This window comes from Musca autumnalis, unplaced genomic scaffold, assembly GCF_047663935.1.
Source record: "Musca autumnalis isolate F117 unplaced genomic scaffold, ASM4766393v1 scaffold_4, whole genome shotgun sequence".
Lineage (NCBI taxonomy): Eukaryota > Metazoa > Arthropoda > Insecta > Diptera > Muscidae > Musca > Musca autumnalis.
The window spans coordinates 43,115,119-43,259,297 of NW_027411977.1; the positions used below are offsets into that span (position 1 = coordinate 43,115,119).

The window sequence follows — 144,179 nt, forward strand, 5'->3', positions numbered from 1 at the left end:
AATGCAAAAACAACAACTTTCTCGTTGTTTTACCCCCGCTTATTGAAGCAACACACTATGTTCGTATTCTTTGCAATGCAAAGACGACATAAAAACAGTGGTGGATATAAAATTCTTTAGTTCGACTCAAATTGTAGGGTAATCAGTTTTAGGGCCATATAGCAAATTTCTCATTTTGTTTAATTTGCTGGATGGGCTTATTGACCTGTTTATCGATACAGAGTCGGCGGAAAAGGGAACTGATGAAGTTGTTTGGTGACAACTGAAACTATAGTATTCCCGACCCTCCGCCCGCAACTAATCAATTTCATATCCACTGTAAAACATTTTGTTGTTATTCAAATACTTGAATACAACAAAATATGGACTAAAGCTGAAATAAACACAAAGATGTAAAATTCTGCAGTCCAACAATAAAAAAAAACGCCAACATTCAATAAAATTATTTGATCACAAAGTAAAAATACAAATGATAAAATATTTCACCTATTGACAAAAATATTTATCAAAATATTCCACATATTGCTTGATATGTCAATATTTGAACTATTTTATCAGTTCAATATAAAAAATCGATAAATATTGTAGTCAATATTAAAATTGTATTGTATCAAATAATTTTATCGAATTTCATCAATATGATAATTTTTTATCTCCGATTTTTTTCTGTGTGCCCTTTCTAGCCTAAAGGCTGAGGGTATATAAAAAAGATCCGAAATATAGTTCAATAAAGCTACCAGATGTTTTATATTTCATGCTATGCCATATGGCATAGATTTTTCCCAACGGAAATGTTTAACTTTGTTTGACTGCCAGATCTTGTATGGTAAAACCCCCTAAGTAGACCTCCAGGCCTTCCTATATCTATACGAAGATAGATCTACCATAAGAAGACCTCAAGATCTACCATAAGAAAACCTCCAGATCACGTATAACAATTTCTGCAGATTTTCTAAAATAAGTCCTCTAGATCTTCTATAAGATGGCCACCAGCCCTTCTATAGGAAGACATTCAGGTGTTACGTAAGAAGTCCTGCAGATCTGCTATAAGAAGACGTTCAGGTCTTCTATGAGACGTCCTCCAGTATTTCTATAAGAAGGCCTCAGATCTTTCGTAAGAAGGCATCAAATCTGCCACAGAAGACCCTAGGTCTTCTATAAGAAGCTGTAAAAGAAGGCCTCCAGATATTCTTTAAGAAGACCTTCTATGTGAAGACCCCAAAATCTTCTAAAAGTAGACCTGCAGATCTTCTATAAAAAAAACTTCATGTCTTCTATAAGTAGACTTCCTGGTCTTTAATGAGAAGTCCTTATGCTTTTCTATAAGAAAGGCTGCTGCTCTTCTATGCGAAGACCATATCGTCGGTGTCATGCTTAAGTATTCCATACGCCATTTGCCTGATTCGAGAAAAACGCAAGTTAATGTTTAAGACCATATAGGATAAAAATGGTGCAACAATCCAAAACTTTAAGAGCTCAGTTCTACTTAACTAAACTCATAGAATATATCAGTAGTTTATTTTAGTCAAATATCTGTAATAGTCTAGAAGTTATGGCAAATTTTTATAATTGCAAAAGGTTGCTGAATTGTTCCATGGAATCTTTTTTTCATGTTTTTGACAATTTGTGTCACATGGAACACGTTTTGTCACATTTCAACCAAAACACTTTTTATCAATCGTGTTCCACCTCCCTTATATGAAGCGCTACTGTGGAGTTTAAAAATCAGGACTTTAAATGAAACATTTATTTTTCTCATATAAATACCATAAGGACCATTATTATAGGTTTCCTTCACATTTATTAAAGGGATTTCCTCCACTTATCACTATTTTTTTGTGGTAAAAATTTCGATCGGACAAAACGGATTGGTATTTTGCATTTCTAAGGTAACTTAAATCATTTAAACGCGATTTTCTTATAACACAATTTTTGTAGTCGGTTAGCTTCAAGCCGAATGGACGGTTTTGCGTATATTTTTGTGGACTTACATCAAAATTTTGTCTTTAAACAAGCGATTTTTTGTTAAAACGATTGATACATTTTCGTTTTCATATAACAATACAATATTCAAAAATATTTGGATTTAGAAAGTATTATTCTTCAGTTTTTAAACCAAGTCCTTTAAAACAATTTGTTCCATACGCCACACTTTTCCGTAACTTGGTAAAAATGGGCAATTTTTTGTTCCAAACGCCATCATTTTTGGTGCGGAACAATTCGTTTTTGTCTCTTTTTGTTCCATACGCCAAACGACATGGATATGGAACTAAAAAGTTCAAAGTTGTTTTGTTCCATACGCCAGGCTTTATGGATATGGAACAAAACGACAAGATTTTTTGGGTCACAAAGCGGATATGGAACATACTGGCATCTGAATATCTCAGAAACTATAAGAGATAGAGAAAAACCGACCAAAAAATCTGAGAGAGCATGGTTGAAAACCTTGCAAGGTACCTTTATCTCAAAATGTCAAAAATGGCGTATGGAACACTTAAGCATGACACCGACGATATGTTTTTTTTTTATATAAGAAGGTCTCCTGCTCTTCTATGAGATGACATTCTGCCCTTCTTTGAGAGGACATTTTGCTCTTCAATGTCAATACAGCTGCATGTTTTGACAGTACCTCCCGATTTAAGATATTATGAGGATCTTAGCAACATTTTCGGCCCAAATTATCTCAACAAAAATTATTTTTCGGACAGCTGACCATTTCTAAAAAGAGAATTGAAATTATTTCATGTGATTGTCGTCATTCAGTTTATGACAACAACAACAACATACCTTTTGTAGGCAAATGAGACAGACGCCGCCTGAAATGCCAACCATATGTCATTTATGGGAAAATTGCTAATTATTCGATTTTTATTGACTGAAAATCCTTGAATAGTAATATTCGACATTGCACTTGTTTGTCATAAAGTCCGCAAAAACAATAAATAAAGAAATCGATTTACACACCATATGCATGTGTATGTGTGTGTTTGTGTTTATTCAATTGCCTAAGGTGCAGTCGATTCGTTGCACAAAATAATAATAGGTTTCCAGTGGAAAATGTGACGCCAAACTTTATTGAAAAAAATTGGTAGCATCATAACTACACCAATGATGACGTATGACTACCGTCTCAAAAAAATTAAATTAAAAGACAATTTAAAGAATATGGAATAGAAAAACAAACAATTTTAATATAATTCATCATGCAATACAAAAAAAAACTTCCATTGTTGTGACAACTGCATTAGACTCATATTTGTAGCGAAAAACGTCATATTTACTCTTCAAAAAAAAAAAAACTGCATTCATTCGCACAACGTTCGACCAATTGGCAAATTGAAAACTAAACACACTTGAAATAATAAATGTCAATAACTCAATTGTTGTTGCGTGTGAGTTAAATGGAATTATCATCAATCAGTCAGTCATTCAGAGACTTCTTTAGTGGTGCAGTGTGGTGTAGAGCAACAAACGACTGATTTTGATAAATTCTTTTTTCAATTATAAATTTTTCTCAATATTTAGTTATGTGAATTTGTTGGTAAATTGACATTCCATAGTTTTGAATGCAAACGCGGTCTTGTTTATTTAGCTGGCAGCTTCGTTGAAGAATTTCATATTTAATTAAATGTTTCGTTTTTGTTTTAATTTTATTAGTTTAGTTTATTAGTAGCTGGAAGGGGGAACTGAATGAACAAAAATAATAAATTGGTATGCAACTATGTTTGCTATTTATGATTGTTAGCTTTGTAGACATAAAATATTATGAAGTGTATTGTAAAAATATAATACGACCACAGTAATAAGGTTTTAAATTTGCCTACTCCTAACACACTGGACTAAATTGAATAACTTTACTTCTATTCCCCGAAAAGAGCTATTTCCACAGCAAAAAAAAAAAAAAACAATCGAAAAAAACGTTTGCGTCATGAAGAAATGCAATTGAACGGTCAAATAAATATCCGTTATTGTATAAAAACATTTACATTTGAAAAAAAAAACCAAATGTTTGATAACAGAGAAGCCACTCCACAGCCGATATCTCTGAAGAGCTGCCAAACCAACAGCGAAACTAGTCACATAATTTGATGGTTGTGTGGGTTCGAGACTCCGGCTTTTCTTTTTCACTTGTAACAAATTTCGCTCATAAAAGCTTAACTCTAAACGAGAATAATAGAGGACGATCTAAGTTGCTCCAATCCATATCTGAGGTTAGTACCCCTCCCAGCTAAAATGATTCCACTCTTGAGGTGTTCTGTACCTAAAAGGCTTTAAACGGGTATTTGCCCTGCCTTTTTGCTTGATTGGTTGTTGTTGTAACAACGCTGATATGTTCGTACTTATTTTCAAGTGTCTGGTAATGGCTCCTCGGTCTCAAGATTAACAACAATAACTAAAAACGTATCTGTCGGCTTTGTCGACAGAGATATACCCTCAGACTATGTGAATTGAAACTTTCATCTACGAACAGATCGAATGTATTTGGGGTATTTTCAGAATTATGTGGCGCTTTTTTGAACTTGCCACCAAAAATGTGAATTAGGATTAAAGTTCAAAAGTGTTGCGGAGAAGGTACTTGAAGGAATGGACCGACATAGTTCATTATTGAAGTGTATCCTGTCTTTTCTATAGATAACGCGCCAATAAGTCATTTCAGTGGGTCATAGTATAATTTTCAGAAAATGAACTTGTCCACTGTTCATAGAAGACCTTTAGGAGGCCTTCGGCTCATAGCATTCCTTTAAGAAGGTCTTCTGTTCATAGAAGACCTTTAGGAGGTCTTCTGTTCATAGAAGACCTATATGAGGTCTTGTATTACTAGAATACCTTTAGAAGGTCTTCTGTTCCTAGAAGTCCCTTAAAAGGTCTTCTGTTCATATAAAACCTTTAGGATGTCTTCGATTCATAGCATACCTTTAGGAGGTCTTCTGTCCATAGAAGACCTTTAGAAGGTCTTCTGTCCATAGAAGACCCTTAGAAGGTCTTCTGTTCATATAAAACCTTTAGGAGGTCTTCGATTCATAGCATACCTTTAGGAGGTCTTCTTTTCATAGAAGACCTTTAGGAGGTGCTCGGTTCATACAAGACCATTAGGAGGTCTTCTGTTCATAGAAGAACTTAAGAACGTCTTCTGTCCATTGAAGACCTTTACGAGTTTTTCTATTCATAAAAGATTTTTGGTGATCTTCTGTTCATAGAAGACCTTTAAAAAGTCTTCTGTCCATAGAAGATACCTTTAGGAGGTCCTCTGTCTATAAAATATCTTTAGGAGGTCTTCAGCTCATCGAAGACCTTATGGAGGTCTTCGGTTCATAGAAGACCTTAAGGAGGTCTTCTGTCCATAGAAGGCATTTAGGAAGTATACCTTAAGGAGGCCCTCTGCCCATAGAAGACCTTTATCAGGTGTTCTGTCCATAGAAGATCTTTAGGAGGTATTTTGTTCATAGAATACCTTTGGGAGATCTTCTGTTCATAGAAGACCTCTGGCGGTCTTCTGTTCATAGAAGACCTTAGGAAGCGTCTATTCATAGAAGACCTTTAGAAGATATTCTGTTCATAGAAGACCTTTAGGAGGCCTTCGGTGCATAGCATACCTTTAGGATGTCTTTTGTTCATAGAAGACCTTTAAGAGGTCTTCTGTTCATAGAAGACCTCTTGGAGGTCTACTGTTCATAGCATACCTTCAGGAAGCCCTCTGTTCATAGAAATCCTTAAGAAGGTCTACTGTTCATAGAATACCTTTAGGAAGCTTCTGTTCATAGAAGACCTTTAGGAGGTCTTCTGTTCATAGAATACCTTTAGAATGTCTTCTACCCATTGAATACTTTTAGGAGGTCTTCTATTCATAGCATACCTTTAGGATGTCCTCTGTTCATAGAAATCCGTAAGAAGGTATTCTGTTCATAGAAGACCTTTAGGAGGTCTTCGGTTCATAGCATACCTTTAGGAGGTCCTCTGTTCATAGAAGACCTTTAGAATGTATTTTGTTCATAGAAGGCATTTAGGAGGTCTTCTGTTCATAGAAGACCTTTAGGAGGTCTTCGGTTCATAGAAGACCTTTAGGAGGTCTTCGGTTCATAGAAGACCTTTAGGAAGCTTCTGTTCATAGAAGACCTTTAGGAGGTCTTCGGTTCATAGCATACCTTTTAGGAGGTCCTCTGTTCATAGAAGATCTTAAGAATGTCTTTTGTTCCTAGAAGACATTTAGGGGGTGTTCTGTTCATAGAAGAGGAGTATTCTTAGAAGACCTTTAGGAAGCTTCTTTTCATTGAAGACCTCTTGGAGGTCTTCTGTTCATAGAAGACCTCAGGAAGCGTCTGTTCATAGAAGACCTTTAGAACATATTCTGTTCATAGAAGATCTTTAGGAGGTCTTCGGTTCATAGCATACCTTTAGGAGGTCCTCTGTTCATAGAAGACCTTTAGGATATCTTTAGTTCATAGAAGACCTCTTGGAGGTCTTCTGTTCAAAGAAGACCTTTAGGAGGTCTTCGGTTCATAGCATACCTTTTGAGAGGTCCTCTGTTCATAGAAGATCTTAAGAATGTCTTTTGTTCCTAGAAGACATTTAGGGGGTCTTCTGTTCATAGAAGAGGAGTATTCTTAGAAGACCTTTAGGAAGCTTCTTTTCATTGAAGACCTCTTGGAGGTCTTCTGTTCATAGAAGACCTTAGGAAGCGTCTGTTCATAGAACACCTTTAGAAGGTCTTCTGTTCATAGAAGACCTTTAGGAGGTCTTCGGTTCATAGCGTACCTTTAGGAAGTCCTCTGTTCATAGAAATCCTTAAGAAGGTCTTCTGTTCATAAAAGACCTCTAGGAGGTCTTGTATTCATAGAAGACCTTTAGGAAGCGTCTGTTCATAGAAGACCTTTAGAAGATATTCTGTTCATAGGAGACCTTTAGGAGGTATTCGGTTCATAGCATACCTTTAGGAGGTCCTCTGTTCATAGAAGACCTTTAGGATGTCTTTTGTTCATAGAAGACCTCTTGGAGGTCTTCTGTTCAAAGAAGACCTTTAGGAGGTCTTCGGTTCATAGCATACCTTTAGGGAGTCCTCTGTTCATAGAAATCCTTAAGAAGTTATTCTGTTCATAAAAGACCTCCAGGATGTCTTCTGTTCATAGAAGACCTTTAGGAAGTCTTCTGTCTATAGAATATCTTTAGGATGTTTTCTGTTCATAGAAGACCTTAGGATGTATTCTGTCCATGGAAGACCTTTAGGAAGTATACCTTAAGAAGGTATTCTGTCTATAGAAGACTCTTAGCAGGTGTTTTGTCCATAGAAGACCTTTAGGAGGTAATTTGTTCATAGAATACCTTTCGGAGATCTTCTGTTCATAGAAGACCTCTGGAGGTCTTCTGTTCATAGAAGACCTTAGGAAGCGTCTATTCATAGAAGACCTTTAGAAGATATTCTGTTCATAGAAGACCTTTAGGAGGTCTTCGGTGCATAGCATACCTTTAGGATGTCTTTTGTTCATAGAAGACCTTTAAGAGGTCTTCTGTTCATAGAAGACCTCTTGGAGGTCTACTATTCATAGAAGACCTTTAGGAGGTCTTCGGTTCATAGCATACCTTTAGGAAGCCCTCTGTTCATAGAAATCCTTAAGAGGGTCTACTGTTCATAGAAGACCTTTAGGAAGCTCCTGTTCATAGAAGACCTTTAGAAGGTCTTCTGTTCATAGAATACCTTTAGAATGTCTTCTACCCATTGAATACTTTTAGGAGGTCTTCTATTCATAGCATACCTTTAGGAAGTCCTCTGTTCATAGAAGTCCTTAAGAAGGTATTCTGTTCATAGAAGACCTTTAGGAGGTCTTCGGTTCATAGCATACCTTTAGGAGGTCCTCTGTTCATAGAAGACCTTTAGAATGTATTTTGTTCATAGAAGGCATTTAGGAGGTCTTCTGTTCATAGAAGACCTTTAGGAGGTCTTCGGTTCATAGAAATCCTTAAGAAGGTCTTCTGCTCATAAAAGACCTCTAGGAGGTCTTGTATTCATAGAAGACCTTTAGGAAGCTTCTGTTCATAGAAGACCTTTAGGAGGTTCATAGCATACCTTTTAGGAGGTCCTCTGTTCATAGAAGATCTTAAGAATGTCTTTTGTTCCTAGAAGACATTTAGGGGGTGTTCTGTTCATAGAAGAGGAGTATTCTTAGAAGACCTTTAGGAAGCTTCTTTTCATTGAAGACCTCTTGGAGGTCTTCTGTTCATAGAAGACCTTAGGAAGCGTCTGTTCATAGAAGACCTTTAGAAGATATTCTGTTCATAGAAGACCTTTAGGAGGTCTTCGGTTCATATCATACCTTTAGGAGGTCCTCTGTTCATAGAAGACCTTTAGAATGTATTTTGTTCATAGAAGGCATTTAGGAGGTCTTCGGTTCATAGCATACCTTTAGAAAGTCCTCTGTTCATAGAAATCCTTAAGAAGGTATTCTGTTCATAAAAGACCTCTAGGAGGTCTTGTATTCATAGAAGACCTTTAGAAGATATTCTGTTCATAGAAGACCTTTAGGAGGTCTTCGGTTCATAGCATACCTTTAGGAAGTCCTCTGTTCATAGAAGACCTTTAGGATGTCTTTTGTTCATAGAAGACCTCTTGGAGGTCTTCTGTTCATAAAAGACCTCTAGGAGGTCTTCTGTTCATAGAAGACCTTTAGGAAGTCTTCTGTCTATAGAATATCTTTAGGATGTCTTCTGTTCATAGAGGACCTTAGGAGGTATTCTGTCCATGTCATGTCATTTAGGAGTTCTTCTGTCTATAGAATGCCCTTAGAAAGTAATCTGTTCATAGCAGACCTTTAGGAAGTATTCTGTCCTTAGAATACCTTAAGGATGTCTTCTGTTCATAGAAGACCTTAAGGAGGTCTTCTGTTCGTAGAAGACCTTAAGGAGGTCTTCTGTTCGTAGAAAATCTTAAGGAGGTCTTCGGTTTATAGAAGACTCTAAGGAGGTCATCTGTTCACAGAAAACGTTTCGGAGGTCTCAGTTCCATAGAAGACCTTTAGCAAGTCTACTATCCATAGAAGACCTTTAGGAGGTCTTTTGTTCATAAAAGACTAGAAGACTTCTAAGACGTCTTCTGTCTGTAGAAGATCCATAGGAAGATTTCTAAAACAGTTTCTGTTCAGAGAAGACCTTTAGGTGGTCCTCTTTATAGAAGTCCTTTTAGAGATCTTCTGACCCCCGAAAGACTTCTAAGACGCCTTCTGTGCACAAAATATTGTTGGTGGTCTTATATTCGTAGGAGGTCTTTGGGAGGTTATCTTTCCATAGAAGAGTTTACGAAGATCGTCCGTTCATAGATCACGTTTGAGAGTTCTTTTGCCCATAGAAGACGATCTTCTGTATATAGAAGACTTTTTGGATGTCTTCTGTTCATAAATTACCGTATTCTGTCCATAGAATACCCTTAGACAGTCCATAAAAAAAACCTTCAGGAGATCTTCTAACCACAGAAGACCTTTGAATCATATCATTTGGGAGGTCCTTAGAAGGTCATGTACTCGACATAAATCTTTATCGAAATAGACGAAAATAAAAAACTAAACTATTTTTTGGTAATTTTTCAAATTAGTCTTGAAATATTTTATTAATTACAAAAATACTTTCGTTATATAAATTAAAAAAGAAAACAAATTAACAAAACTACAGAAAACAGTTTTTTCGCTACTTTTCCTATTTTACAGTGGTGTTTAAAAATTGTCATTATAAAAAGAAGAACAGAATAAATTATTAACATTTTGCTACTGATAGCAATGCCACACAGCTACACGTTCATTAAGCGGTGCTTGTTTCAGAGATGCCATTTGTTCCGCTGCCGCACCACTCAGCGTTGCTCCACATGCTGAACCACCAATTACCACAGTGCCTAATACTAATTTCTTGGCCATTTTGGTTTTTGTTGCCAATGTGGTGCGTATCATTATTCGATCTAAATGCTCCACGCTTGGCAGCGGTATATTCAGCGTTGCCAATTCTTTACCCACATCCCATTTGGTGGCCAATGATGGATAGAAATTTGGTGATTTCCATGAATCAATGTAAATGCCATTGTCAAACACCGTGGTCTTTACATAGACACTACCCGCTGTCGCTTCCAATTCATCCTTGACTTTATTCGAACAACGCATGCGTGCTGTGGTCACCTTCAGCATTAATTTATGCTGTGTCTTGGTATTTACATTACTCATACCCATTCGCTTCTTGAAATCGGATGTCATGCGATTATTAAATGATTTTGGTTCCTTGGTTGAGGTTATGGTAGATACACTTGTTGTGCTGCCATTGGAATTGATGCTGTTGTTGTTGTTGGTTGTGGTGGTGGTGCTTCCATTGCCACTTGATGAAGTTGAACTGCAGTTGTCCGTATGGGTGGGATCAATCGTCTCACCCACTTCACGTACCTCTAAAACGAGCTCTACAACACCTTTTGTAGAATTCGATAACTGTAAAGAAAGTAAAAAAAAAATAAAAAATTAGCATGGGAAAAATTATTCGGTTACATAATTTTGGAGAAGGTCTTTAATGTTTGTTGTTAAAAAAGTGTAATATTATTTTTTACAATTACTCGAGTAAGATTATGATCGCTTTGTGGGTTTTACTACCTACCCTCACCTTTTTGTGTGAACTTTATGTTAATGCTTTCACTTTTGTTTTGCATCGCATTAAACTTCTACAAGAAATGTCAAGTTTAGCTAATGGAGAGTAAAACCATTGTAAAGAAAAAGTAAAAAATGACATAATAAAAACAATTAAAGAAGTCCATAGTCCACATAATTGAAAATTTCATTCACTACTGTTTTTTTCTGCGAGATTTCATATTTAAGGTTTTTGGATCAAATGAACAAAATAATTATTACAGATCGTCGATTCATTCGCTAATAATAGGTCTGTCTGGTTACCCTAAAATTTGTAAAAACTTGTAACAATTGTTACTGGAAGTCGTCTGTTAACACAAAAACCAGCAAAAGAGAGCGATTCGAGAGAGACATTTTGACAGTTCTTTCACTGAGAGTTTGCAAATTCTTGCTGGACAAATTTCTTCTAGCAACCACTAGCAATTCTTCTTCTTCCTGAAAACAGTCAATCATCTGTTTTTAGTTTTTTGTTGATTTATGTTTGTGAAAATTAAAAACAATTTTATTGTGTAAATAACATGGTCTAATTGTATTGTTTTATGGAGAAAAAATTTGTAAAGAGGAAAAATACTTTTTTGTTTCATTTCCTTTTTTATTTTTAATAAAATACAACGTGTCTGCTTCCTTTATTAGCGGACCAATTGTTCTGTTTTGGCAAGCCAGCTGATTGCCTGCTGGTTTTTGCTGGAAAGGTGTCTGTTTACTTTTTACAATTTTCTAGCAAAAGAGAATAAAAACCCCTTACTCTCTGGGAAAGTTCTTGCTGGACAATTCTTGCTGGGAAAGTAACCAGACAGACTTAATATCATTAAGGATATTCGAAATCGAAGGTTTTCCTGACACAAACTGTGCGACGAATGAATCACTTTCAATTCATTCTCGTGTGTCGTTCTCGGACAAAATATACACAAAACAAGTAAAAAAGTATCAGTCAGCAGTCTTCTTCTTTTCCGCTTAACTCCTTGAGGAGCATAGGGCCTCTACAAACATCTTCCACGATGATCTGTCATTTGCTATTGCTTTTACTGCACTCCATGATTTTCCGGCGGATTCTAACTCCTTCATAAGACTTCTTTTCGAGGAGTGTTTAGGTCTTCTTTTTTTTTGTGCTACCTTGAGGATTCCAATCTAGGGCTTGGCGGCATAGTTCATCGCTATTTTTTCTCAACGTAAGTCTGCATAATCCAAGACCTCTAGATTTTCCGTTAGTGTCCATTGAATTCCTCGATTTAGGATTGACGTAGGAGTGAACTGTTCTGAGAGGCGTCCATTGTGTAGAACTCTGCACGTAAAGTCTTCGTATTGCGATTTTATGAGATTAATCAATTCCCTAGGGATGGCAAGCGAGTTTAGAATACTCCATATTTTTTGGAGGTAAACGCTGACGAAAGCAGTAGTGTAGTCGACGAAGGTTAGATATATGTGGGTTTGTCATTCTTTTGTTTGCTTCATTATGATTCGGAGTGCATTTATATGATCAATGCACGATTTCCTGCCTGCTGCTTACGGAGCTTAGATTCGATTGTTGCACTTATTCTATTCAGGAGAATTTGTGTTAGAATCTTTAATGGTATTGGTAACAGTGATATTCCTCTGTTGTTCTTACACCGAGAAAGATCTCCCTTTTTTGGAATTTTAATTATTATTCCCTCTAACCAGTCTTATGGCAGTTTTTCTTCTTCCCATATTTTATTTATAAGTGGATGGAATATTTTAGCTATAATGTCGAGGCAGCATTTCAATATTTCGGGAGGTAAGCGATCATAGCCTGGTGATTTATTATTTTTTTTTTGTTGCTTAATAACATTTTCAATTTCAGATACATCTGGACAATTGGTGTTTATATCGAGAGGTGGTGCAGTCATTTCTGTTGGTTCGAGAATAGGAGAGATAGGCGGATAGTTGTTTAGAGTTTCCATGAAGTGGTCTCGCCATCTTATTATTTGATCATCGGTATTCGAAAGGAGAGTTCCTTCTTTAGATTTTATTGGCCGGTCTGAGGTAACATTCTTTCCAATAAGTTTCTTTAGAAGTTTGTAAAGAGTTTTGGTATAATTTTTATTTGCTGCGTCATTAGCTAACGTCGCAAGATCGTCTATGTACATACGTTTGTCCTTTCTACAAGCCTTCCTCACTTCTTTGTTCTTTATTTGGTATTGTTTTTCCAGTTCTATGCGCCGAGCAGGGCATGGATCATCATTTTTCAATTTCTTTAAATTTTTCCTTTCTTCGATTAGGGTCCATGTAGACGTAGTTATCCATTCTCTTTTTTCTTTTTTTTAGGATATTGTCCAAAAGATTCACATTCACATATGCTCGAAAGATTTTCTTATATCTATTTCCAGATTTCTTCGATTCCATCAGACTCATAGTATTGATGATTCGCAAATTTAATTATTTCATTAGCTACATCTTGTTGATGATGAGTAGACAGCGGAATTTTATGCAACCCCTATTTTTGGTCCGATTTACCTCAAATTTTGGGACTGGGCATATTTTTGGCTTCTGATTACATTGCAATCGAAACATATGACATATGCAAAATGCATAAATTTTTGCATATGCAAAATTTATGCATTTTACATATTTTCGTATGCAACAAATATTTCAACAATAGGTAAAAAATGTTTGTGTGTACAATTTTTCTGTTTAAAATTCTCTTCAGACCAGTCAATAAAATAGAGAGATGTATAACCACAGCCACAACCTTCAAAATACCGAAAATCGGGAGGTATCGTTCTATGGGGGCTATATGAAGGCCTGAACCTAAACCGACAAATGTTAGGTGGAAAGTTTTTCACCCCCAAGGAAGACTTAATACCAAATTTCAGCCATTTCTAAGGGATATTGAGGGCACAACCTTCAAAATACCAGAAATCTGGAGGTACCGTTCTATGGGGGCTATATGAAGACGTGGACCTATACCGACAAATTTCAGGTGGAAAGTTTTATACCCACAACGAAGACAAAATGCCAAATTTCTGTCGTTTCGGTGGGATATTGAGGCCACAACATTCAAAATACTGAAAATCGGGAGGTACCATTCTATGAGGTCTATATGAAGACGTGGACCTATACCGATAAATTTCAGGTGGAAAGTTTTATACCCCCAAGGAAGACTTAATACCAAATTTCAGCCATTTCGGAGTTATATTGAGGGCAGAACCTTCATAATACCGGAAGTCCGGAGGTACCGTTCTATGGGGGCTATATGACGGCCTGAACCTAAACCGACAAATGTTAGGTCGAAAGTTTTTCACCCCCAAGGAAGACTTGATACCAAATTTCAGCCATTTCTGAGGGATATTGAGGGCACAACCTTCAAAATACCAGAAATCCGGAGGTACCGTTCTATGGGGGCTATATGACGGCGTGGACCTGTGCCGACTAATTTCAGGTGGAATGTTTTATACCCCCAACGAAGACTTAATACAAATTTTCAGTCATTTCGGTGTGATATTGAGGGCACAACCTTCAAAATACCAGAAATCCGGAGGTACCGTTCTATGGGGGCTATATGAAGACGTGGACCTATGCGGACAGATTTCAGTTCTAAAGTTGCATACCCCTAACGAAGACTTAATACCAAATTTCAGCCATTTCAGTGGGATATTTAGACCATAAATCCTTGAATATATTTTTGCATATGGTTTTGCATATGCTCATTTTATGCAGATATGTACAAAATGTATGTACAAATATGTCAAAATATGCACGATATGCAAAATATGCAATATATGCAAAAATGTCTGGGCCTAATTCGTTTTATTTTGTCTAATCAGATTTTCTCTACGACCATCCTAACCATATATGCATTTGCATAGGATTCCGCTAATGATGAGACACTGAGAGTTTTGCAACGTCGAATTTTTTTGATGGACATGTTTGGTGGATTTTTTGCAGGCATTTACTTTAATTTGTAGTACGGCCCGTACAAGGTGATGATCGGAGCCAATATCTGCACTACGTTTAACTCGAACATCGCAGAGATTATGCTTCAATTTGCGACTCATACAGAAATTATCTATTTGGTTTTCTGTTTTGCCATCGGGAGAGACCAATGTGGTTTTGTGGCATCGTTTGTGTTTATATAGGGTTCCACCAACAATTAGACCGTGACGACTGCATGTTTCTAACAAAAGTTCGCCATTTTCGTTTCTCTGACCGATTCCGTGGCTTCCTATAACATGCTCGAAGCCCGTATTGTCCTTTCCCACTTTAGCACATCAGTATATCCCCTTTGGGAGTTTTCGATAGGCTACGGTCGAATTCGTTATAGAATTTCGTCTTACTTTCTATTGTTGAGGTTTCTGTTGGTGCGTACACTTAGACAATCTTGGAATGGAAACGAGCAGTCATTATGCGGTGGTTGATGGGACGCCAATTCATTAATGAGGCAATTGCCGAGCGGCTAATTAAGATTACCACTCCATCGCTGTGGATATCATTTTCTTAGCGTCCGGAATATAAAAGTTTCTCTCCTGACTGTGTTGTAAACGTACCAGTGCCATTCCACCGACATTCGCTTATACCCAATATATCTATCCCCAGTTTCCCTCGTTCTTTAGATAGTTGTTGTAGTTTTCCGCTTTCATATAGAGTGCGAACGTTCCAGCAAGGAATTTTTGTTCTTTTCTTAAAAGCAAATGGCCCTTTTATTTTGTTGTTTGTAGAGGTTTCTGAAACACTGTCTGAACATGAAGTGCTCCCTCCCAGACACGTGGAGATTGCCGCAGTTGCGGGAGGATTTGGCATATGCCTGTGACCTCCTGGGAGAATTAATTTTCTTTCGGTTCTTTCTTTCATGTTTTTTTTTTGTTTTTTTTTTTTTTGTGACAAAATTCGTCAGAATTTCTTCTTTGCTTGTGAGCACAAGGAAGAGCTTAGAGAGCCCGGCACTCAAATACGCCTAAGCACGAGCGTTAACTTCTTGGAAGCCTGTGGGCGCCACCGTTGACCTATATGGGCTCATCCGCTGCCATGCCTACTGCCTTGTCCGCCATAACAAAGCAGATATCTGTAGACCCTATTCCCCAAGTAGTTTGATGCAGGTATTTCTTCCGTGCAACGGGTTAGGGTTATACCGCCCATGATCGGTCGTCAGAGCCTCGTTTGCGTAAACAGAGGACACCAAGTCGCAAGTAGACAGTGGGTGAGGTTGACGTTTGAAGAGAATTGACTGTGTGAACAAATATAATTATTCATATTCGCATCACTCTTCCGATTATCCTCCAGGCAACTGACAAAAAAAATCAAACACAATAATTATGCCGTATAAGAAATATATTGATTTTGTATCACGAGTTTGCTTTAAAATGTGTATGTACCGTAATGTGGGGCTAAACCAAATCATTGACATATACCAAACATTTTTAGTAACAAAACTTCTTTATACAGGATTTGAAATATTGAAAGAAATTTCTGAAAAGGTATGTGCCGGGAGAGTTTTGGTGCTTGGACCATTATCTCAGGAAGTATTGACTTACTCCGGAAAATGATTGTACCGTTGAAAATGAAGCCGCTAGAACAACCTACTGAAAAAAAGAATCAAAACGATGCGAGAGGAGCTCGTTAACTTCACTTTTTTCGAATTTTGTGTGGGAGGTATCCGAAGGAGTGGAGCGATATAGCCCATATTCCAAACTGATACATGACTGGATAAAATGATATGATGTGCAAAGTCTGCCATTTTGGTTGGTGCCGTCAGGGTTTCTTGGGACATTAGGCCAATATCTCAGAAAGTATGGACTTTCGCAAGACAAAAAATTGTACCGTCTAAAGGCAGTCGCAAGGACAACCTGCTTAAAAAATTCGAGACAATCCGAGAGGAGCTCTTAAACTTCACTTTATCCGAATTTTGTGTGGGAGGTACCCGAAGAAGTGGACCGATATAGTCCATATTCCAACCTGATACATAACTGGATGAAATAATATGATGTGCAAAGTCTGCACCAATCAGAAACTCCCTGCGAGAATTACTTGCGGATTTGCCCTTTTGGTTGGTGACGTCAGTGTTTTGTGGAACTTTTAAGTCAATATCTCAGGAAGTATGGACTTGCGCAAGAAAAAATTGTACCGTCGTAAAGAGAGCCGCAATGACAACTTACTGAAACAAATTTCAAAACTATCCGAGTGGAGCTCTTAAACTTCATTTTAACCGAATTTTGTGTGGGAGATACCCGAAGGAGTGCACAAATATGCTACATGGGTCTTATATGATGTAGCACACTTCAATTGCAATGTTGCATCGCCTATAATCTTCTACCTTATATAAGGTTGTCCAAAAACGGCTGATAATACACGATCATCATGTGACATACCGTGGGATAGCGACATCCTTGGACCGTTTTCTCACCAGTATTCATTCTATATTGTATAAACACCATTCCGTAAAATAGGTTTATTCCCGTTGGATTCCTCACAATTTGAGAATCGCTCAAGAAAGGCTTATGTTGACTGTGTGGGTCTTTGAAGACGAGCCAAATCCAACAAAAATTGTTCGTGGAAGCAGCACTTCGAAGCAAATGGTTGTCTGTTTTTTCGGCAAAAACTGGCCATGTGGCGACTGTTTCGCTTCAGCAACGTAGGTCGATCAATTCTGAGTGGTACGCCACAATTTGTTTGCCTGAAGTCTTCCGAGAATTTTGCCCCCTGACAATGCAAGCTCCCAGCAAAATTTGAAGGAAGAGGTTCTTTGTGATGACGTGATTTCATGACATCTTTTTTATTGGTTCAAAGGAAGTGGTGAAAGATCCGATCTTTCATTAGCATTTGAACCCATGCTAAGGATGCCGTGAAAGATCCGATCTTTTCATAAATATTTGAACCATTCCATCGAGCCAATAGAGGTGGTTTTGAAAATCCATATGATAAGTGTACGAAAAGTACAACATTTTGTCATCATGTCAGTTTGCATCAGCATCCTTTTGCATTCAGGTGCACGAACGTCTTTTCTTTTCATACATTTTGATAAGTACTTACATTATTATTATTATTATCATTTGGTCCTTTCTTTACTGTCGTATTAATGTCCTTAATGGGCATCCATAATTCCTCCGAAGCAAATACACCACGAGAGTTACGTTTAAAAAGCTTTGGTTGCAAATAACAGGTAACAGCGCCTTAAATTAAACAAGATACTTGCCATTAAATTTAATACAATCTCTGCGCTACCAAATCATGTGACCTACCTAAATTTCTTCTCGATTCGCTGATTGTCAATGGTGGCATTGAATCTCTTGGATTATCTTGGGTTTTTCGTTTATTTTTCGTATTCTCCTTATCATCATTGGTGGGTTTCTCCGACTTCTCTTCGAATATGTTTTGCATTAAATTGGTACTTTTATCCTTTAGCGAACGATATGTTTTGCTAAAACGATTGAAAGACTGCAACAAAGAAGAATAAGAAGAAAATGTGAAGGGAATGATACATGTGGGAACTTCAAAAAAATTGTGCAATATTTAATTTCATCCAAATTGCATTTTTCAAATTATTAGCATTTTTATTTATCTCCTTTTTTTGATTGTGTTTCTTGTGGCACACAATTCAAATTTCAATTTTGCCAACAACTTACCGTTGGTGGTAATTCCAGCAGGGCATATACTGTAAAAACCACAAATTGTCCAGCCAAAAGTTCTTCAGGCGTAAACTCTGCCACAGCCGCTTTACTGCCACGACGTGATGAATGTTTAAGTGAAGGTCTGAAAATGAAAAAACAAAAATCAAAAAAATTGAAAAACCAATCATAAATGCTTCAATTATTTCAGAAAAAATGCCTTTATGCAATTGTTAATTCGGTAACTTATTTGCAGTTACATACAAAGATATGGAAAAGGTAACTAAAAAAATCTCTACCTTAGTTTAAATGTTTTTTTTTTTTCTTGTGACGTATGGTGGGTGGTCCCTGCATTATTTTTTCATTGTTACACTTTCAATTTTGTTTGATTTGAATTTCCATACCCCTGAATTAAATCTCCAAGTCATTGACATTGTGTGAAATCATTCAGGCATTACATGTTGCATAGGGAAGACACAAAGGCATTGACATTTTGTCCAGAGCAACGGAACCAATGTCACAATATGTGTGATAAAATTGAAATTGTTCAAATGAAAATAGCGTTTCCTTTTACAGTGTTTTTTTTAACGTTTATAATAAAAAGAAAATAATTATTTCATGAATGTAAAAACTTTACCCATATTATATGGTCCATATTCTGTGGAGCAGTGGAAGTGAAAAGAATATGTGGACGATAAGACGACCTTTTGGTATTTCATAACAAAACCAATTGGTATTCTGTAGGAAGAACTTTTGGCATTTTATAAAAATACCTTATAGTCTTTTCTAAGGACACATTTTGGTCTTACCTACCTACGAATCCCTTCTAGTATTCTCTAAGAAGACCCTTGGGCCTCCCCTAGGAAGACCTTTTGGTCTTCTATGAGAAGACCTCCTGATCTCCTAAGAGAAGACCTATTGGTCTCCTATAAGAAGACCCATTTGTCTTTTAAAGGATGGTATTTTAGTCTTCTATTAGAAGAAGATCTTTTGGACTTATAAAAAAATATTTTTGTCTCCTAGAAGAAAAGAAGGACATTTGCTCTTCTATAAGAAGGCCTTTATAAAAAGATCTTTTGGTCTTCTATAAGAATACATTTTGTCTTCAATAGAATACCTTCTGTGCTTCTATAAGATGACCTTCTGACTTATTAGACCTCCTGGTCTTTCAAAGGAAGACCCATAGGTTTTTTGTAAGAAAACCTTTTGTTGTTTTATATGAAGACATTTTGGTTACTTCCATAAGAAAGAGCGTTTGGTCTTCCATAAAAGTGATTTTGTTCTTTTACAAAAATACCTTTTCGTCTTTCATAAAAATACATTTTTTGATTTTCTGTAAGTAGACCTTTCGGTGTTCTATAAGAAGAACTTTTGGTATTCTATAAGAAGACCTCTTGGTCTTCTATAGGAAGACATGTTGGTCTTCCATTAGAAGACCTTTGGTTTTCGATAAGAAGACGTTCTGGTCTTCTGTTATAAGAAGACATTTTGTTCTTCTATAAGAACACCTTTTTATCTTCTTTACGAATAAATTTTGGTCCTCTAAAGGAGGCCTTTTGGTCTTCTGTAAATAGTTAATATTCCAAACGTGGACATAAGAAAACCTTTCGGCTTTTGGTCTTCCATAAAAAGATTTCTTCGTCATCCATAAGAAGAAAGTTTCTGCTGTGTATGAAGACCTTTTGGTCTTCCGTAAGTAAGTAGACCTTCCGGTATTCTTAATGATGACCTTTTGGTCCTCCATAAGAAGACCTTTCATAAGAAAACCTTTCGGTATATTAGAAGACCTTTGGTTTTCTATAAGAAGACTTCTGTCATAAGCAAAATTTTTGGTATTCTATAAGAAGATCTTTTGGTATATTAAAGGAGATCTTTTGGCCTTCTTTAAATATACCTTATGGTCCTCTACAAGAAGGCATTGTGGTCTCCTGAAAATAGATCTTTCGATATTCTAAAAGAGAACCTTTAGGTCTTCCATAAGAAGACCTTTGTCTTCTGTAAGAACTTTTTGTTTTCCATGAGAAGACCTTTTGTTGTTCCATAAGAGGACTTTTCAGTCTTTTATGAGAAGAACTTTTAGTCTTCCATAAGAAGAGCTGTTGGTCATCCATAACAAGATTTTTTTCGTCTTCCACAATAAGGCGTGTTTGTCTTCTATAAGAAGACCTTTTAGCCTTCTGTAAGTAGACTTTTTGGTATTCTAAATGGGTACCTTTTGGTCCTCTATAAGAAGACCTTTCATAAGAAAATATTTCTGTCTTCATTAAGAAAGCCTTTTTGTTGGCCCTACATAAAAAGACCTTCCACAAGTAGACCTTTTAGTCCCCACAGAAAGATCTTCTTTCATAAGAAATCCTCTGAGTCTTCCAAAGGAAGTCCTTTCATAAGAAAACTTTTTGGTCTTCTAAAAGAAGTCCATCCATAAGAAGAACTTTTGGTCTTCCATAGGAAAACCTTTTGGTCTTCTATGAGAAAACATTTTAGTCTTACATAGAAAGAGCTTTTGATCTTTCATTAAACAGCTTTTGGACTTCCATAAAAGAGCTTTTGGTCTTCAAAAAAAGACATTTTCGTCGTGCGCAAGAAGAAATTTTGGTCCTGCATAGGAAGATCTTTCGGTCTTCCATAAGAAGACCTTTTTGTCTTCTGTAAGAAGACCTTTTAGTTTTCTGTAAGAAGACCTAGTCTTCTGTAGGAATAACTTTTGATCTTCCATAAGAAGCCCTTTTGCTTTGGATCTTCTATAACATGATCTTTTTGTCTTCCATTGGAAAATATTTTTTTGTCCTCTATAAGAAGAGCTTTTGGTCTTTTGTAAGTAGATTTTGTGGTATTCTAAAAGAGGACCATAAGAGGAGACTCTATTACAAAACCTTTCGGTCTTTCTTAGTCGTCTATAAGAAGACCTTTGGTCCTGCATAAGAATACCTTTTGTTCTTGCATAAGAAGAGATCTTGGGTTTCTATGAGAAGAGCTTTTGGTCTTCTGTAAGAAGGGTCTTCTATTAGAAACCTATTTTTTTATAAAAATAATGTTTGCTCTTACTTAAAAAGAACCTTGGATCTTCATATTTTAGGGAAATACGACCCATCGGTCTTCTAAAGAAGATCTTTAGGTCTTCTATAAGACAACATTTTGGTGTTCTATAAGACGCCTTTTTTGTGCTCCATAAGAAGACTTTTTATACTTTTGTAAAAAGACCGTTTTTTTTTTTTCAAAAGTACAATAAGTTTCAAGCAGGCCTACATCGTACAATACCTTCGGGTACCTCACTAACAATTCTAATTATTTGCATAAGTTCAGATTAAGGGTTGTGCGAGGATTGGTTTGAAATTTTTGCCGAATGTACTCCTTGTATTCCTGTGTACAGCGATATAATGTGTTTCGTGGGTAGATATAATATTCCCAAAACTCTGAAAAAAAAACTACTGTGTCCTACGTAAGTGGATGATGATCACCATAATTTTTGTCAGGGGTAAGTACATACTTCCTGAGAAAATTGGCCAAAAGCTTTAAAAAGCCATACGGCACTATGTGTAGTACCTGTGCTCCACGCAGTGTTGCCGAATTTGACGATTTATCGTCATTTTGACGATTTTTTGGCCCATATTGGAAAATGACGATTTGACGATTTTATGGCCTGAAATGACGATTTTTCACGTTGGCCAAATTGCATGAAATAAAACGGGATAACGATATTTAAACCAAAATTTAACAAAAGAATTTAAAGAAAACAATAATGCAAACTCGATTTTATGAGCTTTTTTAATGTTCTTAGCAATTTCCAGCCAGATTGGCTATATATAGGTACATATCTGGAATACAGGTAGTTTGAGCTTTTTGCCTCACATTCGAATTATATCAGTTGAAATTTTTCGTTTAGGATTGTCAATGGCTGAAAATCGTCTATCTCGTTGTGAAAAATATAGGAATCCAGTTTCTGCGATCTTTAAGAGGTCAGTTAGTCTGTCATGAGTCATGATCGAAAGACATGGACGGTCACACAGTCAATCAGACGATAGTTGAGCAAAGCTGTCATTCCAAAGTGTAGAGTTGTATAGTTCCGGAACGAACTATTTCAAAGGAACTATTCCGGACAAGGAACTATTAGAACTATATCCAGCTCTTGCATTCATATAGATCCTTTCAATCTCCTTCCTTCAATTCCACACTCACTTAGATCTTTCTCGTTCGTTTTGTTCATTATTCAGATGATGCACATTGCTAAATAAATGTAAATTACAATCGTTGTAATTTATTTATTTTTATGTCAATTTGTTTTTGTCAATTAATCCACCAAACGATGAAAACAAAAAGAACAATGGAAAAGAAAGATTCGCTAAACTATTGCGGTCTCGGAACTATTTGGAACGAAGGAAACAGAAGAACGACGAAAGAGAAAGATTCATTGAACTACGCCGGTCCCGGAGCTATTTGGAAGTATGGAACTATATTAAGGAGCTAGTTCTTTTGGGAAAAGGAACTAGAAAGATCGATCAGCTTCGGGAACTAGATGGCCAACTCTACAAAACTGGCTGTGTATTACCTTCCTGCATTGTTTCAAACTCTATAGCCATAGGGGAAACTCTCATCTGGTGAAACCTTTTTATGGCGGTATTTAAGTGAGATTACTGCTGTGGGTTTTATATCTTATATAGTCAGTGTCATTGTCATAACTATAAGCGAAAAATTCACACTAAGCGGTAACCAAGCCTAGTTTTTGATTTTCCAAATTTTATTGACGATTTGACGATTTTTTTGACGATTACCCATCAAAAAATAATCGGCAACGCTGGCTCCACGATAACTCTCTGCACCGATCCGGTCCAAAATTTAGCCTTCGTAATATTTAGTTTAAACATAGTTTAAATTTGCTGATGAACCATATCCTTAGGATACCTCCTCCAGAAAAGTTCAAAACTGTTCGCTAATATTGTGCGCACGATAACTCTTGAAGGCAGTAACATCGTTGGTTCATACTTTGGACATCGTAAAATGTCTACCTGACATAGATGAGGTTCCAATATGGGCTCTACCGGTCCACTCCTTTGGGTACCTCCAACACAAAATTTCGGAAAAGTGTAGTTTACGACCTGCTCTCGAATCGCTACAATTTGTATACCCTCAGCATTTATGCTAACGAGGGTATATACTAGGGTTATGATTTTTTGACATTTCTACAAAATGATTTCCTGTAGCAGACATGAATGAACTTTTGCCTAATAATCACTACGCTATCGTTTATTCCATGGAAATATAAAAAAAGTTCACGCACAAATCGATTTTAAAAATATAATTTTTTGAAAAAATGTATGAAATGAAAAAATTTTTTTTGAAAAAATAATTTTTTGTTGCACGAATAAATTAATATAAGCCTACTAATAACTATAATAATGCTTATTTCATTCAAATATTGAAAAAGGTCGTGCACAAACCACTTTGAAAAAATTTTAAGTTTTTTGTTAAAAATTTATATCTTTAAATAAAAGCGTTTACGACATTTTTACGATTCACAGAATTGAAGAAGATTAGTGAGAAATAAATGTTATGATTACGTTATGATTATTATGATTTTATGTAATCTTATGGCAAGACTCATCACGCTATGATACAGGGGTATGAGGTTGTAAAAAAGTCATAACTCTAGTATATACACTTGGTTTTAGACCCAAAGAATGTTTGGACGAAATCCGTTTCAGATAATTTGGAGTTGATTTAGCCATGTCCGTCTGTCTCCATGGCTGGCTGGAGCGCACGATAACTCTAGAACGAACCAACAGATTTGGTAATATTTCGGCGAATATGGGCTTTATCGGTCCACCTCTTCCGGTACCTCCCCCACAAAAGTGTTCGCAAAATATGTTCGCACGATAAGTCTTGAAGGGAGTAACCGATTTGGTCCATACTTTGTACATCGTAAAATTTGTAGCAGACTTAGATGAGGTTTCAATATGAACTCACACAAAATTTCGGAATATTTCAGTTTAGGACCAGCTCTCGAATCACTTTGATTTTTGTTTTAGCAACTTGTATTCGCTGCCCCTCATATGACGGTACAAGTTTCATCAGGGGCAGGTCCATACTTCCTGAGAAAATATCCTGAAAGTTGCAAAAACCCTTATGACACTGTGTGTGTGGCTTAAGACCACGATAACTCTAGAACTTATCAACCGATTTGGTTCAAAATGTTACCTTTGTCATATTTTGTCCAAACTTAGTTTGAGGCAAAACAACCGTATCGGTCCACTCCTTCCGGTATCCCTCAAAAGTGCAAAATATTTCACTAGAAGGGTACGCACGATTATCTTGAACGGAGCAGCCGATTTGGTACAAACTTTGGATCTCCAAATATTTTGTTCAAATTTAGTCCAACTTTTCTCCTTAGGGTACGTCTCCCTCAAAAGTTCAAAATTTTTGTGTAAGTGCAGTTTATGGTATGTTCAAAGATCCTTTGCTTCTCCTGGTTGTTGTTGTAACAGTGTTTTTTTATTATGTTTGTATGTTCGTTCCTCTGTTCAATCTGGCTCTGGGTCTATCTCCAGTTCCAGAAAAATGGCTGATTCGATGGGATGTAGCCACAGATACACTGGAGTTAGATGGGTAGGTTTGGCGGCGCAGTTGAAAAGGTGTTCTGTGTCGTGCGGGCCCATGCCAGTTGATATCCGCCCAATAAGAATTTAGGCGACTGCAATATTCCGAGCGTAGTTGAGCCAAAACTACTCTGGTTTGTCGTGGCAGCTGATGTTCCTCACCTGCGATAGATGGGGGATGTACTCCGAGTACTTTATTCACACTATAGCTTGATATGCTTGTTGATCTAGGGGTTCTCTCCTGTATCGTTGGACCTCTCCCTCTAGAGTATGGATATCCTTCCTGATCTGCCTGAATGTGTCAGGCCTACCCACAAGATGGTGATTGGGATGGCTCACACGGTAACATCCAAGCAGGTACTGCAACGAAAGCATCTCATTGTGTTGCTTCACTGGAAGAATCTATGTCTCCTCATGTAGATGGTCCACTGACGATTTGAGCAGGCACCCTGTTGCTATTGTCAGGGCGGCATTCTGGCAAGTTTGAATCTTTTTCCAATTCGTATCACATAATCTCTGAGACCAGCTGCATAGCTACCACAGACCGACCTATCGCGTTATATGTGGTCAACAAGTTTTCTTTATCTGCACCCCAAGTGCTGGCGGCTAGGGACTTGAGGACCTTGTTCCTACTTTTCAGCTTGCCGCAGATAGCTGTGGCGTGTGCGCACGACGTGAATGTAGTGTCGAATGTGACCCCTAAAATTTTAGGGCAGTTTGTGGTCTGAATTCGGCTACCGTCGACCACGAAGTTCAACCCACGTCCAAACTGCGCTGTCCATGTGGTGAACAGAGTGCCTGTAGATTTTGTGGCGGAAATCTGCATATTCCTCGAATGGAATAAGGTGGTAAGATCGGTTAAATAGTTGTTCAGTCTCTCACAGATGTCATCAGGATAGGTACCTGACGCCAGGATCCGGCAATCATCCGCATTCGCTACGTTCTCAATGCCGTCCGGAGATATCAGTCCACCTTGCGGAACTCCTTGTTTCACTCCACGGGGCTTGGACTTCTTGTTCCTGAATTCCACGCACGACTGGCGTCCACACATATAATTGTCCTCAAACAGAGTGGAGTGCCTGACTGTATCAAAGAATTTTGATAAGTCAAGCGCCACCATCACTGTTCTATCGCACGGCCGTCTCTGGTTGAGTCCTTGACAAATATGTGTGGTAATAGCGTGCAGTGCAGTTGTCGTGCTTACTAAATCCATGCTGATGATCGGCAAGGAGGACTAAGGCCTCAAGGGTCTTTGCTACGGGCGACAAAAGCAAAATCGATTCACTTTGGCTGGCATCCTTGCCGGGCTTCCGTAGTAGGACCACCCTGCCCATTTTCCAGACTTCGGGAACAATGAGGGTGGATAGCGACAAGTTGAGAACTTTAGTGAGATACTTCACTCCCGGCTCATCCAGCTGCTTCAGCATTACCATGGAGATTCCATCAGGGTCCAACGCTTTGGATGATTTAGCGTTCCTGATAGCGTTGGCAACATCATCCATTGTAAACTGTGATGGTTCCTCCTAGGCAGGAAGAGATCTGATGCGACGTAATAATCTTCTCTTAGCCCTGTCACTCTCGGGGTGCTTGACAAACTGTCGATTAAAATAACTTGCGCATCTCTTCGGGTCAGTCAACGTAACGTCAACAAACGTGACTGAGGTCCTATCTTCACTTCTTTTAGGATTCGAGAGTGACTTAACCGTTGCCTACAATTCACCTTTAGCGGCTTCAATGTTCCAACTCTTCAGATGGGAAGTTTGGTCTTACTTCGGGTATTCGACTAGCAGAGATATGGCGAGCGGTTGCAGCAGTGGTGATGTCTCGGAACGTCCTTTCCTATGGTTTGGCTGTTATATGCAAAAATATCCAAAAAACGCCAATAAAAAACTTCGAGTCCAAATCGGGAGGCTCGATTTTCATCGTAGACATATGGTCCAGTGGACTTTTTTGCTCAGTTGAATCCCAGGAATCAGAAACGCGAAGGTCGCATTAAAGTTTTTTCCTTCCACACAAATCGCCCGGCCTAATGTAAATATCTCCATCATTAACGATTTTACACCAATTTTATAATAATGGTCATTTAGCGTAGATTTAATTTATTTCTACAGCAAAAAAATACGATGAATGGTATCCAAGCTTTGTTAAAATTTACAAATTCTCCACTTTTGTTACTTACTTTATTTCTGGTGCCAAGGGGAATTTAAAAGTTTCATTAAACTTTGGCCATGTATTCGTTTGTATCGTACTGTCCATACGCTTCGAACCGGGAAAAAGTTTTACCTACAAAACAGGGTGAAACAAGGAAAATTAATAAAAACAATTAGTTTATGGTTTATGTCCATGCTAAAGCAAATACCCACTTTTATCAGGTAACCCTGTACAATTTTAAAGCCAAACAATGATGGCAGATGGCGCGCTGCTAATAAATGAACATTCAATTCAGGAATCACTGTCTTTGGTGCGTGTGGAGAATCATTGGAGGTTTGTGGTGAACTAGCTTCGATGGTCAATTGAAAACCAATTTCTGGTTCTAAATTTTCCGATTGTCGTTTTGACGCCGATGACGACGAAGAAATGTTGAGAGATGGCGGTAGCATAGATTTTAACTTATTCATGATGTCGTCGTTGTTGTTGTGTAGGGGATATTCGTTGGTGGGGTTAGATGTTGTGTTTTTCTCACATTTAGGCTAAATCTGAAAAAAAACAGAGCAGAGAACAAATTTAATTAGCATTTATTAATGTTAGCAGCTTTTATATAGTACATATTTATTTGTTTATTTGCTTGTGAACTTTAGGTGTTGGGTGAAAATGATGCGAAAACTTGAAATTGTGTATTCTCACATGCCGCCGTCCGCCATGTGGAACAATGTCAAGTTAATTATTATTATTGATATTTTCAATAATGTTCCAGATGATTGAATGTGATTTATTTTCGAATGATTTAACAATTTATAAGAAATTTAACATTCTCCAAGTCACGTGGGAAGTGAAACAAAACATTTCCATTAAGGGGCATGATTTAAGAAATTTCTTTTAAAACTTATAAAATTTATAAAGATTTTATATAAAACTAGAATACTTTGGCAATACTTTGTGTCTAAGAGAAATTGATTTTTCAGTGGTTCAGTGCGCGTTCAATGTGCCTTTAAGCCTTATATTTGGTATGACTATTCAGTGGGACAATACACTCTTTGAGCACCACAATCTCGTTGGTTTACCCTAGACCATAGACTAATGAATTTATAGACGAAGTATTACTCAATTTTTCCGCGGTCAAGTCACTCAAACCCGAAAACTCAAACAAGTTCGAAGACGTTTTTTGGGGGAAATGAAAATATTTTCTTGGATATTTTTATCTGAGGATATAGTTCCCATCAAAAACTAATCCTATGTAGACTTCTGTCAAAACAAAATATTTCTTAAGTTGTATTTTTGTTTCTGGAATTCTATATTGAGTTTCTTAGTTACTACACTCAAGTCGAACATACTCGGTGAGACCATTCCGTCGTCAGTATATTCATTGGTCTATGCCAGTGCCGACCATGAAAAGAGAATCCAAAAAATGTGACTGTATTCAAAACATTGCCTATTTATGACAGTGTGTTAGTAATTTTCAGTAAGAGTTTATAGAATCACCCTTTCTTTCAGTAAGGGTCTAGAGAAGCACCCTTTCTTTCAGTAAGGGTCAATAGAATCGCCCTTTCTTTCAGTAAGGGTCTATAGAAGCACCCTTTCTTTCAGTAAGGGTCTATAGAATCAACCTTTCTTTCAGTAAGGGTCTATAGAATCAACCTTTCTTTCAGTTATGGTCTATAGAAGCACCCTTTCTTTCACTAAGGGTCTATAGAAGCACCCTTTCTTTCACTAAAGGTCTATAGAAGCACCGTTTCTTTCACTAAGGGTCTATAGAAGCACCCTTTCTTTCACTAAGGGTCTATAGAAGCACCCTTTCTTTCACTAAGGGTCTATAGAAGCACCCTTTCTTTCACTAAGGGTCTATAGAAGCACCCTTTCTTTCACTAAGGGTCTGTAGAAGCACCCTTTCTTTCACTAAGGGTTTAAAGAAACACTCTTTATTGCAGTAATGGTATATAGAAGCACCCTTTCTTTCAGTAAGGGTCTACAGACGCACCCTTTTCTTTCAGAAAGGTTCAATAGAATCACCTTTTATTTCAGAAAAGGGCTATAGAAGGTTTTTTCTTTCAGAAAGGGACTTTCAGGGTCTAGAGAAGCATGCTTTCTTCAGGTAAAAGTCTATAAAAGCACCCTTTCTTTCTGTAAGGGTATATATAAGCATCCTTTGTTCAGTAAGGGTCTTTCAGAAAGGGTCTATAGAAGCATCCTTTCTTGCAGAAAGGGTCTATAGAAGCTTCCCTTTTTTCAGAAAGGTTCTATAGAAGCCCCCATTTTTTTCAGGAAGGGTCTATAGAAGCACCCTTTCTTTCAGTATGGGTCTATAGAAGCACCCTTCCATTCGGGAAGGGTCACTAGAAGCACCTTTTTTCAGAAAGGATCTCTAGGAGCACCATAGAAAGGGTCGATAGAAGAACCCTTCATTCCAGAAAGGGTCTGCTATAGAAGCACCCTTCATTCCAGAAAGGGTCTGCTATAGAAGCACCCTTTCTTTCGGAGAGGGTCTGCTATAGAAGCACCCTTTCTTTCGGAAAGGGTCTGCTATAGAAGCACCCTTTCGGAAAGGATCTGCTATAAAATCACGCTTTCTTTCGGGAAGTGTCAGCTATAAAAGCACCCTTTCTTTCGGAAAGGGTATGTTATAGAAGCACCCTTTCTTTCGGAAAGGGTCTGCTATAGAAGCACCCTTTCGGAAAGGATCTGCTATAAAACCACGCTTTCTTTCGGGAAGTGTCAGCTATAAAAGCACCCTTTCTTTCGGAAAGGGTATGTTATAGAAGCACCCTTTCTTTCGGAAAGGGTCTGCTATAGAAGCACCCTTTCTTTCGGGAAGGGTCTGCTATAGAAGCAGCCTTTCTTTCGAAAAGGGTCTGCTATAGAAGCACCCTTTCTTTCGGAAAGGGTCTTCTATAGAAGCACCCTTTCTTTCGGAAAGGGTCTGCTATAGAAGCACCCTTTCTTTCGGAAAGGGTCTGCTATAGAAAGGTATGCTATAGAAGCACCCTTTCTTTCGGAAAGGGTCTGCTATAGAAAGGTATGCTATAGAAGCACCCTTTCTTTCGGAAAGGGTCTTCTATAGAAAGGTCTGCTATAGAAGCACCCTCTCTTTCGGAAAGGGTCTGCTATAGAAGCACCCTTTCTTTCGGAAAGGGTCTGCTATGGAAGCACCCTTTCTTTCGGAAAGGGTCTGCTATAGAAGCACACTTTCTTCGGAAAGGGTCTGCTATAGAAGCACCCTTTCTTTCGGAAAGGGTCTGCTATAGAAGCACCCTTTCGGAAAGGATCTGCTATAGAAGCACCCTTTCGGAAAGGATCTGCTATAAAACCACGCTTTCTTTCGGAAAGGATCTGCTATAAAACCACGCTTTCTTTCGGAAAGGATCTGCTATAAAACCACGCTTTCTTTCGGAAAGGATCTGCTATAAAACCACGCTTTCTTTCGGAAAAGATCTGCTATAAAACCACGCTTTCTTTCGGGAAGTGTCAGCTACAAAAGCACCCTTTCTTTCGGAAAGGGTATGTTATAGAAGCACCCTTTCTTTCGGAAAGGGTATGTTATAGAAGCACCCTTTCTTTCGGAAAGGGTATGTTATAGAAGCACCCTTTCTTTCGGAAAGGGTCTGCTATAGAAGCACACTTTCTTTCGGAAAGGGTCTGCTATAGAAGCACCCTTTCTTACGGAAAGGGTCTTCTATAGAAGCACCCTTTCTTTCGGAAAGGGTCTGCTATAGAAGCACCCTTTCTTTCGGGAAGGGTCTGCTATAGAAGCACCCTTTCTTTCGGAAAGAGTATGCTATAGAAGCACCCTTTTCTTTCGGAAAGGGTCTGCTATAGAAGCACCCTTTCTTTCAGAAAGGGTCTACCATAGAAGCACCCTTGTTTTAGAAAGTATCAATAGATGTACCCTTTCTTTCAGAAAAGGTCAATAGCTGTACCCTTTCTTTCAGAAAGGGTTAATAGAAGCATACCTTCTTTAAGAAAGGTTCTACGGAAGCACCCTTTGTTTAAAAAGGGTTCTACGGAAGCACCCTTTGTTTAAAAAGGGTTCTACGGAAGCACCCTTTGTTTAAAAAGGGTTCTACGGAAGCACCCTTTGTTTAAAAAGGGTTCTACGGAAGCACCCTTTCTTTAAAAAGGGTTCTACGGAAGCACCCTTTCTTTAAAAAGGGTTCTACGGAAGCACCCTTTCTTTAAAAAGGGTTCTACGGAAGCACCCTTTCTTTAAAAAGGGTTCTACGGAAGCACCCTTTCTTTAAAAAGGGTTCTACGGAAGCACCCTTTCTTTAAAAAGGGTTCTACGGAGGCACCCTTTCTTTAAAAAGGGTTCTACGGCAGCACCCTTTCTTTAAAAAGGGTTCTACGGAAGCAACCTTTCTTTAAAAAGGGTTCTACGGCAGCACCCTTTCTTTAAAAAGGGTTCTACGGAAGCACCCTTTCTTTAAAAAGGGTTCTACGGAAGCACCCTTTCTTTAAAAAGGGTTCTACGGAAGCACCCTTTCTTTAAAAAGGGTTCTACGGAAGCACCCTTTCTTTCGGAAAGTGTCTGCTAAAGAAGCACCCTTTCTTACAGAAAGGGTCTGCTAAAGAAGCACCCTTTCTTACAGAAAGGGTCTGCTAAAGAAGCACCCTTTCTTACAGAAAGGGTCTGCTAAAGAAGCACCCTTTCGGAAAGGGTCTGCTATAGAAGCACCCTTTCGGAAAGGGTCTGCTATAGAAGCACCCTTTCTTTCGGGAAGGGTCTGCTATAGAAGCACCCTTTCTTTCGGAAAGGGTATGCTACAGAAGCACCCTTTCTTTCGGAAAGGGTCTGCTATAGAAGCACCCTTTCTTTCGGGAAGGGTCTGCTATAGAAGCACCATTTCTTTCGGAAAGGGTCTGCTATAGAAGCACCCTTTCTTTCGGAAAGGGTCTTCTATAGAAGCACCCTTTCTTTCAGGAAGGGTCTGCTATAGAAGCACCCTTTTTTAGAAAGTATCAATAGATGTGCCCTTTCTTTCAGAAAAGGTCAATAGCTGTACCCTTTCTTTCAGAAAGGGTTAATAGAAGCATTCCTTCTTTAAGAAAGGTTCTACGGAAGCACCCTTTCTTTAAAAAGGGTTCTGCGGAAGCACCCTTTCTTTAAAAAGGGTCTACTAAAGAAGCACCCTTTCTTTCGGAAAGGGACTGCTATGGAAGCACCCCTTCTTTCAGAAAGGGTCTACCATAAAAGCACCCTTTTTCAGAAAGTATCAATAGAAGTTCCCTTTCTTTCTGAAAAGGCCTATAGCAGTACCCTTTCTTTTAGAAAGGGTCAATAGAAGCACCGTTTCTTTCAGAAAGGATCTATAGAAGCACCCTTTCTTTTAGAGAGAGAGAGAGTCTATAAAAGTCCCCTTTCTTTAAGAAAGGATGTATTGAAGCTCCTTTTCTTTGAGAACGGGTCTATAGGAGCGAGCACCTTTTCTTTCGGAAAGGGTCTATAGAAGTCCCCTTTTTCAGAGAGGGTATATATAGAGGGTTTATATAGAACCACAGTTCCTTTCAGAAAGGTTCTATAGACGCACTGTTTCTTTCGGAAAGGGTATATTGTCATGTTTGGTATAGGACGTATGTGTAGATAATTCGTTTGATATTGCTTCTGAGCAGACTGGTTGTTATATTGACATTGATATGACTGAAGACATCTGGGTGGCTGCGTTGTAGTAGCATGATAGACTCTATCATTATAGTCCTATGTATGTTAACATATTTGGCAGTCCTTGTCAGAAACTTTGTTGTCTTATTTCTGGCCCACCCCGTATAAAAAACACTATGCGGTATAATTTTAAGGCATTGCTAGTATTGTTTGCAAGATATCATATTTTAACATTTGCATTCCAAAATAGAAAATTACGCAAATCTAAGAAAAATATTCCCATTAGTATCACACAATTTCTGTGTGATATCCAAATTACTGTCAATTATGGTTATTATTAAATTTAATTAGAGATGGCAAATTATGTGTGTCAGTTGTACAGCGTTGCCCACTTAGACAAGACAAAAAAGCTCCATCAAAACAATGCCAATTGAAATATGTTTCATGAGCACACACACACACTGACAACACACTTTGCAAATACAACATAATTCTGAAATGATCTACAAAAACAAGCATACTAGAGTTTGAAATAAAATCCAGCTGGAAAAAAGTAGACAATGACGGATGATGACGTGATGAGCACATTGATCACGACACCAACCAGCAACAACAGCAAAAGCATCAAAACCATGGTGATGATGTTGCACAAATACTCAACACCACAGCAGATATCACATAGATCCAATTCATTCATCCATCAAATCACCTCTAAGATATTACATCCACACGCTTGCACAACTCGCCCCAGTAAAAGTTCAGATGATGACGATGAAGAAAATATTGTATTGGCGATTAAAAGAAATGAAGCTTAACAATCAACCGATCAAATGTAACAAATGATCAGACACGACCAATGAAGGCGGACGTCATGTGGCAAACAGCCAAGGCATGGTAACATAACACCACACCTTAAAAACAGATTATGGAGCAAAAGCCAACAACGTCATCATCTTTTTGTTGATGGGGCACACCAGTGACCAACAATGCTGCAATATGAAGATGCATCAATGCTTTAACCAGACCCCCGAGAGAAATGAAATGCTTAACAGCAATAAGCGCCAGAAGAGGGAAAGGTGGGAAAATGTAAGAACCATTCTTTTGGATGCTATACATATATTAAGGTCACAAAGATGATAAAACATTTTTCCGAAGAAACTCTCAATGAATGAATGAATGCATCAACATAATTCCTAACACTGTGTGGCTCCGTTTGCCATTATGACAGAAGAGGCAACAATGATGACCATAAAAAACAGAGGTGTTAAAATTAAATGGTCGTTTAATGAATGTCTCAAAAGAATAAAGCGATAATAAAGAGAGGAAATTTGTAATAACCCACATTTTTAAGAATATCTTGGTAATGTTGAAAACTTAAAATTTGTTGATGTTTTAGTAAACTGTGAAAAATTTGGGTTGAGCAATCGGTTATGTTTCTATCCCGACATGTGTGAAAAAAACTACTTCCAAAAAAACTGAATGCAGCAAACTAATTTTCGAAAAATTTTAAAGCGTTGTGGCCTCCCAACCAGCTGCCATTAAGTCACAAATTTCTAGAAGTTTGCATACCCTCGATCCATGGCTACAGAGGATATATGTATACATATTGCCACTATCAGAAATGTCCCCCATATAGATGAAATCCGTTTCATACAATTTGGAGCCGATTTAGCAATGTCTGCTTGGTTAACAGGATACCTCTCGAAAGGGAGTAACTGATTGTATTAATATTTCTTCCAAACTTTATCCAGTTCGGAGAGGGACAATATCAGTCCAGTGAAATAATTATTTTCTTTGCTAAGTTTATAGAATCGGATTAATCTTCGACAGGGGCCATCACCTCAACAATTATGTGTATGTGTTCATATATTTGGCCACCATGGCCCACGGCAGCGGGTTCTTTCGTACCGGATTGACCCGGAATAACACAAAATCATCGTTCCGGCCAGCGGCCGCCACCTTAGTTCGTATTTGTTTCGTTTTTCTGTGTTGGGAGCAGCATATCCCGGAATGCCTGCTCCGAATTCTTTTGGTCCGTGCCGGGACGGAGGAAAACCCAGGACCAATATATCTGTGCTCAGTTAGTCACATCCGCATCTTCACCCACATCCAACCTTCGGTGAGATGCAATAGATGTCAGGAGTGGGTGCATCTAAGGTGTTGTTCTGGACTTGTCCACGTGAGGGACTACGACAGGGACTATGTTGCTGCATGCTGCGTGAACACAGTCCCCTGTGAGTCGTCGTCGGATTACGAAACTCCCTCGTCGTCTGACTACGAAACTGCCCCGCAGTCCGCTCGATAACAACCGCACGCGCAGCCTTTAACACCAGCCGTTCTTGTCCCAATCCCAGAGAATGCATCCTTTTTGCAATTTAATTGCAATGGACTCCGAGGTAAGATCGAGGAAATAGTAGATTTCATGAGTCAGAAGAACATCAAGGTCGCTGCGGTGCAAGAAACTAAGCTCAACCACAACTGTAGCTTACAACATTGTGATGGTTACAATGTGCTAAGGAAAGATCGCACCAGAATTGGAGGTGGAGGATTAGCTTTCCTATTGCACCAGTCTGTCCAATACAGACCTATCTCGCTTGAGCCTGTCTCTAATGACCCGTACATGGAGTGTATGGGGGTAGCAGTCAGGTGTGGAACTGCCGAGATAGATTTGCTGAACGTATACATCCAGCCGAGAAATAGCCGTATCTCAGATTACGTGCCTAACATTAGCCCGCTTTTGGAAGGTCATAATCGTCTGGTCCGGGGGGACTTTAATGCGCATCATGAGATGTGGCATTCGGCCCTGGGAAACCACCAGAGGGGTAAAGCGCTGGCTGAGCAGATTCTATGGGGGTAGCAGTCAGGTGTGGAAATGCCGAGATAGAGTTGCTGAACGTATACATCCAGCCGAGAAATAGCCGTATCTCAGATTACGTGCCTAACATTAGCCCGCTTTTGGAAGGTCATAATCGTCTGGTCCGGGGGGACTTTAATGCGCATCATGAGATGTGGCATTCGGCCCTGGGAAACCACCAGAGGGGTAAAGCGCTGGCTGAGCAGATTCTATAGCTCTACGTTTTGCTCGGTCAATGAGGACGCCTCTACCAGAATAAGAGGAGCGTGTCACAGTTCGCCAGATATAACCATAGTGTCACCTGGACTGACAAATGACATCACCTGGCAACCCGTCATTTCCCTTGGATCAGACCATCTCCCCATACTTGTCTCCATTAGCAGACCACATGATTTCATTACCTCTGAACGCCGCACATTCGTCAATCATTAGAAAGCTGATTGGCTGGGTTTCAGAGAGTTCACCAATCACCGCTTCAGAGAACTGCCCAATCCTTCTGATGTTCGGGTAGCGGAAAGGACGTTCCGAGACATCATCACTGCTGCAGCCGCTCGCCATATCCCTGCTGGTCGAATACCCGAAGTAAAACCAAACTTCCCACCTGAGGCGACGGGATTAGCAAATGAGCGTGATGAGCTTCGCCGAACCAACCCCAATGACCCCAGTGTCAGGGAGCTGACATGCTGGATGAGCCGGGAGTGGAGTATCTCACTAAAGTTCTCAACTTGTCGCTATCCACCCTCATTGTTCCTTAAGTCTGGAAAATAGGCAGGGTGGTCCCACTACGGAAGCCCGGCAAGGATGCCAGCAAAAGTGAATCGTACACATACATATTTGTCAAGGACTCAACCAGAGACGGCCGTGCGATAGAACAGTGGTGGTGGCGCTTGACGTATCAAAAGCCTTTGATACAGTCTGGCACTCCACGCTGTTTGAGGACATTGAGCAGACAACCCTCCGGCCAAGCTTAAAACATTGGATAGTCAATTATATGTGTGGACGCCAGTCGTACGTGGAATTCAGGAACAACAAGCATATCAAACAGGTTTAAATAGTATTCACGCGGATGCAGTTGCCAAGGCCTTAAGCAATTATAGTGTGAATAAAGTCCTCGAAATACATCCCCAATCTATTGCAGCTGAGGAGCGTCAGCTGCCACGACAAACTAGAGTAGTTTTGGCTCAACTACGCTCGGGATATTGCAGTCGCCTAAATTCTTATTGGGCGGAAATCGACCGCGCCGTGCAAGACATCTGTCCAGTATGTGGCATGGGCCCGCACGACACAAAACACCTTTTAAACTGTCCAGCCAAACCTACTCATTTAACTCCAGTGGATCTGTGGTTACATCCCATCGAAGCAGCCACTTCCCTGGAACTGGAGATAGACCCAGAGCCAGATTGAACAGAAGAACGAACATACAAACATAATAACAAACACTGTTACAACAACAACAACAACCATGGAAGCGGTAATATATCCTGGAATGCCTGCTCCACATTTGCCCGGTGAGAAAGGACAGGAAGTCATTGCCACAGCTCGCCAGACATCACCATTGTGGAGCCCAGTTTGATAAATGACTTGTCCTGGCAACCCGTTTTTTCCTTTGGCTCAGACCATCATCCTATCATGGTCTCCATTAACTGGAAAAGCTGATTGCGAAATGTTCAAAGAATTGACCAATCACCGCTTCGGAGAGCTGCTCATTCCCTCTGATCCTCGGGAAGCTTCCGGGGAATCATCACAACTGAAGCCGCTCGCTACGTTACTGCTGGTCGAATACCAGAAATTATACCAGCAAATAGGCGACGGGTCTAGCAAATGAGTGTGATGAGTTTTGCCGTAAGAATCCCAAAGACCCTGGAGTTGGGGAACTTACTCTTGAAGTCCACAGGGTAGGCGAGCATAAGCAAAAAAATTGGCTCGACCACCTGAAGCAATATAACATTGGTACAGGTTTAAGTAAATTGCGGGCCACGGTTAAATCACTCTCCAATCCGAGGAAGAAGGATGATATAAGTAGATCAACCCTAGAGTAATAGAGCGAAGAGAAGGGTGCCACGACCTTTTAGCCGAGTAGTTACCACCACAGTTCTCGATTAGCGATATTGCAGATGCCATCCGAAACGCGAAATCAATCGAAGCGTTGGACCCACACTGAATGTCAATGGTATTGCTTAAGCAAATTACACTGTGAACACAAATTTTGGGGCAGAGATAATTCCTTTTGGAGATGAAAGCCATGGGTGAGTATATTAAGAAGCCCGAAGGACAGATTCGCCGTTAGTCGAACTTCCCGTCGAACTGAGCCGTAAGCCATCGCGATTTCCAAGCAAAATCGTGAAAACCTAAAAACCCCTAAAAATGTGAACTTTGACCGCAATTTATTAAAAAATCCCTCCGGCGATTTTTTTTTTTTTTTTTGTTTTTTGATTTTTCTTATCTGTGAACATTGCTGTTCCAGAATCCGCTAAAACTTCCCAGGTGTAAGCACCTTTCATTTAAAGTTGTTTAAGGTGCAGCATGATGTGTGAGAACGACAAGAACATAAATGCAAGGCTGCAATCGCTGACCGGTTGCTCTTGGGGTATTGTTGGCCTCTTATAAAGCAATAGAATGGTCTGTGGTAAACTAAGCGGCGCCAGTGGGATATACAAATTTTAGCGCTACGCTGTGGAAGAATATTCCAAGGTGCCAGAATGACGCCATGAAGACTGCATGAATCATGGCCATTGAACCATCTACATGAGGTGGCAAAGATTTTACCAGTACACCAACACACTAAAATGTTGTCAATGCAGTACCTGCTTCAATGTTATCACTGTGGGCTTCCTAGACACAATCTTGGGGAAAAACTTCCCACTCACGGACCCGTCAGGAGGCATTTTTATGATCTAAAGAGATCGAAAGGTGCAACAATTTTAAGGATCGTTTCGAAATGCTTGACTTAATGTAGCGAAAGTCCTAAAAATCCGACGATAACCAACTGAAATATCTGGTGGGTATGATGACTTCCAGACGTAGATTTAGAGAGAATGTGTAATTATTAGGATCACTACTTCATACACGTATTGGATCTTTCAGTGGAATATTAAGGCCCTTTGTTTAATTTGGAAACCTTCAAAATTTATTTTATCACCTTCGAAAATTCTATTTCTTTTTAAAATTATGAAATTTCCCCCAAACTCTAACGTCAATTCCCATTTTAAAATATGTAAATAAAACTCCTTGCCCTGATGTTAATGACCCGCCGTGATAAGCAAAAAATTCCACGGAAATGTGAGTAGAACGTGGCTTTTGTACTTGCATGAACTCCATTGGGTTTCTCTACAAATGTGCAATTTTACAAAATAAAAAAGGAGACAAAAAATGCAAAATAAAACAGCAAGCATAGTAATTATCAGCAAATATGTACAATAGACCGTATTGAAGAAATAAATGTGAAGACAAATTTACCGGCATAATTGGATTTATTATTGTTTCTCAGATAGACTACGACAGTCAGCAATTATCATATGATTGCTGTATTAAAAAAAAACTTCAATACAACAAAATATAGAAACAAAGGTGCTGTGCTTTGCCAATAAAAATTTAATTTTATATTTTTAAGTTGCTAAATGTCAAAGTATTAATTACAAAGTGATGTATGTGTTTATTTGAATTCACCAACAAAATCGTGACTGTATCTCATGATTCTCATCTATTCAAAATAAATTATCACCTTAGGATAAATGGCCGCCTGCCTCACAGTTAGGGAGGTAAATAATTTGCAATTCAGCTATTTTGGTTTTTACTTGTGGCAAAGTTAGAACAATTGATGATGACCTAATTACTTTCCATACAATCAGTGATCAGTTTTTAGGTGTGTGTTATGAGTTACCGTAGATAAAGGAGAGTAATCATGAAATAATATAAACATTTTTTTTAACCCAGATATGCCCATGGTCATGATATTTTTTAGACATTTTTTTCACAAAAATTAAAATTTTGTGTACTGGGCCCGTCCGAAATGGTGTCAAGATGTATTTCTAGCTATATCCTTTAGATCAGCAATAAAAACGGTACTTTGATAAAGCTGGCATATCATGAAAACAAAAGTTTTAAGTGTCCTATATATAAGAGATTGGACATATCTGGGTTAAATTAATAATTGCTCAAAAATTTCCACACAAAATATTTAGAGAAATTCACCCATTAAATTCTTTAAATCACCACGGTCCAAATTTGTATATGCACTTTGCCGAAATTGAACATGCGAACTTCTGATTTGTAGCTAAGCACACAACACTCTGTTCCACACTTGCGAACCTTAGGAGTTGTTCTGTAGTGGAATTCTGCAGCTCATTTTTTTGGTTACCGAAAAAAAAAGTTTAAGGAAAAGTTGACATCACTGTTGATGTCGGTAGAATTTAGCGAAAACTTTATTTTGGTTGCTAACTTAACGCCAAATTTGGTTAATTACCGAAATAATAAGCAATAATTTTTTATCGATTTTTACCGGTTAATTCAACATGTTTTGTAATTGGTTAATCAGATCAAGGGCTTCAAAGTTTTAACTGAGAATATTTTTAACAATACCAATTACAAGTGGAAAGTTTTCTTAAAACGTTCATATTTATAGTTATAAATGTATAATACTAAAGACTTAAGTGATGATCTCGAAATTTGCTACAAAGGTCAGTATTACCGACGTTTGCTGTACTGTATTTTCAGTACCAGTTATTTATTTTATTAAGCAATATACCTGGAGGAACGCATACCAAGGTGCGAAATCTTTACCTATTTCCGGTGCGATGAGAGAAGGCGGAGAAGATGATCACACATTTTCCCGTAGAAGGTATAATATCATAAATGATCACACATTTTCCCGTAGAAGGTATAATATCATAAATTTGTTTATGTCAGATTTTTTCTTAAAAGACCGCAGATCTTCTTATTGGAATTCGCAGGTCGCGTTATAGGAATTTAGATCTTGACATAGAAGAACACAGATCTTCTCATATAAGACCACCGATTTTCCCATAGAAGATCACATATTTAACCATAGAAGATCACAAATCTTCTTATAGAAGATCACAGATCATCTCATGGAAGACCACAGATCATCTCATGGAAAATCTTCCTATGAAACATCACAAATGTTCGGAGATGATTACAGGATGACTTATGATCTTCTATAAGGAAATCTGTGACCTTCTAGCAGAAGATCTGCGATCTTCTATCTGAAGGTTTGTGATCTTCTATCAGAAGCTTTGTGATATTCTATGTGAAAATCTATTACCTTCTATGTGAAGATCTTTCATCTTCTATAGAAGATCACAGATTTTCTAACAGAAGATAACAGATTTTCTGATAGAATATCACAGATTTTGTAATATAAGAAGATCAGAAATCTTCTTATAGAAGATCACAGATCTTATGATAGAAGATCACATATCTTCGCATTGAATATCACAAGAAATCGTATACATGATCACAGATATGCTTACAGAAGATCATAGATCTCCTTGTGGAGGATCACAGCCTTTCTCATAGAAGATATTCTAATGGAAGATAGATCTTCTAATAGTACACAAAAGATCATCACATAGAAGACAACAGGTCATCTCTTAAAAGACAACAGTCATACCTTAGAAGAACATAGATTTTCGCATTGAAGATCACAGGTCTTCTCATCACATATCTTCTCTTTGAAGATCAGAGATCATCTCGCAGAAGATCACATATCTTCTAATAAAAAATCGCAGATATCCTTGTAGTGTGAGATCACAGATTTTTACATAGTATATTACAGATCTTTTAATAGAATATTGTACTGATCTTCCCATAGAAAATCACAGATCTTCCCATAGAAGATCACAGATTATCCATTGAAGATGATCACAGATCTTCCCATAGAAGATAATTGATCTTCCCATAGAAGATAACTGATCTTCTCATAGAAGATAACTGATCTTCCCATAGAAGATCACTGATCTTCCCATAGAAGATAACTGATCTTCCTATAGAAGATCACTGATCTTCCCATAGAAGATTACTAATCTTCCCAAAAAAGATATCTGATCTTCCCATAGAAGATAACTGATCTTCTCATAGAAGATAACTGATCTTCCCATAGAAGATCACTGATCCTCCCATAGAAGATCACTGATCTTCCGATAGAAAATCACTTCTCATAGAAGATCGCTGATCTTCCTATAGAAGATCACTGATCTTCCCATAGAAAATCTTTGATCTTCCCAAAAAAGATATCTGATCTTTCCATAGAAGAACACCGATCTTCCCATAGAAGAACACTGATCTTCCCATAGAAGAACACTGATCTTGCCATAGAAGATCTTTGATCTTCCCAAAAAAGATATCTGATCTTCCCATAGAAGATCGCTGATCTTCCCATAGAATATCACAGATCTTCCCATGGAAGATCACTGATCTTTCCATAGAAGAACACTGATCTTCCGATAGAAGAACACTGATCTTCCCATAGAAGAACACTGATCTTCCCATAGAAGATCTTTGATCTTCCCAAAAAAGATATCTGATCTTCCAATAGAAGAACACTGATCTTCCCATAGAAGATCACAGATCTTCCCATAGAAGATCACTGACCTTCCCATAGAAGGTCTATGATCTTCCCATAGAAGGTCTCTGATCTTACCATAGAGATTACTGATCTTCCCATATATGATCAATGATCTTCCCATAGAAAATGTTTGATCTTCCTATAGAATATCACAGATCTTCCCATAGAAGATCACTGATCTTCCCAAAAAAGATATCTGATCTTCCCATAGAAGATCACTGACCTTCCCATAGAAGGTCTATGATCTTCCCATAGAAGATATTTGATATTCCCATAAAAGATCACAGATCTTCCCATAGAATATCACAGATCTTCCCATAGAAGATCACTGATCTTTCCATAGAAGAACACTGATCTTCCGATAGAAGAACACTGATCCTCCCATAGAAGATCACTGACCTTCTTCCGATAGAAAATCACTTCCCATAGAAGATCACTGATCTTACCATAGAAGATTACTGATCTTCCCATATATGATCAATGATCTTCCCATAGAAAATGTTTGATCTTCCTATAGAAGATCAAAGAGCTTCCCATAGAAGATCACAGATCTTCCCATAGAAGAACACTGAACTTCCCATAGTAGAACACTGATCTTCCCATAGAAGATCACAGATCTTCCCATAGAAGATCACAGATCTTCCCATAGAAGATCACTGACCTTCCCATAGAAGGTCTATGATCTTCCCATAGAAGATATCTGATCTTCCCATAGAAGATCACTGATATTTCCATAGAAGAACACTGATCTTCCCATAGAAGATCACTGGCCTTCCCATAGAAGATCACAGATCTTCCCATTGAAGGACCATCGATCTTCCCATAGAAGATCACCGATCTTCCCATAGAAGACCATCGATCTTCCCATAGAAGATCACAGATCTTCCCATAGAAGGACCATCGATCTTCCCAAAGAAGATCTCTGATCTTCCCATAGAAGATCACCGATCTTTCCATAGAAGACCATCGATCTTCCCATAGAAGATCACAGATCTTCCCATTGAAGATCCCAAAGAAGATATCCCAAAAAAGATATCTGATCTTCTAATAGAAGAACACTGATCTTCCCACAGAAGAACACTGATCTTCCCATAGAATATCACAGATCTTCCCATAGAATATCACAGATCTTCCCAAAGAAGAGCATTGATCCATTCATAAACGATCACAGATCTTCTCATGGAAATCCACTGATTTTCTAATAGAAGTTCACTGATCATCTCATAGAAGTTTACTGATCTTCTCATAGAACATCACAGATTTTCTCCCAGAAGATAATACAGGAATAGGTAGAGAGTTATCTTACACACTAGCCATTTTAAAATGCACCGACATAATTTTTGAAGTTTTTGGACCATTATCTCAGGAAGTGTGGACCTACTCTGGAAAACAAATTGTACCGTTGTAATAGGAACCTCGAAAAAATCCTTCTTCAACAAATTTCAAATAGATCCGAGACTGCACTGGGAGATACTCGAAGGACGGGACCGATATACTCCATATTCCAACCTGTTACATTACTGGATGAAATACTACGATGTGTAATGTTTGCACAAGTCAGAAACTTTCGAAAAGCGGTCCGAAAGACAATCTAGTGAAAAAATCAAAACGATCCGAGAGAAGCTTTTAAATTGCACTTTTTCCAAATTTTGTGTGGGAGGTATCCGAACAAGTGGACCGTTGTAGTCCATATTCGAACCCGATCTGTATATGGAAGGAATAATACGACCGCAAGGACCACCTGCTGGAAAAATTCAAAACGAAACGAGCTGTACTTTTTCCAAATTTTGTGTGGGAGGTACCCGAACGAACAAGTGGACCGATATAGTCCATATTCGAAGCCGATCTGTACATGGAATGAATAATACGATGTGTAAACTTTGGACCAAATCGATTGCTCCCTTTGACAGATATCATTCACACCATTTTACAGAAAAATGTTGAACTTTTGTGGGGGACGTATCCGAACTTAAAATAAGTTTGGACAAAGTATTACGAATGCCAAAGTTTGGAACGAATCGGTTAATCCGTTCGAGAGCTATCGTGCGCACCAACTAAATAGACAGATTGTCTGAAACAGGTTTCGTCCAAACATACTTTGGTCGTATCAAAGTGTATATACCCCCTTCAGCCTAAAGGCTAAGGGTATAAAAATCACTGATCTTCTGTTAGAAGATTTGTGATCTTATATAAAAAATATCTTTCCAAAGATCTGTGATATTCTATGCAAAGTTCTGTTATAGAAGATCGCAGATATTACAGATCTTAAGATCGAAGATCTTTTTCATAGAAGATCACAGATTATCACATCACAGTTTTCTTAATAGAAGATCTTCTGGCTACCGTTATCAATAGTATGAAAAGTTGCTAATATTTTGTGAGTTTCAAGACGCTGAAACGACACTACAGTGAGGTTGTGCATACTTCGTCTGTGTAGCTGTCAATTTAGGAAATTACATTTATTTTAAAAGACTCAATTTAGTCTGTTTTCAAACAAGAATACTTTTTAAAAAGTACATCATAAAATATATATTAAAATATCTATATTACCAAAAAAACACGAATTCCCCTACCCACACAAATACTGCAAGGCACAAATATTGCATATTATTATCGCTCACTGTAAGCCGTTTGAAAAACCGGTAGTCCCATATACAAACCATTCTGAATCTTTTATTATTTTGTTTTGTTTGATGTTAATTACAACGTCTAAATAAATGTTTAATTTCTTTGTTCGGAAATGTTTCTCTAATGTGAATAAGCGATAAAATGTAAATTATCATCGACTTGTCCCAAAGCATGTAGGTCGTGATAGTCATTTGGTTGTCTGTCGTTTGTCCTCATAAATTACGACTCTTAAAGGTTGTTAGCCCACCGTAACACTTTTACTTATTTTACATGCACACAAATTAGCTGCTGTTGTACTAAAAGACAACAACAACAAAACTATACAAAATTTCTAAAGACATTAAAATGTTAAGGGCTTTACATTGAGAACTTCCGCTGAGTAATTTGAGGTTTTTTTTATTCTTTTACAACAAAACATGCTTAGGGTACTTAGTGTCACAATTGAACATGGTAATTAAACATGTAAAAATGTGCAATTCACGCATTTCCCATACATCATTTTCCATTTCTTTTGCTAATGTCTTACTTTTGAATGTTTCTTTTTTTTTGACCCACTGTTCTCATTTGTTAGGGAAAAAAAGTCATAGAACAATCTCTTACAGTTTCTTTGCCATCAAAAGAAAACGAATTGAGTTATTAAGAATAGAAGTTTGATGATGGAAATATGGAGGTTTATATGAAGTATGTGGGTTTATATTGCCACAAGTGCTGAAATGTTTTTTTTTCTTTGTCTTTCATTTTCTTTTGATTGAAATGTATTTTTATGTAATTATAAGATCACTACACCACCACAACCCACATCTGTCAGAATGTGGTGGCGATAGCAATATTATCTTTATGATACAATGGGGAGAGAGATATGGAGGTTGCTGAAGAGTATTTCTTGCGAAATGGTTGAGTTTTATTTTTAACCATTCTCAGAAAATTTTGAAGATTTCAATTTACATTAGATGTTGATATTTATTCCCATTTTCAAGGCCATCCAACTGATGAGAGAGAACTTGGCTACCGGCCTTTTAGTCGTAGATATTTAATAAATTTGGAATATAATAGGTTTCACATACCAGGCAAATGTATCTACATTAGGCCGGGGCGATTTGCGAAAAACCTTAATGGGCCCTTCGCGTTTCTGATTCCTGAGATTGAACTGAGCCAAAAAGTCCACTAGAACATAGATCTACGGTGAATATCGAGCCTCCCGATTTTGACTTTAAGTTTTTTATCCACGTTTTTGCCATATAACAGCCAAACCCTTGAGATTTTCGATGGAACACACGAAAGTTGTAGCCAAGACAGTAATTAATAACTCTCTAATACATCGCAAAAGCATTGGAACGCTCCTTCAGGCAGTTTTGGCCTTGAGAAGGTGCAAACTTTTCGAAAAATGTCGATAAATGGCACTGTGCTACAAAAGTTGACCAGAAAGCGTTCTGATGCAAAATTATATCGCGTTAGGATCCAAAACATTATATTTTTGAAAATTATGAGAAATTCAGTTATAGATTTTTTGTGGGGGTCTTTCAGACTTAAACCAATATAACTTTGCCATTTGTTAACCGATTTAAAAAATAATAACTTGTTCGAAAGTTTAAAAGGAAAAAAGAAGATATGTCCATTTAACTTTGAAAACGTAAGAAGCCCAGATTTTCACTACTTCTTCCGTTATAAAAAAAATAAAACGAACTGACACAAACGAACTAAAGGCATTCTCGTTGTCCATGGATTCCAACGCGATATAATTTTGCATCAGAATGCTTGAATATTTTTCTGGTCAACTTTTGTAGCACTGTGCCATTTATCGACATTTTTCGAAAAGTTTGCACTTATTAAAGGCCAAAACTGCCTGAAGGAGCGTTCCATGCTTTTGCGATGTATTAGAGAGTTATTAATTACTGTCTTTGCTAAAAATTTTTGTCCGTGTGTTCGATCGAAAATCTCAATGAATTGGCTGTTATATGCCAAAATGTCTAAAAAACGTGGATAAAAAAATTAAAGTCAAAATCGGGAGGCTCAATTTTCACAGTAGACGTATCTCTAGTGGACTTCTTTGCTCAGTTCAATCCCAGGAATCAGAAACGCGAAGGGCCCATTAAAGTTTTCAAATCGCCCTGGCCTAATCTACATATATCTAGCATCTGTATCATCAAAGTCCAGAACTCATCGTGAAAGAAAGCACCACATGGATCGCCCAATACTTTCACCCATAATAAGAAGTTGAAGAATCGTGTTATTAAACCAAAAGGGTCGTACTAAGTAAAAAACGAGGCGGAACAAGTAAAAAGCTTGGCCTAGCCCAAGTTTTTAACCCTCCACCATAAAATAGTCTTAATTTAAATGGAATAATTAATTTCCTTTCACAATTTTAGGTGCAAAAATTTTTTCGACCATAGTTACCTTATAACTGCAGTGAACCTGAAATGTCAAATTAATTGTGGTTCCATCAAACAATGTAGCTAAGACCCTCAAAATACCGAAACTAGGGAGGTACCGTTATATGGGAGCGATATCAAAACATGGACCAATGTTGACTATTTTAAGTCAAGAAGTTTCGTGGCCACTAAGAACCTCAAGTATCAAGTTACAGATAGTTCGGTTTAAAATTGTAGCTAAAATCCTTCAAATACCGAAAATCGGGACGTACCTTTATATGGGGGCTATACCAAAACATGGACCTATGTTGACTTATTTGACAAAGGTCAAATTACAGCTACTTCGGTTAAAAATTGTAGCTAAAATCCTCAAAATACCGAAAATCGGGAGGTACATTTATAGGGGGGTTATACCAAAACATGGATACGGTTTTTAGTGGAGACGTTTCGTGACCACTGAGAACCTCAAATGACGAATTACAGCTAGTTCGGTTAAAAATTTTAGCTAAAATCCTCAAAATACCGAAAATCGGGAAGTACATTTATATGGGGGTCATACCAAAACGTGGACATATGTTGACGATTTTTAGTGGAGAAGTTTAGTGACCACTGCAAACCTCAAAGGACGAATTAAAGCTAGTTCGGTTAAAAATTGTAGCTAAAATCCTCAAAATGCCGAAAATCGAAAGGTATCCTTATATGGAGGCTTTACCAAAACATGGACACATGCCCATAATTTTTGGAGTACAGGTTTGTGTAACACTAGGAACCCTGAATGTAAAATGATATCTAATTAGGTTTGAAAATGTGAATGAAAACTTAAAAATACCTAAAATTGGTAGGTACCGTTATATGGGGGCTATACCAAAACTTGGACCGATATACCCCATCATCAAACTTAACCTGCCTGCAAAAAAAGATCCATCTCTAATCTGTTAAAAGAAGATTGCAGATCTTCCTACATAGAAGCTGTTCTCATAGAAGACCATATATCTTCTCATAGAATATGAAATATGTTCCCATAGAAGATCAATAATATTCTTATAAAAGATCGCCGATCTTCTTATATCAGGTAACACGAGTTCTCATAGTAGACCACATATCTTATCATAGAATATCACCGATTTTCACGTTGATTCCCACAGTTCTTCTCATAGAGGATCACATATCTTATCATAAAATATCGCCGATATTTTTATAGCAGATCACTGATCATAAACTTATATATTTTCCTAGAAAATTTAACGAAATCTGCGGAATTAATCAAGATTACTCACTGTCAGATGTACTTGAAAAGTACAAAGCCGATAGCAGCATTTACCTCAAAATAATTTAAATAGGACAGTACCGATACATGGCGGCAACAGCAATAACGTAGACCTATCTATCTGAGACCTAATTGTAATTCCGCATTTGAGGTTCCCAGTGGTCACAAAACATCTCCACCGAAAACTGTAAACATGGGTCCATGTTTTGGTATAGCCCCAAAATAACGATATCTCCCGACTTGCGGTGTTTTGAGGATTTTAGCTGAATTTTGTGACCGAACTCCCTGTAATTTAACAGTCGAGGATAACAAAAAATCTCCACCAAAAACTGTCAAAATAGATCCACGTTTTGGTATAGCCCTCATATAACGGTACCTCCCGATTTACCTATTTTGAGGATTTCAGCTACAATTTTTGACCGAAGTGTCTGCAATTCGACATTGATGTTCCCAGTGATCACAAAACTTCTCCACCAACAATTATCAACATATGTCCACACTTTGATTTATCCGCATATAAGGTTGCCAACCGATTGAAGACATTTTAGGTATAAGTAGTCACAGAATATCTCCACCTCAAATTAAGGACAGGATAGAAAATAATTATTACGTTTTAGTTCAGAATATTTTATGGTGGAGGGTATACAAATTTCGGACCGGCCGAACTTATCGCTTTTTTACTTGTTGTTTTTGTTGATACAACTTGTATTCGCTGCCACCGTGTGTAGTGGCAGGAGCACACGATAACTTTCGAATGGGTCAGTCGATTCGGTCAAAAATTTGGCCATCGTAATATTTTGTATAAACTTAGTTTAAAAGCCGACTGCTATTTTTTACTTGTTAGGTTTTTTTTACGAAATATCACTGATCTTCGTATGTGCTGTGGTCCTACATAAGACCGTCTGTGATCTTCCATCTAGAAAAAAATCACAGATCTTATAGAAAATCACATATTTTCTAATAGAAAGCCACATATCTTCTAATGGAGAATTATACATCTTTATATATATAGAAGTTGTTCTAAAAGAAGATCTTCTCAAAGACATCTCATAGAATATTGCATATTTTCTCATAGAAAATCAGAAATAGTATTATAAATGAGATTCCTAAAGATGATAGTAGAAGTTCGCATATCTTCTCATAGAATTAACAGATCTTCACATAGAAGATCACAGATTAATCGAAGAAGAAGCTCGCAGATCTGCTCATAGATAATCACAGATATTCTTATGGCGGATTACAGATCTTTCGATAGAAGATTACATATTTTTCCTTGTTTTATCTACCTAGATGACACAAAATAGTAACCACAAAACGATTTAAATTATTTAATAAATATAATTGTATTATTGTCCGTAAACAAAGCGTCGCTATTTATAAAAAAGAAGGTGTTGTGGAAGTGATTTCTTACTCACAACTGCAGCACAAATTTCTATTGCTACGAATCTATCCATCTAGACTCCATCGCCCTAGTTTTATTATTCACTTATGGCCTGTTCCCGTACTTTATAAAGTGGTAAAATCGTACAAGTTGTAAAAGTCGTAAACGATTTTCATATAAATTGTGTGTACAGGAACGCAAAATGTGTAAAAATGGTAAACATTGTAAAAACTTTTTAGTTCTGGAACAGAGCTTTATTTTAGTACGTATCGGATTAAAATATTATTTTGTTTACGACTTCGTTGCTATAAACTAAGTGATGTAGGATATCACATGATCAAGAAACTCCCTTCATAGTTATTAATTGTTACATTAGTAATTAATATTCATATGAAAATGTATGTACGTTGTTTGTTTTAACATGTTCAATTAATAAAAATTATCCACACTTTTTCTTCTCTACTCAAATCAATTAATCATTCAATACAATTAATATTTTGGGGATGACTCAAATCGACAAATATGACAGACATCAAAACAAGTATTTTTGAAAAAAAAAACACACACACACAGTGGCATACCAAAACCAAACCAAAAGAAACTCGAATGAAAAATTGTTAATAATTTAATAATAGACCATAAATAAATTATTGAATTTGCTTATTTGATAAATCTAATTCAAAATCCATTAAAATTTCAAACAATATATTATTTTTAAGTGTATTGAAAATGGATTTTGGACTTAATTTAGCTTAGTATAACTAATTTATAAATAATATAACATAAATAAGCAAGTAAAAAAGCGTTAAGCTCGGCCGGGCCGAACTTTTTATACCCTCCACCATAAAATATTCTGAACTAAAACGGAATAATTATTTTCTTTCCTGTCCACTAAATAAGCTATATCAAAGTGTGGACCTATGTTTTGTTGGAGAAGTTTTGTGACCACAGGGAACCTCAAATGTCGAGTTGCAGATACCTGGGTCAAAAGTTTTAGCTAGAAACCAAAAAATCGAAAATCCCGAGGTACTATTATATGGGGGTTCTACCAAAACATGTACCCATGTTGACAGTTTTTTGAATTACAAATAGTTCGGTCAATAACACCGAAAATGGGGAGGCACCGTTATATGGGGGCTATACCAAAAAAAAGGACCACTGGGAACCTCAAATGTCGAAAAATGTAGCTATAATCTTAAAAATACCGAAAATCGGGAGGTGAAATTTTGGGGGGTTATAACAAAACATATACCTATACTGACAGTTTTTGGTGGAGATGTTAGTCAGGTGAAAAGTTTTAGCTAAAATTCTCAAAATACCAAAAATTGGGAGGTACCGTTATATGGGGCTTATACCAAACATGGACCTATGTTGACAGTTTTTGGTGAAGTTGTTTTGTGATTACTAGGAACCTCAACTGTCGAATTACAGGTAGTTCGGTCCAAAATTCTAGCTAAAATCCTCAAAATAACGAAAATCGGGAGGTACCGTTATATGGGGGCTATACCAAAATATGGACCTATGTTGGCGGTTTTTAGTGGAGAAATTTTATTACCACTAGGAACCCCATACATGAAATTACAGGTAGTTCGGACAGAAATGTAGCTAAAAAGTATCAGTCGGCTTTGCCTCAGCCTGTGTGCAATTTTTTCCCAAAAAACTTATGTATTTAGGGAGTTTTAACAATTTTGGGCGTATGAACCGACAAAAATGTTGATTATGATTAAAGATTAAACGCAGATACTTACAGGAATGGATCTACATTGCCCATTATGGAAGTGGATCTCCAGCCACTAGATATGGTGCCATAGGGGTTTTTTACACCCTTCGGGCTGTTGGAATGGACTTGCTGCTGAAAAAACATTTACCATCGTAACTGAGGCAGCGAATGCAAGTTGCTTCAACAAAATTCAAAGTGATTCGATAGCAGGTCTTAAAGTGAGCTTATCCGAAATTTTGTGTGGGACGTACCGGATGGAGTATACAAATATAGTCCATATTTGAACCTGATATATATATCTGTTAGATATATTAGGATGTGTAAAGTATGGACCAATTCGACCACTCCCTTCAAGAGTTACCGTACGAACAAAATTTCCGAACATTTTTGAACTTTTGTGATGGAGGTACCTGAAGGAGTGGACCTATATGGCTTATCTTCGAACTTAAACTATGTTTGCACAAAATATTACTAAGGCCAAATTTTGGACCAAATCGACAGATCCGTTCGAGAGTTGTCTTGCGCTTCAACCACCTCACACGGTCATAGGGTTTTTTTGCAATTTCAGGCTATTTTCTCAGGAAGTGCACTTGCCCCTGATGAAACTGGTACCGTCGTAATGGGGCAGTGAATCTTTTTCTTCTTTATTTGCGTATCCGATATTCGGATGTAAAGCGATCATACAATAGTATTGTTTACATATTCAAAAATATATTTCAAAATATAGATATTATCTAAGTGTATGTAAGCTCTCGATTTTTAGCGGCATATAGTAAGTTGGTTTCATCTCTGTATCTCGTCCAATCTAGAATATTTTTTAGCCAGTATGTCTCCCTCCTGCCTCTGTTTCGGTTTCCTTCTATTTTGCTTTTTATAATGTTTTGTATAAATTTGTATTTTTCATTTCTCATTAGATGACCTAAGTATGAGATTTTTCGCGATTTAACAGTATGCAGGAGTTGTCTGTCATGGTTCATTCTTCGAAGAACTTCCTGGTTTGTTATATGTGCAGTATATGGTATTCTTAAAATTCGTCGATATATCCATATTTCGAAAGCTTCGAGTTTCTTCTCATCTGCACTTTTAATAGTCCAGGTTTCGACTGCATATAGTAGCACTGACCAAATGTAACATTTCACAAATCTTATCTTTGTTGCTAAGCTTATGTCATGATTTGTTAGCACGGTTTTATATTTGAAAAAGGTATCTCTAGCCATCTCCACTCGACGATTGATTTCATTTGAATTATTCCAGTTGTCGTTTATTAGGACACCAAGGTATTTAAATGTTTTTACACGCTCAATTGTCTCGTTCTTTATTTTTAGTGTTGTATCAAAAATGTTATTATCTTTTCTACTGATCACCATGTATTTTGTCTTTTTTATATTTATATTGAGACCATATATTTCGCTTATTTGTGTCAGTTTGTTTAGTAGATGTTGTAGATCAGACATACTGCCAGCAACTATGGTGGTATCATCGGCGTATCGTATATTGTTTACCATCTTGCCGTGTATTTTTATACCCATGCGTTCTTTTTCAACTGATTCACAAAATATTCGCTGAGAGTATACATTGAAGAGGAGGGGTGATAATATGCAGCCTTGTCGAACACCTTTGGATATGGGGACTTCGTCTGTAACTTCACCATTTATTTCAAGTCTTGCGGTTTGGTTCCAATATAGATTTCTTATACACCTAATTTCCTTTTCTTCTATCCCAATATCTCTTAGTATGTTTATCAGTTTATCATGTTTGACAGTGTCGAAAGCCTTTTCATAGTCTATGAAACATATGAACACATCTTTATGAACATCTCTACATTTTTGTACAAGTATTTGAAGAGATAGTAGAGCTTCTCGGGTACCCATACCTTCTTTGAAGCCGAATTGGGATTCCCCCATAGCAGTTTCACATTTGCTGTATATTCTCGTATGGATTATTCGGAGGAAGATTTTTAATATATGGCACATGAGACTAATAAGCCTGTATTCACAACACCTTTTTGCATTCGATTTTTTGGGTATCGGAATAAAGGTAGATTTTAACCAATCGTAAGGGTATTGACCAGTATCATATACACAGTTAAATAGGCGGACAATCAATAATACGTTGTCTCCATCTATAAGTTTTAAAATTTCAGATGGAATTTCGTCAGGTCCAGTTGATCTCTTATCTTTTAATGATAAGATCGCACGTTCCACTTCCGATTTCGTGATAGGGGTTCCAGATATATCAGCACTTACATTATGTTGGTATATTGAACGTCGGTCGTCGGTAAATAGTTGTTCAATATAGTTTTTCCATATATTCTTTATATGTTCTGTCTCAAAAATTGGTATATTGTTGTCATCCAGGAGCAGTGTTGATGTTGTTCTTCTATATATCCCAGCGGTTTCTTTTAGCTTTTTGTGTAAGTTAAAATCGTCATGGATATGTTGTAAATGCTCGATCTCTTGGCATTTTTGGTTTAGCAGAGAATTTTTGGCAGCCCTGATCGCTGTTCGAGTTTCTTTATTTATCTCCCAGTAGCGTTCATAATCAACATTTTTGTATTTTCTTCTTTCCTCTCGAAGTTCCATTATCTCGTTGTTCATCCACTCCTCTTGGGTTCTTCTTGTTTGGTTTCCAATGTAGTTTTTTGTTACTTTGCATATTGCATCTTTCACGTTGTTCCATATATTGTCTGCATCGTTTATATCAATATCTCCAAGTTTGTTGTTTATTTGTTCTTTTATTTCGTTTCTGATTGTTGTATTTTTGAGTATTTCCGTATTTATTTTATGTGATTTCCTTTTACGTTTTTGGATTCGGGCCAGTTTAATTCCAAGATTGCACATTAAAAGATTATGATCGGACGGCACATCAGCTCCTGGGTATGTTGAACATTTGGTCACACAAGTCTTAAATCTGCTGTTGATCATTATAAAGTCTATTTGATTTCGTACGACATTTCTTCCATTATCCAATGGTGACTTCCATGTGTATAGGCGTCTGGGATGTAGTCGGAATACTGTATTGGTTAAGGTCATCTTAAATTCTTGGCAAAATTGAATTAATCTGTCTCCTCTCTCATTTCTTTCACCAAGTCCATATCTTCCTGTTACACCATTTACTTCTTCATTACCCACTTTGGCGTTGAAATCGCCTTGAATTATTGTTATTTCATGTGATTTCGTCATTTTAAGCAGTTCACATATTTCTTCATAAAACAGTTCAATTTCGTCATTGTTTCCATCACATGTTGGGGCATATACCTGTATTATGTTCATATTTAGGGGCTTTGCTGAGATTTTAATCATCATAGTTCTCTCTGACATCGGGACATATCCAACTACACAATCTGCAATGTTTTTCTTGACAATAATGCATACTCCTCGTCTGCGGATACCTTCCATATTTCCAGAATGGTATACTACTACATTTTGAGATTCAAATTTGCCGCTTTCTGTCCACCAAGTTTCACTGACACCTAGTATATCAATTTTAAGTCGATTCATTTCATTGATTGTGTTGTTTAATTTACCGACTTCGTATAAACTTCGGACGTTCCAGGTTCCGATGTTTAGTTTTTGGTTGTTTTTACCTCCGGGGATTCTTAGCACCCTCGTTTGGCCGGAGACTGAGGGCCGTGTGTTTTGGTTTGTATTGTTCATATTGTATGATTTTCAAGGGAGATTACTTCAGTGGTTTCCCGTTGCCTTCTGAAGGGTTTACAGTTTTCCATCTAGTTCTCAGCCGCTCCCCATGGAGTTCAGACGCTGTTTGCTGCCGCTTTACTTAAAGACAGACGCAGCAACCTGTTGGTCCGCGGGACGTATTTGATTTCCGTCCTACCACCCATATCTGGGAAGCATTCCCCTATCCGCCACCTGGGGACGCGCCCTATAGGGGTTACAGGTTCCCCAAAGGGGCAGTGAATACAAGTTGCTAAAACAAAAATCAAAGTGTTTAGAGAGCAGGTCCTAAACTAACCTTATCTGAAATTTTGTGTGGGAGGTACCCGAAGGAGAGAACCGATGGAGTCCATATTGGAACCTCATCTAAGTCTGGTAGACATTTCACGATTTGCAAAGTATGGACCAAATCGGTTACTCCCTTCAAGAGTTATCGTGCGTACAAATTTTCCGAACATTTTCAAACTTTTGTGGAGGTACCGGAAGGGGTGGACCGATATAACCTATCTTCGAACTTAAACTACGTTTGGAAAAATATTATGAAAACCAAATTTTGGACCGAATCGGTTGATCCGTTCGAGAGTTATCGTGCACTCCAGCCAGACAGACCGACAGACGGACGTTCATTGCTCAATCGACTCCAAATTGTCTGAAACAAATTTCGTCCAAACATACCATTTTGCCGGTATGAAAGTGTATATACCCTCGTTAGCATAAATGCTGAGGGTATAAAAATTGGGAGGTACCGTTACATGGGGGCTGCACCAAAAAGTGGTCCGCTATAGCCCATCTGCGAACTTGTCCTGCCTTCGGAAAAAATACATTCGGGTGCAAAAATAGAGGGCTATATTATTCTCAAATATTGCGAACACTAGAGTGATTACAACAGACGGACATGGCTAGATCGTCTTAGAATTTTATCCTGATCAAGAATATATATACTTTATATGCTCGCTAGTAATTAGTTCCATGTGTTACAAACAGAAAAACGAAGTTAATATACCCTCCATACTATGGTGGAGGGTATTGTATACATTCCGCCTGCCAAGAGGAGCAAAGAACCAATAAACCGGCTAAGACTAATAAGGCAGCAGGAGGCGACGATGGCCTACCTGCCGAATTGTTTAAAACCGGAGACGACACGCTGATCAGGTGTATGCATCAGCTAGTTAGCACCATCTGGCAGGAAGAACGCGTACCCGACGATTATCATCCTGTCTCCCGTCCACAATAAAGGTGATAAGACTATTTGCTCTAACTATTGGGGCATAAATCTTCCCCCTATTACCTAATAGACAGTGTTGGGTATATTGTGAGAACGACTAAAGCCTATGGTTAACGAAATAATTGGGCTATACCAATGCGGTTTTAGATATGAGCTCATTCAGCTTTGTAGGATGACATTATATGATAGTGGGTCCTCAGTTAAAATAGGAAATAAACTCTCCGAAGAGTTTAATACCCAACGAGATTTTAAACAAAGGAGACAGCCTTTCTTGTGGGTCTGGCGGAAGGCGTCCATAGAACTCCGACCAACTATGGAAGTTGGCTCCTATAATTTTGAAGTAGTTAAAAATTGTCAATCTCACCACCGCCACACACAACAGACAACATCGTAATAAGAAGAGTATTGGCTGATTGATGCTACGTTGACTTAAGTAAGCAGTTTAAGAACAAAGCCACATACACCTCGTCAACCAAAAATAACACTTTACAAAACACTGACACTACCCGTGCTAATGTATGGTTCCGACGCGTGGGTACTTGCACAAGCAGATAAGTCAGTGCTTTGTGTGTTTGAGAGCAAAATTCTTCGAAAGATTGTTACAGGGTTTTCTCGTCGGCTGGGGTAAGTTTGGTCGCACCGAGGGTCTCCATAAAGACCCACTGAACCTTACGAAATGAAAAGGCTAGTATTCTCCCATTCCTGGGGGCTATATCGGGGAGTTACTGATTAAATACTAATTTACAATCTACTTCTTCGGGGGAAATTGTATTGTCTGTGTTCGGATGTGCATTATCGGGAACACGATGTATTCGATGTTCGGCCGCTGATGATCGGGAAGACTATGAATTCGGTATTCGGCTGCAAATGATCGGGAAGACGATGGGTTTGGCGCTCGACTGTTGATGTTCGAGAACACGATAGATACGAAGTTTAGGTGTTGATGTTCGGCAACACGATGGATACGGAGTTTGGGTGTTGATGCTCGGGTATCGGTGTTCGGGAACACGATGAGTACGGCGTTCGGGTGTTCCAGTACCGAATGGAACAGATGACTCATGAGTGTAGTGCAATTTATTAGCCACCACAATTTAATGGGTAGCTTCCAAAAAGTATTCCCAACTCGGTAACACCAAGAAGTACATTGGCGTATTTAGAACAGCCTTCAGTTCCATCCCGTGTTGCTAACTGCCAGCAGTAGCCAGTTCGCCATCAGTAACCAACTCTGAAATATATGAGTGACTCGAGGCATGAAGTGAACGCGAATTAGTCGCACTAAGCACTGACTACGATGGTGGCAAAAATACACTGGGCTGAAATTTACCAGTGTGTGGCCTATTATACCACTAGTGACAGGTAGAGACAATGTAATGGGTTTCTTGGTAGTAGTTGTTGTGTTATTATGTACGTGATCATATTGTCACGTTACAAGATATACGGGCCAATATGCGTTGACGGTGAATATCGATGTCGTATGAACCATGAGCTGTATGGGCTATACAATGACATCAGTATAGTTAAATGTATCGAGATACAACGATTGCGTTGGCTAAGCCATGTTATAAAAATGAGCGATGATGAACCTGCTAAAAATTCGTATAAATACGGGCCGCATGCCGGTACACGCAGAACTGAAAATGCCAAGGCTTCGATGGAGTAAACAAGTGGAAGACGAGATCGAAATGAGCGATATTCAAATTGGACAATAATGCAAGAAATAGAGATCAATGGAAATCCTTTTTAATTCGACCTACTGGACAAATATCCTGTAGAGGGCCAACTAAGTAAGAAAGTGAGAAACAAGAGTTTTATTAAGTTTTGAGAAATTATTGCATTTTAGAAACCAGAATTTGCTTCTTTACAAAACAATTTTTCAAAATTATTATTTTATAATAAAAATAATAGTAGCCATTAGTAAAAATAACACAAGAAATTACACCTCAAAACTATCAATTAAAAAAGGCGTCAAACACACAGAAATGATAAAAATGCATTTTAAATAATCATAAATTACATAACACCATATTTAATCATTCATTCAAAAAACATGATTTTGACATGCTCATGTATTAATTGTAAAAATGAAATACGTCACAACGTTGTTGGATTTTGCGAACTCATTCGAATCAGAGCATCCAAAATAAAGCACGCGATTCTAACTGATGAGTAGGCATCCGATAGTCAGTCACGAACAAAGACACAATTATTATTTGCTCTATTGTATTTTTTTTCACCTACACACGTCGTCGTTGTTGCTGTTGGCACAATTTTACAATTATTTAAAATATTTATTTTACATTTTTTGCTTTGCTGGTTTGTTTATTGTTTGCATCAATTTTTTTTTTTTTTTCACTTTTCGTTTCGAATTATCACTCGCCGCCGCCGCTGGTTGAAACTGAAGCGTAACATTTCTTAGATAATTTAATGTACTCGTACATATGTATGTATGTATGAAATTATATAAAACAAACATTAAGTAAATAGAACAAATTAACATTTACTTAAGAGGCAATCTGAGAAGCATTGTGTACTTCCTAAAGTTGAAAAGTGCTCGGCGTTTTGGGATGATATACTTTTGGCGAATTTTAAATTCTTCATAAATGTTGTTATTTTTACAATTATTTCCATTCTAACTTTGAAAATTTTAAATTTGTTTGTGGACTACAACTCATACTATAATTTGTTGAAATCAATTTCAACTTTAGAAACCTCAAAGATTAATTTATTATTAATATTCTTGCCAAGATATATTTTAAAGTCCAAATAAATAATAAAACAGCACTCATTTATTTATAAACAATTTTTTCTCTTCTTACCCCCAGTTTTTGTAAAAATTTTTATTCTTCTCACACGAATTGTCAAATTTTGTAGATCGATTTACTCGTCTTAGCGCAAATGTGGAACGCTGATTTTTGAATGAGGAATTCTTAACTATATATGGAACGGGTATACGAAAAATTAGATGTGTATGTAATCTGGGGGCTGAGCTATGAATGCCTAAATTATTACGAATATAGACGAACGAACAAAAATAAGTTACAAAAACAGGGGGTTAATTTATTCCCAAAGCAAAATCTTAACATTACTTCATTATATCAAAAATAAATTATTAAATGGGTAAGAAATCCAAACAAAAAATTCACTGCTATTCAATAATGTTTTCTACTTATTTATGTCTGTTTCGTGTTTGAGTGAGTGTCATAATTGTGTTTTTTTTTTTTTTAATTTGATTTTTTGTTTGGCTTTCTTTCACCGCACATTCACTTCGTCTATGAATCACCCACCTCAACAAAAACCAACCACAAACAAAAAATAAAATAAATCCAACAAAACTCACCGTAAAACGAAAAATTTAAAAACCTGTTAACTTAATTCCATGAATTCCCACTTACGTCTGTAAATTATATGAATACAATTTTCGTTGAAATATTCTTTATTTTACAACTTTGGTTTTAAACACAAAATGCATTGCTGCTTATCGACTGCATTCACATTTTTAATGTGGTTTGAAAATGAGGCCAACTGGCATGGCACAAATATTTAGTAAGTTAATTTTTCAGTTCTATTTGATATTAGTGTGGGGCGATTTTGTTTAACTATGGTTTATTATTTACAATTTTTGCTAATTATACCCTACACCACTATGTGGGGAGGGTATTGTAACGACCCACCCTACCTGGTTCTATTTCCGGAGGAAGTGGCTACCTTCTCGCCCCAGCCGTGCTCAGTCATGGGGGGGTTGTTTTCCTCGGATAATAGCATTCGGGTCCGCTTACATAAAGTAAAATTTAAATAAGGTAGCTCTTATTAGGGGAGTATATCCCCAGAAATAAATGAAGTTGGGGAAGAGTAAGAAAAGGAGTAAGAGGAGTGACGTAAGAAAAGACGTGGCCTAAGGTATCAGTCAGCCACTAGCGGTTCCACCGCCCACAGAAGTTCATAACCCTTTAGACCCAGTTATAGAAATTCCCTTATGAATTCCCTTTCATCTTTCGTGCGAAAAAGCGAATTAGTTTAGTTAAAATTCATAATCAATTATATTTTTCACAATAAAATAACAAAAAGTAAGTTGCAATGGTGTTAACAAGTATTTTTGATCGCGAAAATAATATAATTAGCAAATGCAATGTTGATTGAAAACAAAATGAAAACCATTCGTGCTATGGTATAGATTTAATATGTAGTTAATATATATAGAGTTAAAAGAAAACTAAATTGTTTGTACAGTCAATATTAAGTGTAAATCTTAATTGAGTGACAAAAAGTTTTTGATTATGGGTATTAGTGATTATTCTGACCGGTGGCCATAAAATAATGTATGTAATAAATTGTCTTGCAGGGTGAACGGGCAAATACAATGAGAATATATATATATAAAGATTTATAACGTCGACTTACCAATAAAGATCACCGTTGTCATCAGGCCTGAGGATAATGGTTCTTTGGTCGAAATTGCTGGATGGAAAAGTTAATTAATATTCAAATTGCATAGCCCGTTTAGATGAAATTCAAGTATTTGGGATAATACAAATGTAAAACTGTGTGTTGATTCTTATCGTATAATAAAAACTGCGTTCTCCATACGAAGATTTAATTCACGGGTTCCAAAATTATGCCTCGAAAGACAGGGGATGATACGGCCAATGTTAGGATGATATTTAAACAAATTACTCTTGCTAAATAGCTTTTAGTTTGGTTGATTGTCCTGTATCAGGATTTTCTTGAATTGTTATCGTCTCAGGATATTAAGAAGCCAGCAAGCCCAGATTGACAAAAAAAATTGCAAATTCAAATAAAATTCCAAATCTTTATCTTAAATTCAAGGATTCGTCCTGTCAGGACTAATAGTTGCAAAATTCGTATAAAAATTCCTTGGAAAATCTTCTCCAAATTTTGAATATATAAAGGATTCGTTCTATGTACGTTCTAGATTCTTTGTACCAATCCTCATTCACAAACTATTAAGCAGGGGTCCCATTCAACGGATATTAAAATTATTAATCCTTAGAACACAATTTGAATATAAGGAATCCTTCTCGAGGGATTTTCACAATTTCCTTTAGAGGAATATAATATATATTTTTTTTCTTTAATATTTATTTTATGTGTTCTTGTCAGGGCAAAAGCCAAAAATCGAATGTTCGACAATATTTTTTCTTTTGAAAAAGTCTATTTTCAATTTGTTTATTTCCTAACAGCCCACTCGATTGAAAACATGTAAAATGTACAAAGTGGAATATCGGGTTGAAGAATTTAAGGAAAGGCAAACTAGCGCAAACGAAACTAACAATCACACCACGCATTAAAAAAAAAAACAAATTTAATTACTCCCAGATTTCCTTTAAGTGATAAATACCACATCGACCAGTGTCAACATCCTTTAGTTCATAGTTTACATTACCTACTTTCCTAAGTACTATTGCCTTTATTCCTGTAGGTGCTATTTTTGCTTATGAGCTTTGCGGAAAATTTCTCCTTACCACTTGTTGTCCGATACTCAGCTCGCGGTTTCTACATTTCAAATTATACAATCTTTCATTCTTTTCATAAGCCTCCCTCATCTTTGCTTGTACAGAATCTCTCAAAATAACAAATTGATCATGCCTCTAAATTCGAAGATCATTATCTTCCAACATCTTCAAATTCCGTAAAATCGAATAATCATCACCATGTTTGATCATTACTTGTCCGAACACTATTTCATATGGGGTTTTATCTAATGTTTGATGTCGGCTATTTCTCAAGGCACAACTTATAGAGCTGAGATAATTATCCCATTTTCTTTGATCTTCTTTAACGAACGATCGAAGAGCAGCATTGATGGAGCGATTCACCCTTTCACTTGCATTAGCTTGAGGGCTATGCACCGCTGTAAATTGGTGTTTAATTCCAAATTTCTTAAGTAGACATTCAAATTCCTTGCTTTTAAATTGGGTTCCGTTATCAGAAACGATAACTTCTGGAACACCGTAGCAATTGAAGATTTCGTCTTTAAGAAATGCCACTATAGGAGATGTCACAAATTTCTTTAAGGGCTTCAGAAATGTGAATTTGGAAAAGTGATCTAAAACTATCACTATCCCAATATGACCCTTACTTGTTCTAGGAAAAGGCCCGATCAGGTCAACACATAACCGCTGAAAGGGTCTTTCACTTATAGGCATTTGTCCCATTGGTGGCCTCAAAATGGTTGTAGGAAATTTAGATGTTTTGCATATATCACATCTTTGAATATATTCCCTAACGTCAGATACGAGTCTAGGCCAGTAGAATATCCTCCGAATCCTCTCAATTGTTTTGGCTATTCCGCCATGGGCTGCATTGGCTTGATTGTGAGCTGCAAACATTACCTTATCCCGTAATTCAGTCGGAACTAGCAATCTCCAACTACTGGTATTGCCTTCGAAATCGGGTTCTACACTGACACGTCTGTATATGTGTTTGCCAACCACACAACAATCGGGAAATTCTACCCTCCATTTTGAGTACTCAACACTGTCGAATGCTTCGGAGTCCATATCAATACTTGGTAGGACATCTATTTCTAATCCAGAAATATGTTTACCTTCATCGAATGCCCTCGACAAAGTATCCGGGACTACATTATCTCTACCACGCCTGTGTTCTATGGTAAAGTCGAATGCCTGTAATTTCAGAGCCCATCTAGCAAGTCGACCAGATAGATCATTCTGCTTCATTAGCCACTTTAGGCTCGCATGATCGGTCACGACTTTAAATTCTTGTCCTTCAATATAGGCTCGAAATTTCTTCACAGCAAGTACAACTGCAAGACATTCTAACTCTGTCACGGTATAGTTTCGTTGTGCCTTATTTAGTTTTTGGGACATATAAGCTATTGGGCGCTCTATTCCATTGTCATCAACTTGAGCCAACACTGCTCCCACACTAACAGAACTAGCGTCACATTGTAAAATAAAAGGTTTGGAAAAATCAGGATTCATGAGTATTGGAGCGCTACACAGCTTTTGTTTCAATACATCGAACGACTGTTGGGCTTCCTTTGACCACTTAAAAGTTTTCTTCTTCGATAAAAGTTCCGTTAGTGCAAAAGTGCATGTTGAGAAATCCTCAATAAATCTTCTGTACCAACCGATCATACCGAGGAACTGCCTCAGCTGCCTTACTGAGGTTGGTACTGGAAAATCTGAAATTGCTCTAACTTTATCTGGATCCACTTTCAATGATCCTTCTCCAACAATGTATCCTAAGTAGCCTACTTGGCGTATTGCAAAAGAGCTCTTCTTTACATTGATTGTTAATCCAGCTTGGCGAAATCGTAAGGCTACCTCTTGTAGATGTTCTAGGTGTTCATCAAATGTGCTCGAAACGATCAGAAGATCGTCTATGACGTATCTCGAAGACATGACGTATCTCGAAGACATGGGTCTTCATGTTATATGGAATTACCATATCCATTAGACGACACATGGTTTGCGGTGCATTGCATAATCCGAATGGCATTCTGACAAATTGATACAGAGGTCGATTGGGGACGGTAAAGGCCGTTTTCGACTTCGAATCCTCAGACAATTTAATTTGCTAGAATGCGTCTTTCAAATCCACCTTCGAAATGTAATGCACCGCTGGAAGTCGCGACAAGATACCCTCGATATTCGGAATGGGGTATGAATCCTTCACGGTTACCGAGTTCAACTTGCGACTGTCGACACAAAATCGCACTTTGTCTGGTCAAAGCAAAACACTCTCCTCGGTTTCAGACACTCCTTATATCCGTGACCAAGCCCTTCACAGTTCCAGCAAGCAATGGGTTTGATGCCACATATATCACCATCAACACTACTGGTGCCATCTTCGGATACGCTATCTTGAACTTCGGCTACCTGCGGTTTTTCCCTGACGGTGTTAAATCGTTTACTCCGACTCATATCTCGCATAAATTTCTCATGCCTCTTCACCGCCTTTCGCAATTCCGAAACATGGGTAATTTCCATATGTAACAATTCATGACGTATCTCTGTACGTAAATTCCTCATCATGGTTTCGCAAAGCTCTTCATCGGACAGGGGAACTCTCAACTTATCAGTTAGAGCCATGGCCGCGTCGTAAAAATCGTCAAAGTCCTCATTCGTCCTTTGTTTCCTTCGTCGGATTTCGTCTTTAATGTCAGAATCGTTATAGCAATCTTTATATTGTTTTATTAGTGCACTGGAAAGCGTTGACCATTCTACGGTATCATAATTTCGGTGATGTCGCCAGAACCACTCCAAAGCTTTCCCTTCAAAAAGCATATGGGCATGGCAAGCTAGGCCCTCTTACACCACTATCTGGCTCATTCGGTATTAAAGATATAATTTCATTTCGAAATTCATCTAATGACGATGATACAATTCGACGAATACGTTCATCATCGAATTGTGTGTTACCTGCTTCCCTGTCATCCCGAATCCTTCTGGATTCCGATCTTGTCCTTATTCTACCACTATTCCGAGAATTTTCTGCGCCTTGCGGAGCATTTGACTCGGTGTCGATGTTCGACAAATTGTCTCTACTGTGACTTACTGGCATAATACAATAATATAATAAATCCCTAGTATGCAAAAAAATTTTAATAAATATGTAAAAATTATCTATAAATCTATAAAAATACTCAATATTAAAACTCGCTCTACTCAATGAAAGGTTAATCGATAAAGCAATCTATATAATCATTTTCTTAACGTCACCCAGAGGAAATTTGCAGAGAAATCGTGTCTCTGAAGTAGAATACCGAAATTCGATTCAATATCCAAACTCTTCCTAGACTAATAACTCTGCATTCAAGAAAGAAACACCAATATCAGAAACTAAGGTATGAAATCGACATATAATCAAAATCTAAATCCTTACGCGTACTTGATGATTGGCAACATAGTGATAGAGGGAAGACATCTAGAAACAATCATGAATGGTATAGATCCGAAAAGTTCCAAATCAATAGAAATCCGATTCAGATTCTTTCTAGAATGGGATTGGAGGATCCTTTGAATACCTTGGGCTACCTACTCGATTTCGAATGATTGTATAACTCCACAAAGCTTTCAAAGGATAGTAAGGGAAAGAAGTTAGGATCACTAGTAAAGAAAGAAAAAGGAAGGACAGGAAAGTAGTAAAGAAAAAATGCAGTCAAGAAAAATGGAAAGAAAATGTTTGTGGCACCTCAGCAATTTATAAGATGTTCAGTGGTAACGTATTTCTGCTGAGGCCCCACGTTGGGCGCCATTTAATTATGTAACGACCCACCCTACCTGGTTCTATTTCCGGAGGAAGTGGCTACCTTCTCGCCCCAGCCGTGCTCAGTCATGGGGGGGTTGTTTTCCTCGGATAATAGCATTCGGGTCCGCTTACATAAAGTAAAATTTAAATAAGGTAGCTCTTATTAGGGGAGTATATCCCCAGAAATAAATGAAGTTGGGGAAGAGTAAGAAAAGGAGTAAGAGGAGTGACGTAAGAAAAGACGTGGCCTAAGGTATCAGTCAGCCACTAGCGGTTCCACCGCCCACAGAAGTTCATAACCCTTTAGACCCAGTTATAGAAATTCCCTTATGAATTCCCTTTCATCTTTCGTGCGAAAAAGCGAATTAGTTTAGTTAAAATTCATAATCAATTATATTTTTCACAATAAAATAACAAAAAGTAAGTTGCAATGGTGTTAACAAGTATTTTTGATCGCGAAAATAATATAATTAGCAAATGCAATGTTGATTGAAAACAAAATGAAAACCATTCGTGCTATGGTATAGATTTAATATGTAGTTAATATATATAGAGTTAAAAGAAAACTAAATTGTTTGTACAGTCAATATTAAGTGTAAATCTTAATTGAGTGACAAAAAGTTTTTGATTATGGGTATTAGTGATTATTCTGACCGGTGGCCATAAAATAATGTATGTAATAAATTGTCTTGCAGGGTGAACGGGCAAATACAATGAGAATATATATATATAAAGATTTATAACGTCGACTTACCAATAAAGATCACCGTTGTCATCAGGCCTGAGGATAATGGTTCTTTGGTCGAAATTGCTGGATGGAAAAGTTAATTAATATTCAAATTGCATAGCCCGTTTAGATGAAATTCAAGTATTTGGGATAATACAAATGTAAAACTGTGTGTTGATTCTTATCGTATAATAAAAACTGCGTTCTCCATACGAAGATTTAATTCACGGGTTCCAAAATTATGCCTCGAAAGACAGGGGATGATACGGCCAATGTTAGGATGATATTTAAACAAATTACTCTTGCTAAATAGCTTTTAGTTTGGTTGATTGTCCTGTATCAGGATTTTCTTGAATTGTTATCGTCTCAGGATATTAAGAAGCCAGCAAGCCCAGATTGACAAAAAAAATTGCAAATTCAAATAAAATTCCAAATCTTTATCTTAAATTCAAGGATTCGTCCTGTCAGGACTAATAGTTGCAAAATTCGTATAAAAATTCCTTGGAAAATCTTCTCCAAATTTTGAATATATAAAGGATTCGTTCTATGTACGTTCTAGATTCTTTGTACCAATCCTCATTCACAAACTATTAAGCAGGGGTCCCATTCAACGGATATTAAAATTATTAATCCTTAGAACACAATTTGAATATAAGGAATCCTTCTCGAGGGATTTTCACAATTTCCTTTAGAGGAATATAATATATATTTTTTTTCTTTAATATTTATTTTATGTGTTCTTGTCAGGGCAAAAGCCAAAAATCGAATGTTCGACAATATTTTTTCTTTTGAAAAAGTCTATTTTCAATTTGTTTATTTCCTAACAGCCCACTCGATTGAAAACATGTAAAATGTACAAAGTGGAATATCGGGTTGAAGAATTTAAGGAAAGGCAAACTAGCGCAAACGAAACTAACAGTATTATAAGTTGGTTTTGGCCAAAAAGTTTGTAACGCATCGAAATAATGGTCGTAGACCCATACCAAACTTATACAGTCAACCAAAAAAGTCTACATACACCCTATAAATCTCGAGTTTTAAGGGTAAGGAAACATTTTCATGAAAATCCAAGTACATAGATCTATTTCATATCCCTAATGAACAATATTACATACAACAAAAATATATTCCATAATACAAATAACGGTAAATTCTATAAATATTAAAAAATTAATAGAGAAAAAGTGTACATACACCCAATGAAATATTAAGATTACCGTAAAATTTTTGGAATAAGCAATACAAATTTTACATTTTATTGCTTTATCGAATGTCTCTGGTTGTCTATGATATATTTTAGACAAAATAGGAACATATTTGTGGATTAATTGCCGTTATTTAATGCCAGACTTCGCGTATAGCACGTTAAGGCGGACCCTTGCAGATTTCTTTGAGTTTTTCAGTCTGATAGTTTATGAAACCCCAGGAAATACAGTGGGACTAATTATTTTGAAATCCTAGAGCACTTTGAAGTTGTTCTTTTGGATAATTTATGCTCCTGAGCTTCGCTAAATATGCGAATCCCTGAGTTTTTTTTATAAATTTTATAGTTTTAACACCATTCCAAGGGTCAAATTACAAGCAAGAACCTTGGAATTACTTTGTAATACATTTTTGGACCTTAACTCAATCAGAAATATACAACATTATTCTCCAAACCCGCTCCTAAAGTTTCCAAAGCATCAAAATAAAAGCAACACCAAAGAATGCATGCAATTTGTATGAAATTTACACTGTTAACTAGTATGTCCTCATATTATGACCGTTAGGGTCACTTGAAGCGCAACAAATGTCGGATACTTTTACATTGCTGATTCAAGGCATGCTCGAGGGTTGTACCAGACCTTATTACAAGGTAATTCGAAGGCTTCTGCATGTAATTTGCTCCTTGGAATGTTGTGAAATCTTTAAAATTTATAAAAAACTCAGGAATTCACATATTTATTGAAGCTCAGGAGCATATATTATCCATAAGAACAACTTCAAAGCGCTTTAGGGTCTCAAAATAATTAGTCCCACTGTATTTCCTAGGGTTTCATAAACTACCAGTCTGAAAAAACTCAAAGAAATCTGCAAGGGTCCGCCTTAACGAGCTATACGCGAAGTCTGGCATTAAATAACGGCAATTAATCCACAAATATGTTCCTATTTTGTCTAAAATATATCATAGACAACCCGAAACATTCGATAAAACAATAAAATGTAAAATTTGTATTGCTTATTCCATAAATTTTACGGTAATCTTAATATTTCATTGGGTGTATGTACACTTTTTCCCTATTAATTTTTTTGTTTTTATAGAATTTACCGTTATTCGTATTATGGAATATATTTTTGTTGTATGTAATATTGTTTATTAGGGATATGAGATAAAACTATGTACTTGGATTTTCATAAAAATGATCCCTTACCCATAAAACCCGAGATTTATAGGGTGTATGTAGACTTTTTTGGTTGACTGTATATACCAAAATGAATGTCTCAACGAGCTGAGTCGATCTGGCTGTGTGTGTCCGTCCGTCCATCCGTCTGTCCGTCTGTCCATCTAAACCTTGTAATCACGCTACAGGTCGCAATTTTGATCGGATCGTCACGAAATTTTGCATGTTGATGGGGGTCCCGGAGGGGAAGAAGCCTATTGATTTTGGTGATGGTCGGATAATATTTAGGGGTCGGAAAGGGTAAACAACTTAGGTGGATAAAAAGACAACTTTTTTCCAAAGCGAATATCTCAGCTTCTAGATGGGGTATACCAAAAGCAAAACCTGACAATTAAAGTAGAAAATATCACATTTCTAATGATGTAAAGTAGGTGTTCGTAGGTGATCAAACAACGAAGATATCACAATAGTATCAAATAAAACCCCAATTTTAATTTTTGCGATTTTAATTATATTGACGAATATCACAGCTTTAGTTGTAAACTTTCCAAAAGCAAAGCCTGACTATGAAAGTAGAAGATCCCATCTTTACAATGATGCAAACTAGATCGGCGTAGGTAACCAAATGACGAAGATATCGCAATAGTCGGTAATACATCCCATTTTTCTATTTTTTTGGAAATCACGCTACAGGTCGCAATTTTGATCGGATCGTCACGAAAATTTGAGGGTTAATGAGGGTCTCACAGATGAAGAAGCCTATTGATTTTGGTGATGGTCCGATAATATTTAGGGGTCGGAATGGGCAAACACTTATTTGGAGCAAAGTCAAAATTTTATTTCAAAGCCAATATCTCTGTTTCTTCAAGAGGTATATCAAAAGCAAAACTGGGCAAGGAAAGTAGAAAATATCACCTTCACAACGATGTAAAGTAGGTTGTCGTAGGTGGTCAAATAGCAGAGATATGGCAATAGTCGATAATGCATCCCATTTTCCGATTTATTTATGTAATCACGCTACAGGTCGTAATTTTGATCGGATCGTCACCAAATTGTGGGGGTTAATGGGGAGTCCCACAAAGGAAGAAGCCTACTGATTTTAATGATGGTCGGATAATATTCAGGGGTCGGAATGGGCAAAAACTTATTTGGAGAAAAGGTCTACGTTTTATTTCAAAGCCAATATCTCTGTTTCTTTAAGAGGTATATCAAAAGCAAAACCAGGCAAGGAAAGTAGAAAATATCACCTTTCCAACGATGTAAAGTAGGTTGTCGTAGCTGCTCAAACAACAGAGATATCGCAATAGTCGGTATTGCATTCCATTTTCTGATTTGTTTGTAATCACGCTACAGGTCGTAATTTTGATCGGATCGTCACGAATTTTTTGGGAGTGGATGCGGGTCCCACAGAGGAAGAAGCCTATTTAGTTTGGTGATGGTCGGATAATATTCAGGAGTCGGAATAAGCGAAAAGCTTATGTGGAGGAAAGTCAACGTTTTTTTCTAATGCGAATATCTCCGCTTCTGGTTGGAATATTCCAAAAGGAATACCCGTCAATGGAAGGAGAAAAGATCTCGTTTATATTGATGCAAAGTATGTTGGCGTAAGTGACCAAACCGAGATAATGCAAAATTCAGTAATAAACCCAATTTTTCCATTTTTTGTAATCACGCTAAGTGTTGGAATTTCGATCGGATAGTGACGAAATTTTGGGGGTAGATGGGGGCCCCACCGTGGAAGAAGCCTATTGATTTTGGCGATAGTCGGATAATATTTAGGGGTCGGAATTGGGAAAAACTCATTTGGAGACAAATTCAAAGTTTAATTCTTTGTGAATATATCGGCTTCTAGTAGTGATATTCCAACGGCAAAACCTGTCAATGGAAGAAGAAAATATTATATTTACATTGGTGTAAAGCAGGTTGGCGAAGGTGGTCAAACAAGGGAGATGCCACAATAGTCGGTAATGCATCCAATCCTTCAATTTTTGCAATCAAGCTACAGGTCGTAATTTTGATCGGATGGTCACGAAATTTTGGTTGCTTATGGGGGTCCCAGAGAGAAAGAGGCATATTATTTTTGGTGGTAGTCGGATTATATTCCCTAACAGAAATGTTTACCATTGAAAAGCTTATGCACAGGGGTAGTGGTGTAGGGTATCACATGGTCGGCCCCATCCCGACTATAGCCTTTGCTCACTTGTTTTTTTTTTTAAATTAAATATCGAAAATATCTAATGTTAGGAATATCGATAGTTTGCCAGCTCTAAATTCAAGTCCATTAAACTCTGTCTGTCCGTCTGGTTGGCCGATAACCATAACTCTTAAACCTATATATCGATATAGTCGAAACTTTGCCTCTCATAATATTCCATCCAAACTTGGACCACACCTTCGGTTACCTCTCCCCCAAAAGTTCAATATTTTTCGCTAAAATGACGCTCACGTTAACTCTCAAAAGGTCCAAGCGTGGCACGTTGCAATATTTCTTCGAGACAAAGATCAGTAGTGGAATTCTGTAACTCTTTTTCCGAGTTACCGACAAAAATCGTTAAAATTAAAACGCAAAATTATGTATGAAATGTATCAATAAAAGTTAACAACACTTTTGATATCGGTAGGACATAGCGACAACTTCATTTTGGTTGTTAACTTACCCAAAATTTTGGTTAACTACCGAAGTTATAAGCATTTTAATTTTACCGATTTTGAGTTACAGTTTTTACCGTGAACCGCCTTGTTGCAGTTTATCAATACTCCATCTCCCATCTTCTTGAGTGTGATAACAGAATGATGACCATTTGCCACTTTAAAACCTAACAGTAAGCTAAGGTTTTCCCAATTGTCGCCATCTTAATTGCGGACCAAATAGACTCCTCGTATTTCACGCCCATAAATGACGACTTCTCTACCAGAATCACGGCTCACTGGGCGTGACTATTATCCGGGTTTCTCTCCTGCCACTAAAAAACTTGGGAAAGTCGAATCACTATGGCATCCGATTATATTTGAAATCAACCATTATTAATCCATTATTGAGGGGAATTTATGTTCAATACACTCCACATTTTTCTTTTGCTCTTTGCTCTTTTGATTTGTAGCCAAACACAATACGCACTGTGCCACGTTTACGAACATTAAGGGTTGTTCAAACGCGTAAATGGGCACCACCAACTCTCCGTAATTTTGCTAACAAAAAGTCACGAGTCGACGGTGAGCTTTAAACAACTCTCTGTACCACCGTACTTATTACTAAATAATGAGCGAAGTAAGTAGCTTTTTCTTTTATTTTTTAAATAACCCATTATTTTCCATCTTACTGATAATGAAGAAAGTAGTAACTAGTAATGGGTTATTCGACCCATTTGGATACCATTTTTTGCTGGGTAAGAAAATGTACTGAAGTTCTGCCAACTATTTCGAATAAAGCAAACAGATCTGCCCTTGGGAGAATTGCTAAGAAAACCATCATAGAGCTTCCCATCATTTTTATTTCGAAAGAAATCAGTACAGAGAAAAACCTTTCAATGTCACAGCACCAGCATATGTTTCTCATCGCGAATTTCTTAAACCAAAGTATACCTGCCGAAAGGTAAATTGTCGTAACATTAGAATTGTCGAAGGCATTCTGGTAGATGAAATTTTCAATTCCACATTGCCTCACACAACCAATCGCTGGTTGTGTATTTTTATAAACGGCAGGTAGCACTTGTGAAGTAGAGAGACAAAAATCGGAAAGCAGTGAGGAGTTACCTCCCCTTTACTTTTTACACCTCAGTCTTTAGACTAATTGGTTTTAGATTCCTTTTCAGACAATTTGGAGTCGATTGAGCAATGTCCGTCCGTCTGTCTGGCAGGTGAGCACGAAATCTCTCGGAAGGGTCAGGCGATTCGGTCTTCGTAATATTTTGTTCAAACTTACTTTAAGTTCAAATATGGGTCATATCGGTCCACTTCTTTGCTAAAATGGTGTGCACGATAACTCTCGAAGGCAGTAACCGATTTGGTCCATACTTTGTACATCGTAATACTTGTGCGACGAATAGATCAGGTTCGAATAGGGACTGAATAGGACCACTCCTTCCAGTATATCCCGCACAAAATTTCGGAAAAAACTAAAGTTTAACAGCTGATCTCGAATCGCTTTGGTTCTTTTTTCAGTCAATTACACAATTTTCTTAGGGACAAGTCTATACATCCTGAGGAAATTGCACGGAAGCTGTAAAAACCATATGTAGTGGCTGGAGCGCACGATAACTCTCGAACAAATATACCGGTTTTCGTAAAATTTTGTCCAAACTTAGTTTAAATTCTAAGATGAGCCATATCGGTCAACTCCTACAGGTATCTCCCCCAAAAAAGTTCGAAAATTTTCGCTAAACTGGTGCGCACGATAATTCTCGAAGGCAGTAACTTTGCACATCGTAATATTTCTGCGAATCAAAATTCAAGTATGGATTGTATCGGTTCGCTCCCTAGACTACCTTCCGCAAAAAGTTCAACATTTTTGTTTAAGTGCAGTTTAGAACCAGGAGGTAGGTCCTCGTCACCTCCTGAACATCAAAGTCGGAGATCTGGAGATTCCAACTGTACAGAATCCAAGAATCCTTGGAATCATTTTCGAAAACCTCCTCACTTGCAGCCGCCATAAAACAAAAGTTCAAAAGAACAAGTAAAAAAGTATCGTCGGCTTTGCCGAAAGAGATATACCCTTAGCCTTTGTGGATTGATACACTTTTTTCCCAAAAAACTTATGTATTTAGGGGGTTTTCAAAATTGTTGGCGTATGAACCGACAAAAATATGGATTGGATTAAAGCTCAAAAATTTGCGGGGGTATCTACAGATATGGCGTTTGTACCATACTTGCCTAAGAAAAACGTAATATTGCTGTAAACAGGGCCACTAGTTAAAACTTTGGTATAAATTTACAAAGGATCCTCGAACAGACCCTTAACCACATTAAAATGTTGAACATTGGTACCCCAAGGATTGGAACGATAGGGCCCACATTTTGGGCCGGTTGCTACGTTTATGAGATATCGCGCGTACCATTTAGCGAATATTTTGGAACTTTGTGTGGGAGGTACCGGAAATATTACGATATCCAAATGTGGACGAACGCAGTATTCGGTTCGAGCTCTACAGCCACCACACATGGTGCCATTTTACACCATTCATGCTGTTTGCTAAAGAAGTATGGACTTGCCCCTGAAAAAACTTTTACTGTCGTAATAGAGGCAGCGAATGCAAGTTGCTCCAACAAAAATCAAAGTGATTCGAGAGCAGGTCTTAAAGTGAATTTATCCGTAATGTGGGAGGTACCCAAATAGACAAATATCGTCCTTATTCGAACCTGATTTATATCTGGTAGACATATTAGGATGTGTAAAATATGGACCAATTCGGTCACTCCATTCAACAGTTATCATCCGCACAATTTTTTGGAACATTTTTTAACTTGTGTGGGGGAGGTACCTGAAGGAGTGGACCGATATGGCTTATCTTCGAACTTAAACTAAGTTTGCACAAAATATTGCAAAGGCCATATTTTGGATCGAATCATCAGATCCGTTGGAGAGTTATCTTGCGCTCCAACCACTACATACGGTGTCATAGTTTTTTTTTTGCACCTTTCAGGCTATTTGCTCAGGAAGTATGGACTTGCCCCTGATGAAACTTGTACCGTCGTATGGGGGGCAGTGAATACAAGTTGTTACAACAAAAATCAAAGCGATTCGAGAACAGGTCCTAAACTGAACGAAAGATTGGACCGATTGAGTCCATATTGGAAGCGCTTCTAAGTGTGGTATAAATTTCACGATGTACAAAGTATGGACCAAATCGGTTATTCCCTTCAAGAGTTAACGTGCGTACAAATTTTCCGAACATTTTCGGAGGTGCCGGAAGGAGTGGACCGATGTAACCCATCTTCGAACTTAAACTAAGATTGGACAAAATATTACGAAAGCCAAATTTTGGACCGAATCGGTTAATCCGTTAGGGAGTTATCGTGCGCTCCAGCCAGACAGATGGACGGACATGGCTAAATCAACTCCAAATTGTCTGAAACACATTTCGTCTAAACATACTTGGGGTCTAAAACCATTATTTCGATGAGGAACATTTTGCCCGTATGAAAGTGTATTGTTAGTAAAACCCTTTCCGACTAAATTTCGTCGGTATAGGTCCACGTTTCGATATAGACCCATAAAGAACGGTAACTCCCGATTTTCGCAATTCTGAAAGCTGTGACGTCAATATCCCACCGAAATGACTGAAATTTTTAATTTAGTCTTTCATGAGGTTATAAAATTTTCCAGAAAAGAATTATCAGTATAGGTCCACGTCTTCCTATATCTCCCATAGAAACGTACCTCTTGATTTACGGTATTTTTTAGGTTTTAACTACACTATCTTACTGAAATATCGTAAATTTGGTATTTAGTGTTCTTTGAGTCTAAAAAATTTACGCCAGAAACTTGTCGGTATAGATCGACGTTTTGATATAGTCCCCCATAAAACGGTACCTCCCGAATTTCGGTATTTTGAAGGTTAACGTTGGTTAACATTGTTTTACCGAAATTGCTGAAATTTGGTATATAGTCTTCTTTAACTAATTGTTCCATTTTACTTAAATATCACTCGTGGTGCAGGGTATAAAAAGCCGTTCTTACTTGTTTTAGATTAGATTTCAAAGGAAACTAATTATTCCATTTTAATTAAGAATATTTTATTTTAATTAAGAATATTCACGTCATCTTACGTCGCCATGAAAAAGGGGATAGCTTTGCAGGCTACTCAGAATAATGGTATGAATTTCCAAAACTACAGCCATATCTGAATCTGAAGAACAAATTTAAAATGATAACCCGGACTGTGTAAAAACCAATACACACACAAAGAATGACTGTTTGGTGTGGTTTATGGATGGGCGACATCATTGGACAACATTTTTCCAAATTTAGACCGGTCGATCGTGAGGTAATAATTAAAAGGTTCAATGCCAAACTAATTGCTTTCAAAGGCTGCGCTAAAAAGCACTTGTCATGGAAGCAATACAGATTTTATTTATTTATTTGAGTCTTTAGAACATATCGCTCATATAGTCAAAGAGTGACACATCAAAAAAAATCAAGTTTCGAGAAAAACGCGTTTTAACTTGACGATTGATATGTGACTTCCAAACTTAAAAATATTTTACCAACAGCTAGACAGATATCGGAGCTAAATTTCAGTGCAAAATCAAGCATGATTTGAAGTGTTTTAGTGCTTCATAAACACAACAAACTTTTTTGTAGAATTATGCCATACTCGTAGTAAATGAGCTGTAACTCGATGAGTTTTAGAGATATTTGCATGAAAATTTGACACAAGATCAAGTAGAAGTCGTAGAATAAATAGAAATTGCTAATTCAGAAAACGAATTTTTTGAATTATGTCACTCTTTGAGTATATGAGCGACATATTTCTTACAGACTAACTACCGGAACGGAAAAATATTCACCGCTGTAAAAACACGTTACATTTGAAAAAAAAAAGTTCGATGACAGAGGAGCCACTCCACACAGGCGATTTCCGATGAGCTGAAAACTAACAACGAAACTAATCACATAAATTGGTTCGAATCGTCGGATTTCTTTTTTCACTTGCAAAAAATCTTCGGTCGTCATTAATCTCAACTCCAACGAGAAAATTAATAAAAATGTTATGCCCCTAAATAACACTGTGCAACAACATGGAGCTCGAGGTCTAGTTTTTTTCTGAACAAAAACTGGGTAAATGCAAAAAGGGCCATGAAAACGCGATAATATGATTAGTTGTCGATGAGAGCCGTACCTAAAATTTTCTGAGGAACATTTTTGCAGAACATATCGAAGCTGAAAAATTTCATCTTGTTGTACTTTTATTGCGGTTCTTGAAATAAAGGACGAAACGGACATGGAATGGAGAGATTTAGAAGGTCGAAAGATCCTTATTAGATTTGACTGAAGACATGTCATATCAAAAACAAAGAACGCTAATTTCTGATAGCTTATAGGGTCTTCAGTGAAAAATTCATCACGCCACAACTCAAAAGTTCGACTCGCGGCGGATCTGCCCTTTGGGGTTCTGCATATACTCATCAAGGGCTTTCATTCCCAATTCCCTTTGGGTAATTTTCCACCCCCCAAATTTTCAGTTCACAGTGTAATTTGTTTTATTTAAAATCAACATCGTCCCTTGAAATGTAACCACCATTTAACTACGAATTTCCAATAACCCAGCCTTATCCCAGCTCTCCGCGCCAAGAGTGACACTAGTGAAAAATTTGAAGATTCTAGCTTCAAGTATTTGGTCTGGACGTTAATGATTCATTCAGTGAGTCGCGAATCACCCAATACTTTTATTATTATACCTACAAAGATTATTTATTTTATATTTTAGTTATTGATTCATGACTATTATATATACATACATATATATGTATGCAGGTATTTATTGAATCAGATTTGCTTTAATTACATATACCAATTCAATGCCAATTCGGTATTAATGCAATTGCATTCAATTTTAATACAATTATTTCAATATTTTGCATTGACGATAAAATAATTTGTATTCATAATTAATTTTATTCTCAATATTTAGTAATATAAACACAAAGTTTCATTTTCATTAACCTCAACAACTTGGTTTCCTTCACTTTGCACGTTTCTGATAACTACAACAACAATTTTATTATTTCAAATAATGTTAACAGCAAATAATAAACTTTGTACAAATGTTGAATATTCAATACTAATCACTCTTTTCCAAACACACCCTTATTCATTCTTGCCAAGGTTTATTTTTTTGCATTTACCATAGGTACACATAACGGTTTCATGAGTTTAAACGGAAATTCTTATGGATGGAAAAATATTAATTATTTTCAATATTTATGGGCATAAACAAGTGTTGTTATTTTTTCATTGTTGTATCTTCTTCTTGCGATATTTACTTTTCTCATTAATAATTTGCTAAAGAATTAAGCAAAAAAAAAGCTTTCGGTGGCTCTTATTTCGTTTTTTTCACGTTCTTCGTTCGGCACTTGTTGTATTCACTGCACTCACTCACTTGATTGTGTTGCCTGGCTAGGCTATTGCCGCTTGTTGTTTTTGTTGTTTTGTTTGGCATGCAAATACGTAATTCTAGCGCTTCATTAACTTGTAGGCTTTTTATGTTTTTATTTTTTTTTTTCGTATTTTTCTTATTTTTTTTCTTAGTTGAACACAAGAATGGCACACGCTGCTGATACGCAACGTTCAGTTTTCAGATTATTGTTATTATTTATTTTACTTTACGCGATCGTCGTGTTCATTTCATTTATGTATTCGAACAAGAACAAGTGCTCCCGCGTACTCACGCTTCGTTCCGAATGTTGTGATCCGTAAAGCGTCAAACCGTAACTAAGAATCTTAAGTAACGACCAAAGAAACTTAAGTAAGAAAATAACAACACAACAACAATGTGAGCAATAATAAAAAAGCTCTCTGAGTGAGAAGAGCGTAAATATTTGTAGCGTGTACAGTGGGACAGAACTAACAAATGAAAAAAAATATTGGAAAAGTGTAGGCCAGAGTGATAAGATATTTAGTTGTTAAATGAGGGGCAAAAAAAAAAAGTAAAAAGTGTCAGTCAGCTTTGCGACAGAGATATACCCTCAGCCAATGTGAAGTGAAACTTTCCTCTACGGACAGATCGAATGTAGGTATGTAGAGTATTTTCAGAATTTTGTGGCCCTTCTTGGACAATTGAACTTGTCGATAAAAATATTCAAAAGTGTTGCAGAGGAGGTACTTGAAGGAATGGTCCGACATAGTCCATTATGGAAGTGAATCTAATTTTGGAAGACATATCTTTTCTATAGATATCGCGCCCTCTAGTCATTTTAGTGGGTCATCCTATAACTTATGAACCAGTATGCCAAGACGCATGGACATGTCCACGGAAAACATAATATCGCTGTAAACAGGACCCCAACGAACAGGATCTTCGATCAGACCCTAAATTGCACTTCGACACAAATGTTTAACTTTTGTGGGGGAGGTACCCTAAGGAGAGGTCCTATAGGGGCCATTTTAAAATTTAAACTAAATTTGGACAAGATATCAAGAGATCCAAAGTCTGGACCAAATTGGTTGCCCCGTTCAAGAGATATCGTTCATCCATTTTAGTGACATTTTTAAATATGGGGTGAAAGTACCGAAAGTTGTGGACCGGTATTGCACATGTTCGAAATGAAACTAAGTTTGGACAAAATAGGACGAATGCCAAATTTTGGACCAAATCGGTTGATCAGTTCGAGAGTTATCGTACTCTCCAGCTCCATCATATGGTGCCATAGGGTTTTTTTACACCTTTCGGGCTATTTTCTCAAGAAGTATGCACTTGCCCCTGGAAAAACTTTTACCATCGTAATTGAGGCAGCGAATACAAGTTGCTTCAAATCAAAGTGATACGAGAGCAGGTCTTAAAGTGAACTTATCCGAAATTTTGTGTGGGAGGCACCAAAAGGAGAGGACAAATATAATTCATATTCGAACCTGATCTATATCTGGTATATATATTAGGATGTGTAAAGTATGGACCAAACCGGTCATTCCCTTCAAGAGTTATATTGCGCACAATTTTTCCGAAAGCTTTTAAAATGTTGTGGGGGAGGTACCTGTAGGAGTGGACCGGTATAACTAATCCTGGAACTTAAACTAAGTTTGGAAAATATATTACTTAGGCCAAATTTTGCGGCGAATCGGCAGATCCATTCGAATGTTATCGTGCGCACCAACCACTACACACGGTGTCATAGGGGCTTTTTGCACCTTTCAGGCTATTTTCTCAGGAAATATGGACTTGCCCCTGATGAAACTTGTGCCGTCGTATAGTGGACAGAGAATACAAGATGTTACAACAAAAACAAAGCAATTCGAGAGCTGGCCCTAAACTATACTTTTCCAAAATTTTGTGTGGGAGGTACCCGAAGGAGTGGACCGATTGTATCCAAATTGGAACGCCATCTAAGTGTAATAGAAATTTCACGATATGCAAAGTATTAACTAATTCGGTTACTCAAGAGTTATCGTGCGCAAAAATTTTCCGAACTTTTGTAGGGGAGGTACCGGAAGGAGTAGACCGATATAACCCATCTTCGAACTTAAACTAAGTTTGGACAAAATATTACGAAAGCCAAATTTTGGACCGAATCGGATGCACCGTTCGAGAGTTATCGTGCGCTCCAGCCAGACAGACGGACGGACATGGCTAAATCAACTCCAAATCGTCTGAAACGGAATTCGTCCAAACATACTTGGGGTCTAAAACCATTATTTCGAATGATCACATTTTGTCCGTATGAAAGTATAAAAACAAACAGTAAGTAAATGTTTAAGACGGGACTGGGCCGATCATGTGATATTCTAAACCACTGTTGTGGCTTCCCTAAACGAATTTTATGGCTAAAATATGTCATCTTGTAAATACATATCGCACAATATCGGCCAAAAGGTCACTACTTCTGGCGACACAAAATACTTCCTTATGAAATTTACGATTTTATTCTAGGATTGTCACCGTGGCCTATTGTTGTGCATCGCGCCTTGCACATTAAATGGTTGTTCGATTCTCGCCCCAGACAACTTCACATTTTCATTTAAAATTTCTCTACGAGAGGTGTCTTAAAACAAGTCGCCACCCGGGGTACTCATTAATATGAGAGAAGTCGGAACATATCGCTCATTTACTCAAAGAGCGGCATAACTCAAAAAAATGAGTTTTCTGAGTTAGAAATTTCTATTCTTTCTACGACTTCTACTTTATTTTGTGTTAAATTTTCATACTCATATCTTTTAAACTCAACGATTACAGTTCGTTTACTATGGAATTGGCATAATTCCACAAAAAAGTTGTTTGACCTTATGGAGCACTAAAACACTTCAAATCATGCTTGATCTTGCACAGAAATTTAGTACTGATATCCGGCTAGCTGTTTGAAAAATATGGTCTAAGTATTTTTTTTTCTTTTTAATTTTTTTTGTGGAATAAACGTTTTAAGTTGGGAAGTTAAATTTCAAACTCCAATTTAAGACGCGTTTTTCTCGCAACTAGATTTTTTGAGATGTGTCACTCTTTGTATTCTCAATGCAAAAGTAGGGATCGGCCACACCACCGTCCGTTCAACAATAGAAAAGCATGGATGTGGAGTTAAAAACAAAAAGGGAGAGTGACTCATAGAACGGTGTCAAATATTCTAGGTGATGACTCCATCCTCGCGCACAAGGATATTCATAAATATAGACATCACTGAGCGGAAATGCTCGCATCCAGATAAATCACATATGCGAGAGTAAATGATGAAGAAGTCCTCTTTCAGACGTCAGAAACAATTAAAGCGCTGGCATTGAACACGAGCTCGTCATGGACGAAATCAAGAAAATTAAAATGACCAAGAAGAAACACAACAACAACTCCAAAACAACACAACCAGAAACACCTTAACCAAAACAATACATCAAATGTTACCAATAAACTAACACCAGGTTGCGGTAGAAACATTGGGCGCCGCAGTCCAAAAAATTAAGAAAAAATTGGTCATCAGACGACACTTGGAACCTAATTTCCCAAAGAGGCGAACTTAAGATGCAGATAAATAACAACAATATCACAAGAGACCAGTATCGAAAACTAGCAAAAGAAACAGGGATGCCAAATTCGTGGTTTTCCCGCTACTTTTGGTGATTTTGAAGTACAAACAAATAAGAACGGCGTTAAGGCGAAATGAAAAAAATGAAATAACCAAGAGAAACACAATAACAACTCCAAAACAACACATCCAGAAACACATTAGCCACGGCAATACATGAAATGTTACCAGAAACATTGGGCGCCGCAGTTCAAAAACTGAGAAAAAATTGGTCATCAGACTTGGAACCTAATTTCCCAAAGAGGCGAATTTAAGATGCAGTTGAACAACAACAATATCACAAGAGAACAGTATTGATAACTAGCAACCGAAGCAGGGATGCCAAGTTATTTTGAAGTACAAACAAGTAAGAACGGCGCTAAGTTCGGTCAGGTCGAACTTGTTATATACCTAACAACCTTCAGAATTACGAAAATCGGCTATATCGAAACGTGCACCTATACCGACGAATTTCTGTCAGAAAGGCTTTAACCTCCAACAAAGACAGCTATTTCGGTGGGTTGCTGTGGGGGAAAGTTTTATACCACCAATGAAGACTAAGTACTAAATTTCAGCCATTTCGGTTTAATAATGGGGCTATATACCGACAAATTTCATATGGACGTTTAATACCCCAACTGAAGACCAAATAAAAAATGTCAGCCATATTGTTGTATTATTGTTGCCACAACCTTCAAACTACCGAAAATCTGGAGGCACCGTTATATGGGAACACTGTGTAAGCAGGAATGTCAACTGTTCCGAGTTAAAATAGCTATAGATCTATGGTCTGTGGCAAGTAGAAAGCATTCTGAGCGATAAAACCTCAAACCAAATATAAGCTGTGTTGACCTGGTCAACACCCTATGCGTCATAATGGAAAATCTATAGAAATGTACAAGCCCTGCATCTACTGTTCATCGATTTTAGGAAAGTCTTCGACACCACCAGACGAACTGTCACATGGGAAGGAGTGAGCAAAAAGGAAGTGTCCCAGAAAATAATCCGAGTAATAAGAACGATGTAGGATAATGCAGAACTCTCAGTTCTTCACAACGAGAACATAAGGCTGCCAAGATCGCTCATATACGTTAACGTGACTACAACAACAACATTTGTTCTCTTTATTCTCATCTGTCGTTGTTTGATAAAGAAAAGACCCGCTCAGAGATACTAATGCACAAGATATTTTGAGCACCACCGACATAAGCCAACCGTTTTTCACAAACGCGGGAGTGAAGCAAGGATGACCTCTGTTACCAACCACTGTTTACAATTTACTAGATGATGTAATGAATGAAGTCTGCTCTCAAAGAAGGGAAATAACATGGAGTCTCTCACAACAACTCGAAGATTTGGACTATGCGGATGATATCTTCGTTTCTATCACAAGATATCGAAAATGTCGTCAAAATTAAAAGACCTGGAGAGACTTGTTCTCAATATTGGACTTGAGATTAACATCAAAAAACTAAGACCATGAGAATTAAGAGCACCAGTATAGAAAACATCATGATACAAAGCAGTTTACTATGTCAATAGCTTCTGCTGTCTAGGAAGCACTCTAACATCGAATAATGGTGCAGAAACGAACGTAATCAATATACTTAACGAAGCTAAGGCAGTGAAACCTGACTTGTATCTAAAACCATCGTCCTAAAAAGACAATAATAAATAGTTCAGACAGCCTGCGTCTACAAGTTTAACGTAGGTTTAATTTAACGTACACCACCAAGTTCCCAAAAGCAACACGTAAATATTTGCCTATATTCATATTTAATTTCGGTTCTAAAACTAGTCTCTACGTCCGTATAGGAACAATCAGCAGAGTTCCGGAACTTCACCAAATCGTCGTGGCCGATCTATAACCCAACACCGATAGCCGTCCAGCACGCTATTGCCGACATAGGTTAGCCGACGCGATTTAAGCGCACCTTCAAGCATCCCACACCTCCAGCAAGGAGGAACATAATGATAAAATCGAATTTCAATGAAATAGCAAATTCTAGCATTCAGATCAATAAGCATCTGATCCAACGAAAGTGAAAAAAACTAGTCTTTCCATTCGTAAGGCTTAGTGGGTCCTTATGGAGACCTTGGACACAAATGGACTTACCCGAGCCAACAAGAAACCCACATTACAGTAAGCAATTTAGTCCTTGTGACCCTAATTAATACGATTTACTTTTTTTTCGTGAGCATATCCATACTTTCTCACATATTCTATCGGATTGAATGAGACCCAAATTGTGATCAAGTTCCAAGGTGGAAGATGTAGGACCCATTACTTCAGGTACTTCCTCCACAATAGTTCAAACCTCTTGAGTTTATATCCCGTTTAAGACCATCTCTTGCGCTATGTTTAAATTTTAATAGCTGGTAGCGCTTATGATCGTGACTACACCAGTTTAATGTTTTCTAGAGAAAGTCATTACTTCTCCAGATATGGGCCACGAAATGCAGTATTTACGGCTACTTCTTTTGTACGTCACCCGTAAAAAAGTGTAGTTAATTGCAGGTAGTCTTTGCGGTCTCCTTTACAATCCCGAAAATTAAAAAAAAACCGCCCACATGATAATGTTCTAATATACGAGTAGGACAGTTTATGGATTTTATTCGGGCAGTCTGTCTCGATTAGATATGTCATTGAAATAAGTAGGAACAATGCTCATGATACCTACTCTGTAGCAAGCATGGTATCATGTGTCGACAATTTATCTACTATTGATACATTTTTCTACAATTGATACATTTACCTTAATAAGAAGAAGCATTGTTTATATTGTCAGCTGATAGCCCAACGAAGCATCTTCTTATTTTTTTTTTAATTTTCTTAATTGTTTGGTGTAATATAATTTTTGCGGTTCGTGAAAAAAGTGTTTTTGTGAAAAATCAATAAATAAAATAAGATATATAATTTTAATAACAAGTATGAGCAAAAGAATTTATAAAAGACAAGTGACAAAATAGTTGACAATGTCAGTAGTAAGTCGGTATTTACTACAGGGTTCCTTTCCAAAAAGGAATTTCTCATCCCTGTATTTAAAACAGAAATGAGCACGGAGAGAGTACCTATTAATGTATGTATGTTCGTGTATGGTGAGACTTAATTTAAATTAAAGGCCTGTGCATGGTTGATTTAAAAATCTATTAAAATTCATATTACGATCTCTGTTAGACAGATTTATAAAAAAAGGCCTTTGTTCTCATTGCAACTTTACTACCAAAACTACCAATGTGTAGTGCTTGCCCCACTGTTCTTTTTGGGATCCCAAATTAAATCATTCCTCTTATGCTCTCAAATTATAACTTTTTGAGAACATAACTACAAAATTTATCAGGGTGTAAAAATGATTACATTGATGATAGTAGACAACAAACAACGACAACAACGGTAGTACTTACAACCAACCATCCACTCAATAAGAGTCAGTCAGTGAGTCAATCTGTCTGTCTGTTGTGTAGTCACATGTTCACATGTTATACATGACGAGCCAACAAGAGAAGAAATATCAATCGAGCATATGATTGACGACAACAACTACCGAGACGTCGTCTGTCTGACAAACTTTTAAGTTTACTTTCAATTGATCAAGACATGAGCGAACAAACATTTGAAAAAGAATAACAAAAAAAACAAGAAAAATAGTAGCAACAACAACAACAACAAAGACGCCAAGTCGTCAAACACAAACGAAAATTAACTTCAATGAGTGTTGCATACAATTTGTTGGCTTTTTACACTTGAACTCTCCACACTGGTTGTTTACTAGGCAACGGACCTGCTCTCTCAATTGACAAATGGAATGGATGATGATGATTCGTATCGGATTGGATCGTCATAAATACAAATTGAAATGAAAAACGACTACAACAACAGCAAACAATAGCCACAAACTAATGAAAACCATAGATGTTGTACATAACACCATACTTGGATTTCATGTACAGTGGTTAATAAGACATGCATTGAACGCATCGGCAACGACTTATGGCAACGGTATATGGCAGACTTTAAAATTGTGTTCACAGAAGCTGCGAGAACTACGAGTTCTAGAAAGCAGTTCAGTAGGTATTATTACAAATACTGAGTAGTTGCAAATTTGGAATAAAGCCATCTAATACAATTCATTTAACAAAGTCGAAAGCTAGATCAAACATAAAAACAAATTGAAATATTATCATCCAAAAGTGCAAATCAGGAAAGTACATCATCTTGTAAAGTCTGACAGTCAAGAGGAGTTGGGCAATGCCACTTCATCTAAACTATACCAATCTGGAAAACGAAACACAGTAGTGATCGTTAAGTAACTGGCTCTCGCTTCTTCGGAAAGGCGTAATACACTCAGAAGGACTAGGTGCGATTGGGATAAATACAAAGGGAATTCAGCAACAGCGAGTTAGTTGTGTTTTAGACGTCAAACTGAACAGTCGGTTGAAGAAGAAGCTGTGTGCTTACTAGAGTTAAGCTGTGTGCTTAGTAATTAAAGTCGATTGTGAATAAGTGTAATAAAGTAAATAAAGCATTATAGAAACGTAATCTGAAACGAACCCTGTTTTATTTGCTACAAATCGTACCGGGAATACGACAATGTCTACACGGAGATTAGTTATATCTAATTCCGTAACAATTGGTGTCAGGAAGTGAGATTACAATAATCCTACAATGAAGTTTAAGAAGCTACGAGTGGAACACTTGAAGACGGAGCTAAGTAAGTTGGATTTATCTTCTACCGTCAACAAGGCTGAACTACAAAACGCCTGTTGGAAGAGTTCGAACGCCGGGGCATGGGCATAGAGACGCATGAGTTCGAATTATTGAATCGGTGCGAGTCCAACAGTGTGGACGTTTCGTCAGACAATCCAAATGTAATGATGGAATATTTTGAAAAGTTGGAAGATAAATTTAGGGAAATAGAAGAAACTTATAGAAAATTTATGGCTATGATAAAGGAACTATCCAGAAAGAGCGAAGAAAATCCCAGAAGACTAACAATGGGAATGAAGACTGACTTTGTGCAGAGGATTGTAGAGTGTTTGAGGAAAATTCCGGAAACCTGATGGAGGAGTTAGAAGAGAACTCTAGAAAAATTAGCGAAAATCTTGAGAACATCACGCTAGTGATATAAAAAAGAGTAGAAAAAGTAGGGGTAAACGTAAAGAGTCCGACAACCAGAATCTGTCTGCTGGTGAGAATTTTCTGGCCCACGACGAGAAGTTCGTGAATTCAGCCCTCGAAAAAGAGGAGCAAAAAGAAAAACGAAAATGTGAGGAATATGAGAAGGAAGCAAAGCGTCTTAAAAAGTTCATTGAAAACTACGTAGATGAAAGGCATAACGTTAAGCGCTACCAGGGAAGAGAATTACAACGACGTATGTATGGCTGAACAGATACGACAGACAGTTCTATGGGCTACAGATCGCAACGAAAAACAAGAAATGAGAACAGCAGGGTTGACCAGATTCAGGGTCTAATGTTTTCATTGTGATAAAGGAAGTGGTACAGCTAGAGCGGTTGGAAAGAGGTAAAAGTTACTTACATTCCCAAAACGGGAAAACCTAGTCACTCTGCACCAAAGGACTACAGACCCATCAGTTTATCATCCTTTCTCCTTAAGACTCTCGAAAGACTGATCGATCTGGAGATAAGGAGCCATGTAGACGCCGCCTCTATAAGCAACACAACACGCCTATATCAAAAGCAAATCTGTGGAGTCTGCCTTGCATGAGGTGGTTGGCTGCATTGAGAGGAATATGGAGAGCTCAAACTTTACCTTGGCTGCCTTTCTAGACATAGAAGGAGCTTTTAACCACGTAGAACTTGAGTCCATAAAACTCTCACTTAAGAAAGTTAACGCACCTGAACCCCTAACTTGTTGGATAAATAATATGCTAGAAAGCAGAATTATAAATTTCAGCATTGGGGAGACAAAAATTAGGAAAACAGTAACTAGAGGCACCCCCAAGGAGGGGTGCTCTCACCGTTACTGTGGCTACTTGTTATAAACAATATTTTGACTGACCTGGACAATCAAGGTATAAAAGTTATTGCCTATGCGGACGACGTAGTACTACTTATTTCCGGTAAGTTTCCGTCAAACATTTCGGAGCTTATGCAGGGAGCATTATCGACGCTGTCGCGCTGGGCTAAGGCCAATGGCCTTGGAGTAAACCCAACCAAGACAGAACTGGTAATGTTCACGGGAAAGCATAAGCTCGGCGTATTTGTACCAATAACACTGGATAAAGTGCAGCTTCAGCTCGCGCCCGAGGCAAAGTACCTTGGCACAATACTGGACTGTCAATTGCGATGGAACAGGAATGCTGAGGAGCGGGCGAAGAGGGGATTGATTGCACTTTATTCATGTAAGAATTCTAGTGGGAAAAGTTGGGGTCTAAACCCATCGATTATACACTGGTTGTATAACACCGTGGTTAGACCCATCTTATCCTATGGTTCTCTTGTTTGGTGGCACTCACTGCGCCAAAAATCGACATCAAGTAGGCTTGACAAGGTGCAAAGAGCTGCCGCGATTCTTATCACTGGAACCACCAGGAGCACACCACAGGCTGCTCTGAACGCAATGCTGAACTTAAAACCACCGAGTCTCAGCATTAAGTGTCAGGCAACTCGCAGTGCCCTACGGCTGCATGAACAGAATCTCTGGCGCGGTTGTGCCTATGGGCATGGATGTATCCTGAACGAATCAGGTATAAATGTAAACCAACGCGGGAAACTGAGCGACTATATATCACCAGTCCTGAGATTTGACTATAGACGTCGTTATACCTAGTAGAGACGACTGGAACCGCAGTAACCCCCCTGTGGACGGTCTGGCTTTTTATACTGACGGTTCCAAGATGGAGGAAGGTACCGAGGCTGGCGTCTACTATGAAAGGTTATCTCTTGAGCACACCTTAAGTGTAGATCAGCCTTGAGAACGCTAACTAACGGCTTTCGGCTATGCTGGGTACCAGGACACCGCGACTATCTGGGTAATGAAAGAGCAGATGAATTAGCTAGACGAGGATCGCAGTCTACAGATCTAGATCTCATTTGTCATTTCTTCCCAAAAATTGAAGCTTTCTCTGACGAAAGAGCCAGTGAATTGTGGCATAAATAACCTAGGTGCGTTGTGGCAAGATCCATATGGCCGTCTCTCTCAGTCAAAAGAACGAACTCTCTGTTGAACCTGAGTAAAGCTGAAGTTAGATTAACGACGGGAGTCATCACTAGACGCTGCTATATCAGGGCCTTTACCATCATATGGGATGAGGATGTTACTAACTACTGCAGACTCTGTGAGGATGAGGAGGTATTGGAGACGATCGAGCACCTCCTGTGTCGTTGTCCAGCCCTGGCTCGTAGAAGACATAGGTTAGTAGGTGTTCACTTTCCACCGTGTCTAACTTTCTACTCAACTGTGGAACCTGCTGTGATCTACAACATCATCAAAAATCTGAAGTGACTGGGTCAGCGCAATCTGAACGCGTAAATGATGTTTCAAATATTCTGCCTACCATCAAAATAAAACTTTTTTCCCTTCTCTAAAACTATTCCTCACCTCTTAAACTTTCTCTAATTTATTTCCTCTTTTTTTAATAACTTCCTCGTTTTATTTCTTCCCTCTCTCCTCCCTTTTCCATCTCCTCTTTTCTTTACAACATTTTCCTCTTTTTTCTACTGGATGATCACAATGGACCGGAAGGTCTCCGAGTGACGCAGTCACAAGTTAGTGGCTGCACATCCCCAAACCTAACCTAGAGCGGTTGGCAACTTACGGAACGGATGAACAGTCCTAAGCGGGAGACAACGTTACAAATGCCCAACCTATGGATCGAAAACTGTGCCCATAAAGTCATCTGCCATGGAAATTAGATAATAGTTTATTGCCTCGTTCCAATCGGAGACAGGGGACAAAGATCACAAAAAGTACAGCAAACTCTTTACAACATATAAGGATTGACACGAATATCGATTTATTTAACCGACTCTGTCATGAAAATCAGATAATAGTTTATTGCCTCCTTCCAGTTGGAGGCAGGGGACAAAGATCACAGAAAGTACGGCAAACTCTTTACAAGACAAAATATAAGGATTAACACGAATACAGATTAATTTAACCGACTCCTTATTTCATAAGATTCATACATGGCTATTCTTACCGAGGTAAATATGCAGAATGCAATTATACATTTGAAATAGAGACCACTAAGACTACCTGAAGTAAAGGGCTGTATTTAAGTGCACCTTTGTGCAGCTTTCGAGCCATTTAACTTAACTGCTTCACTTAGAAGTATGGACTTGCTTATAAAATCATTCTATCATTGTAAACAGAACCACAACGACTGCCTTCGGTACAAATTTCACACAAATCCTCGAACGGCACTTGAGCGAAAGTTTGTAAGTTTTGTAACAGAAATAATCGGAAAACCATATTGGAACATGAATCAAATTTGAGAGAAATAATACAATGTACAAAGGTTAGACCCATCAAACCCACTCGAATATTAATAACATATTTTTAATTATTTCTATTGGAGTCTACTAAAGTCCAGGTATTGAAACCAGGCAAGGATGCCAGCATATTGTACAGGCCGATCTCCCCCTTGTCGCCAGTTGCAAAGACTGCAATGGCACTATTCCTCTCCCTGACGAGAAGCAGCTTCCCAGTTGCCCACCATCAGCATGGATTGCAGAAAATGCACAGTACCATTAGTCGAAGACTGACCCAGAACAGGTCATGCTACCGAACAGTTATTGTGGCTCTGGACCTATCGAATGTCTTCGATGCCGTCAAGGGAACACTTCACGAGAGGTTTGGAAAGGAGGTGATTATTCTGTGGTTTTCCCAGTCAAACCCTATGAAAGGCATCAAGATCAAGCCAAGAACTACAATTTGGAGTTGAAGAACCTTGGGCTGAAAGCTGTGGCATTATGGAACTTGAGTATGTTGGGGTGGAATATTAAAGAAATGGCTTTCAGACTATTGTCACAGCTGCCTCCGTCCCGTTCAAACCTGGCAAGTCTCAAAGTACGTTCAATACTTGTCCCATTAAATTGGCAGTGTAGGTTCAGATGCACATTCAACAGATATGGCTCTGAACGGGCGATATCATATGGGTCTCCCATCAAGCCTCGCATGGTTCTAGAAATATGGGTCATAGGATCTAAACGTGACTCCACATTTTACGGGCGGATATAGCGGCTTTGAGTTGGGACCACGAAAACTAATATGACCAAAGATAATCAAGAAACAAGGAGAACAATTGTGGAAGCGTAAAAATCCCACTAAGAAGATTCTCGGATTTACGAGTAGAAAATATGGGAGGTGTTTATTCCCCATTCCGAAGAAGCTCGGTGATTGTGATCCTGGTGAAAAGGCTAGACGCCTTGGAATTGAAAATCGAAGGAGGCTTGGAAGAAAATAGCACCGTTGAATGAATTCGTTAAATCGAAAATTAACATACGCAAGGATATAAAATCCATGATGTGAGAGATACAGACACATATTTATAAGTAGCTGACGATATAAATAATGAAGCTGAGACATGTTAGTCAGTTAGATAATAAGATATTAAGAAGACCAAAACAGAAGAATGACTTAAACCTAAACAACCAGGAACCCCAAAAACACCTGCAATTTAACACTCTCTGGACGGCATAGAGGTCATCATGATGTAGCTGATAATTGTACGATCTTGGCATCGAACCCGATCGTCGATGACACATGTGATAAGTTAAATGTATGTATGTATATTTAATTGACTTAGTGCAGTTCTTCCATCTGAGGAATATGAAAATATCCGCCACAAAATCCACTGCGATACTGGTCGAAGGTGCCCTGATTACGACCACTAACCACCCCAGATATTGGGCGTTGAAGTCGTTCGCGTTTGCTAGAGCTATTTGCGACAACATCAGAAGTAGGAGCAAGGGTTTTAAGTCGGTGGCTGCCAACACTTGTGGTGCATGAGGAGACGATGATTTTACCGGTACTTCAACACAACAAGATGTTGGCGATGTAGTACCTGCCACGATCTAGTGTGCCTCACACATACACGTCAGGAGAGATCTTCATGATCTGAAGCGAGATGTCCAAAGATATAAACGAGAATCCCTAGATCAGCGAGGCTATCAGGCAGGCTTGAATGGCATTCACAACTGATACAGTAGCGCTGGCACTACAAAGGTACAGTGTGGACGCCGTACTTGGGGACCATTCCCATATATCGTGCACGTGCTTTGGATTGAATTTAAAGGCACTCTTCGGAATGTGTTTTTATGCAGTTCTAAGATGCAATAAATATGCAAGCCATAGCAAACTTTCTCAAAATAAATAAAAAGAATTTATTGTTTGTGTAAAACAAGAATAATAAGAACTTTATTACATTAAAACAGGTTATGAAGTTTCTTCATTAAATTCAATCGCAACTGAGTTTGATTCGTCCGCTCTCCATTTAATCCAAGCTGAAATATTTTTACTCATCTGCTAAAGGGGTTCTTATATTGTCTTCCCATCACCAGTTGAGATTTCGACAAGTACTCCAACAGCACTTCATTAGGAAAATTTCTTCTCATGAGTTACCGTAAAAATGTTCCCAAATGTTGGTTATATTTTTTTATTTTATATAAAAACATTAGAAATTAAAGAACACTTTTTCTATCTTTGAAAAAATTCTGTGGTTGTAGGTATCTACAAATTGGCTTCCTTGTTAGGGATCACTAAGCAACTGCTTATAAAATGTATCGAACAGAGACCTTTTTCACGACTCCCTTGAACTGCATACGGATGCAATTTAAATGTGAGAAATGGATGCCAATCGTTGGATCGCATCCAAATACTGTTAAAATTTAAGGAATTGGAGTGCATTTTCACGACTCCGATTGAATTGCATTCAGATGCTGTTAAAATGTGAGGAAAGGTTGTCATTCATTGGATGGCATCCGAATGCGGTTAAAATGTAAGGAATGGAGTGCCTCTTTCACGACTCACGGTGCTCTTGAAACAATTTTAAATGGAAGGTGCTTACACCTCGGAAGTTTTTGAGGATTCTGAAACTACAATGTTTATAGATGAGAACAATCAAAAAGCAAAAAAAATCGCCGGAGCGCTTTTTAAATAAATCGCGATTTAAGTTGACATTTTTAGGGGTTGTTTAGGTTTTCGCAATTTTGCTTAGAAACCGCATTTCCTATCAAAATGGGACTAAAACAAATATTGTAGCTATGCAAATTCTCTATAAGATCGACCTTTATGGTAATTTCGTAGTTTTTACCATTTTTGAGATATAGAAGTTCAACTTGGGAGAATGCACTGACTGTATCGCCCCCTTATAAAACAATGTCATGTAGGGTGCGCCTTAACTAACTTTTGATGAAAACCGCTTACACAGGGAAAGCCTTTGTGAATTCTGAATCAGCAGTGTTCATAGATGAGAAAAATCCAAAAACAAGAAAAAATCGCTGTATGGATCTTTAAATAAATCGCGGTCAAAATTCACATTTTTAGGTGTTTTTTAGGTTTTACGATTTTGCTTGAAAACCACAAGTCCAATCGAAATGGAGCTAAAGAAAATGTTGTAGCTGTCAAAATTCTCTAGAGGATTGACGTTTATCATTTGTTCCCAGCATGTACCATTTTTGAGATAAAGAAGCTCAGTTTACATTTTTAGGTTTTTTTGTTAGGGTTTCGCGAATTTGCTTGAATACGGTAAGTCGTATCGACATGTGACCTGAGAAAATCTTAAAGCTGTGAAAATTCTCTACAAAACTGGCTTAAGTAACTTATCCTTAGTTGTAAATTTTTTTTAGATATACAAGTTTAAGTTTGGAGTTTGCAGTCATGACATTGTTTTATAAGGGGGCGATACAGAATTAAATTGAATTTGAATTGTCCCAATTTGAACTTCTATATCTCAAAAACGGTAAAACCGACGAGAATATCGTAAAGGTCAATCTTGTAGAGAATTTTCATATCTACAACATTTGTTTTAGTCCCATTTTGATAGGAAATGTGGTTTCTTAGCGAAATTGGGAAAACCTAAACAACCCCTAAAAATGTCAACTTAAATCGCGATTTATTTAAAAAGCGCTCCGGCGATTTTTTTTTTGTTTTTTGATTGTTCTCATCTATAAACATTGTAGTTTCAGAATCCGCAAAAATTTCCAAGGTGTAAGCACCTTCCATTTAAAATTGTTTCAAGAGCACCGTGGACTCCGTTTGAACTGCAACAAAACATGCCGTGAATGAACTAATCTACATTGCACTACTTCCAATTTATTTTACCAGGATCATTTCTGTTCCACAATTCGGTCGTTTGGACGCTTGATATCCAATCTTCTTGTTATTGTTGCGTTACGTATTCTGCCTCTCCTAATTTCTAATTTCGGAGGTCTAATTGTTACTTTGATTTCTTCAGAATGTGCCAAACTCTCGTAGGCATAGGTCACGGTAGGCTCTTACATGGATTTTTAGACAGAAAATTTAATTTTTACAGTTCATTCTCCTTTCTTTTTATACCCTCAACAGAAGAATCAATATTTCCTAAGAAAATTACACCAAAGCTGTAAACAAACCCCCTTTGTGAAGTTCTACCGTTCGATTTCCTGGCCAGGCAACTTCAAATACTCCTCAGTAATGTTTTCGACATTTCCTGAGTATTTCAGCCATGTAAAAATTTTCTGCAAGTGGTGTCGTAAGACACGCCGTTCTGACAGTAGGTCGGACAGTATTGAGCTAATTTAAATCGGGGTTCACTCATTGATATGAGAGAAGTTTCCCTTGTCCCTTATGGGATGTTTTTAGAACAATTATATACATATATTATATTTCTGGGAATCTTAGATAAAGCTGAAAGATGGTGCTTACAACTCCTGCCAGTTCAACAATTTTCTCCAAAATGGTACGTACGATATCTCTTGAATGGAACAACCGATTTGGTCTAAACTTTGGATTTCGTTATATTTGATCCAAACTTTGAAGAACATATTGATTCATTCCTTGGGGTATCTCCCTCACAAATGTTCAACATTATTGTTAAAGTGCAGTTTTGGAAATGTTTACCGAAGGTACTCATTGTGGTCCTGCTTAAAGAGATATTATGTTTTCTTTTTTGCATGCTTCCTGATATAATGGTATAAAAGCTCTAAATTATACGGAGACCAAGTGAAATGGATTGTGGGCGTAATATCAATTGAAAAAAATGACTTCCAAAATAATATCTACTTCTAAAATGGACCATGTCTGTTCAAACCATCAAGTACCTCGAATGCAACACATTTGAGCTTAAAGGATTTTGGTTGTGTACCCGGTATTCGATTTGCCCATCGATGAAAGTTTAAATCAACACAGGCTGACAGTATATCTCTGACGACAGCCGACTGATACTTTTTTACTGTTATTATTTGCACTGTATAGATTTCCGGAGGTTCCGGCGGAGGTTGATATTTTTTCCCGCCTCTTATTCTGTCCGATTCCTCTACCTCTTTTTTCGAATGCTGCAAACGAAATTACAAATTTAATGTACCACTTATTTTACGGTAGAGTGCAAACAAAACACCTACATAAGTATTGACACTCAAACCACTGTGACATATCAAAGATGATATTCGTTCCGACAATGCTGGTATTATTATAACCTACAATTGTGGTTCCTGATATTGTTGTGGTTAGATTGCTGGTGTAATTGTTAATGCAATTGCTTCGTTATTTGCCGTATTTTGTTGCTGTTGTTGAATGGTTGCATATTCAATCCAATACATACATACATAACTACAAACACACATATTTATTTTCACATTTAAAAAAATTCATTCGATTTATAAGAATACTTAACAATAAATTATTTGTAATGTTTTTTTGTTGTTGCCGCTCTTTTTTTAATCCGCAATGCATTTCGTTGCACTCTTCACCAAAGTAATGGCATAGCGTTGTAGTTGCGTAATGCTTCTGTATATGCAGCAACAACATGCAATTTTGTTGTTTGTTATTAAATGGTTGTTGACCAACAAACAAACAAATGTTTTTTGTTATAAATTGTTAAAGAACTTTTAGAAACCATCACGCATTGTAGTTCTCACTGACAGATTAACACATTATCAGAATTGATAGGCCTTTGAAAAAATTGGCTTTGTTTAAATGATTTCGAAAATGATTTTATTGTTAAATTGCATTAGATTCGTTAGTGAATGTGCCTAAATGTGTTTAAATAATTTATTTGCATTTCATATTTTCGCCGTAGAACACGTTCTGGTGTTTCGCATGATTTACAATTTTACTTGCGTTTTGCAAATTTATCAATATTGCAATATCGAAATGCTATTTTAAATAATGTTTCTCAGTTGCTCCAAATTGAAATATTTATTGTTTGCATCAAAGAGTTAAATAGGAGGCAATTTATTCAAATGATGTTTGAGAAAAATCCCTGTTTCATAGTACATCAGAACATGCAATAGCCTGGACATCAATTATATCAAGCTGTTAATTACACTGTGCAACATTTTTAAGGTGATCTTGTGCAAACAATTCGTACTGAAGATTTTTTGAAAGTACAGACCCAAACGACAAGAAACCCTAGTTGGGTTTTGTTCTGTAAGATCCAGCTCGGATTTTATGGCCCCATCTAAACGTGGTTAAATATTGAGTTTTTAAAGAAATTCGGGGCTATATCTCTGAAACCAATGCGAATCTGCTTCTGACCTCTGAAGCAAATTTGTAGATAAGGACAAGAATAAAATATTTGGAGAAATAATGAACTCGAAAAACTAATTCCACAATTTTTATACATTTCGCACCGTATCTCCAAAACCGTTAATGTTTTCTGAATATTTTCTTTTGGACAAATATTCCGTGGAATGTAATAAACAACTGTTCAGAACATGTCATTGTTGTAAAATGTTTCTATGCCGTTGTTTTCAGTACATTTTTCAACGATGATTTAATAAAAATGTCAATAAAGTAGTGAAATCTGAAATGCGAGAATAAACTGTTGGTGTGAACTGTGTTTGAAATACGTGTTGTACAAGACATGATGCAAAATACCGCTGATACAACATGAGGTAAGCATTTTAGAGTTTCAGAATGTTCTAAAGAATTGTTGAGAACTTTATTTGGAAGATTTTTGCAAAAGGTTACTTGGTTCAACTCCCAACAGTTTAGCCGATACTGACCAGAATTTCAGCAATTATGTAAAATTTTCTATATTTTATAGATTTTGATGCCCTATATGGAGTTTTTCTTATGTGGTTTCTTCAAAAGATAAGTTCTTCAAGTTTAGGGCTACAATATTGCTAAAGACTGCAAGGCCAAATTCCTATTCGTTTCTGAGATAAAGGCCTGATAAATGCAAAAGAGTGTAGATTTAGCCCGGTTTAGATGAGGCCATAAAATCCGAACTGGATCTGACAGGACAAAACCCTACTAGGGTTTTTGTAGTCTAAATATGTACTTTCAAAAAATGCATACTAGAAGTTATTTGCATTTTCAGTGTTGCATAGTGTTATAGAACAAGTAAAAAATATCAGTCAGTCCACATCGCATACGAAGATATACCTGTAAAATAAACAAATAAGTAAAACAAATCCCATATTGGATTCCGGTTTCCGGTAAAATAGCAAAATAATGTAAATATCTAATAAATGATAGAAATTAATAATAAATTAAATTAGACAAAAATTGTGTCAACGAGAGGAAGATTTAAACCTCATTTTAAGGCCTTAAAATGTCGTTTCTTACTTGCAAATTTGTGATGCCCAACTTTTCTTGATTGCAATAAATTTCCATTGAGCTGCTTAGTCATTTGTACATTCCCTTTTTATTTTTAAATACAAACCAAAGTATTCATAAAAAAAGAATTGCAATTAACTCATTTCCTTATCTTAGAACTACAACAATATTTATTTTTGTTTTTTTTTTCAGTCATTTTTTTGTTTCATTTTTGCCTTTTTCTTGCTTTACTCTACATATGTGTGTACGTTTGTTTAAATGCTGATAAGATTGGAAAAAAAATGTCTACATATTTAAACAGTAAAGTCTTACATATTTCATTAACCTTTAGAAATAAACAAAAAAAGTCCACAAAAATTGTTTTCTTTTTTAAATTTGTCGTAAAATGATGCTGTAGAAATCTAAATCTAATTTAAAAATTATGAAATTGATTTTCCTATCATACAACCACAATTTGTGAAACCAATACTTTCAACACCTCAAATCTATCAATTTTCCTTAAGTTGCTTGATTAAACAATACCTTTTTCAAATTGTAATGTTGATATTGTGGTCGACGTATTTTCCTATATTAACAAATGTTTATATCACTACCGGTAAACCTTACTTTTAAATTGACCGACATATATATTTTAGTGCATTTATGTGCTCAAATTTGATAACCCACATTTTATTCAATCCAATTGATAAAAGGTATGCATTTTTCAGTTCTCTATTTCGACACAATACCCGTAATTATGTACATATGTTTGTACATTAGGGTAACACAAAAAAAAAAAAACAAAATTTTTTTTTTAGATTTCCAACCCTCTAAATTTGTTTCCATTATATCCAAAAAAACCTATATATAAAATTTTATGGCGATCTGTTAACGTTAATCCGTGCCAACCTAGCGATTTGTTTCCATAGTTATTTGTATGGGGACAAAAGCGCATTTTCACCAATATTTTCTAAATGCATTGAGGGGGTCTTTCTGGTCCCTTCTCCTATTAAATGAGTTCGTATCGGATCAAAATATTCTACAAATTTGTTCGCCATCAAATTTTACTATAGGTCCCGGAATACACAAAATTCCAGAAATATGCAAAATAGAAAAAAAATTAGGGTTAAGGTCGTACTTCTTGTGAATTTAGATAAAATTGTGATACAAAACATCATTTTGAGATAATGGCGTCAAAGACAATAATGTTCTTCGTTAAATTCCACTATATGTCACCAATGAATTACAATTTGTGTAAGAAAAGACGTGCAAGTATGATATTGAAGTTTCAAATTTTATTCCGTATTATTTTTGATGATTTAAAAAATTATAAGTTATTATAATAATTATAAATATGATGAAAACGGCCAAATAATAAACATATGTATATTATATAATTTCTGAAAATACACACATATAATTAATAGTAATGCTATATAGGAATATCAAGAACTTTTGTCATATACTCCTGAACAGACTGATACATGTATATACCTGCAAGACAAAATGTGGCATAAAAACGAGAAGGGCACATATGGGCAGGATGTTTCGATGTAATTTGGTAAAAAACTCTTCCCTTTTTATGAAATGATAAGTTACATAGCCCAACTCGATCTTACTCATAACTATTTTCATCGCTTTTTGTGAAAATTTATCTTAAAAAAAATGAACAAGTACAAATATCAATTATTGAAAACGCGCACTTCATTCGCGACACTGAACGTTTCGAATACGTTTCGCATACCTTTAATTACAATTACAAAAAAAAAAATAAAACAAACCGCTGTTTATTTTGGATATTATAAGATTTTAATAAACAACTTAAATATTAAGAAAATTTTTTTTTTCTAAATGGGGTCACTTTGGCCCCCTTTTTATACCCACTTACTAAACAATAAACGTATATATTTTTGCACAACTACACGCAGTGGACTCCTGTAAACAATATTTGACACTATTTAGGGTAAAATGATGCAATGGTTTTTTTCGATTTTTGGCCAGGTTTTTTGGGAAATTGGCCACTGTGCACTGGGGCCTTGAAGTTTCCATAGTAATTTTCGATGAAAAAATTGTAAAAGTTCTTTGTTGTGGCTAAAAAACTAATCCTACAAAAAAAGTTGAAAATCGGATGGGATTTTATTTTTAGTTATATAGGGCCCATGGAAAATTTGAAGCACACGGTGTGCCTTAACAAATTTAAATGGAAGGTGCTTACACCTCGGAAGTTTTTGCTGATTCTGAAACTACAATGCTAATAGATGAGAAATATCAAGAAACAAAAAAAAATCGCCGGAGGGATTTTCAAATAAATCGCGATTTAAGTTCACATTTTTAGGGGTTCTTTAGGTTTTCACGATTTAGCTTGGAAACCGCGAGTTCTATGTAAATGGGTCTAAAGAAATTGTTGTAGCAGAGAAAATTCTCCACAAGATTGGCCTTTATGATATTTTCGTAGGTTTTACCGTTTTTGAGATATGGAAGTTCAAATCGGGACAATGCACTGACTGTATCGTCCCCTTATAAAACAATATTATGCACAGTAACCCTTAACTAACTTTTAATGGAAACCGCTTACACATGGGATGTTTTTGCGGATTCTGAAACAGCAATGTTCATAGATAAGAAAAATACAAAAAATTGAAAAAATCGCCGGAGGGATTTTTAAATAAATCGCGATCAAAATTCACAATTTTAGGGATTTTTTAGGTTTTCACGATTTTGCTTGGAAACCGCAAGTCGTATCGAAATGAGTCTGAAGAAAATGTTGTAGCTGTGAAAATTCTCTATAAGACTGACCTTTAGGTTTTTTCGTAGGTTTTACAATTTTTGAGATATAGAGGTTCAGTTCAAATTTTTAGGTTTTTATCTTAAGTCTTCAAGATTTTGCTTGGAAACGGCAAGTCATATCAAAATGGAACTAAAGAAAGTAGTGAAGCTGTGAAAATTTTCTACAAGATTGGATGATTTATTTCTTTCTAGGTTGTACCATTTTCAAGAAATATAAGTTTAATTTGGGAAATTGCAGTAATGACATTGTTTTGTAAGGAGGCGATACAGACAGTGCATTGTCTTAATTTGAAATTCTATATCTCAAAAAACGGTAAAACCTACGAAAATATCATAAGGGCTAATGTTGTAGAGAATTTTCTCTGCTACAACATTTTCTTTAGACCCATTTACATAGAACTCGCGGTTTCCAAGCTAAATCGTGAAAACCTAAAGAGCACCTAAAAATGTGAACTTAAATCGCGATTTATTTTAACATTCCTCCGGCGATTTTTTTTGTTTCTTGATATTTCTCATCTATGAGCATTGTAGTTTCAGAATCAGCAAAAACTTCCGAGGTGTAAGCACCTTTCATTTAAATTTGTTAAGGCACACCGTGAGCAACAATGGCACGTGCTAACAAATTCCGATTTTGCTCAAACTTTGGCAATCTAAAATTCTAACAAAACTAAACAATTTAGGCTTGTGCCGCCTAAAAAAACGGCATAGATTTTTTTAAAACCACCCTACTGTTTGTGTGGACACAGACAAAACGATTGCAACGGCCCGAATAGAAAATGCATCAGTCGAAATGTTGCTTATATATAGACAGCGAAATCCTACACGCAAAAAAAACGGCCTCTCTAACATATGTCCCAAACATATTTTGCAGCAAACATATATATGTTTGCAACAGTCCCAAACATAATTTATGTTTGGGTCTGCAAACAAATATATGTTTGGGTGGAAAGAAATATATGTTTGGGTGCAAACATATATATGTTTGGGTGCAAAGATATTTATGTTTGGGTGCAAAGATATATATGTTTGGGTGCAAACAAAGATATGTTTGGGTGGAAACAATTTTATGTTTGGGTGCAAACATTTTATATGTTTGGGTGCAAAAAAATACAAACCCAAAAGGCACAAAAAAAACCAAACACATGCACCAGTGGGCGCTTACTGAGAGCAAGGGAGCGTAAAATTCAATGTAAAACACTTTGAAATGTGTGCTCACTTGCTCTTAGTAAGAACTCACTGGCTATCTCTATAGCAGGGACGAGCTTCTTTGCTTAAATCGTATAGTGAGGGCGCCCACTGAGTTGTTTTTGCATTTGCTTCTCTCTCTTACGTACAGTGTAATTGAATGAAAACAAACAAAAACATAATGTGGTTGTTGCTTTTTTCACTCATACGTTCATACATGTCTTCGCTTTGGTTGTATTTCTGTGGTCGTCGCTGCTCTATAGTATACACACAAATGTTGAGATTGTTTATTAAAAGCAAAAGAACAACAAACACATAGGCACATACAAAATTCCAAAGAAATACATAACACACTTTAATAAAAGAAAAACTAATTGAAATAATTTATAAATAGTCACACTTTTAAAAAGGAAAAATATATAGAAACGTAGTTGAACGCTTCTCCTTAGTTGTGAAATAAAACAAACTGTCCTCATAGTTGAAATCGTCAGCGGGGAATCGGCATCTAGAATCAAATGATTATGTAATGTAATAAATAAATATGGATACGCCATATTTCAAATATACATAAGTATATATGTAATTACCAATATTAAATGCGATTTCTTCCTTGTCCAATAAAACAATTCGTTTCAACTTTCTGATTCAATTATAAAATGTAATGGGCATTTAATTTACTAAAAAGCACAATTTCTTTGAGAAAGCACAAAACACTGATTTATTCACTCACTTTACCGTCTTGACTGTACAAAGGCATCTAAAACACTGAAGAAAGAAAAAAAATATAATTCATATCATTTCTTCTTTATTTTTCTCCTGCTAAGTTGGTTAACAACAACAAAACAAGAAACACGCGAGTTTTACGCATACATGCCACCAAAGCCCCCTTCTTCGCTTTTACGTCTTCTATTATACAATACACACAATTCTTCATTTTAAACAGCATTCCACAGCCGCGAGAGCACTGTTATTACTCTCGTTGACAAACATCCTCTCTCCACCCATGAAAAAAATGTTCTAACATAAAAAATATGTTTTACCCAAACATATCAAATTGAGATATGTTACAAAATGTTGCAAACATAAATTTGTTTGGACCCAAACATATTATGTTTGGATCCAAACATATTTTTGTTTGGATCCAAACATATTTCTAACATAAATTTTTCTGCGTGTATGCAAATGTAAATATGGTTAGGATGGTCGTAGAGAAAATCTGATTAGACAGAAACTCGTTTTATCACAAAATAATAATAATTAGGCCCAGAAATTTTTGCATATTTTGCATATTTGCATAAAATGAGCATATGCAAATCCATATGCAAAAATATATACAAGGATTTGTGGTCTAAAAGTCCCACCGAAATGATTGAAATGTGGTATTAAGTATTCGTTAGGGGTATGAAACTTTACACCTGAAATTTGTCTGCATGGGTCCACGTCTTCATATAGCCCTCATAGAACGGTACCTCCCGATTTCCGATATTTTGAAGGTTGTGGCCTCAAAATCACACTTGAATGGCTGACATTTTGTATAAAGTCTTCGTTGGGAGTATAACACTTTCCACCTGCAAATTTGTCAGTACAGGTCCACATCTTCATATAGCCCCCATAGAAAGGTACCTCCCAATTTTTGGTATTTTGAAAATTGTAGCCTCAATATCCCACTGATATGACTGAAATTTGGTATTTAGTTGGGGGTATAAAACTTTCCACCTGAAATTTCTCGATATAGGTTGACCTCTTCATATAGCCCCCATAGAACGGTACCTCCGGATTTCTGGTATTTTAAAGGTTGTGGCCACAATATCCCTCCGAAATGGCTGAAATATTGTATTAAGTCTTCCTTGGGGGTATAAAACATTCCACCTTAAACTTTATCGATATAGGTCCACGCCTTGATATATGTATAGCCCCCATAGAACGGTCCTTCCTTTTTTCGGTATTTTGAAGGTTGTGGTCTCAATATTCCACCGAAATTCCTGAAATTTGGTGCTTGCTCTACATTTGGTGTACTAAACGTTTCATATGAAATTTGTCGGTATAGGTCCACGCCTTCACATAGACCCCATAGAACGGTACCACCAGATATTCGCTATTTTGAAGGTTTTAGCCTCATTATCACAGACGTAGGTCATGTTCGAATATGGACTACATCGGTCCACTCCTTCGGATACTTCTCACACAAAATTCGGAAAATGCGTTTTTTTTTTTGCAAAAGATTGTTCTCTTGGCCACTTTTACCGTTTTTCGGGGAAAAGCCGGAGAAAATTGCACGAAAGTTTTAAAAACCCTACGGCAACCATGTATAGTGGCTGCTTTGTAAAATTTAGATGTGGTAATATTTCTGCGAATCTTGAATTCTTGGTTCTTGTCCGTCCACTCCTTCCGGTATTGAAAGTCTGTGGAAAGTTTTTTCCTATTTTTACTTCTAATCTCGTGTCAGTTAACGTTATTTTGCATAATCGTATTAATTTTGCACGAATACCAAACTCAGACTTGACTGTCGAAGGCCGTTTTATAGTCGACAAGTATGTGATATTTGTTGATCTGTTTTTCATGGATCTTCTCTAGGATTTGGCGAAGTGTGAAGATTTGACTACTGTAGATTTCCCAGATCTAAATCTGCTTTGGTATTACCAATTGACCGTAGGTTCCAGCCGTTCACACAATACGACCGACATCACTTTATATGCGATGGGTAGGAGACTTATGCCTCTGTAGTTGGCACACACCGTCTTGTATCACTTCGTGTGCACGTCCGTCCAGCAGACTTAGGCTCCAATCGTTGGGTTTGCATTCCTTCAGCCAAACTTGGCTAAATAACTGATTCATACTCCTTATCAATATGTCGCCAGTCTTCAACAGTTCGGTAGGTAGCCCATTAGATCCAGCTGCCATATTGTTTTTCAGCTGATTAATTGCTGTCTTGATCTCCCTTTGGCTAGGTAGTAAACACATAATGATGTTGTTTTGGGATTGGTTTTAAGGTATCATCATCGCGGCCATATTCGATACCAAAAGCTTGATGAAATGCTCCTTTCGCCCGATACTTTTTCTTGGCGCGTGTTTCTACAGACTGCAGGATTGCATTGTATGCGTTCTTCACTTCAGTAGCCTTACGGCACTCCTGATCGTACCATGGATTTTTAGTTGGTGGTTTTTTGGTACCCAAGTACCACATTATAGGTACAAGGAGTGCCATCTTCGGACATGTGGATCAGATGAGCGGTATACCTTAGTTTGTTCATCCTTGTCTTTGAGGAAGTAAAATTGAGAAAATATTATAATTTAGGAGTCGTAAGGATATCATGGTCGCGGGGATGAAGGAATCCAAAGTGAACGAGACATCATCGCTGCTGCAGCCTCTTGCTATATATCTGCTGGTCGTATAACCAAAGTGAAACAAAATTTCCCAGCAGAGGTTACGGGATTAGCAAATTAAAAAAAAAACATTGTTCCACAACGTCCCATACGGGACAAGGGAGACTTCTCTCATATCATATGATTAGCAAATGAGCATGATGATTTCCTTCGTGCCAACGCCAGTTACCCAGAATCAGGGAGCAGATACTGGAAATTAAGAAATTGATCGGTGAGCATAAGCGGAACAAGTGGCTAAATCATCTGAAGAGTTACAACATTGGAGCCAGAATAATTGAATTGTGGTTAAGACACTCTCGAACTCTGGAAAGCATGATGATAGGACGTCAGTCACGTTTGGCGATCTTACGCTGATCCGAACAAGTGCGCAAGTCATTTAAATCGACAGTTTGTCGAGCCTCCAGGGCGACTGACAGGGCAAAGAGAAGAATACAACGTCGCATTAGATCTCTTCTCTCTTAAAGAAACCACCACAAGTTACAATGAATGATGTTGCGATTGCCAATTCGTTGAGCCCTGATGGAATCTCCATGGTAATGCTGAAACTGTTGGATCAGTCGGGAGTAGAGTATCTCACCAAAATTCTCAACCGGTCTAGCTACTGAAGCGAAGCAAGCAAGATGATTTTGCTTTTGTCGTCTGTAGTGAAGACTCTTGATGCTTTACTCCTCCCCAGCGAGGATTCAACCGTAATAATCTATTCGTACGTGGAATTAAGGACCAAGAAGTCCAAGTCCTTTACAGTGAAACAGGGAGTTCTACAAGGTGGGGTGATATCTCCGAAACGGTTTAACCTCTTCCTCTCCCGTATTCCACACAGCCCCTCCCAAAAATCAACATTGATATTAACACATTTTCCACTCGGAAATATGTAAATACTAAATCGAGGGCCACTCTGTTCTCCACATGGACTGCATAGGCGAGCACAGACTTTATTGTCATGGTCGATGTTAAGAGAATTCCCACCTCTAACTACCCCAAAATTCTACGGGTCACATTCGATGTTAACGTCATCTGCGCATACCACAGCTATGTATGATAGGGTCCCCTAGTGTCTATTCGGCCGCACTTGGGGTGCAGACACAAGAACTTTGTTGTAAGTTATGCGGCGCCAGTGTGGTTCGCGAATTTAAGTGCACCGCGATGGAAAAATAAGCTCCGTTCCTTTACGTGCAAGAATCTTCAAGTTTTACCACTTTTTACTCGTTCCTTTACTTCTGACACCATACATTTCATATGGGAGCAGTTTACAACTTTTACTACTTTTGCTGGTTTTACCATTTTCAAAAATAAAGGAACAGACCAATATTCAAACTTGAGAACTGCAACAGGGTGCCTCCTCATGTCTACATGAGGAGACAAAAGTTCTTACAGTAACCAAGAAAATGACATGCTCTCGTTGCAGTACTTGCTAGGATGTTACCGTGAGAGCCATTCTAATCACCATGATCTAGAAAGAGTGGTCCAACGTTACAAGAGAGAGCCCCCACATCAGCAAGCCTATCAAGCAGTTCACATAGATACAGTCGCAGATGCCATAAACAACTATAATGTGAATGCGGTCCAGACCAGAGTAGTTTTGGCTATATATGTATTCATATTTCGGTCTTCAACAAAAACTGTTAACGTAGGACTTCGTTTTGATATAGCACCAATATAAAGGCATCACCCGATTTTAGGTATTTTGAGGATACTAGCATACTCTTTTGACCGAAATATCTGTTATTTCACATTTGTGAACATAGGTCCACGTTTTTGTATATCCCCCATACAACGAAATCTACCGTTTTTCGGTATTTTGAGGGCTTTAGCATACTTACTTACTTAGCTGGTTCATTACAGAACATTTGTTCCATAAGCCGAACTAAGACAAGATCTCCAATTCCTTCTATTTGTTGCTGCGCTTTCTGGGATACCGCGCCTTGTCATCTCTTCTTCCACTTGTTTGCTCCATCGAAGCCTTGGCCTGCCAGTTCTGCGTGCACCACCATGTGGGACGTGTTGATACACTTTTTTAGCTGGCTTATCATCGCTCAATCTTATGACATGGCCTAGCCAACGCAATCGTTGCATCTCGATGCATTTATCGACACTGGTGCCGTTCTATGGCAGATACAGCTCGCGGTTCATACGACGTCGATATTCGCCGTCAACGCAGATTGGTCCGCAGATCTTTCGAAGAATTTTTCTCTCAAACACACCAAGCATTGCCTTGTCTACCAGGCTACGGAACCATACATCAGCATGGATAGTATCAGTGTTTTGTAAAGCGTTAATTTTGTTAGACGAGATGTGGCTTTTATTAAACTGCTTACTTAAGTCAAAGTAACATCTATCGACCAATACTCTTCTTCTTATTTCGCAACTGATGTTGTTTGTTGTGTTTATGACGGTGCCGAGGTAGACCAAGTCTTTCACTACCTCAAAATTGTAAGAGCCAACTTCAACAGTTGGTCCGATCTCAATGGACGCATTGCGCGTCGACACCATCAGCTTGGTTTTCTCGCCGTTTACCGCCAGACCCACTTTAGCAGATTCCCCTTCGACCTTCATAAAGGTATCGGTTACTTCTTTTACTGATCGACCCATGATGTCTATATCATCAGCATAAGCAAGTAACATATGGCCTATTGGTGTAGATTGTGCCATTTCTTTATAAGTTTGCCTCTCGTATAACCTTTTCCAGCAGGATGTTGAATAAATCACACGAAAGGCTGTATCCTTGCCAGAAACCTCTTTTGGTACAAAACTCTTCGGAGAGGTTCTTTGCTATTTTAACTGAGGATAGAGTGTCAGTTAAAGTCATTTTACAAAGTGATTGAGCTTTGCTGGGATACCAAATTCAGACATGGCTTGGAATACCTTTGAACGTAGAGGGCTGTTGAAGGCTGCTTCATAATCGACATAAAGGTGGTAGGTGTCGATCTGCATCTCTTTGGTCATCTCCAGGATTTGCCGCAGGGTAAATATCTGGTCAATGGTGGACTTTCCAGTTCTAAGGCTGCATTGGTATGGTCCAATTATTTCGTTGACCATGGGCTTTAGTCATTCGCACAATATCCCTGACACTATCTTGTAGGAAATAGAGAGAAGACTTATGTCCCTGTAGTTGGAGCATACAGACTTATCTCCTTTCTTGTGGACGGGACACAGGATGCTCAGGTTCTAATTGTCGGGTACGCGTTCTTCCTGCCAGAGGGTGCTAACTAGCTGATGCATACATCTTATCAGCGTTTCACCTCCGGTTTTGAACAGCTTGGCTGGTAGGCCATCGGCTCCTGCTGCCTTATTATTCTTTAGCCGGTTTATTGCCAACACCATCTGCTGGGATTGGATCTGTGGTATCTTCGTCGACTTCGCTACTATTGGATACTAATAGTTTGGAAAAATGCATACTATGGATTCCTTGGTGGAGGTCTCTGGTATCCAAGTACAGATTTTGTGGCTGTTCTTTAATTAAGCAATTGGGTTAGTTGAGTGGAATATGCTGTGGCTATTTGTTGTGATTGAAGCTTACCGATGTCCAACTTCCGTGTTGTGTCTGTTCGTACTTTGTTTGCTACGTTTAATCTGGTACGTACCTTTGCTGCAACAAGGTAGTCGTCCGAGTCTATGTCATCCAACGCGCTCGATGAATGTCTTCCATCTATGACAACGTGGTCAATTTGATTTATTGTTCTTTGATCCGGCGATAGCCAGGTGCCCTTATGAATATCGAGATGCTTAAATCTGGTACTGCTAACTACCATGTTTTTTGCCGCTACGAAGTCTAGCAGCCTCATACCATTGTCAGAGGTTTCACTGTGGAGACTGATTCTCCCGACTGTTGGGCCAAAGATATTCTCCTTTCGAATATTGACATTAAAATCGCCTAGTATAATTTTAATGTCATGGGCAGGGCAACGGTCATAAGTTTCTTCTAAGCGCTCGTAAAATATATCATTGGTCTGTTCGTCCTTGTCTTCAGTGGGAGCATGCGCGCAAATAAAGCTGATGTTGAAGAATTTTGCTTTTAATTGAATTGCAGCGAGTCTTCCATTCACTGGGGTGAAGCTGGAGACCAGATGTTTTAACCTCGGACCAACTACAAATCCGCAACCAAACTCATGTTTTGTGTTATGGTAGCTATAATACAGTGCGTCACCTTTAGGTGTTGTTGTGACGCTGTTCCCATTCCATCGTATTTCCTGTATGGCAGTAATGTCGGCCTTATACTTTTGAAGTCATCTGCCAATGCGTAAGCTGCAACTTCTCTATAAAGAGTGCGAATATTCCAAGTGCAGATTCGCAGATCATGATCCCTAAAACTTTTGCGGGAGTCGTCATAGCAAGCTGCCTTTTTCTAGGGGCGGGTTACTAACCCGGGTCCCAAACCCAAGTTTTTAACGTTCTTAAAGGTGAACGCGCGGCACATTTTAGCACACTTCCTTTAACGGGTGTTAAAGGCAGCTATCCCAGGTTACACCACGGGAAGGTCAGTGTCTACTTGAGATGAAATAGGGACCAAGATAAATCCTGGACTTTGCCATGTTAAAGCCGGTCAGGACCGTTCCTTGGTATATTTCATCCCCTACGTGTTTTAGCTACGTTTTTATATTTAACAACCCGTCGTAAAACTTCTCCACCAAAAATTGTCCAAATCGGTCCATGTTTTTGTATAGCCCGCATATAACGGTAACTCCCGATTTGAGGTATTCTGAAGATTTTATCTAAATTTTTTGATCGAATTACATGATAGTAGATATATGAGGTTCCCCGTGGTCATAAAACATATTCATTAAAAGTTGACAACATAGGTCCATGTTTTGGTAAGCCCCAATATAATGGTACTGTTAGATTTTCGGCATATTGAGGGTTTTAGTTACATTTTTTGACTGAACTACAAATCTTCTTCATCAGAAATTTTTAACATGGGTCCATGTTCTGGTATAGCCCCCATATAATGTAAGATTCCGATTTTTTTATATTTTGAGAATTTAGCTACATTTTTACCGAAATAGCGGTAATTGGCATTTAAGGTCACAAAACTTCTCCACGATAAATTGTCAGCATATCGTCGCTGTCATGCTTAAGTGTTCCACACGCCATTTTTTACTTTTTAAGATACATGTGGTTTCTAGGGTTTTCCGGTATGCTCTTTCTGAATTTCTAGTCGGCTCCTATCTGCTCTAGTTTCCGAGATATCCACGCCTCGATGGGAAAGCATAAACTTTTTTCAGTTATGAAATTAATATTTTAAAAACTTACAAGTTTAAAAACACATTTCAAAAATCAGAATTTTAATTTTCGATTTAGAAGTAATTAATTGAGGCAAAGATGGAAAATTATTATTAATTTTTCGAGTCAAAAATATATATCCTCCATACAGACAGCGCGACACGCAAAACATTAAAATGCGATTATCTCAATACAGGCAAATGGCGTATGGAACACTTAAGCATGACACCGACGATATGTGTAATCTGACATTTTATGTTCCCAGTCGTCACAAAACTTCTCCACCAAACATTTTCAACCTAGTACCACAATTTTATATAGCCCCATATAAAGGCACCGCCCATTGAACATATTTTTAGATAAACTTTCTGACATAATTTAGGCATTTGGAGTATCCGTAGTCAAACAACTTCTCCACCTAAAATTGTGGACAAGAAAGGAATTAATTATTCCATTTTAGTTCGGAATATTTAATGGTGGAGGTTATAAAAAGTTCGGCCCGGCCGAACTTGTGATTTTTACTTTGTTTTTTTTTTTTTTTTTTAAATGTATTTGAATACTTGGCTGACATCTTCCCATGAAATCTGCAGCATTATACATTTTTGTAGAAAATATACAATCTTTTTATTTTATTTAAGATTTTGTTTTTTATATAAAGACATAATTTACAATATTGTTTACTTATAAAATTTCCAAATCTCGACGAGTAAGAATAATAACGTACAGTAAATACACACCCACATACTCAATTCATATATCCTCCATACCGAGTTGTCACTCTCTTATGTGTTATCATTGTCAGCGAGATTACTGAACTTGACATGATACGATGGCGTCGTGTGGTCATTACACGCAGTGCATTCACGGCAATTTGTGACACCATGCGAGGAACATTCTTGTGAACTGCAATCGCCATTAGCATGATGATCACTTGAAGTCATTTTTGTATTACAATTGAAGGGACTCGATTCATTAAAGTAAAATTGCCATATTATAAAGACTTGGAATAAAAAAGGGAAAGAAGAAGAAAATGGTAAACATTTATTAAAGCAAAAAGTGGGATGAAAATGAACTTACTAATTGATGAACCACTGATCAATGATAATATGGAAACTGCAATAATATAGCCAATATTTGATGGCGATTTCGCAGGATTGGATAATTGCAGAGCGGCTTCCTCATATGACTCAATATTAACAATGTTCGTGGCATTGGGGGTTTTGTGAAGAATTTTTCTGAAAATAAAAAAACAAAATTTAGAAATAGTTACGAATATTTTCGGAGAGGGATTACAAGTTTCCACATCTAATGTAGGGTCTCAATAAAAATACCCCTTACGAAACCCCTTACTAACCCATTATTTCAACAAGGGCATGCCGCGTGAAGTAGGTGATTATTTTTGACCACTAAAATAAGTAGTAACGACCTTTAGCAACAAAATACATACTTATTTTAGTGGCCAAAAAATAACCACATATTTCACGTGATATACCCTTGTTAAAATAATGGGTGAGTAAGGTATTTTGTAAGGCGTATTTTTGTTGGGGCTGCTGAAACAATTTCATGGCTGTGTTAAACGCACGGTGTGCACTTTCTCGTGTGGAATATCAGAATTCATGATAATTTTTTCGTGAATTACTTACTCTTGCAGCTCCTTTGTTTCCACCAACTGTTGATCTCTATAGGCATATATCCAGGCCTTACATAACAATGTATCCGATCCATTGCCACCACCTGCTCTTGGCATTTGCATTTGTGGTACATAAGACATTTTTATAATTTGCACTGCATAACCCATTTTCTGACTCAATTCTTCTGACATTTCATTGAGAGTTTTACTTGAATTTGCCTTCACAGTGATAAGGGTATAAAAATCTGGTGATAGGCCCTTGACAATCACCACAGTACCCGAAATCAGACCATTACCATCCTGATCAGTTGCCAATATTATTAGTTCAGTTTGTTGTTGTGCCGCCAGAGACATTCCTTTGGGATAAATTATACCAGTTTCGGGTTCAATGGCGAAATAGGGATTATTCCGCAAGCTATAACGTATCTTTGCGTTTAAACCCAAATCAAGATCAGTGGCTTCAATTTTTATCAAATATTCAGGATACACATCAAGAGCAACTTTACCCGCCGGATAACCAAGATAGTCGAGTGAATATTTATATTTAAATTGTGGTGCATTATCGTTGATATCGTCAATAATTAAATGCAACCACATGATGTCGGGTGAGTAGGTAATATTTTGGCTAAAAATACGTTCCATGTGCTGCAAATCTCTTGCCATTCTTGTGTGATTGAAACCGTTGACTTTTCCACAATTTAATTTTAATTTAACAAGTATCTGTGCCTCCGATATATTCTGGAACATTGCATCCTCTCTATCCACAGGCAGGGTGTCTAATTTATTGGTGGTCTCATTGACATAGACATATTCTAAAAACACAATATTTTCTTATATTAAAAAAAATTACTAAATAAATCACTTGCAAAGAATTTACCTTTTTCCTTTGGCCACATATCCGCAATGTGGAATGTACAATTCTCATTGAATCGCATATCCCACAGACCATAGTAGTGTCTCTCCTCATCTATGTGTTTAATGACCAAAGTTTTCTCCACCGCAAGACCATCGAATATTTTACATTCCTCCTTTGGGCTGACATGCAGCTTGACCTGGGTCCTCGCACTCTCATGCGTTTCAATATTTTCTGCACTCACATTGAATAAATATGTACCAACTTCTAAGCTACCATATAGCATCAGTTCGCCTGAAAACGGTTCAATGGAAAGTCGTTGGGCGAGGGTCTCTGAAAATTTCAGAATTTTACTCAGGAGATAAATTTTGTAATTTCGTATCTTCTACTCACCATTGCTAATTGCCAATATATAATGGAACATGGCATTATTTTTCTCACTATATGCTCTCACAGTTCCCAGAGAGCCAGTGGTATTAGTGAATGTGGTAAAAACATAATTGGCACTTGAAAATCTTGGTGGATTCAATATGGGTTTAACTGGGGGTATACATTCTGTAAAAGGATTTCAGTGAGAATTTTATTTAAGATACATATGAACCAAAACAAATAAAAAAGTATCATTCGGCTTTACCGACAGAGATATACCCTCAGTCTGTGCGAATTGAAACAACTTTTTCCCAAAAAAACGTATGTATTTAGGGTGTCTTCAGCATTTTGGGCTTATGAACTTGCGGACAAAGATATAAATTAGAACAAAATCTCAAGAGTTTTCCGGCGGAATGAACCGACATAGTCTATTCTGGAAGTCATTCCTCTCGACATGGACATGGACGTGCCCACGAAAAACATCATATCACTGTAAACAGGTCCAGTACCTTCGGTAGCAGTACCTTCGGTAAAAATTTCCAAAGGATTCTCGCAGAAACCCTTAACCGCACTTAAAAAATGTTGATAATTTGTGGGAGTGGTACCCTAAGGAATGGAAAGGAAACGATAGTGGTAGTAGTGGACCCTTTTGGACATAAACTAAGTTGTGTTACGTGACAAATTGATCACGTACATAAAACCAACAACAGCGACGCCCACTACCACTACAAAAATACAACCGGCCAACAGAGAACAGCAAGGTCCACTACCCCACAGCGTCACAACCTGTCAATCCATACACACTGTTAGGTTCGCTTGCATTTCTGTGGGATATGTGTGTTACAGTGCAATTTCAGGCAAGCGACAGCATAACAACTGCAGAGTAATTCTCAATTGCTCTGTGCGACTGTACACACTAATATTCCAGATTCGTTGGGGAGAGAGAGGCTTGCTACTGCAGGGAGCCAGCCATACGGGCTTGAGTACAGTTGTGTGTTCGTGGTCCACCAACCAACACGGGAGCGTAGAGAGATTGGGAAGTATTCATGAGAGCTACCCCTTTGCGCGGTGGCTAATACATTCACTCCACCTTCGGGTGTTGTTCCACTCCACCTTCGGGTGTTGTTCCACTCCACCTTTGGGTGTTGTTCCACTCCACCTTAGGGTGTTGTTCCACTAGTCAGTAGAGGTTAATTTAGAACTAACACTAACTAACCGCGACCCGAACAACCGAACCGAGTGGCCGAACCCCTACAACACGAGAGTCGAGGGCCCGAGCAACCAAACGAACACCGAGTGGCCGAACACATACGAACCCTGAGAGGCCGAACACATACGAACTCCGAGTGGCCGATCATCTATAACACGAATCACCGAGTGGCCGAACACATACGAACAACGAGTGGCCGACTATCTACAACACGATTCACCGAGTTCCCGATTATCTTCAAATCGTCTACAACCGAACAGCGAATCACCGAGTTCCCGATTATCTTCAGATTGTCTACTACCGAACGGCGAATCACCGTGTTCCCGATCATCGTCAAACCATTTACTGAATCCAAGTTGCCGATTCCACAGCCAAATTGCGAAGTAGGAATGGACAGATTTGTGTCATCTTAGATTTGGGAGTCATATCTTGCGATAGTTATCGTGCCAAGCAGTCCTTTTAGTTGATCACCGTAGGATATTTTAGAAAGATGTCATGTCGATGTAATCAGAATCACATGCACTTTAAGACCTGCTCTCGAATCATTTTGGTTTTTGTTGAAGCAATGTTCAATTACGACGGCAAACTTTTTTCAAATAAATGCATTTTCTGAGCCAGCAATTTCTATTTTTTCTACGACTTTTACTTTATCTTATGTCAATTTTTCGTGCTCATATCTCTAAAACTCAACGAGTTACAGCTCATTTACTACGGGTTTGGCATAACTCAACAAAAATGTTTTTGAGTTTATGAAGCATTAAAACACTTCAAATTATGATTGATCTTGCACAGAAATTTCGCACATATATCTGGCTAGCTGTTTAATCTCCTAATAATTTTAGTATAACTTCTAAAATGGCCCTCTCCTTAGATAACCTCTCGCACAAAAGTTCAACATTGGTGTCTAAGTCATTGGTGTCCACAATAAATGAGAGAGAATTGATGGGAGAGTAATGTCCCTTTGTTAAACAACGGTTGACATAGCTCTCATTTGAATTCGTTATTCTCTGTTGTTACGACAACGTGCAGGCGTTGACATCAATGGTCTAAGTGCAGTTAAGGGTATGTTCGAAGATCCTTTAGAAATGTATACCGATGCTGCTCGTTGTGGCTCTGTTTACAACGGTATTATGTTTTCCGTGGACTAGTCCATGCTGCCATGCATACTGGTCCAAAAGTTATACGATGACCCACTGAAATGACTAGTGGGCGCGATATCTATCGAAAAAGATATGACTCCCAAAATTAGATCCACTTCGGTTCATTCCTTTAAGTACCTCCCCCGCAACACTTTTGAACTTTAATTCAAATCCACATTTTTGTCGGCAAGTTTAAATGCCAAAAAAGGGCCACTTCTGAAAAGACTCTAAATAAATTCGATCTGAAAGTTTCAATTCAATAGGCCGACTGATACCTTTTTACTTGTTCGTGTAAAAAAACTCTTCTGGCATCAAATAAAATTCAGAAACCAATTTTCCTGGCCAAAACCCCAATTTTGTGTGATCACCACTAGTCATCGTGTAACTTTTGGACCAGTATGCCAGGAATCATGGACTTGTCCAGGGAAAACGAACAGCAATGGTATACATTTCCAAAGGATCTTCGAAGAGACCCTAAACTGCACTTAGACACAAATGTTGAACTTTTGTGGGGGAGGTACCCTAAGGAGAAAACCGATATTGACCATTTTAGAAATTAAACTAAATTTGGACAAAACATCAGGACATCCAATGTTTGGACCAAATTGGTTGCCCCCGTTCAAGAGATATCGTACATACCATTTTAGCGACATTTTTGTAAATATTAGGGGGAAGTACCGGACCGGTATTGCCTATACTCAAACTGAAACTAAGTTTAGACTAAATATGACGAAGGCCAAATTTTGGACCAAATCCGTTGATCAGTTCAAGTTAGAGGTTTTTTACGCCTTTCGGCCTGTTTTCTCAAGAAGATTGGCGTGCCCTTGAACAAAAATTTTACCGTCGTAATTGAGGCAGCGAATGCAAGATGCTTTGAGAGCAGGTCTTAAACTGAACTTATCCGAAATTTTGTGTGGGAGGTACCCGATCTATATCTGGTAGATAAATTAGGATGTGTAAAGTATGGACCAAATCGGCCACTGCCTTCAGAGTTATAGTGAGCACAATTTTTCCGAACATGTTTGAACCTTTGTGGGGGAGGTACCTGAAGGAGTGGACCGATTTGGCTTATCTTCGAACTTAAACTAAGTTTGGACAAAATATTAAGAAGGCAAAATTCCGGTGGGAATCAGATCAGATCCGTTCGAAAGTTATCTTGCGCTCCAACCACTACACACGGTGTCATAGGGGTTTATTGAACCTTTCAGGCTATTTTCTCAGGGAGTTTGGAGTATGGACATTTTCGAACTTTTGTGGGGGAGGTACCGGAAGGACTGGACCGATATAACCCATCTTCAAACTTAAACTAAGTTTGGACAAAATATTACAAAAGCCAAATTTTGGACCGAAACGGTTGGTCCGTTTACGAGTTATCGTGCGCTCCAGTCTGACGGACAGACAGCCGGACAGACATGGCTAAATCAACTCCAAATTGTTTGAAACGGATTTAATCCAAGCATACTGAGGGTCTAAAACCATTATTTCGATGAGGCACATTTTGCCCGTATGAAAGTGTATATATCCTCGTTAGGCACGGTGCGCCTTAACTAGATTTAAATGAAAGGTGCTTACACCTGGAAAGTTTTTGCGGATTCTGAAACTACATTGTTAATAGATGAAAAAAAATCAAAAAACAAAAAAATCGTCGCACACTGGTCCAAACCATTGATCTAGCGTCGCGAAAGTCAGAAAATCTAAGTATAAAAATGAGAAATGTTTTCCATTGTATCGATTACAGACACTCTGCTGACTAAAAATTTGTTTTTACTTTTTTGTTGTTGTAAATATTCACTCAGTTATTCACTGCCAAGTGCAAGAAATTTTGATGCATCAGATTTTAACAAAATTGTTGCTAAAAACCTGATTTCATATTTGTTTAATTGTTAAATAAATTCGTAATAAAACTAAACAAAGTTTATTTTTTATTGCTAGAGGAGAGTGTTACAGCCAGTTTCTGTATGTCGAAAGAAGAATGTGTGCGAATGAAACACGTCCAAACTCTTGTATGTTTTTTATTTGTTTTGAAGCAAAAGCAAAGTTAAAATTATTTCGAAAACTTAAGTTTGGGCGTGTTTCATTCGCACACATTCTTCTTTCTATATACAGAAACTGGCTGTAAGTTAAATTTAAAAAAATGTTTGGGGCCTGAAGTAACATGGTTTTATAGAAATAAATTTTCAAAAATTATTTTTTTTTTGTTTTTAAACGGTTTTATTTAACTCAGCCTGTTTGTTTTATTCTTGGGTCAAATTTAGTACATCAAATTTCACCCTCTTTATGTCAACCGATTAACCTGAAATTTTGTATACACTTTGGACTTTGGGGGCAATACAATTATGTTTATTCATTATCACTATAAATTCAAGATGGCGGCCGCTACAAAATGGCGGATAACGTAGGTTTTATCAATTCCATCAATATGGGTATCAAATGAAAGTGCTCAACCAGTAGAATACAATGTACTATATAAAATTAAAATCCAAGATGGCGGCCCCTACAAAATGGCGAATAACTTACAGCGAATCACATTAAAAGTATCCACATCAATTTCTTTTATTAAAACTGCTATTGCGAAGAGATAATTAATAATGCCGACTTCATTCTTTTTTCTTTGCATTATTTTTATATGTCTTGACCTAAATATTATAAAATAAAATTAACGAAATTCTGATGAATTTAGATAATAAATTAAAAATTGTTAATATCATCGATTTTTATCTCACAGTGAAAATATCCACTCCAAAAGTAAAAATTGTAAACATCACCGATTTTTATCTCACAGTGAAAAGTATCCACTCTAAAAGTTTTATGAAACCATAAGGATTTCTTAGCGATTTAGCATTCGGTATGACATCCTTTGTTATCCTATACAGCTTTTAGACATTTTGTCGAATATTGTTGTTAGAGTGGACACTTTTCACCGTGAGATAAAAATCGGTTATGTTTACAATTTTTACTTTTGGAGTGGATACTTTTCACTGTGAGATAAAACATACCTGAATTTCCTTAATTTGATTTTATAATATTTAGATCAGCCCTGCTCAATACGGTGAAAAATTTACACCAGCTACAGTTATTGATTTACCTTTTAGTGACAATATCAAGCCAATAAATGCAGCAATCGGTTGGAAATAACAAAAACAACGGGCAAAAAGGATAGGTACACGGTTTTTGGGGTGTCAACTAAATAATTGCAAAATGAATTAGGGGTCGATCATCGATAACAATTATCGTTGAGTGGCGTTGCCAGTTGTCAAAATTGATCCACGTATGGCAACTCTCAACTGAAGTTGTGAATCTCAGTTGACGAAGCGGCTGTTATTCAGCAACCACCAATTTTCAGTTGCAGTGAACATTTTCGAAGAAACAAGAAGTAAAATAGAAGGAAAAATAAACATTTTGTTAAAAATTATTGATTCTTTGCATCATTAATTAACTTTGTGTATCAATATGGTGAAAATAACGACAAAGCAACAGTTCGAAATATTAATTGATAAACTGAGTGAAAATCCAAACTTAGCCCGAGGAGTTCGGGAGTTTTGGTGAAACCAAAGCCACAGCGGATGAAGCGTGGAGGTCCATTTCGGACAGTTTAAACAGCCATGAACCTCCAACACGAACACCTGAAAAGTGACCGAGTCTGGATTCAATTTAAAGCAAAGTTGAAAAAGAAAATGCCTCAAAATAAACTTCAACGACACTGGTGATGGTCCATCACAATAAGTGAATTTATCGCCTTTGGAGCGGACAGCAGCAAATCTTTTGCAAATGAATTTGGTGACAAATACAGTAGGTTCAGTTTAAGTACAAATGACGAACATCCTCCATCTATATAGCCAATTACACCAGGGAATTTCGTTTTTGAATAAAAATGGTTTTTATTTTGCCTTTTTTTTCTCCTCTGTCAACTTCGAAACGATCCAATTTTGGCACAATTTGTCCTCTATCAAGTGGACAACTTCCTTCAATACTCTCGACAATGTAGATTGAGCCATGCAATTGTTGAAATCATTGCCATGGGACTTTTGGAAACTTCCGTCCTCCAAGAATCGCAACGCTGCGCACACATTTAAAAGTGGGGGTATTGCTGTTGATCTGTAACTTACTTTGAAGTCATCCTTTAACGTTTCCACAACGTAAACTACAGCATCCTTTGGCAATCGAAAATACGCCTTAAACCCGAAATAATTTACTGATTATACTGATCTTTCCACATGATCATCAGCTTACAGTGCAGATGGCAATTCCAATGGATTCGATTTGTCCCTCAAATTTCTTCTAATAGATGCAATGTCCTGTACATTTTCTTCATCATCAAAAAATAATTCCACCGAACTTATCATTTTTTGGGACAGCAAATAAAACTTGACGATCCGAAGATTCGATGGGCGGGTTATATTCCAATCTTGGGTTGTTTTCCAAATTTGCTCGAAAACTCAGCCAAAATGTTAAAATATTGTCCAGAATACACAAAAGAGTTATCCAAAGCGCAATTATTGTTAAAATGTTTTTTTTTTTGGCGAATAGAGGTCACAAGTTTGAAAAAACACTGATCGATAACATGTTTATCGACCACCCAGTTGAGTTGACATTCATGGTACAACATTTCGTCTCAGTCGCGCAGACAACTGACAACGCAACTCAAGTTAAGTGGCAATACAAGATAGACCCATAATGTGCAATAAAATCGTGGGGTTTCCCCCGCGATTTTTTTGCATTTAAAGATTTTTAAGACTTTTATGGTATGTGAACATGTAGATCCATAATTTTTTATCATAGATTAATTTTTGTGTGTGTAACATAGACGGTATATTCAGAAAAAGAGAAAATCAGGTAAACGGTTTCGGTAAATATGGTACATTTGGTCTATTCCAATTATAATAATTGTAATTCCGAAAGAAAAATCCCTTAAATCACCTCTCGTAAGCTGAGAAGTGTATACAACATCATATACCGCACCGAGAAAGAAGCCAGGCTCAAACTTAGGGCGTTACATGGCAGGTCCAAAATAGTAACCTCACGAATTGACTGTAGAATGATTAAAGAAATTAACGAAATAGCCCAAAGCAGGATCAGAAAATAGATTTTTCTAATTAAAAATGATTTTGGAGTAAGTGTGTCACATGGAAAAGTCAGAAAAGTGTTACATAATAACAAGCAATCACCACGAGTGACTAGGTAAAAACCATTGCCCTCCCATCACAATATATAGAAACTATTTAGACTTGTTATAGACACCTTTTCACGCCATCTTTAGTATTGGGATGGCGTTATATTTTCTGATGAGACTAAAATTATGTTGTACTATCACAATGGACCTCAAAAAGTATTGGGAAAACCCTTGAAAGTCATGGATAACAAAAATTTAATACATACCGTAAAGTTTGGAAAACTGTCAGTTATATATGGGGTAGTATACCAAGCAGTGACGTTGGTAAAATCCTGATTTTGGAAGAAACAATTACATAGGAGGTTTATTTAGATGTTTTAAGAAAAGATTTAACCAAAAGCGTCAAGAAATTTGGGCATGTTGACCCTGAAAATTCAAACAAATTGCAATATAAGTTCTACCAGGACAACGACCCTAAGCATAAATCTAATTTATGTAAGACTTAGTTCCTATACAACTGTACCCAAGACATTTACACCCCGTCCCAGTGTCTAGATATTAACCCCATCGAAAATTCATAGGTGCACCTGAAGGAAAAAGTCGGGAATAGGTCGCCCACTAACCTGGGGGACTAAATAAAATGCAATAAAGAAGAATGACTGAAAAATACCATTGGAATACGACATTCCGAAAATTATTTATTAAATTCAGATACGTTTACAAGCTGTTTTTGATGCCAAATGTGAGCATACGAAATATTGGAACCAACTTTTCGAAAAATACCGTGAAAAACTAAAAAGTTGTGAATTTTGCAATTTTTTAGTTGACAGTGCAAATAATGAGTTGTACTCATTTTTGTTAATTTTAAGAAAATGTTTAGTGAAATGTACCTACTTTTTATTTTATATTTAAAAATGTGTAAGAATTATATTGTTAACAAAAATATTAATAATGATATTTATTTACAGTCAGGGACAAAAGTTTACATACACCCCATAAATCTCAGGTTTTAGGACAAGTGATGATTTTTACGAAATTCCAAGTATGCAGTTTTATTTCTTCTCACTAATAAACAATATTTGAAACAACAAAAGTATAATCAATAATACAAATAACGGTAAATTTTACAAAAACCAAAAAATGGTGGGGACAAAAGTTTACATACACCCCAAGGAAATTGTGTATTGCCGTAGAATTTATGGAATTAGCGGCAAAATTTCTACATTTTATTGTTTCAGCGCACGACTCTGGGTGTCCAAGATATATTTTAGAGAAACAAACATAATTTTTGGGGGTTAAATGCCGTTATTTAAGGTCAGAATTCTTGTATTCCTCATCAAAGCTGACCCTTGCTTAATTCTTTGCGTTTTAAGGTATTGTACATTATAAAAAGCATAAAATTAGTGTCAGATGGCAAATCTTGAGACCCTAGAAAGCTTTGAAGTTGTTCCTGTTCATAATATACCTTCCTGGAAGTCGATAATGCACTTTTTTTCTCAGATTTCGCTGGAAGTTAATAGATTCCGCCGAATTCTTTGCGCAAATTGCATACCGAAGGCCTTGAATTGCCTTGTAATATGGTCTGATACAATCCTTGGACATCAATTGACTCAGAAATGTACAATTATCCGGAACTTTTCGCCCCTATAGTGACGGTAATTATCATAATACAAAAACGACATTGTTCACGGTACAAATTTCATGCTTTTTTGGTAGTGTTTATATTTTGATGCTATGGAAGCTTTGGGAGCAGGTTTGTAAAAGAATATTTCACATTTCTGGTTCAACTAATGTCCAAGGATTGTATCAGACCATATTACAAGGCAATTCAAGGCCTTCGGTATGCAATTTGCGCAAAGAATTCGGCGGAATCTATTAACTTCCAGCGAAATCTCAGGGAAAACGTGCCTTATCGACGTCCAGGAAGGTATATTATGAGCAAGAACAACTTCAAAGCTTTCTAGAGTCTCAAAATTTGCCATCTGACACTAATTTTATGCTTTTTATAAAGTACAATACCTTAAAACGCAAAGAATTAAGCAAGGGTCAGCATTGATGAGGAATACAAGAATTCTGTCCTTAAATAACGGCATTTAAGCCCCAAAAATTATTTTTGTTTCTCTAAAATATATCTTGGACACCCAGAGACGTTCCCTGAAACAATAAAATGTATAAAATTTGCCGCTAATTCCATAAATTCTACGGCAATACACAATTTCCTTGGGGTGTATGTAAACTTTTGTCCCCACCATTTTTTGGTTTTTGTAAAATTTACCGTTATTTGTATTATGGATTATACTTTTGTTGTTTCAAATATTGTTTATTAGTGAGAAGAAATAAAACTGCATACTTGGAATTTCGTAAAAATCATCACTTGTCCTAAAACCTGAGATTTATGGGGTGTATGTAAACTTTTGTCCCTGACTGTATATCAATAAAATGATGTTTTATTAAAAATTTTGTAATAATTTTGGTTTTGCAATAATTAAGTTGACTAACTGTATGTCACACATATCCTTATGTTCGTTCGCTCAGTTGCTGTTGAGTCGTCAACAAAACAACACGCCAGAGGAAAGTGTGCGACGATATGTATTGTTGTTAGAGTGGATACTTTTCACTGTGAGATAAAAATCTGTGATGTTTACAATTTTTTACTTTTGGAGTGGATACTTTTCACTGTGAGATAAAACTTACCTGAATTTCGTTAATTTTTATAATATTTAGATCAGCCCTGCTCAATACGGTGAAAAATTTACACCAGCTATGTCACACATATTTTTATGCTCGTTCGCTCAGTTGCTGTTGAGTCGTCAACAAAACAACACGCCAGAGGAAAGTGTGCGACAAAGTGTTGCTCACACACACAACAACAGATGCTGGTTTTGAGCAGGGCTGATTTAGATCAAGACACTAATGTAAATAATATTTTTTATCAATCCCCAATATGGGTATCAAATAAAAGGGATTGACAAGAAGAATACAGTGCACTATACAAACTCAATATTTTAGATAGGCGCAGCCACTAAATGGCGTATAATTAACACGTTCGCGGACGTGAATGCTATAGCATTCCGATGCAAAATGACGTGAATGCCATAGCATTCACATTGTCAGCCATTTTTTGTTCATTTACTTGTATACAATCTTAAGTTTTGGTTATTAATATACATAATACGATTTATTTCAACAAGGTACATTCTATAATAAATAAAAAATAATAATTATAATCAATAATTAATAAATAAAAGCAAAAAAACTAATTTCGAAAATAATTGGGTGTCATTTTTTTCACCTCTCTGAATTTGCTTGCGTCCGCGAACGTGTTAAAGGGTTTTATTTAGCTCACCCCGTTTGTTTTATTCTTGGGTCAAATTTAGTAATTCAAATTTCACCATCTTCCTGTCAACCGATTAATCTGAAATTTTATATACACTTTGGATTTGGGTGACAATACAATTATGTTTACTCATTATCATTATAAATTCAAGATGGCCGCCGCTACAAAATGGCGGATAATTTATGTTTTATTAATCCCATCAATATGAGTATCAAATGAAAGGGCTCAACAAGCAGAATACAATATACTATAAAAAATTTAAATCCAAGATGGCGGCCGCTATAAAATGGCCGATAACGTAGTTTTTATCAATCCCATCAATATGGGTATCAAATAAAAGGGGTTTTAGTACATTTATCTTAAACATTGCAATGTATGTTTAACATAAAACCGTTGGACTGCAATAAACTAACGGGCAAGAAACTTGCAATAATGAAGCACTAAATGAATTAAACAGAATGCGAAATAAAAACTAGAAAATAAAAATAGGTAAAAAACTTTTTAAGTTAAACGGTTTTATGTTAAACATACATTGCAATGTTTAAGATAAATGTACTAAAAACCAATAAATAATAAAATAGATACAGTCGTGGGAATTATAAACATATGCATAGACTAGACTAAAATAAAACCGTGGGGCACGTTTTAGCCCTACTTATCACACGTCCATCGTTGTCGGTTGAATAACTGCCTAATTATAGTGTAACATTACAAAACAAACATTTTAATCAACGATTGTAGACACTTGACGTGCCCCACGGTTTTATTTTAGTCTAGTCTATGCATATGTTTATAATTCCCACGACTGTATCTATTTTATTATTTATTGGTTTTTAGTACATTTATCTTAAACATTGCAATGTATGTTTAACATAAAGCCGTTTAACTTAAAAAGTTTTTTACCTATTTTTATTAGAGCAATAACTTTTGTTGAATGGAGCGTAACTACAAAGGTCCTCTAAGGTCCAGTCCAATTTTGGTTTTACTAATTAATTTTGACTTCCTAGATTCCGAATGACCCCAATTTAGCTGCAAATAGCTGCAAATCTTGCTGATAAATGGTCTTGAAAAATAGCCTAAATCCTCAAAATAGCCAAAATCTGTCGGTACAGTTATATGGGGGCTATATCAAAATGTAGACCTATGGTCACAATTTTTGGTGGAGAAGATGTATAACCAACGAGAACCTCCTATGCCAAAATTCTGCTTATTTGGTCTGAAAATATAGACAAAATCCTAACAATACCGAATATTGGAAGCTACCGTTATATGGGGACAATATCAAAACGTAGGCCTATGTCCACAATTTTTGGTGGAGAATGTTTGTGTCCACTGGGAACCTCAAATACCAAATGACACCTAATTTGGCCAGAAAATGTAGCTTTAAACCCCCAAAATACTGAAAATCGGGAGGTACCTTAAAAGGGGCCTATACCTAAACGTGAACCTAAACCACAAGGTTTAGTGACCACTAGAAACCTCAAGTACCAAATTACAACTAATTTGGAAGGAAATGGTGGCTTAAATCCTCAAAGTACCGAATATCAGAAGGTACCGTTATATGGGGGCTATACCAAAATATTGGCCGATGTTGTTCATATTACGCTCGTGGTTTCTTAAAACACTCTTCGCAGCAGCACAAAGCTGTAACCAGCGCATTGGCTTCATTTTTACACACTAAATATTTTTGGCCACTTTCTCCAGAAAAGTGGATCCACTGTGTGAGGGTCTAAAACCATTATTTCGATGAATCACATTTTGCCAGTATGAAAGTGTATATATCCTCGTTAGCCACGGTGCGCCTTAACTAGATTTAAATGAAAGGTGCTTACACCTGGAAAGTTTTTGCGGATTCTGAAACTACGTTGTTCATAGATGAGAAAAATCAAAAAACAAAAAAAAAAATCGCCGAAGGGATTTTAAAATAAATCGCGGTCAAAGTTCACATTTTTAGGGTTTTTTAGGTTTTCACGATTTTGCTTGGAAACCACGAGTCGTATCTTGATGGGACTAAAGAAAATGTTGTAGTAGGTGAAATTCTCTACAATATTGACCTTTATGACTTTCTCCTAGGATTTACCAATTTTAAGATTTTGAAGTTCAAATTGGGACAATAGACTGACTGTATCGTGTCCTTATAAAACAATGCCAGGACTGTAATTTCCTAACTTAAACTTATATATCTAAAAAATGGTACAGCCTAAGAAAAATTCACATAATCAATCTTGTAGAGAATTTTCACAGCTATAAGATTTTATCAGGATATCGATAAGACTTGCCTTATTCATGAAAAATCGCGAAACCCTAAGAAAGAACCTAAAAAATGTAACCAGAGCTTCTTTATCTCAAAAATGGTACAACCTGGGAACAAATCATTGACGTTAATCCTCTAGAGAACTTTCACAGCTACAACATTTTCCTTACCTACATTTCGATAGGACTTGCCGTTACCAAGCAAAATCGCGAAAACCTAAAATAAACCTAAAAATGTGAACTTTGACCGCGACTTACTTAAAAATCCCTATATCGATTTTTTCTTGTTTTTGGATTCTTCTCATCCAACAACATTGCTGTTTCAGAATCCACAAAAACATCCCAGATGTAAGCTGTTTTCACTTAAAATTTGTTAAGGCGCTCCGTACTTGACATTGAGGCAATGCAGTCAGTCCATTGTCCCAATTTGAACTCTCAATATCTCAAAAAGGTGTCAGTCGGTTTTGCCGACAGATATATACCCTCAGCCAATGTGAAGCGAAACTTTCACCTCCGGACAGATCGAATGTGTTTAAGGTCTCTTCAGAATTTTGTGGCCATTTTTAGACTTTTGAACTTGCCGACAAAAACGTGGATTAGGAATTAACTGCACTAATACACAAATGTTGAACTTTTGTAGGGCAGGTACCCTTAGGGAGGACCAATATTGGCCATTTTAGAAGTTAAACTAAATTTTGATAAAATATTAGGAGATCCAAAGTTTGGACCAAATTGTTTGCCTCATTCAAGTGATATCGTCCTAGCATTCTAGTGACATTTTTTAAACATTGGGGAGAAGTACCGAAAGTTGTGGACCGGTATTGTCAATGAAACTAAGTTTGGATATAATATGACGAAGACCAAATGTTGGACCAAATCGGTTGAACAGTTCGAGAATTATCGTGCTCTCTGACCGCCACACATCGTCGGTGTCATGCCTAAGTGTTCCATACGCCATTTTCCCGTTTTGAGATAATCGCATTTTAATGTTTTGCCTCACAACTGCATTGAGCTGGATAAAGAAAATATTTATATTTTTGACTAGAAATATTAAATATAGTATATAAAACATATTTGCAAAAATATAAAGGAATATGTATTGGAGTATAAAAGTTATAGAGATTTTTTTAAAAAAAGAATTTTTGTCGAATTGTTCCATATCCACAATTATGACATAAATGTAAAATATTGTTAATCACATGGAACAAAATGACAAAAAAATTATCCAACTTTGCCTCAATAAATCAAATACTTCTAAATCGAAAATTGAAGTTCTGATTTTTGAAATATGTTTTTAAACTTGTAAGTTTTTTAAAAATTAATTTCATAACTGAAAAACGTTTAAACTTTCGCGTCGATGCGTGGATATCTCGGAAACTAGAGCAGATAGGAGAAAGCCGACTAGAAATTCAGAAAGAGCATATCGCAAAACCCTAGAAACCACCTGTATCTCAAAAAGTCAAAAATGGCGTATGGAACACTTAAGCATTTATTTTCGAACACTGATTATAAAAGTGCAATTGTCTTCATGGAAACTAAATTTTTTTGATATTCACTCATATCCTCGTCAGCCACGGTGCGCCTTAACTAGATTTAAATGAAAGGTTCTTACACCTGGAACGTTTTTGCGGATTCTGAAACTATATTCATAGATGAGAAAAATCAAAAAACAAAAAAATCGCCGGAGTGATTTTCAAATAAATCGCGGTCAAAGTTCACGTTATTAGGGCTTTTTAGGTTTTCACGATTTTGCTTGGAAACCGCAAGTCGTATCTTGATGGTACTAAAGACAATGTTGTAGTAAGAAAAATCACATAATCAATCTTGTAGAGAATTTTCACAGCTATAAGATTTTCTCGGGTCCCATATCGATAAGACTTGCCGTATTCATGCAAAAACGCGAAACCCAAACCAAAAACCTAAAAATGTAACATGAGCTTCTTTATTTCCAAAATGTTACAACCTGGGAACAAATCATTGACGTCAATTCTCTAGAGAATTTTCACAGCTACAACATTTTCTTTAGCTCCATTTCGATAGGACTTGCGGTTTCCAAACAAAATCGCGAACACCTAAATTAAACCTAAAAATGTGAACTTTGACCGCGACTTATTTAAAAATCCCTACATCGATTTTTTTCTTGTTTTTGGACTTTTCTCATCCAACAACATTGCTGTTTCAGAATCCACAAAAACATCCCAGATGTAAGCTGTTTTCACTTAATGTTAGTTAAGGCGCTCCGTTCATGAAATTGTTTTATAAGGAGGCGATACGGTCAGTCCATTGTCCCAATTTGAACTTCAATATCTCAAAAATGGTAAATCCAAGGAAAAAGTCATAAAGGCCAATCTTGTAGACCCTACTACAACATTTTCTTTAGTCTCATTACGATACGACTAGCGGCTTGCAAAAATGTGAACTTTGATCGCGATTTTTTAAAAATCCCTCCATCGATTTTTTTGATTTTTCTCATCTATGAACATTGTAGTTTCAGAATCCGCAAAAACTTCCCTGATGTAAGCACGTTTCCTTTAAATTTAGTTAAGGCGCACCGTGTAGCATAATAAATGCTGAGGGTGTAAAAATGCGTTGTACAATAAAATTTGTTATATTATTATGGTCTCCAGCAAAATGTTCGATGCCAAAGATGCCATTAAATCATGGGTGCAAGTGAGCTGGCATGTCATCTTTTTAGCATCTTCATCGATGAATTGTATATGAGCGTGGACCCCAAAAGATGCTATTCATTTTTGGATCCAAAGCATGTCATTTACACCAATGCTTTGACATGTCATTTTCACCAATGCTTTGGCATGTCATTTCCACCAATGCTTTGGCATGTCATTTTCACCAACCCTTTGCAATGACATTATCATTACGACGAGAGTTTTAACAACGTTGGTTGTGATTTTGAGTCTCCGACAACATCAAGCCTATTTAAAATAATTAATCTTATATATTTAGAAAAAATTGTATAAATAAAAACACAAAATTCATCTCTATTGGATCGATGGAATGGGTTCAAAAGCTGATGAAAAGATCGGATCTTTCACGAATTCCTTTGCATTGGTTCAAATCCTAATGAAAAGATCGGATCTTTCACGACTTCGTTTAAACCAATGCAAAAGATGCTATGAAATCACGTCATCGCATGGAACCCCTTCCTTCAAATTTTGCTGGGCTTTTATTGGTGCCTGACCTTTTTTAATAGATTGGAACATTTGAGTAACTCAAAAACACGCACATTTTGATACCAAATATGAACTTTGGCATTGAATTCTTGTGTAACTACTAGACCTAATTTGGTCCTTTTTCATGCATCAGGAGGTATTGTTCTAGGAGGTTATATCGAAACGTGCACCTATACCGACGAATTTCAGTCAGAAATGGGGCTATATAAAGGCGTGGACCTATACCAACAAATTTCAGGTGGAACGTTTTATAATATAAAATATAAAATTTATATCCTCAAAGAAGACTAATTAACAAATTTCAACCATTTTGGTGGGATAATGAAGCTTAAACCTTCAAAATACCGAATATCGGGAGGTACCGTTCTATGGGGGCTATATCAAAACGTGGACCGATATATCCCATTTTCAATGCAAGTAATAAAAACTTCTGTACCAAATATTGACTCTCTATCATTAAAATTGCGAGTTGTATCTTGATTTCAACAGACGGACAGACGGACATGGTTAAATCTACATAGAATTTTATGTTAAGCAATAATATATATACTTTATAGGGTCTCCGATGAATATTTCGATGTGTTACAAACGGAATGACAAATTTAATTATACCCTCCATATGGTGGAGGGTATAAAAACGAATCTGAACCACTGTGCGATGTGAGCATCCGATTTGGCTAAAACTTTCCACATTATTATATTTCTTTTAGACGTACTTCCCTAAGTAAATTTTAAAATTTTCGCTTATTTACAGTTAAATTTTCATTGAAGATATTCCTTGTAATTCACAACGATATAATGGTTTTCTTGGGCAGGCCTATACTCCCGAAATAAAGACCCAAAATCTCTAAAAAAAATAATTTTAAGGTCACTTCCCGAACCGTGTTGAAATAACGGGTAGTCGCTGTGATCATGACTACATAGAACATTATAATATTGTTTTTGCTAGGGGAAGACAATACTTCCTCGGATGTAACCAATGAAATTTCCCAATATTTCGGGTTAAGTTCATAAGCATAAATATTTTCGATTAAAATGGAGTTTTAAATGTTATTTATATACAGTATGCAAAGTTCATATTCGTACACCCCTAAAAAATGAATAAAATCGTTATTAATTCCATATTTTATGTGCGAATATGAAATAATTGATAGAAATTACCATAACGAAGAAAGATTTAAGAATATCAAAACAAATTTTTAATTTATTCCGTCATTTTGGTATAGATGGCGCCTGTGTGGGTGGCAAAATTCGTATTCGTACACCTGTAATCACTATATATTTGGAGATTTTAAGGATTTTCAAAGCAAAATACCGCAAATTTTTGTTTTAGTCTTCTTTTTGAATGCCTCTGCTATAGAAATATTTAAAAATAACGGTAATTTTATTAAAAATTTAGCATGAACAAAAAATCAGAGGAATATTTAAAATCCTTAAGAAAAATGTGGTAGATATGATTAGCTATTACAATTTATTCCCGAATTTTTGACGAAAATAGCTTATAGCAGTCCTTCTCTAACAATATTCGAGGTCTAATATGAAAATAAATGTTGTCAGCGTTTGGGAATGCAAAGAAACGTAATCCGGGCCTAGGTAAAATAAACACAGTTTTGGTTTTGACTTGGTAAAAATCGAAAGTTTCGTTTTAAATTTGACATAAAATGTATTGAAGTTTTAGAATACGGTTTCGAAAATCATTTTATGTCAAGAAATATCGGAAATTACGAGGAATAATAAAAATTTTAAGGAAGAAAATTTCCCCAGAAATAATGAATTTCATCAAAAGGTTACCCCACGTTCTTTCCTGGACAATTTACTTCATTCTTTTGACATTTTTGTACTCATTTTGGATCCTTTGGAAAAGAAATATAATACTCAAGGAGTAAAAACCACTATTTTCGCAATTCGGCAGCCATAACCCTCGTTCATAGTAAAGGTAGAATTTCAGTTGTACGCAGACAGTATGAAAACTTGTACAGTTTCATTTTTCTTCATAATTTCTCACAGTTTTCGGCATAAAATGATTTTCGAAAACGTATTCTAAAACTTCAATACATTTTATGTCAAATATAAAACGAAACTTCCGATTTTTACCAAGTAAAAACCAAAAATGTGTTTACTTTACCTAAGCCCGGATTACGTTTCTTTGCATTTCCAAACGCAGACAACATTTATTTTCATATTAGACCTCAAATATTGTTACAGAAGGACTGCTATTAGCTATTTTCGTCAACATTTCGGGAATAAATTGCAATAGCTAATCATATCTACCACATTTTTCTTAAGGATTATAAATATTCCTCCGACTTTTTATTCATGCAAAATTAAATAAAATTACCGTTATTTTTAAGTATTTCTGTAGCAGAGGCATTCAAAAAGAAGACTAAAACAAAAATTTGCGTTATTTTGCTTTGAAAATCCTTAAAAACTCCAAATATATAGTGATTACAGGTGTACGAATACGAATTTTGCCACCCACACAGGCGCCATCTATACCTAAATGACGGAATAAATTAAAAATTTGTTTTGATATTATTAAATCTTTCTTCGTTATGGTAATTCCTATCAATTATTTCATATTCGCGCATAAAATATGGAATTAATAACGATTTTATTCATTTGTTAGGGGTGTACGAATATGAACTTTGCATACTGTACATCCACAGATGACATTAACAGATATTTGTGAGTACGTTTTAGGAATATTTACGGCATCTTTTCTATGAAATGTATTTGTGAAGAACTAAATTCTTACCTTTTCTTGGAAGTTCAATAAACACCATTACGCTGTCAGTTGCATTCAGTGATCTATCCATCCTGGCATGAATGTACAGCATTAGAATACTTCTTTCGTCTAATATTTTATCCAAAACTGGATGCTTCAAAAGCAAGTTCAATTTCAACGATGTTACATTTTCTTTCAGTTCAAAATTCTCCGCCACATCTAAAATTAAATATATAAACATAAAATGTTCCAAAAATTTTGCCAGCAATCGAATTCCAAACTTACCTCCTTCTAAATAAAAGTTGTATCTTTTCAAATTATCTAAAGGTTCAAGATCCAACGGGTCCATGGCAAGTAACTGAGTATCATTAACAATATTTAATTTGCCTATAAGCGAATGGCTAAGGAAAACAGTTGTCTTATTCTCCACCACTTGAGGACTTTTAATAATTATTGTACAATATGCGGTCAAATTTCCGTGTTTGCCTTGCAAAACCAATATTGTAGGTGTTGGTAATTGCAGTTCTTTACCAATTTCCGTTGGCTTTACTTGGAGTTGCAGTTGATTATCATTGACAATTAGAAGACGAAACACTTGGCTACCATCACCACTTAAACTAAATTCTCTTGATTGAGTTGTGGTGTTCACGTTCCTAACATCTGTTTGCAAGACAATGGTTTCCATTTGCAATTTATGACCTGCCGTCAAATTACCCATATAGAGAGGTTTTTGAAATTGGAACATCTGTTGTTGAGCGAGACTGTTATTGTTCTGCTTCTTTGGTAATTCTAAGATAATATAAGTGATGGCAGATAATTCTTTCCATGCTGCTTTTAAAGTTAATTTAACATAAGAATCTGCAGCAAAGGCATTCAAAGTAAAGTTCCTCATGGGAGTAATATGTACTTGAAAACTTGTATTGGAAACGTTAAACATATTGTGGGGATTTTCCAGAAAGGAAAATATCAAATCCGGTTTATACATAACTGGGAAAAATATAATGGGCATTAATTGTATCTGCCCCATTTCATCAATGTGGCCATCATAGTAAGTGCTCATGAAATGGAATGAACCTGGAGAAGAAAAATTACAATAATAATTATTTGAAAACTATGAATCCTCAAGGCTAACTAACTTACTCTGCAAATCTGCCAATTCAATAATTATCGATGCCACACTAAACTCAGCCATTTGCGAATGTTGTACCCTCATTGTGAGTTCCCATTTCTTGTGTTGAATTATAAATGAGGGATCAAATAACATGGCATTCCATTGAATTTCAACGCTACCATCCTTGTGATCGACAAATTCAAATCCCTCAGTTGCATTTCCCATCAGCGTATAACTCACTTGAGGAGTATAGGAACCATTGATTAGCTGCATGCGTATGGGATTCATGGAGAAATCTATGTTTATAGTTCCCTTGTAAAGTTGTTGAGTAAAGCGTGGTTTTATAGGCATGCTCTTCATAGGATCGGAACGTATTATCACCGTGGCATTGGAACTTCTTGGCGGTATTCCATTATCCTAAAGAAATTGTACGGAATATTAAAAACAATGGATGCTGAAACACTAAATAGGACATTTAAGTTAAATCCACTGAATAAAGAGATGGCTATGAATACAGGGGAAATATTAACATTGAGGTTAGGAAAGTAAAAAGGCAAAATCCCAAGCAAAGATCCGAACCCGCTTTAATATGACAAACCAAGGACTTACCTGGGTGACGTAAGGGATGAATGATACCAAGCAATGGTCTTGACTGGCTTTAACATGGCAAAGCCCAGGATCTATCTTGGTCCCTCTTTCATCTCAAGTGGACACTGACCTCCCCGTGGTGTCACCTGGGGAACTGCCTTTAACACCCGTTAAAGGTAGTGAGCTAACATGTGCCGCGCGTTCACCCATAAGAACGTTAAAAACTTGGGTTTGGGCGTCGGGTTAGTAACCCTCCCCTAGAAAAAACATCCTACTATGAAAAAACGAAAGAAAAGAAAAACAAACCCCTCTAAAGTTGACGAACCCCGCAAACGTTTTAAGGACCATGATCTGCGAATCTGCACCTGGAATGTTCGCACTCTTTATAGAGAAGGTGCAGTCTTCGCATTGGCAGACGTACTTGAAAAGTACAAGGCCGATATTACTGCCATACAGGAAATACGATGGATTGGGAAAGGCGTCACAACAACACCTAAAGGTGACGCACTGTATTATAGCTGCCATGACGTAAAGCATGAATTTGGTTGCGGATTCGTAGTTAGTCGGAGACTAAAACATCTGGTATCCAGCTTCACCCCAGTGAATGAAAGACTTGCTGCAATTCGAATAAAAGCTAAATTCTTCAACATCAGCTTTATTTGTGCTCATGCTCCCACTGAAGAAAAGGACGAACAGACCAAAGATATATTTTACGAGCGCTTAGAAGAAACATATGACCGTTGCCCTGCCCATGACATTAAAATCATTCTAGGCGATTTTAATGCCAAAATTGGAAAGGAGAATATCTTTGGCCCAACAGTCGAGAAATTCAGTCTCCATAGTGAAACATCTGACAATGGTATGAGGCTGATAGACTTTGCAGCTGCAAAAAACATGGTAGTTAGCAGTACCAGATTTAATCATCTCGATATTCATAAGGGCACCTGGCTGTCTCCAGATCAAAGAACAAGTAATCAAATTGATCATGTTGTAATAGATGGAAGACATTCATCCAGCGTGTTGGATGTACGATCGTTCCGAGGCGCAAACATTGATTCGGACCACTACCTTGTTGCAGCAAAGGTACGTACCCGTCTAAACGTTGCAAATAAAGCACGAACAGACTCAACGCGGAAGTTGGACATCGATAAGCTGCAAACACAACAGATAGCCACAGCATATTCCACTCAACTAGCCCAATTGCTTAACGCGAGCACTCCTTGTCCCGATAACATAACAACACAATGGCAGCATATTGCCCACTCCATGCAAACAGCCGCAAAATCCATACTTGGATTCCAGAGACCTCCACAAAGGAATTCATGGTATGACCAGGAGTGTCGTGCTGCTACCGAAGAGAAAAATGCGGCATATAGAGCTACTTTACAATCAGTAGCAACGCGTAGCGCACGAGAGAGATATCGGGAGAAAAGGAGAGAAGAGAAACGGCTTTTCCGCAAGAAAAAGAGAGAAATGGATAAGCGGGAGTGTGAAAAAATCGAGATGTACAGGAGACAGAATGAAGTCCGAAAATTCTACCAAAGAGTGAAACATCAAACAGATGGCTTTGGTACAGGCACATCCTCCTGTAGAGACCAGCAAGGTAATCTGGTAACAGATACAGATAGCGTGCTCAGGATATGGAAGGAACATTTCTCCAATCTGCTGGTATCCAATAGTAGCGAAGACGATGATACCACAGATCCAATCCCAGAAGATGGTATAGAATGTATACCGCCCGGCCAAGATGAGGTAAAAACAGCAATCAACCGGCTGAAGAATAATAAAGCAGCAGGAGCCGATGGCTTACCAGCCGAGTTGTTTAAAACCGGAGGCGACGCGCTGATAAGGTGTATGCATCAGCTAGTTAGCACCATCTGGCAGGAAGAACGCGTACCCGATGATTGGAACCTGAGCATCCTATGTCCCGTCCACAAGAAAGGAGATAAGACTGTATGCTCAAACTATAGGGGCATAAGTCTTCTCCCTATTGCCTATAAGATAGTGTCAGGGATATTGTGCGAACGACTAAAGCCAATGGTCAACGAAATAATTGGACCATACCAATGTGGCTTTAGACCTGGCAAGTCCACCATTGACCAGATATTTACCCTGCGGCAAATCCTAGAGAAGACCCAAGAGATGCAGATCGACATATTTCACCTTTTTGTCGATTATAAAGCAGCATTCGACAGTCCCCTCCGATCAAAGGTATTTCACGCAATGTCTGAATTTGGTATCCCCGCAAAGCTCATCCGGCTTTGTAAGATGACTTTAACTGATACTAGGTCCTCAGTTAAAATTGGAAAGAACCTCTCCGAAGAATTTTGTACCAAAAGAGGTTTCAGACAAGGAGACAGCCTTTCGTGTGACCTGTTCAACATTTTGCTGGAAAAGGTAATACGAGATGCAAATGTCAAAAGAAATGGCACAATTTACACCAATAGCCACATGTTACTTGCCTATGCTGATGACATAGACATCATGGGACGATCAGTAAAGGAAGTAACTGATACCTTTAGGAAGGTCGAAGCAGAATCTGCGAAAGTGGGTCTGGCGGTAAACGGCGAAAAGACCAAATTGATGGTGTCGACGCGCAAAGCGTCCATAGAGCTCGGACCAACCGTAGAAGTTGGTACCTACAATTTTGAGGTAGTTAAAGACTTCGTCTACCTCGGCACTGCCATAAACACAACAAACAACATCAGTTGTGAAATAAGAAGAAGAATTGTATTGGCCAACAGATGCTACTATGGATTAAGTAAGCAATTTAAAAACAAAGCCACATCTCGTCAAACAAAAATAACACTATACAAAACGCTGATACTACCCGTGCTAATGTATGGCTCCGAAGCATGGGTACTTGCGCAAGCAGATAAGGCAGTGCTTGGTGTGTTTGAGAGGGTGTGTTTGAGAGGAAAATTCTTCGAAAGATCTACGGGCCGATTTGCGTTGACGGTGAATATCGACGTCGTATGAACCACGAGCTATATAAGCTATACAAAGACATGCATATAGTTAAACGTATCGAGATGCAACGATTGCGTTGGCTAGGCCATATCATGAGAATGAGCGATGATGAACCCGCTAAAAAGGCGTATGAATACATGCCACATGGCGGTGCACGCAGAATCGGCAGGCCTAAGCTTCGATGGAGCAAACAAGTGGATGAAGAAATGGAAAGGCGCGGTATTCCAAAAAGTCAAGCGAAAAACAGAGAGGAATGGAGATCTTTTCTTAGTTCGGTCTATAGAACAAATGTTCTGTAATGGGCCAACTAAGTAAGTAAGTAAGGACTTACCTTGGTCCCTCTTTCATCTCAAGTGGACACTGACCTTCCAGTGGTGTTTGAGCCACACGTTCACCCATAAGAACGGTAAAAAGTTGGGTAAACCGTCCGGTTAGTAACACATCCCCATTAAAAAAGCACCCTACTTTGCAAAAATACAAAGAGAAACAAACCCTTCTAAATTTGACGACCTCACAACCCCCGTTTTAAGGACCATGATATGTGAATCTGCTCCTGAAGTGTCCGGACTCTTTAGACGTAGTTTGCACACTAGCGGATGTACATGCACACAGAAAAATATATGTTAGAAATATGTTTGGATCTAAACAAATATTTGTTTGGGACTGATTGCAAACAAATATATATTTGGATCTAAGCATAATTTGTTTGTGTCCAAAAAATATATGCTTGCAAAATTTTATAAAATATATGTGTTTATTTCTTTAGGTACCAGCATATTTTTTATGTTAGAAGATATTTTTTATGGGTGGAGAGAGGATTTTTGTCAAAGAGAGTAAGAATAGGGCTCTCGCGGCTGCTGGATGTTGTTTTATAATAAAGAGCTGTGTGTATGGCAATGATGAACACGAAGAGAGCATTTGTATGGTGAATCGTACGAAAACGTAAAGGCGAGTACTCATCGTGTTCACCTATGGCAGCCAAGATCATCCATATACGTTAACGTGACTACAACAACAACACACGTTCTCTTTTTTTCTCATCTGCTGTGGTTTAGCAAAGGAAAGGCACTCTCAGAGTGGACAATTTTATAGAATTGTTTTTAATGGTGTCAGGTAGATTTTAGTCAACGCACCAATGTGCTATCTTTACACATAACAGATGTCGGCCATAAATAGAAAGGGTCGGTAATAAAATAGTGTATGTTTCTTATCACCCGCAACGCAGTGTGTGCGTGGTGTGCATGATGTATTTATGTACACAGCGTACATTACTAAATGTATTGTCTGTGTGTGTTAGTTTTAAGAGTTGTAAATATTTTGTAGAATAGTAAATAAAAATTTGAGTTTCTTTCGAACCGTCGAAGAAGACACATCACCCGCGTGTTTTCGTTCTTGGGTTTTTCCTTAGGTTTTCTTGGGCTGCATTGTAGTGATGAGGCTAGGAGTCGCCTCATCATTTGGTGACCCCAAAGTGATTGTTATATGTTTAGTAAAAACACGTAATAGATCCGCTATTTAAGTGACGTGGTAGGCTCGCAGTTCCAAAGGAGAACGTTGTGTAGTTTATACGTGTAGTGCAGTGCTGTAGAAAAAAGTGACTGTGTTAGGTTATTAAAAGACGCATACTCGAAGCAAAGAGTATGTTAGGTCAATTTTAATAACAAATAAAAAAAAAAAATAATAAAGTGACAAAAAATATAGCTCGCGAAAATGAATTTCGAAGAATTCATCCAACATCAAAGGATGTTGGGCGAGTATATAGTGTCCATTGATTTACAAATATACAAAATTGCTCAAACAAGTGTAGCCAAGGAAATTAGGGAAAAGTGTTCCAAAATAGTTAGTTCTTTCGCGGAAGCAAGAACGGACTTTTTAGGTAACGAAAGGGAGCTCCGACGTATGGAAAAAGTACCATACGATCATTGCATATTCGCTGTGGGAGTGCAATATGCCGTTAAAAGCATAGAGGAAAACATGGAAGCTATGGGTTTGTTTGTGCCTATAGAAGTGCCACGTTTACATAATGTAGATTTTATAGCTGAGGTGAACAGCTTAAGTTCATCGGAACAGTGTGGAAAGAAATCCGGACTGCTCCAAACAGGACCGCCAAATATTAGGGAAACAATTAATTTAGTAGATGCTTCTTTTGATTTTTGGGGGGAGATTAGAAAAGCTCTTTTCTCAAGAACAAAAGACTTCGAAAAGAGTTATCAGTCATTATTGTCACATTACGTGCGATATTTGGAGGTAGTAGGGATAGAGGGTGACTACACAAGTCATTACCATTATCTGCAAATTTGTTACCAAATAGTAAGAAGTGGGAACATTTCAAGAGTAGCACCAAAAAAGGTGAACATAAATTATGAGGCACAGTTCTCAGGTAGTTTAGGGCCTATACAGGAAGTTGTTAGGAGCTCGAAAACTGAGAATGAAAACGCGTGCGTGGATGTTTCGCGAAAATTAAAAAGTGAAACAAATCGATTACGTGAAGAAAATGAGCAATTTAAGTCCAAATTGGATCAACAAATCAAGGACTGCCGACTTGCTGAAGAAAAGGCTCGCATGTATGAGTCACAGGTCACTGACGTTACCGTCAAATACAATGCTGCTTATGCTGAAAAGGAAAAGGCTGTGGAAAATCTTTGTGAAGTGCAGAAAGAATCGGAGTGTCTACGACAACAATTGGACGAAGCTCGTAAATATTTAAACGCTGAATCTATGATCCGTACGGATTTGCAAAACCGCATTCAGAGTCTACGCGAAGAACTCACGTTTAAGGAGCAAAGTGATTTGCGAGAAATTGATGAAATACATTCTCGCCACCAAGCTGAAATCAGTGCAGTGTTACAACAGTTGCGTGAACAACACGAAGAACAAATGCGCAAACTTGAAATGATGTACCAACAAGAGATTAATAGTCTTCAAGCTGAAGCCAATCATAGCTTGAATAGTCGCATTAATGAGTTGGAAGCTACAAATGCTGCATTGAATACCCGTAATCGTGATTTGGAGGAATTGATCCAACAGGAACGGACATGCCATGCTGCTGAGGTAGTAAATCTGGAAGATGAATTGCGACGTCTACAAAATGGAATGGCACAACAACAACTACAAGAAGAAAGTGCTATGTACGACAAATTACTGTGGAACGAAGAAGATATGAGTCAACCCAGCAGGGAGAAAGATCACATCGAAATTTCCCAAAGTGATCTTGAAGAAATGGTACTGAAGAAAGGTACTAAAGAAGTACATATCGGTGGTTTCCAATTTAAACCTAATGCTAATGACAAAGAGAATGACGTCAATTTCCATCGCTCAGGCACCATTGAGGGTGATATCAACAAATTGAGAGTTAGTGCAACATATGAACCTCCGATCCACATGGTTATGAAATCACAAGAAATACAAGGTGGCGCTAGCAAAAAGGCATCGATGTTTAATGCCAATGAAGAAGTTACCGGTTATCGCACAACCAGAGCTGACGCTAGCAATGTTTCAAATTATCCTCTACGAAGAAAATGGATTTACCATGTAATTAAGCAATGGAAAAGAAGTCCCCGTCCGAGCTGGTTGCTGAAGGTGTTGGGTGCCATCACCTAGAATTAAGTTATAATAATTGTTGCATTCATATAATTAGTTTTAGAATATAAGTAATGCCTTCAGCAGCTACAAAATTAAATGTAATTGCAATATTACTAAAAAATTTAGTTTGTAAAAGATAAGATACTAATACATACAATTGTTAAAAGATTAGGATCTTTTCACGGCGGGGAGTATGGACAATTTTATATATTTTGTAGAATAGTAAATAAAAATTTGAGTTTCTTTCGAACCGTCGAAGAAGACACATCACCCGCGTGTTTTCGTTCTTGGGTTTTTCCTTAGGTTTTCTTGGGCTGCATTGTAGTGATGAGGCTAGGAGTCGCCTCATCACAGAGAAACAAATGATCAAAATAATTTTAGCATCAATGACCTATGGTGTATGGTGTAATACAGTGGTGCTCATAGTTGATGTATTAGTAGTGGTAAGACACTCTCCCCATTGCTAAGCAATGGTAAATCAGAAATAAAGAGAGAATACGTGTGGTTTCTTCCTTACGTTACCCTAAGGAAGCGAGCACCAATGGTGTAATAGGAGACGGAGAAGCTTTGGTGGTGTGTATGCGGTAAAACACGTGTATTCCGTGCTTGGTTATTGTTAACCAACGTAGCAAGCGAAGAGGAAAACAAGTAAAAAAGTATCAGTCGGCTTTGCCGACAGATATATACCCTCAGCCTATGTGAATTGGAACTTTCATCTACGGACAGATCGAATGTATTTAGGGTCGTTTCAGAATTTTGTGGTACTTTTTGGACATATGAACTTGCCGACAAAAATGTGGATTAGGATTAAAGTGCAAAAGTTTTGCGGATTAGGGAATGGACCGACATAGTGCATAACGGAAGTGCATCTTATTTTGAGAGTCATATTTTTTCGATAGATATCGCGCCCACTAGTCATTTTAGTGGGTTACTGTTGGCCCAATATGCCAGGAAGCATGGACTTGTCCACGGAAAACATAATATGGCTGTAAACAGGACCACAAAGAACATCATCGGTATAAATTTCCAAAGGATCTCCGAACAGACCCCACACTGCACTTGGCCTCAAATGTTGAACTTTTGTTTGGGAGGTATCCTAAGGAGAGGACCGATGTGGACCATTTTAGAAGTTAAACTAAGTTTGGGCAAAATATGTCGAAGGCCAAATTTTGGACCAACTCGGTTTATCAGTTTGATAGTTATTGTGCTCTCCAGCTACTACATATTGTGCTATAGGAGTTTTTTACAACTATCGGGTTTTTTTCCCAAGAAGTAGGGACTTGCGAAAAAACTTTTACCGTCGTAATTGAGACAGCGATTGCAAGTTGCTTGAAAAGAAATCAAAGTTAGTCAAGAGCAGGCCTTAAAGTGAACTTATCCGAATTTTTGTGTGGGAGGTACCCTAAGGAACGGACAAATATAGTCCATATTCAAACCTGATCTATATCTGGTAGATATATTAGGATGCGTAAAGTATGGACCAAATCGGTCCTTCCCTTGAAGAGTTATCGTGCGCACAATTTTTCCGATCATTTTTGAACTTTTGTGGGGGAGGTACCTGAAAGACTGAACCGATATGGCTTATTTTCGAACTTAAACTAAGTTTGGACAAAATATTATGAAAGCCAAATTTTGAATCGAATCGGCAGATTCGTTCGAGAGTTATCTTGCGCTCCAACCAACTCACACGCTGTCATAGGGGTTTTTTGCATCTTTCAGGCTATTTTCTCAGGAAGTATGGATTGCCCATGATGAAGCTTGTACCTTCATATGGGGGGCAATGAATACAAGTTGTTGCAACAAAAATCAAACCGATTCGAGAGCTGGTCCTTATCCGAACTTATCCGAAAATTTGTGTGGGAGGTACCCGAAGGAGTGGACCGATTGAGTCCACATTGGAACCTCATCTAAGTCAAGTAGAAATTTCACGATGTGCAAAGTATGGACCAAATCGGTTACTCCCTTCAAGAGTTATCGTGCGCACAAATTTTCCGAACATTTTCGAACTTTTGTGGGGGAGGTACCTGAAGGAGTAGACCCATATGGCCCATCTTCGAACTTAAACTAAGTTTGGACAAAATATTACCATAGCCAAATTTTGGACCAAATCGGTTCATTCGTTCGAGAGTTATCGTGCGCACCAGACAGACGGACGGACATTGCTAAATCCAAATTGTCTGAAACACATTTCGTCCAAACATACTTGGGGTCTAAAACCATTATTTCGATGAGGCACATTTGGCCGTATGAAAGTGTATATACCCTCGTTAGCATAAATGCTGAGGGTATAAAAATGGTATTAATTATGTTGTTCTTTTTTCTTCATTTTTCTAAATACAATCGTTGAGTAAAGACGGTAAGTGAGTGAATAAATCAATGTTTTGTCTTTTCTTAAAGAAATGGTTCTTTTTAGTAAATTAAATGCCCAATACATTTTATAATTGAATCAAAATTAGTATTGTTAATTACATCAATACATTTTTCATATACATACATAAATACATACATACAAATGTATATTTGAATTATGGATTTACCTATTTATTACACTATATAATCATTTGATTCCAGATGCCGATTTCCCGCTGATGATTTCAAATTTGAGGAAAATGTGTCTTATTTCACAACTAAGGAGAAGCGTTTAACGATGTTTCGATATATTTTTTTCTTTTAAAATGTGACTTTTGTTAAATTATTTCACTCAGGTTTTCTTTATTAAAGTCTGTTATGTATTTCTTTGGAAATTTGTATGTACCTATGTGTCTGTTGTTGCTTTTGCTTTTTTTATATGCCCTTCCAATAATACACCACTATTTATAAATGTGTGTATATGTTTGAGATAGCCAGTGAGTGCATACTGAGAGCAAGTGAGCATACATTTCAATGTGTTTCACATTGACATTTACGCTCCCTTGCTCTCAGAAAGCGCCCACTGGTGCAAGTGTTTCTTTTTTGTGTTTTTTGGGTGTGAATTTGTTTGCACCAAAACATATAACTTGATTGCAACCAAACATATATTTGTTTGCAGGACTCAAACATATGTTAGGTTTAGGACTGATTGCAAACAAATATATGTTTGCTGCAAAATATGTTTGGGACATATGTTAGAGAGGCCATTTTTTCTGTGTGTACATTTGGGAGGGAAAATATTTTTGGTCCCACGATTTGCAATTTCAGCCTTCACGAGGTAACATCCGACAACGGATTAATGCTGAAGTGCAGCGGAAATAAATGGTAGTGAGCAGCGCCAGGTTCCAACACCTCTACGTACACAAGGCTAGGTGGATGTTCCAAGATGAAAAAAACAAGAAACCAGATCAGTCATATTGTGGGAGACGGAAGGCACTCATTCAGTGTCCGATCGATTCAGACCTAAAACGATCAGGAGTATCGAAAGGTTACTAAAAAGAATAACGCGGTAAACATGACAACCCTGAAGTCATATATATATATATATATACTTTTAAGATCTATGTGCTGAATTTGTGCTGCGGATCCGATGGCTTAAAACTGTTTAAAGCAGTTTGTCGCTAGCAACTCTCTATCCACGCTAGGGCACAGGTCGAGAAAAAGCTATTTCAGTTGTTTAGTCTTGCGCTTGCCGACACAGGCTACTGAAAAGAAGTGGGAACAATACGTAGGAAAATACTCTAAAAAAACCAAAACTCCTAAGTTGGAGCCTGGCAAGTGTTCTGATGATGATCATTAAGTCAAAGTGGAATCTATGTTGTCCCAACTTGTTATGGAACATGTTATCTCGCATGATATTTTTTCCTGTGCCCCAATTTGACTCTATCGAGGTGCAACTTGTTCAAGTGTACGGACGATATTTTAAAGGAATTCATGAAAAAAAACATTGCTATGATTGGCAATGTTATAGGCGTTAGTCCTCGCCAGATGGATGGACCTCTCGCCAGAGTTTGGTTGCAAAAAAAAAGATTACAAAGGCGCATAATTGTTGAAATACTTGGCAAAAATGAACAATAAATGGTCGTCTAAATCACCACTGCTCCTTCGAACAACAATAGTATTAGCATATTTCTGTCAGAAAACAGAGACCGTGGCCACTCGAAACATAACATGGAGTGGGGAACAAACATCTCTTTTGTATAAGGGAAGCCAATAGACATTGCCGAGCAGCTTGACAATATGGAGCATGCAATAACCCTACGTCTATGAAAACGGATCAACACGATCCACGAAGTTGGCTCTAACTGGAGTTAAATTTACAATTATGGACATTTTGCCTAAAAGGTTCCCGAATAAATCGGTAACAATGACCCTACGTCTATGAAAACAGATCAACGCGATCCACGAAGTTGTACTGACAATTATGGAAATTTTGCGAAAAGGTTCTCGAATAAATCGACTGACATATTCCATCTGGGAACTAGATTTAATTTTGAAAGTCATTCCTTTCGTGCCTACCTGCCATGTTAATTGGTCACGGTAGGATTTTATAAATGTTTTGTGTTATAAAGCGTGGTCTTGCTCACAAAACAATTGTCGTAGTAATTTATGAGGGAGGTCCCGGAAGGTGTTGTTCTATAT

The 144,179-nt window shown here is 37.3% G+C and overlaps 2 protein-coding genes across 8 annotated transcripts in view; both read right to left on the reverse strand.

Moving 5' to 3' along the window:
• Positions 1–9,670: 9,670 nt before the first annotated feature.
• LOC141404359 (uncharacterized) lies at positions 9,671–78,044 on the reverse strand. 7 transcript variants are annotated; one of them, XM_073987897.1, is made up of 8 exons: positions 66,229–66,394; positions 60,639–60,695; positions 27,150–27,482; positions 26,966–27,069; positions 18,215–18,341; positions 17,831–18,026; positions 17,622–17,761; positions 9,671–10,448 (listed from the first exon to the last, which is right to left on the reverse strand). In XM_073987897.1, exons 3-8 carry the CDS (start codon positions 27,402–27,404, stop codon positions 9,747–9,749), a joined length of 1,524 nt encoding a protein of 507 aa, XP_073843998.1. In that variant the 5' UTR covers positions 27,405–27,482; positions 60,639–60,695; positions 66,229–66,394; the 3' UTR covers positions 9,671–9,746. The 7 variants fall into 7 exon arrangements, with proteins under 7 accessions (XP_073843998.1, XP_073843994.1, XP_073843995.1 ...); XM_073987893.1 differs by lacking the exons at positions 60,639–60,695; positions 66,229–66,394 and adding an exon at positions 77,565–78,044; XM_073987894.1 differs by lacking the exons at positions 60,639–60,695; positions 66,229–66,394 and adding an exon at positions 77,681–78,030.
• A 32,115-nt stretch (positions 78,045–110,159) lies between these two features.
• LOC141401451 (uncharacterized) overlaps positions 110,160–144,179 on the reverse strand; it is a 48,209-nt gene continuing 14,189 nt past the window's right edge. Inside the window, exons 4-11 of the mRNA XM_073981710.1 lie at positions 132,518–132,905; positions 131,663–132,451; positions 131,408–131,596; positions 112,437–112,598; positions 112,068–112,376; positions 111,204–112,002; positions 110,638–110,795; positions 110,160–110,560 (exon numbers count right to left, since the gene is read on the reverse strand). Of these exons, the coding sequence (XP_073837811.1) occupies positions 110,343–110,560; positions 110,638–110,795; positions 111,204–112,002; positions 112,068–112,376; positions 112,437–112,598; positions 131,408–131,596; positions 131,663–132,451; positions 132,518–132,905 (3,012 nt within the window). The 3' untranslated portion in view covers positions 110,160–110,342. The remainder of the gene's footprint in view (positions 110,561–110,637; positions 110,796–111,203; positions 112,003–112,067; positions 112,377–112,436; positions 112,599–131,407; positions 131,597–131,662; positions 132,452–132,517; positions 132,906–144,179) is intronic.

Bases quoted from the DNA above. Each gene is read 5' to 3' on its own strand.
- LOC141404359 (XM_073987893.1), bottom strand. From the start codon at position 27,404: ATGAATAAGTTAAAATCTATGCTACCGCCATCTCTCAACATTTCTTCG. The intron at 27,070-27,149 runs GTGGGTATTTGC...CCTGTTTTGTAG, and splicing joins TACAGGGTTACCTGATAAAA to GTAAAACTTTTTCCCGGTTC. The intron at 17,762-17,830 runs GTAGGTCACATG...GTTTAATTTAAG, and splicing joins CGAATCGAGAAGAAATTTAG to GCGCTGTTACCTGTTATTTG.